This window comes from Akebia trifoliata, chromosome 11 (genome assembly GCF_017979445.1).
Source record: "Akebia trifoliata isolate Shusen 1 chromosome 11, ASM1797944v1, whole genome shotgun sequence".
Classification (NCBI taxonomy): domain Eukaryota; kingdom Viridiplantae; phylum Streptophyta; class Magnoliopsida; order Ranunculales; family Lardizabalaceae; genus Akebia; species Akebia trifoliata.
The window spans coordinates 22,197,109-22,341,287 of record NC_141385.1 but is presented as its reverse complement, the minus strand read 5'-3'; the positions used below and the strand labels follow the sequence as shown (position 1 = coordinate 22,341,287).

Sequence of the window (144,179 nt, the reverse complement as noted above, 5' to 3'; positions counted from 1 at the left end):
ATCTAAGTCAGAGTTATTGAAAGGTGTTATTCAAGGAAAATCTTATCTGTCAAATAATTTTCAATAGTTCAATAAAAAATTTTTAGTTTCTTTGTGAATAATCATTGCATAAATGAATTATTTAATGGGTTGGTGTACAAAATTCAATCTCAGGATTCACCAAAATGTTATCAAAGGGATAACACATCAATTGATAATCCACCTCAAATGGGTCCACGACCCATATCCATCTCAGATTGGGTCCACAACCCATATTCGATTTCGAATCAAGCCCATGACCCATCAGTGATCTAACAAGGATGACAACCAATCAAACAACTCAACTTGTTTCAGTTAAATCTACTTTTATAAAATGTCACACCGATTCCGTGTCGATGCCAACTTCGGCTGAGGCAATTTCTTTTTTTAGTTTTACCGACTCCTTGTCAATGCCAGTCTCATGCTAATGAAATTCATTTTTCAAAATATTTTACCAACTCCGTGTTGATGCCAGCTTTGTGTTGATGCCAGCTTTGTGCTGATGTAATCGCTTTTAATTATACCGACTCCGTGTCAATGCCAACTCCGACTAATGTAATTCTTTTTCAAAATATTTTATCTACTATGTGTCGATGCCAGTCCTATGCTGATGAAATTTCTTTTTCAAAATATTTTACCAATTCCGTGTTGATGCCAGCTCCGTGCTAATGCCAGCTTTGTGCTGATGTAATGCCTTTTCATTATATCGGTTCCGTGTCGATACCAGCTCCAGCTGATGTAATGTTTTATCGATTCTGTGTCGATGCCAACCCTGTGCTGATGAAATTCTAATTTTATTTTTCCGACTCCGTGTCGATGCTAGCTTTGGCTGATTTAATTCATTTTCTTACCAACTCCTTGTTGATGCCAGCTCCGTGCTGATGTAATCACTTTTTAAATATACCGACTCCGTATCGATGCCAGCTCCGACTGATGTAATTCTTTCTCAAAATGTTCTTCCAACTCCGTGTTGATGCCAGCTTCGTGCTGACGTAATTATTTTTTCTCAAACGATCCAGCTCCGCGCTTACTAACCACGTTTTTTTTACCTAACTAAGATTTTCCTTTTTGGGTGTTATCCCGAATAATTATCGAACTTAATAAAATGTCATGCATGTTCCTTTTTGTAAACAAGACAGTAACGTTTGGTCTTCGTATGCACAAGGTGGCCAAACGAAAGAAGTACAAACACCTTGAGAAGCCTCCGTATTTCCTTCGATCTATATCAACTATGAGCAACTCAGAGGACCAACAACCTGCGACAAGTGAACTTGCTGAAGCTAATGCAATGATAGTAAAGCTAGTAGAAACAACGAAAAGACAGAAACAAATGTTGATGGCTGTTTTGAGTAGTACTAACTTTCTACAAGCGCAAGCCGCTCAGCATCAAGCATCTGGATCAAATCCGGAACCTCTTAACAGACACGACCAGATCTACAGACCACCCCACCTTCTACCGTACCAATGTATCAGGCCCTCCACTTTACATCCCACAGAATCAACCACCTCCGGTGGTAGTGCCAGACGATGAGTGTAATTTCAGGGTTCCTGAGGCAAAAAATGCTACTGATGACAAAATGGCCTAGCAGATTGAGTCTCTCTATGAGAAAATGAGACTAATGAAGGGTACAAATACTTTAGGAGGGACAATATTTAGGGACCTTTGCTTCTATCCCAACGCCCAGCTACCGGTTAAGTTTAAATGCCCGGAATTCGATAAATATAATGGCGTTGGGTGTCCTCTGTCGTACCTCAAACTATACTGTGGATTAATGTGCCAATATGGCGAAGATGACAGATTGTTGTACAGTTGTTTCAGAGAAGTCTAACAGGGTCGGCCTCAAATGGTTCTCAGGGTTGGACCACTCACTTATCAAGAACTGGCAGGACTTGGCTGAGATGTTCTAGCACAACTACAAGTTCAACACAGATGTAGGGTTGGACCGGAATGATATGGCTAGAATGACGAGGAAGCAGATGGAAACAGTAAAAGAGTACGCCCAGAGGTGGTGAGAGTCAACTTCCTAGGTACGACCCGCTATGACCGAACAAGAGATGAACACCACGTTTATCTCTATATTGGGACATTCGTTCTACACCCATCTAGTAGGGCATACCACTGGCACTTTCTCAAATCTTGTTCAAGTAGCAGACTGGGTTGAGGACAGGATCCGAACTGGTTTAATATTTGACTTCACGGCCTTAAGTGCAACAGTAGGGACATCGGCACAGAAAAAATCAGTACCTTTTGTCAAGAAGAGAGAGGAAACGCAAGTCAATAATGTACAACCTAGTCAACCTCTTTTTATTCAAGCACCAGTTCAAAGGCCACCGACACCACAAGTCCTTTGGATGCTAGTACCTCGAGCTGCCTGGGCTCCAGCGCCATAAAATCTTTTCCGGATGGTTCCTTCACTGGCCATGCCAACACAGCCCGCACTACAATATGGATAGAATCAACAAACATGGCCTAATAGAGTTAACAGGGTATTTACCAGATTGCCAATGGTATTATCAAAATTACTCCCGATCTTGCTCAGGGGAGAATATCTCACTAAAAGGCCACCAAATCCAGAAGCTGAGAAAGAACCAGGATACAACCCCAACTTGTTTTGTGAATTTCATATAGGTGCTCCAGGGCACTCTACAGATCAGTGCTGGCAACTCAAACATCAGGTACAAAACCTGATAAATAAGAAGGCTCTCATACTGGATGGGCTCGTAAACCCACCTCAACATCAGAATATCAACCAAAACCCCCTACCTACTCACAATGGAGGGGAAAGTGGGCACAGAGTAAATGTCATTCTTGGGGAACTCAATTTTAATCCATCAACTTTGATAGCTCCTATCAGGTCGAAGATTAGAATCTACCTAACAAGGGAGCCAGAGATGTCAGCGTCAGCACCGTCAACCAATACATGACAAACCAGCATCGAAATACACGACCGCCACTAAAAATGGCTGATCTCACCATCTATCCTACTCACTAAATTTCCAATGCTACCACCCGACCACCACTCGTCATACCCTATACATCGCCAAATCCTCAAAACTCGATTCGACCCCCCTTCACATACCTTACCATTCATCCTCGCAACCACCTCTTGTTATTCCTTACACTCCACCATCCATTCAAGTAGCCCCTCCCATCACCACGACATCCAAATCACAACCGCCACCTCTTATTCTCAATGTAAAACATGATCCATCCCCAATCACCATACACTCACCAAAACCATTTCCATACATCTCTAACCTAGCAGTCCCCTGGAGCTATGAGACCATTATCACCACATCAGCAGGGGTCGAGACGATGAAGAAGGCAATGGTAGCTGATATTGGCCACATGACCAAAATAGGAAGGTGCCAAAGAGTGCCAGTAAAAGGGATAAGCATCAGGGAAGAAACAGTGGATCAGGAGAAAAGAAAGGAAAAAGGGAAGGGCAAAATAAACGAAGAGGGCAAGGAAGAGAAAATGGTGAAAGTGACAGACAGCGAAGCAGCAGACTTCATTAGGCTCATTTGCAAGAATGAGCACAATATCGTGGATCAGCTAAACAAACAACCGGATTAGATTAGCATTCTGGGTTTGTTACAAAAGTCAGAAGAACATCAAGAGGTACTACTGAGGGTCCTAGGAAAATCACATATACCTTCGACCACTTCGTCTGCATAGCTAGAACAAACAGTCGGCCAAATCATGGCTTCCAATCCTATTATTTTCACGGAAAGTAAATTCATACCAGAAGGGCGGGGACACGTCGAGCCACTAAATATCATGGTCATGTGCAAGGGCATGATGGTTGCTAGAATACTAATCGACAATGGCTCAGCCCTCAACGTCTGTCCTCTCGAAACCTTTTGAAAACTCAATGTTGACTGGTCGCATGTCAAACCCAACAACAAGGTTGTTCGAGTCTTTGATAGCTCGAGAAGGGACTCTCTGGGAGAGGTGGATTTACTGATCACCATAGGCTCGTGTATGTTCGAAGTAACGTTTGAGGTCATGGAAATACCGACAACCTTCAACTTACTGCTAGGCAGGCCCTAGATCCATAATGTTGGGGCAGTGCCTTCCTCTTTGCACCAAAGAGTCAAATTCATCATGGGGCAGAGGATGATTTCTGTACTAGCAAAAAACCTGATTCCGACTGGGAGAGCTCCGGACGTCCCCTTTATCGACATTAAGATGACGAAGGACAAAGTACTTTACCACTCCTATTAGTTTACTGCTGTTAATCATGTTGAAAAGGGGAAAGAAAAGGAGAAAATAGAGTTATCAAGGGCAAATGTGATGATCGGACGGTTTTTGAAAAAAGTAGGCTACCGACCCAGACAAGGATTAGGCCTGGGAGGAATAGGGAAAGCTATGCCGGTCGAAGCAAAAAAGCACATTCCTTATTTCGATTTGGGATTCAGGCCCACGAAAAAGGATATATCATATATGAACGACAAAAAGAGAGAACACCGGTTAGCCAGAAAATAAAACCGTGAACCAAAAGTCTGGAATCTGGTAGAGTTCCTCATATCAGCGTCAGCTTTCCAAAATCACAGACTAGACCCGACAGCTTATCAGAATCATTGCCGACAAAACCAGATAGAAAGCCAAAGATGGTAAATTTCAAACCTGTGCACATTCAAGAAAACTCAGTCGTTGAGTCCCAATCATCCTTCATAGAAGGCATTGATGTCTTTTTCAATGGGGATTCTGATGAAAGTCTATCAGAAATTGCTCCAAAATTCACAAAAGTGGAAACCACCACGAGCGAAGAGAAAAAATCACCCTTCCCCACTAGCATCGACTGGGCATCAGTCATTATCCCACCAAGCTTGGGAAGGACTATGCCCCAACTTAACAAAGATCAATCAGAGATAATGGTCATCTCCAAACCACCCAACAAATCACTTTCTCACCTCATCTACCCCAACATAGAAGGGGACATTATGAATAATTGGGAGGAATTCCCTATCACACTTGAGGCTATTGAGGCCTAAAAGAAAACGTCGTTAGGCAAAATCAATTAGCCCAAGGATCATAACGAGCCTTCATCCTCGAGTAAAAACTGTTTTGAGGGCTCCTTATCTTTACTAATGCATGATTGCTCTTCTTATTTCAGATGTCCGAAAAATAACACCCAAAAATCAAAAAAATCAAATATTCTTCAAAAATCAAAAAAATAAAAAAGTCTTCAAAAAATCAAAAAATCAACAAACTTTCAAAATCTCAAAAAAAAATAAATATTTTCTAAAAACCAAAAAAAGATTTTTCTCAGAATTTAAAGGATTTGTCTTACTCGAATGGACCTGTGCACAGAACAGAATATGAAAGGGATGAGTATGACTTTGATCTCGAACTTAACTTCGATCTCATGGAAATTGAGAAAGAATCTGAGAACGAAATGGAATACCCTCCTAAAGAAATCAATGACCTTCTAGAATGACATAAAAAAGGTGCTCAACCAAATATTGAGGATACAGACTCGGTTAATCTTGACACTGAATATGACCTACATATTGTAAAAATAGGAGCCTTGTTAACCCCTCAATGGAAAGAAAAAATGATTGAACTACTGCGTAAATATCAGACATCTTCGCCTGGTCTTACAGAGATATGCCCGATTTAAACACAGATCTCGTTGTTCATAAACTACCAAGCGCTCCTGGGAGCAAGCTGATCAAATAAAAGTTGAGAAGACTTAAGCCAGAATGGACACTCAAAGTCAATGATGAAGTGATGAAACAGTTCCAAGTAGGATTTCTTGTAGTCTCCACATACCCCGAATGGCTAGCCAATGTTGTTCTAGTACCAAAGAAGGACGGAAAAGTACGAATGTGTGTCGATTATCGAGATTTGAACAAAGCTAGTATTAAGGATGATTTTTCACTATCCCACACCGACACTCTAGTCGATAGCACAGTAGGGCATGGTATGTTCTCATTCATAGATGGTTTCTCAAGCTACAATCAGATCAAAATGGCAGAAGAAGACCAGGAAAAGATAGTATTCATCACACCCTGGGGTACGTTTCATTGCAAAGTCATGCCATTCAGGCTCAAGAATGTCGGGACAACTTATCAACACACAATGACAGCCTTATTCCTCGATTTGATCCACAAGGAAATGGAGGTCTATGTGGATGACATGATTGCAAAGTCTAGCTTGGAGGAAGATCATTTTACAAACTTGATAAAGCTATTCAATCGACTAAGGAAATACAGTCTAAGGCTCAACCCGGCAAAATGCGTCTTTGGGGCAACGTCAAGCAAATTGTTAGGCTTCATCGTCAGTAGAAGAGGCATCGAGATAGACCCAACAAAGACCAAGTATATTCTTGAAATGAAAGCACTAGTGTCAGAAAGGGATGTCAGAGCATTTTTTGGCAGAATACAATATATTAGCAGATTCATTGCGCAACACGCCTATCTGCGAACCAGTCTTCAAACTACTGAGAAAAGATGTACCAAAAGTGTGGAACGAGGATATCAGGAAACCTTCAACAAGATAAAGAAATATCTGCTTAATCCGCCAGTCTTGGTTCCTCCTACACTAAGGCAGCCTTTACTAATGTATATCTCGGTGCAAGAAACATCTATGGGCTGTGTATTGGGATAATACGACGAGTCAGGTTGAAAAGAGGAAGCCATTTACTATCTCAGCAAGAAGTTCACCATTATGAAGCAAAGTACTCGGTGCTTGAGAAGACTTGTTGTGCACTGGTCTGGGTATCTCAACGATTGCGCCACTACCTCCTCAACTACTCAACTATGCTTATCGCTCGAATGGACCCTCTCAAGTATCTCTTCGAGAAGCCAGCGCTAACAGGTCGCACCGCAAAATGGCAATTACTACTATCTGAGTTCGACATCACCTATGTCACTCAAAAAGCCATCAAGGGACAAGCCATTGCTGACCACTTAGCTGAGCATCCCTTACCTGACTATGAGCAATTAAAGACAAATTTCCCAGATGAGGCCATCCTGTTGACAGAAGTTAAAGATAGTGACGAAGAGTAAGGTTGGAAGATGTATTTCGATGAAGCTGCAAATCAGAAAAGAAATGGAATAAGGGCAGTTTTGATCAAACCCAATGGATCTCATGTTCTAATCGCCATCGAATTGAAATTCCAATGTTCCAATAATGAGGCAGAGTATGAAGCATGTATCGCAGGGTTAAAAGCAGCAATCAACTTGGAAGTGGACGAAATCGATGTATTCGAAGATTCAAGTCTAGTAGTCTATCAGACAACTGGAGAGTGGAAGACTCGAGAATAAAGATTAGTCCCTTACCATGAGTATTTGGAAGAACTGAGCTCAAACTTCACCAGGATCTCATTCACTTACATGCCGCGAGCCAAAAATCAGTTTGCAGATGCATTGGCCACGCTTACTTCTATGATCAGTATTTCAAAGGACCTAGTCATCAATCCTATCGAAATTGGCGTCCAAGAAGAACTGGCCTATTGTTTACCAGTAGATATAATAGAGCCCGAGGAGAAATCATGATATTCAGACATGAAGGCATACTTAAAAAATCAAACCATCCCGTCAGATATAACGGTAAATGAATGAAGGATCATCCAAAGATTGGCAGGTCAATTCTTTTTAAGTAACGGGACTCTGTTCAAAAAATCAAATCACGAGGTTCTTCTCCATTGTGTTACAGAAACAGAGGCTAAACGATTGATTGAGACTGTACATGGTGGAGTTTACGGACCTCACATGAATGGTCACATATTTGCTAAGAAGATCATGAGAATAGGATATTATTGGACAACAATGAAAAGCGATTGCTATCAACGTTTGTAAATGCCATCTCTGCCAGATCTATGCCAATAAGATCAACGCTCCACCTTCAGAATTGAACAGCATGACTACTCATTGGCCCTTCTCACTTTGGGGCATGAACGTTATTGGGCAGATTTCTCCAAAAGTTTCAAATGGACATCGCTTCATCCTGGTCGCTATCGATTACTTCACAAAATGGGTAAAAGCTGCATCATATGCCAATGTCACCAAAAGCAATGTATTGAAGTTTGTCAAGAACAACATCATTTGTCGATATGGACTTCCCAGTGGATTAGTAGGGACAATGTTAAGAACTTCAAGAACAAGGATATGATCAAGATGTGCGAAGACTTCCAGATTACTCATCACAACTCTGTACGTTATAGACCCAAGATGAACGGATCAGTGGAAGCTACCAACAAGAACATCAAATGAATCATCGAGAAGATCTGTGGCGCCCCGCCGAACGCTAACACAAATCCCCATGTCAGATCTCGAGTACTAGGTGGCACCTCGAAATTTCGGCATGGTCTCCTCTGTTTATGTTAGCAATCCAAGGCGTTTAATCAGCACCTGATAAACGGCATACAATCCTGCATACAGATATAAAATATAATACTAGCGGAAACCTATATAAGTCTAATAACGTACGAAAGATCAGAGTGCGGAAGAATAACCAGGATACAGGATTATACAAAATTTCTCACTCTAACAAAAATCCTAACACTCAGAACAACATGTATAATACTCTCGGATAAATCGACACTACTAGGGGTAATAACCCCAATACTCACCAAGTGACGAACTCTGGCTGTCTATCTGACCCACCAGATGATTCTCACTCGTGCTCTACTCCTGCCTCGCTAAGCTTCGGATCTGAAACTAAAAAAATGGAGAATGAATGGGTGAGTAACAATGGTTACCCAGTAAGGAAGCAACAATTTCTGCCAATAACCTCTCCTAACATGAACGAATAAACATACTGAATCATTTTAAAATAAACAAAGTTTTACAGAAGAAAACTACGATTAACTGGTACATATAGTCAGGGATGAGCAACTAAACATTTTAAAACTCACATTACATCGATCAGCAGTACTCACTATAACATTCTCTTTTTATACAAATCTAATTGATCAAATGGAAACAATAAACATGCATTTCATTTTATATATCAAAATAAGCAACAGATACATAATACACGATGGTGGAGTATTGGAATTAGAGAGTTGGGATTCACGACTGGATCGCTCCCAGTCGGGACATGATGTTACAATTCCTTTCTGGCTTTTAGTTCCTGATTTTGTGGCCGGTCACTGCCCTTACCACGTTTGGTTGACCATTTATCTGGCTCAGGCTGGCCGTTTGACGTGACCGTAAGCAATGGGTCTCTTTTCGATGTGTCAAAACGTTCGACTATTATAGATTGTTAGTGATCACTGACCAATCATCTTCGTCTATGCCTATCAGGCGTACATGTGATTCCCAAATATACAAACCATTCGTATACGACCACCTTTACATTACAAGTTCACTGGTAAAGATAGAGAGGAATAAACCCGGATTCCAGTTGTGACTCCACTCTCATACGCGTCCCATACCACGTATGAGCTTGGTGGTCCCTACCGTACATCCCAGGATAGTACACCACTCCGGATGATATGACGCACTATCCCTTCAGGCATTCACAAACTCTTTAACAGCTCACAAAATAGCTATATATGTATATTATTTTCATTTGAAAATAAAAGAGAAATTAACAATACAAGGTTGAGAATAGATATCCAATTTCCTACCATGCAAGTGTGGCCACCCGGCCTAAAATAAATAACATAACGGAAACGTAAACAGCGCCTCGCGCTAACAGAAAGGAAATAAACATGCAACCAATAATATTATCCCTGGATATCTGTTCACCAACCTGCACACAACACAACAACGTAAAATGCAGACATCACCCCTCGGGTGTGACTCTGACATTTTACCGTTTCATACCCTTTTTCCCCTTTTTCCAATTTTTACAGTTTTCAATCTCTTCAATAAAATATCCATTTTCTGATATTCATCAACTCAAAATAAGTTTATTGAATATTAAATCACATTTTCCAACTATAGAATTTATTTCTATCAATAATATTGAAAAAGAATACAATTTTTATATCAAAACGAGGTCCGAACAGTGCACAAGACCCAATTTATGGAAATAACCCGTTATAATACTCTACCCACGTATAATTTGTTAAAAATACAATTAAACATATCAAACATGCAATTTCTGGCGTGAATTTTGAAATAAACAAAGAATTCTATATTTCGGAAATACATCCAAATTTTTCCAATAAAATCCTAAATGCAATTTTCACAATCTATGATTACTAATAGAAATTGAGAGTTCCTTACAATGTTAGGCGAAAAGATCAAAGCGTGTGCGCGAAAATCGAGACGATCGGCACGAAAATCGAGACGGACCGAACTTCGAAGCAGCTGATTTTCGAAATCGGCCTGGTGGTTTCGAAGATTTCGATGTGCTCGTCTCTTCTCCCTTCTACGGCGAAAGACGGTTTGACCCCGAAATCGATGAAATTCGAGGTCGAAGTTTTCGAAATCCACGTATATACGTACGGCTGATTTTTGACGATGCGGGTTGAAAAAGACGAGAAAACGGAAGGAATTTTATTGGGTTATGTAGAGAATGAGGCTGCGGACGTTTCTCCCTTCTGCGTCGGAAGACGGTTTAACCCCGAAACGGACGAAATCCGAGGTCAAAGTTTCGAAATTTTCGTATCCAAATACGGCTGATTTTTGACGATATCGGGTGAAATAGAAAGTGAAATGAAGAAAGGTTGGGTGGGTTTTGTAGAGAACGTAGCTGCGAACATTTCTCCCTTCTGCGTCAATCGTCGACGGCGAGCCGTTTGTGAGAGATCTGAGATTGAAGATCGAAGAGAAAAAAAAAATTCGTTTTTTTATATGTCTCGGCCGTATGGACTCGTTGGGGAAGATGACATATAAAAAATAAATTAAAATTATTATTTAAATAAAATGTGGGACGAATTCGGTATTTTGTCAATTGTTTCGATCGATGATAACTTGATCATCCGGACTCCAAAACTGACGAATGAATACTCTATTTCGCCTAATTTTTCGTTCCGGATCTAATAGTATGGTCAATTTCTAAAAATTATGTCTCAATAAAAAATTTACATTTTTGGCCTGAGGTGACTCCTAAACTTGATGTCGTTTTCGTTTTTTACGATAATTTGACTTCCTGATCTCCAAAAATGACAAATAAATAATCCATATTCAATAATTTTTCGTTATGAACCCAATGGTATGATCGAATTTTACAAATTATTACTCTAATAAAAAGTCACTGTTTTAGCCTGGTCCGACTCGGTAATCGAGGATTTTGCAATTTTTATATTCGGACTCGCATTTGAGCGTGCTTACAGGCTAAACTATGTTTTTCGATCATTTTGAATCTAATGGTGAGGTCAGATTCTATTAAAAATGATCAAAACAAGGTCCCACAGTTTTACCCTAAGTCCCACTTTCAAGATTTTCTTAAAATTCCACTATTTATTTTTCCTCGAGATACGAATTAAAAATTTGGGGTGTTACAATGGCAATCACATATAAGGATTGGCACGATATATTGCCTTTCGTCCTTCACGCCTATCGAACTCATTCAGAACCTCAATTGGGGCAACTCCGTACTCGTTTGTATATGGAATGGAAGCAATCTTACCCATAGACTTTGAGATTCCCTCCCTCCAGATCTTAAAAGAAGTAGAGTTAGAAGAAACAGAATTATCAACGACGAATAGCTCGTACCTACAACAAAAAGGTCAAACCTAAAGATTTCTCGCCAGGAAACCTTGTTTTGAAAAAAAATTTACCTATCCAAGAAGACGTCATGGGAAAATTTAGACCAAACTATGAGGGACCATTTATTGTGAAAAAGGTAATTACGAGAGGAGCTTTGATTCTTATAGAGATGGACGGACAAGTCTACCCTCAACCAATCAATGTTGACACTGTCAAGAAATATTACACCTGAGGACTGATCCTGAGATGACGAAAAGGCCATCTTTGTTATCCTGAAAATAATTATCTAACCCTAGTCAGTCCTTTTTGAGCCATCACGTTCATTTCTTAACCTAAGACTGGGGCAAGTCAACGTTACAAAAAAAAATCATCAAATTACTCCTGGCTCGCATGAGGATAAAATGTGAATGGTTAAAAATAAAAAAAAATAAAAATAAAAAAATAAAAAATCGAGCACTTGATCTTTAGCTCTACCTAAATCTCCAACCTAAACAAGTTTGAGAGACGCTGGGAAAAGACATAGATCACCTTTTCAAAACGAAAATAGACAAACCCCACATGTAACCCATTCTAGATAAATATAGATCTTAAACTTTTTGTATTTTTTCCACTACCCTTAACCTAAGCCAACGTTTCGTCCCACTAAAAGTCCTTTCAGATCAGGGAATGTTCTAAAGAATTCACAATGACAATGATAGCACCAATGATCTTGGAACTTGATCCGGACTTCAAGTCTTGTTAGTCGTTGAAAGACTCGAGAGGGGAGTCAAGATCGAATATTCGAAAAAAAAGAGTACTCGAAGCGTAGAGTAGCCGATCTCGCGGCTCAACTTGAGTTGCTGAACCACGAAAAGTCGTCAGCACACTCGAAGGAGAATCTAGATCGATCACTCAAGAAAGAACGCCACTACAAATCAGTAATTGGCAAAAACATATAAATCATTGAATTAACAAAGGTTTTTAAAAAATGTTCATATTCTGTATCTTCAATATTTATTCGACAAAGACAAATCACGAAAATTCAAACGTTTTCAAAACTACTATTTTGGCCGATGATGAAAAATCTAGGATTGATTCAAACTTCATGTTCTCAAAGCAATTGATACAGCTGAGGCCAAGTAAGTAAAAAACCTATTTTCTTTTCATTTCAAAAGTTTCACATTACAAAAAAGAAAATACAAAAATATATGGTGCCAATCACACGTCTAGATCAAATCTCTTTTCCAAAGCACGAATTTGGATAGCTTTCCCCATCATCGCCACCTTGGCATCTGAAGCATCACGACTCACTAAGTAAGACGAAGGCATCGAAGCAGGGACCCTGAGCAAGCCCCTCCTAAGATCACTCTCCGGGCCTACTGTGGCAGATAAACCATTGATTATCGAACTTGCAATTGCAGCAATGGAAGAACTTATAAGAATGACCCAACTAGGGGAACTGTTGTGGGTACATAACCTTGATCATGCTTATGAGATTCTAAGTAAAGATGAGTACATGTAAACATTCCCGAGGGGAATAGGGCCAAAACCATTTGGATTGAAGTCAGAAGCTTCTCGAGAAATTGTCGTTGTTATCATGAATCACATTAACATTATTGAGATCCTCATAGATGTGAATCAATGGTCGAATATATTTTCTAACATTATTTCAAGAGCCATAACTCTAGAAGTCCTATCAACCGGCGTAGGAGGAAACTATAATGAAACTCTTCAAGTGATGACAACAGAATTCAAGTCCCTTCACCTCTGATTCCGACTCGAGAGAGTTTCTTTGTAAGGTATTGTAAACAACATGCCGAGGGGATTTGGGTGGTGGTCGATGTTTCCTTGGATCATTTGCGTCTTAGCCCGTGAAAGCGCCCTCGATCCGCGGGGTGCGCGGATCCGCTTTTGACCCTTGAGGTTTGGGAGTCGCCACCTAGTTATTGTGGTCTAGGAACCAAACTGACTCTAACATGGATAAAAAGAACTAATCTACCATAAAAATCTGAATTCGGGGATCAAGTTACGGGGTTGGAAGGTGTTAGGCACCAACCCCGCCCGACCAAAGCCGGTCTCTACTAACTTCCCAAATATATCACATTGCTAAAACCTAGATAAAAATAAATAAAAATAAAAATTTACCTTTCGATGGCAAGGACTTGGTTCCCTCAGATCTGACAAAAGAGCTCCTTGTACCGTACTCCCTTGCTTCGTTCTGTCTCCGGATTTGACTTCGGATCTCCTAGATCAAGGTATCTCCTTGTTTCTGAATCTGAACTCTTCAAGTTTGTTGCGGATTTGGGGGTATTTTTGGAGGGCTTTTAAGTGTTTTCTAGACTAAAATTGAAGGAGGGATGTTAGGTAAGGAGTTGGGGCTCCAAAACCAAGGTTTATGGGAGGCTAGGGGGGCTTTTAGACCTACTTCTCTTAGGGTTTATGATTTGATACGAAAATAGGGTGTGAGCACCTCTATTTATAGAATTTTTTTAAGGTTGATTTGGATAGAGTTAGTGTTTAATTAGAGATCTTTTAATTAGAGTTGTGTTTTAGTTAAAATTGTTTTAGGTAGAATTGTGTTTTAATTAGAATTATTTTAGGTAGAATTGTTTTTAAGTTAGAACTCTATTACATAGAGTTATTATTTAATTAGAATTCTATTATGACTTTTGGTCTTATTTGATTGACTTTTAATGTTTTGACTTTAGTCTTAATTGATTGACTTTTAATATTTTCACTTCAGTCTTGCTTAATTGACTTTAATTTTGACTTTAGTCTCACTTGATTGACTTTAATACCTTGACTTAGTCTTGCTTGATTTACTTTTAATTTTTGGGAACCCCCCTCCATTATTTCTTTCATTCTTTGGACCCCCAAATGGAGGGGTCCTTAAAGAAATATCTCACGAACCCTCAACAATTTTGCCTGAGAGTCCGATTAATCGATTTTTAAGGTTCAAAATTTTAAATTAATTTCATTAATGTTTCACTTTAATTATTTAATATTTTATTTATTAATTTCAAATTTTTTAATTATGAAAATTATGAAATTATCGTTTTACCCCCAGAGAGGACTTTTCACGTTTTAAGTCGGTTTTTAATGTTCTAGGATGTTTTAGAATCGATTTTTCGTAAGGAATTCAATGGAAATATTAGTTTGTGTCATTTATGAAGTTTTTTTGTGTGAAATGATTGTAAACTTTATGAGGGGCATTTTCGTAATTTTGTCAAATTCTGTTAAAATTGGCGAAATGATTTATTTGTTTTTGATTTGTTATTTTATGTGTTTGAGAGAGTTTTCCTAAGCGTAACGTAGGCTCTAGGGTTGTTTTGATGTTAGGGGTATTTTGGTAATTTGGTCAATTTTTAGTGATTTTTATCGTGAAGTTTCTTTTTGGTCTGCAAGATGATGGTTTCTATGTTTCTGGGTCGTATTTTCCTAGCATAGCGTGGTTTCTAAGGTTTTGTCAATTCGAGATACCTCATCCGGATTTCTGAAACATATCTGGTAACAAAGTAAAGCAATGGAATACACATCCATCATTGGGAATCATTGCGATCGGGTTGACGAGTTGATCAATCAGGCAGATGCAAAAATGGGGTGTCTACAGCCCGATATTGAGATGTCGAAGAAGACCATTAGGCTATTTAATCCAAGAAATGCCAAATGGTTACTCCAAGGTCATATGGGTCGAACATGTAGAAGTGGATGACAAAGTAGTTCATAGTATATATCGAATACGGGTTAACTCTTACCTTGGATTTGGCGCAAAGCGTTGGGTTGTTACCCTAGATCGACAATGTGAATGCCTTGCAAGTGCTATGGCTAGTAACATGCTGGCTGGAAATGTTGGGGTGACCACAAGTCAAGAAGGACGAAAGAGTATGTTGAAGTCGACTGAGAGAATGGTAATGAGTTTTTGTTCTGGTGTGAGTGCTTCTACCGCTCACACATGGACAACATTATCAGGAAGTGGTGCTGAAGATGTAAGGGTCATGACTAGAAAAAGCATAGATGATTTCGACAGGCCTCCTGGTATTGTGCTAAGTGCAGCTACTTCCTTCTGGTTTCCAGTCCCGCCAAAGAGAGTTTGAATTTCCTTCGCGATGTGAACTGTAGAAGTGAGTGGGACATTCCTTCTAATGGCAGTGCTATTCAAGAAATGGCACATTGGAGAGATCCTAGTAACTGTGTCTCTCTATTGCGAGTTAATACTCCAAATTCCAACCAGAGCAAAAGAGTAGCACCGATGCAACGGGCTCTTTTGTAATCTATGCTCCTGTTGATATTGTTGCAATGAACGTGGTTCTAAATGGGAGAGACCCAGACTATGTAGTACTCTTTCCCTCCGATTTTGCTATACTCCCCGATGGGCTAACAGTGAATAGAAGTGGAATTATTGAAGTTGGGTCGGTGGATCTCTATTGACTGTCGCATTTCAAATCTTAGTCGATTTGGTTCCAACTGCAAAACTCTCTCTTGGATTTGTGGCAACTGTTAACAACCTTATTGCTTGCACCGTTGAAAGGATCAAATGAGTCATTACAAGGGAATTGACATGAATTAAGTTGGTTAACTTATCATATAAATAGAGTAAGATCAACAAAAGAAGGCAATGAAGAGTGGATTTTAAAAAAAAAACCTTTCGAGTTGCACTCAATTCCGATTTGTCAAAACACGACAAAAGAAATTGTCGGATTTCAAAACTCATCAAATTTTCATCAACTCCAAGATCTCACATGAGCTTCGCGCCATCGAGATCAAGGAATTCATAAGGTAAAACTCTGTTAGACCCCGTGTCCGAGGCGCCATTTTTCACAAATTTCATCAATTCAATCGGTAATCTGAAGTCATGTTTTTACAAAGTTTTTTCGGCCCGTACAAATAGGGGTTTAGGCATTCTTTGCACTGCTTTGCATGAAATTCCTGCAAAGAAGGGCAGTTGTAGACACCCCAATTTGTATGGGCCCCCACTCGAAAGGACCCCAAAACAACAATCTTTCAATAAAATTGGCCAACGAGCCTCAAAAACCCTAATGGTCTAGTGGGCTCACCAAAAGGACTTGACCTACTCTACACCTCTCCAACCTCCACCGCTCCGCTCCAAAAGTAAAAATACTCGATTTTTCGATAAATTCACCAACGGGCCCAAAAAGCCTGATTTGCCAACACGTGACGTTTTGATCAATCCAATGATCCCCAAAATCCCTAAAAGGATAAAAAATACAAAATGAGATTTGGGATACTCACCACTTTCCGTAATCTTTACCCCAAAATCCCTAAAAGGATAAATAAATGCAAAATGAGATTTGGGATACTCACCACTTTCCGCAATCTTTACCACTCTACTCCCGAATCAAAAATACCCCAAGCCCATCTAAAGCCCAGGAACCCTTAACACACATAAAATACGTTTCTCACCTTAACCCCTAACCTAAATTCAATCCCACATCATCTAAAAACATACCCACCCTTGAAAACCTAATCCAAAATGACTCCAATCAATTTTTAAAATTCAAAATCCTTTCTAAAATCCAAGCCCAATACCCCTAAGCCCTTATCCATATCCAACCCATTAACCCTAACCTACAAACCATTACCCACATCAAACCAATCATCACTTTTTCATCAAAAATGACACATGTCATCACCTCATCTCACCTCTCTCATTAAACCACCAACTCCCATCTCCTTCTTTAAAAAATTAACTACCCCATTACTTTTTCTCTAAAAAAATCACATCAACTCACACCCCCCCTAACCTACTATCATCACTTCCTACTAACCAACCATCACCTTCCCCTAATCTACCCTTATAATTAGCTACAAACCCATCTCTACCCTAAACCTACACCCCTCCTCTCAAATCAAACACTCATTTTCTCCCATCAATTAAATTTAAACCCCTAATCTCCACACATCTTGCCACATATCACCACTCTCTCACCCTCCCAACCACCCTCTTACACCCTCCATTTTCTTAAACCAAACACCACTCAATTACAACCACCCTCTTTAACACCCATCATCTCACATCACCAAACACTCTACAACCCATTTACCTCCATTACATAATTACCTTTCTCCCAACTATTAATTTCATACCCCCTACTTTCAAAACTCATGCCATTTTCTACTCTTCCAACATTTCACCCCATCTTACCCCTAAAAATAACTCTCAAACTCTATAAAACCCCCTTCATCATCAACTCTCACTATCTAATGAAAATTTGAGAAAAATACTCTCTAAAAAAAACTCTCTACTCACCTCACTACTCTCAACTCTCAAACTCTCAACTCTCAACTCACCTCCATTACCTTCAACTCTCAACTTCTTCTCAAGCAAATCCAAGAAAGTCAAAGGGATTCATCAAGAAAAGTCAAAGAAAGTCAACAAAGGAGTAAGGTGGGTTTGGATCCAATTCCCCTCTTCTACTCATCCCTTTTTACACACCTTCACACACACCACCATGGTTTGAACCATCAAAGTGCCTCTTTTTTAATAAGGGTGCCCTCAATGGGTTGAATCAACATCAAAGCCCCTCATACTTGAGGGCATATATCAGATTTTTCGATTCTTTTTCTTATTTTATTTTTATTTTTAAAATGGACCGAATCCGAGGTTACAACGATGGTGGATGGAGTAGGGTGCATAACACCTTCCCTACTCCATAAAATGAGCTCCCTTACCTAAAATCAAAAGTTGGACCAAATGAGTTATATCCGTACGAGAGTCACCAAAATGCCAAAATTGACATATTTTTCAAAAAAATAGAATCCTGGTGACCATTCACACCCATTTCAAATATGAATGGTGACGACTCCAAAATTCCCCAAAGTGGATGATATATTCAAAATTGAATAAATCATGTGTCCACAGAGTGCAAAAGCTAATTTCAACACCATTCGTTTCTAAGTCAATTCATATATTGTTAAATCATTCTTGGTGTTGACAAAATAGTAAGCATACTAGACACACATAGTTAGTTCCAGAGTTAGCAGGAATAAGAGAGATTTTATTGCCACACCCTACCCAAATGTAAACACCCCATTTTTGTACTCGCCTGATTAATCAACTCGTCAACCCAATTGCAACGGTTCCCAATGATGGATGATTATTCCAATGCTTTATTTTGTTATCATATATGTTTCAAAAATCCGGATGAGGTATCTCGAACTGACAAAACTATAGAAACCATGCTACACTAGGAAAATATAATCCTAAACACATAAAAATCATCATTTTGTAGATAAAAAAATTTTACGATAAAAATCACTAAAAAATGACTAAATTACCAAAATACCCCTAATCTTAAAACATCTCTAGAGCCTACGTTATGCTTAGGAAAACACATTCAAACACATAAAACAACAAATCGAAACCAAATAAATCATTTCGTCAATTTTCACAAAATTTGACAAAATTACGAAAATACCCCTCATAAATTTCACAACCATTCCATATAAAAAAATTCATAAATGATACAAACCAACATTTCCATTGAATTCCTTATGAAAAATCGATTGCAAAACATCCTGGAACATTAAAAACCGACTTGAAACACAAAAAGTCCTCTCTAAGGGTAAAACGATAATTTTACAATTTTTATAATTAAAATTTTCAAAATTAATAAATAAAATATTAAATAATTAAAGTAAAACATTAATAAAATTAATTTAAAAATTTATACCAAAAAATCGATCAATTAGGCTCTCAAGCAAAATTATTGATGGTTGCCAAGATATTTATTCAAGGACCCCTCCATTTGGGGGTCCAAAGAAATAAAGATATAATAGAAGGGGTTTCTCCAAAATATTAAAGTCAATCAAGTAAGACTAAAGTCAAGATATTAAAGTCAATCAAGTAAGACCAAAGTCAAGATATTAAAGTCAATAAAGTAAGACTAAAGTCAAAATCTTAAAGTCAATCAAATAAGATCAAAAGTCAAAATCCTAATAGAGTTCTAATTAAATAATAACTCTATTTAATAGAATTCTAAGTAAAATATAACTCTACCTAAAACAATTCTAATTAAAATATAACTCTAACTAAAAGAATTATAATTAAACACTAATTCTATCTAAACCAACCCTTAAACAAATCTATAAATAGGGGTCCTCATACCCTATTTTCGTATCAAATAATAAATCCTAAGAGAAGTAGGTCAAAAAGCTTCCCTAGCCTCCCATAAACCCAAATTATGAAGCCCCAACTCCTTACCTAACACCCATACTTCGATTTTAGCCTGAAAAACACCTAGAAGTCCTTCAAAAACACCCCAAAATTCATAAAAAAATTCAAAGAATCCAGATCTAAGAAAGATATACCTTGCCTCGGAGATCAGAAATCAGATCCGGAGATAGAACGAAGCAAGGAGTATGGTAGAAGGAGCGATTTTATCAGATCTGAGGGAATAGAATCGTTGCATTCGAAGGTAAAATTTATTTTATTATTTTTTTTTCTATCTAGGTTTTTTGGTTTGCAATGTAGTTTTATTTGGGATAAGTAGAGACCGGTATTGGCCAGGCGGGGTTGGTGCCTAACACTTTCTAACCCCGTAATGTGATCCCCGGATTCAGTTTTTCTTTAGTAGATTAGGTTTTATTTATCCGTTTCGAGTCTATTTTCAGTTCCTAGACCATAACAACTAGGTGACGACTCCCAAATCTCAAGGGTCAAAAGTGGATTTGCGCACCCCGTGGATCAAGGGCGCTTTCAGTGGCGACTCCACTGGGGACATTGAGGATCAAACTTGAAAAACCCCAAGTATGGGAGCATTGCTAAAATAACCTAGACTATTTTTGTTCGTTAGTTTATATGTTTTTGTTTTTGTTTTTATCATCATTTTCGGTTCAATTATTGATCACGTGTTTGGATCATGAATATTCCGCTCTTGCATGTTAGTTTTATTTTTGTTTATTTTATTATTTTTATGGTTCGATCAGGGGTCATTTGGAATGATTCTAAATAATGTAAGATTTCAATAAGTTAACTAAAGAGGGGATGATGATCGTTGAATCGGGGAATTTTGGCTAGTTTTTTAGGGTGTGTTGATATGCCTTTTGGCTGTATTTTTTTCTTTTCTCAAAATTATTTTTTTTTCAAGGTAGGTGCGATCTATTTTTTCAAACAACATCTTTTTTTTTTTTTTTTTTTTTTTTTTATTGGTTTTATTTTTTCAAGTATTGATTTATTGGTAGGTTTTTTTTTTATGTTGTTCATGGATAGCCTTCAAACAAAGGTTTCTTTTACATTATTAACAACAATGGGCTGGTAGAATGGGTGTGTAAATCTCAATTTTTTTTTTAAAAAGGTAAAAAAAAAAAATTCTAAAAGGGTTCTGTTTACAGCAACATTTAAGTGGTGTGTAATAAACAAAATCGTGGTTTTCTATTACCACACCGTCTTCTTAAAAGGTCCAACTGGTGTCATTCTTTCCAACAGAGACCGATATAAGCTCCAACCGATCGGCTAAAATCTCAGTCCGATCAGAGTCATCGTTTTCCCTTTGTAAAAATCAAACCTTAAAGATTCAGTCTCTATCAAAAATCGATGTGATCTTGGGCCTTTTAATTAACCTTTCTGTTGGTTGTCGAATGACGAATTCGAGGTTGATGGCTGTGACCAAAGGTAAACCCTCAATTTGAAGTGAATGAATCCTTTGAAACGTTGGCCATGGTTTATCTTAAAAGCCCAAGTTGCAGCCAAAACCTATTGTTATATCTTTGAAGCTTTACAAGAAGCTCCTACATTAAGGTAAAACCCCTTCATCGATTTCTATCCTCAAGATCGTGGGGTTTGAGCCGATTGTGAAGATGGAGATGATGATGTTTCATCCTCAAAATACTGACCGCACTGTTGGCAGATTTATGACTTTTTTTGCTCTCGATCTCTCATTTGTTTTTTGTAAAAAAAAATAGAAAAAAAGAATTTGAATAGATCGTCGTTCTCCATCTTTGCATCATCAGGATTATGTAGGAAAAGAAAAAAAAAAGAGATTTGTTTTCTTTACCTGAAGTTTTTATTTTCCTCGATCTGATCTCAAATTGAGTATGGCAATGGCAGGATAAATCGGCCACCAATTAACGCTGTAAACCGAAGTTTTTTAGTTTTTTTTTCTTTTCCTTTTTCCGATCTAATTTCAGATTGAGTGTTGTAATGACAGTGCAGATTATTTGAACACAGATCATTCTAACTTAGAAACATTTATCGTAAAAATAAATAGGTTCTGAATTTTTTGTAGGTCGATTTCATTAAGGTTTTTTTAGATCTTTTAGGGCCGGTTATTTATGTTCTGTTTTGGGTTTGTGAATGTCTTAAGTTTGATTTAGAATTATTTTTAAGTAATTATCACGCTAATTTTTATTTTATGGAGCCTATGATATCATGATGTTAATCAATATTTCCTTTACTTGATTGCAAACAAGTTGGTGTGATAATAAATAAATTTTTTTTTTTAGGTTATGATTTTGATTTTTTTTTAGCAATAGTTTTTTTTTTTTTTTTTTTTTGGTTTTTGAAATCATTTATAAAAAAAAAAAAAAAAAAAAGAGTTTTTGGTATTCCTTGGCAAAATAAAAAAAAATTTTCAATTTGTTAAAAAGAGAACCATTGTTCCTTACCTCAACAATCATCATTTCGCCCTTAATTTAATACTTTTTTGAGGTTTTGAATTATTTTGGGTTGCCCAATGTAACCTTTGATTGGACCATAAAAAGAATCTCTTTGGTTTGGACAAAAAATAATGAGCTTGTGCCAATGATTAGATCCAATTATTATTCGTTGTATCAATTGCCTATCTAACGGTGCCATGATCTCGATAGGTTTGATGTGCGTATCTTTAATAATGTGATTGGAATAATGTCTGTTTTGATTCATGTTTATGTGGTATCAATGTTATGATGGTTTAATTGGACTCATCGACCTATGTATTTGAAAAAGGCCCCCGGCACACCCCACCATGTTTTGCACACACCACATGCACGTTTACTGTTTTGCACACTTACACGTCCCATATAGCCAACGTGGCATAGTGTGTGGCCCGGTCTCTTCGGAGATGCCACGTCATTCATGAAAACCACAACTCCAGTCACGTACCCTAGGGTATATTAAACTGGGGCATCAGTACCGTTTGATTAGGTGACTCTGAAAGGTATATCGATGCACCCAGGCTGGAGCGACCTAAGCCTTTGACCTATCGTGAACCACACAGTCACATGTCCCAATTGCCAACGTAGTACTAGTACGTGGTCAGTCCCCTCGTGGGATGCCAAACCATTTATGAAAGCTACAACTCTTGACTCGTACCCATAGCTATATAAAAGCTAATCCAAGTATATCGATTGCACTTCTTGGTCAAAATCGGTGCCTAAGCGAGATCCTGCCCCGCTGTACCCTACTGTACGAGGGGATAGACTACGTCTATTCTAGACGAGAGGTATTTAAGTGGGCCCTTGCTCAACATCGTGCACCATCTCTCAACTGGAGATCAAACTGGCTATTTTTGGCTCCAGAGAAGTGAGTTGAGGTTTCAGATTATCACCTATAAGGTATATCAAACCAAGTCACCACGTATCGAGAGGTATATAGGTGTATTTGGGCAAGGCTGGCCAAATAAAATGAATTGCACGTAGTAAGCTTAGAGTCTATAAACCTTCCCTGTAGGTCACGACTCGAACTTATCATGGGTGTTCCCGGGTTATTTATTGAATGGAACCTTATGATTGATGAGAGTATATGAATGATGTGAATGATGAGATCAGAGTGTATGATTATCCTCAAGGATAAAAAATTTTGTTTTTAGAAATTAAAATGGGTGCACCAACCCAATAAAGAATCCATTTTTTGCAAAATTCAATAATGACCCAGTCCATCTCGATCCAGCAATCATGATGGACCGGGCCATTTAAATAAAAATGGAAATCAAATTTTCAAAGAAGGAAAATAGTTTACAGAAGGAAAATATTTTCCAAAATTTTTTTTTTTTCAAAAGAAGTGTTCTCTAGAAAAAATATTTTCCAAGAAAAGGTGTTTTCAAGAAAATATTTTCCATAAGAAATTTTTTTTTCAAATATAAAATAATTGATATTTTACATGGACCTTGGAAGTATACTAAAATACCCTTTTGTGTCAAACCAGGATGTTAGCCGCTGGCAATAATCCGGTCGACTAGTTAGTCAAAATAATCATCATAGGAATGCACCCTGTGGAGAAGATCAATTTTGGGAAATTCATGTTAAGGAGTGCTCTCTACTTCCACGAGTTTGAGATAGACTGTAACCTCTTACGTGCTATGGCTAAGCGTTGGAACCCCTACCTTCACATATTCCATGTTGGGCATATGCACTTGTGTCCCACTCACGAGGATTATTGTGGCATCATGGGGATATCCATTGAAGATCGGATATTCTGGTGACCTCGTCACAGGGCTGAACATTTCCAAGGAAGAAGTCAAGGCCCTAGTCCATAACGGGAGATTGGACTTAGTACCTTTACTGGGCCAGTATCGCTTCCGCAGTCATCCCGTCAATGTAAAACCCGAAACCTGGCGAGTCATTAGAGATTATCGATTGTGCCTAGGAATCCTAGTCCAATACATACTAACCTCTAATAGTGATGGCCAAACTATCCCTGAGTCATTCGTAGATATAGCCTCTCAACTCTCAAAGAAAGCCAACCCAGTACCTCTCATCCTAGTTGAAACTTTCTCAAGTCTAGATGCCATAAAAAATGGTGAGCGGGAAAGCTTCAAAGGAAATCCCTACTTACTCTAAATGTGATTTTGTGACAGTCTCAAAATTGTAGATGTTCCTTCAAACCTCAAGTATGGGTCAGAGCACTTTTCCAAAAGAAGCCTGTTAGTGCGTCACAACTCAGTCCAGGCTTGGAGCAAATGGTTAGACTCTCGCCTTGCCCATCATACCGGTTTAAGATGTCCGTGGTGGATGACTGATCCCCTGTTCTAGGAACCAAAGGATCCTACTATGTCCGTCTGATCGATTTAGAAGAAACTTCTTTTTACCATCCTAATTTGATCCCAGAACAGTATGAAGTACCTATAGAGTCCTCTTTGCCTCAACCCAAAGCTTTTTTTTCTCCCGAGCTTTTGACTGAAAAGTTAGTGCATCTCATTGAGAAGGCTTGGAACAAATGCACCTTAGAGTATCCAGACGGACCAGCAGAATTCAAAGAGTCAGTTGTTAGAGCCAAGAGGATCAAGCCTGACAGCCATCCTGATGACCATCAAGACAAAGCCAAGCGTCCATGTAAAAATATTTCAAGTCAAATTGGTTGAAAGATGTTTTAATAAGAACATTTCTTTGTCAATCATTTTCAATAAAGTCATTTTTTCTTTTGAATAAATATTTATTTCTTTCTTGAATGTTCATTGTGTGAATGGATTAATTAATGGATTGGTGCACAAACCTCAATAAAATGTTTCCTTAAAATATTATCAAGAGGGTAATACTGAAATTGACTAAATCTACCTTTGATGGGGTCATATAGGATTATCATTGGACCCAAACTCAAGCGTCCACCTCCTAGTTGGAGTCATAAGTTTAGTCGGTTAGAACGAGCTACAATACCAAGTCAACAAGTAGAGATGGCTTCAGTATCTGAGCTCACAGAGATCCGTAAGATCTTGGCAACCTTCGCCAATGATATCAACAATATAAAAGGCAAAGTGGAAGTGTCAGAACAGATCTCATAATCAACGGGCAATCCCCTAGATGACCCAAGAGGAAAGAAGGTAAAAGAGAAACGGAAATGAAGAGTATGTTGATGAAAATCCACTGTTAGCTAACAAAATGACTCAATTAGAGTCAGCCATGAAGAGTATAAAGGGTATCGATGAAATTATAGCAGGCATTGAAGCTCTGAACCGCATCCCTAGAATCCATTTGCCAGAGAAGTTTGTGATGCCGGAAATAGACAATTTTAATGGTATAGGGTGTGCAAAAATACATCTTAAGGTGTATGTTACTAACATGCGCACTATAGGGCTCAGCGACAAACAGATGACGTTATTGTTTCAGAGAACTTTGTCAGGATCAGCACTTCATTGGCTGATGTCTCAAGATCCGGTTACGTAGGTACATGGAAAAACATGTCAAAGGCCTTCTGGCATCAGTATAAGTACAATACCGAGATTGAGACTTCAAGAAGGGATTTGGAAGCAACTAAACAGAAAAATGGGGAGACATTCACTAATTTCATTGGCCGCTGGAGGGCCAAGGCTGCCCAAATGTGGGATAAACCTTCGGAGAAGGAACGAGTAGCGATTATCCTAAAAACCTCTCATAAGGATATGCTCAGCATCTAGTGGCCCAATATCTCCCTACTTTTGAGTCCTTGCTACAAGTCGGAAGCCAACTCGATGATGCATTTGCCTCTGGGGTTCTTTCTAACCCCTCAGATAACAAGCCTAAGAAATCCTATGTTCCCAAACTGAGTACCAACCATGTCCACATAGCCAACACGTTAGTTACCCAAGCTCAACCCCCAGCCCGGACTAATAACCAGGTTCACCTAAGTCAACCTCGAACTCCGTGTCAATTTATCAATCTAGGGATGAGTCTCACCGTAGCTCTTCACAAATTGATGAAGAAAGGGTTATTACCCCTATCCAACCCTGATCTTTGCCTAATCCCTTGCCAACTGGACACAATTCTAACTTATTCTGCGAGTTCCATCAAAATTTTGGTCATCACACGGATCGATGTATCACCTTGCGCCATGCCATTTAAAACCTTATTGAAAAAAAAAGGTCACAATCCCTAGCCCACCAAATATCACTACTAATTCACTACCTACCTATCAACCTCCACTAACCCTGAATATGGTTTCCCATACCCCATTAGTATTTGATCTCGTTTCTCTTATCCATCCAACCAAGTCAAACCACCTAGTTACCCCCTTGCCGGGATAGCTTTCACTGATAAGGTTTTTACTACGAACTATGAACCATTTGATCTAACCTCGGATAATACATATTGCTTATCCCCGCCTCGCTACAGTAGTCCCACATTCACTAGTTACCTGTTGGCTCAAATGAACCTAAAAAGTCCTGTATATTTGACAGATGAAGATTCATACTTGTTGACTGAAGAAGATGAGCATTTCTCCCTCTCCTGTGATGAAGTTAGACATATGACTCAAGGAGGAAGAGTTTTTAAGCCACAAGAACTCTGTGTTGATAATCCTGTAGTCTTGTCAAGGAAAGAAGGAGAATATCCCATCAAAGAAAACATCGAAGAAGATAACTCTGTGATCAAGTAGTTGAAAAAATCAGGGGCCAATATCTCAATATGGGGTTTACTCATGACTTCCACTGCTCATAGGGAGGCTGTTCTCAAAGCACTCAACACAACCCAAGTCTCCATTGATACTTCTCCAGATCAGCTGGACAGTATAGTAGGGGCAACTTACGTGGAGAATATCCTATCCTTCTCAGACTTAGATCTCCCAAAAGAAGGGGCAAGCCACACTAAGTCGTTGCACATCACAGTAGACTGTAACGGGATGAGGGTACCTCTAGTTTTGATTGATAATAGGAATGCACTGAATGTTTGCCCTTTGAAGACGGCTACTTATCTCGGGTTTAAGGCTGAAGACCTCAAGCCCACTAATCAAGGTGTTAGGGCCTATGCTAACACCAAGAGGGATGTATTGGGAATTTTGCACCTTCGATTATCCACAAGCATAACAGAATTTCTTGTGGAATTTCAAGTTATTGATATCCAATCTTCTTTCAATTTACTGTTAGGGAGACCATGGTTACACCAGATCAAAGCCATCCCTTCCACGCTACACCAGAAGGTCAAGTTTATCAAGGATGGGTTAGTGATTACTCTTCATGGAGATGTGAAATTGTAGGAATCATAAACAGTATTGTGGCCAAGAATGAGCCACTACTTGAGATTCAGCCAGAACAACAAGGAATAGAACTTAACGGGTTCGAATTCGAGAAGATCTGCTCAGTTCAATGGGATCACTCGGTGAAAGAATATTTCCCTATTGAGAACACCTTTAACTACTATATGGCCAATATGTTCAAAAAAATGAGATTGTTTCCTGGTATGGGTCTAGGTCACAAGCAACAAGGTATTAAAGAGGCACCAGTGATTAAAGAAGTTATGGTACATTCGGGCTCGGATATAAACCTACTAAGGAAGATTGGGCCCAATACTGGAAGACAAAGCGGGACAAGGCAATTGCAAAAAGGCAATGGCGCACCACGGATCTCATTAAAATGAAGCCCTATCGTAAGACCCTTAATGGTTATTTTGTGAAAGAAGGAGAAGACTTATGTTATTGTGGGTTTCCAGAGCCGTTCATTGATCACATCACAGGTACTCGTCTGCCAAGGTTTGAAATCTTCTTTGGCATGGAATGGCCTGAAAAGGAAGCAAGCACAAAAGTTGAAGAGAAGGAAGTTGAAGACAGGCAGCTTGATCTGGACTCCCTCAATATTGAACAGCTATTCATTGGAGATCACAGTATCCTAGTGTTGTCAGTTGAGAATGGGATCCCAAATCCTCAGTCTGTAATCAAACCCGCTGTTGGGTGTCTCTCTAACTATCATGTAATTAGTCATGTGTTGCACATCAAGGTTGGGTCTGTCAATCCCATTAGTCCTGTTCAGTCTGACATGCCGGATGAGTCTTTTGTTTTTGTTGAGTCAAATAAGTTAGTTGTTTCTACTGATTCTGTTATTTCTAGTGAGTATGTTTTTCCTACTGAGTCAAGTGAGTCTATCAAGTCTGCAATGAGTCCTGTTACCCCATCTCTTTTTAATGAAATAAAATAAATTTTTGATTACCCCAAGCGCAATAATAATTTAACTAATAATTTAGCTTCTGAGGGAGAGTCTTCTGACGAAGAGCCTCCCCCTGAAATAATCAAGTTACTTGAACAAGAAGATGAAATTCGGGCTCAACCTCTAATAGAGGAAGTAGAGGTTATCAACCTCGGAACAAAAGAAAGTCCTCAAGAAATTTGGATTGGGATCACTTTATCTCCCGATGAACACAAAGGGATAGTAGACTTGCTCAAAAAGTTCAAAGACGTGTTCGCTTGGTCTTATGAGGATATGGCCCCGGTAAGCACAGACATTGTTCAACATCAGATTCCGTTATATCCCGATGCTCGACCAATCAAACAGAAACTTCGACGTATGAAGCCAGAATGGACTCTGAAAATTAAAGAAGAAGTTACGAAACAGATTAACGCTGGATTCTTGAAAGTAGTAGAATACCCTGAGTGGATTGCCAATGTCATCTCGGTGTCGAAAAAGGATGGAAAAGTCAGAATGTGTGTGGATTTCAGAAATCTAAATAAAGCAAACCCAAAAGATAGTTTTCCTTTACCACACATAGATATTCTAGTAGACAATACAACAGGACACATTTTTTTGGATGGTTTTCCTTCGTGGATGGTTTTTCGGGGTACAATCAGATAAAAATAGATCCTCGAGATATGTAAAAAATGTCGTTCATCACACAGTGGGGAACCTTTTGCTACAAGGTTATGCCTTTTGGTTTGAAGAACGCTGGAGCCACCTATTAAAGAGCAGTCACGACTTTACTACATGACATGATACATAAGGAAGTTGAAGTCTATGTAGATGATATGATAGTCAAATCCAAGGAACGACTGGGGCACGTTGCTACGTTAGAAAAATTTCTCATAAGGATTCAAAAGTACCAACTCCGCCTCAACCAGCAGAAATGCGTATTTGGAATAACTTCTAGAAAACTGTTGGGATTTGTGGTCAGTCAAAGAGGGATCGAAGTAGACCCTGTGAAGATTAAAGCTATCCAAGAGATGTCACCGCCTAAGACTAAAAAGCAAATTCGAGATTTTCTGGGCAGAATCCAGTATGTTAGTAGATTCATCGCTCAACTCACCAACGTCTACGAACCTATTTTCAAGCTTCTCAAGAAGAATGAACCAACAGTTTAGAATGAGCAATGTCAAAAGGCTTTCGACCAAGTAAAGGAGTATCTCTTAAACCCACCTATTTTGGTTCCACCTACACTGGGTGAACCACTTTTTCTTTATCTATCAGTCACAGAAGAAGCTATGGGATGCATGCTTGCACAGTATGACAAAGATACTCGCAAAGAAAGGACTATATACTACATTAGCAAAAAGATGTTAGAATATGAACTAAAGTATTCGGCCCTAGAAAAAACTTGTTTGACACTGGTATGGGCTACTTAGAGACTCCGGCACTATATGCTATTTCATTCAATTATCTTGTTATCTCGGATGGATCCTCTCAAATATCTTTTCGAGAAGTCGGCATTGACAGGGAGAACCGCGCGATAGTTATTGTTGTTATCAGAGTTTGACATCACGCATGTTACACAGAAATCTATCAAGGGGAGAGCTGTAGTAGAATACTTGGTAGATCACCCTGTAGTGGAAGGAGGCATGTTGATCAGTTCTCAGATGAGAAAATCTTGCATGTTGAAAAAGGGTCTCAGAACCAAACATGGCAGCTGTACTTTGATGGAGCCGCTAATCAAAATGGATATGGAATAGGGGCAGTCATGTTTTCTCCGGAAGGATGCCACATTCCTATCGCTATTAAATTAACCTTTTCAAACACCAATAACACGGCTGAATATGAGGCATGTATCGCGAGACTCGAAGCTGCTTTGAACCTGGGCATTACAGAAATTGAATTTTTTAGGGATTCAGCCTAGTCATACATCAGTCATTGGAAGAATGGAAGACTAGGGATGAAAATTTGAAGTCTTATCATGAGTATCTGTTAAATTTAGTGAGTAAGTTTAAAGCTATAATGTTCCAACACTTGTCAAGGGAAGATAATAGATTTGCTGACTCTTTAGCCACTTTATCTTCAATGATCCATTTGCCCCCTAGCATGGAATTGAGGTCGATCACTGTCGAAGTCAAGGACAAACCCGCATATTGCCATCAGATCAACATTACTACTCGACTACCCGATTGAAAGCCATGGTACACAGATATAAAAAGAGTGTTGGAAAAATAAGAATTCCCGAAAAAAGCATTGAGGAAGGAACGACAAACCCTACTAAGACTAGCATCTCAATTCATCCTGTGCATAGGAAATTTATTCAAAAGGTCTTATGATGGGATTCATTTGTCGTGTGTTGATGAAGATCAAGCTGAACAGATAATGGTTGAACTACATTCAGGAGAATGTGACCCTCACATGAGTGGGAAAATGTTAGCGAAGAAAATTATGAGACAAGGGTACTACTGGCCCATGATGGAAACAGATTGTCACCACATGGTCAAAACCTGTCATAAATGCCAAATACATGCGAACCTTATACATGTGCCACCATCTCAATTAATTGGTCTGACTTCACCGTGGCCATTTTCAGTTTGGGGAATTGACATTATTAGTAAAATATCTCCTAAGGCATCAAACGGGCATGAATACATTCTAATTGCTATCGATTATTTTATTAAGTGGGTCGAAGCTGCCTCTTATGCTGTCCTCACTGCGTCTCGAGTTGTAAAGTTTATCCAAACAAACATCATCAGTCGATACGGGATACCTTCGGAGTTGAGTTCTGATAATGGGTCACACTTCAAAGCTGAGGTTATTATATTGTGTTCAAAGTTCAAAATCTCACATCACAAATCATCTCCTTACCGCCCTCAGACTAATGGAGCAGTCGAAGCAGCTAATAAGAATCTTAAGACTATCATCAGAAAAATGTGTCAATCACATCGAGATTGGTCAGAAAAACTGTCATTTGCACTATGGACATATCGAACTTCAATTCGATCCTCTATTGGAGCTACTCCCTACTCCTTAGTGTATGGCATGGAAGCAGTCTTGCTAGTTGAAATGAAAATTCTGTCTCTCAGGGTCTTGTTGGAAAGTCAATTGTCAGAAGCAGGTTGGGTTCGTCAATGGTATGAAGAATTAAATTTGATCGAAGAAAAATGACTAAGAGCTTTATATCACGTGGAAGCTTATCAAAGAAGAGTCGCCTGTGCGTTTGACAAAAAGATCAAGGCCTGTCACTTACAAATCAGAGATTTAATACTCAAAGAGAATCGGGCACCAATCTTTGACCCTAGAGGGAAGTTCAAACCAAATTGGGGAAGTCCGTTCATGATCAAGGAAATATTACTAGGAAAAGCTGTCAGGCTTCAAGATCATGATGGAATTGAATTACCAGAACCAACCAACCTTGACCAAATCAAACGGTACTACATTTTAGGAGGCCATCTTTGGCCGAATCAATCCTCATATTACCCAGTTACCCAGTTCAATATATCATTTCTTAACCCCTTTACAGTCTTTTCAAAAAGAAAAATTATGCCTTTTTCTTTCTCAGCCCGATCACCTAACCTAGGGGAGGGAGGATTCGAACTACGTTTTGGTATGATCCCAAAATTCTGGGGTACGTAGGCAACCTGAGAAGTTACTTCAGGCCTGACCACATCAAAATAAAAAATATATATATTTCCCCACAAAAAAAGAGCCTGCTAGGTTGAAAATCCGAAAAGGGCAACTTAAGTAAAAATTAAGGCAAGCTCACAAGGTTGAAAATCCGAAAGGACAACTTTGGCAACAATCAGAGCAAAGGAAAAAAGAAAGCTCGCTAGTTTGAAAACCTGAAAGGGCAATCTAGGCAAAAGTTAGAGCAACAAAGAACAATAGAAAAAATCTCCGGGGAGTTAAAAACTAAGAGCGGTCCGAGCTGAAACATCAAAAGTCCGAATAATCAAGTTTAATACTTAGCTTAAACCAGGCACAGACTCAGAAGTCACAAGTATCTTGTCTAAGATCGATCTGAAAATGTTTACTTCCCCAAGTTACCCAAGGGAGAGAAGAGTGAATTCTATGATGAGTCTCAAAAGGAAATAATTTTGTTCTCTTGAACCTGACTCAAAACCTTCAATAAAATTAGTCAAAATTAAAAGTTGAGTCTTTATTGCGCTCGTGGTAATCAAATATTTCAAACCTTCATACAAGGGGCATTTTCTTTTTTTCTTTAATATGTAACTTTTTCCCCTTATACTAGGGGCCTTTTTTTTAATTTTTGCATGATGTGTTCAATTATTTTCAATGCCATGTTTATTGTCAAACTAGGGGCATTTTATTTTTGAGCAATGTTAATCTTAAAAGATAATGAGAACCCCAAACTTAAGGTTACCTTTTTTATAACAGTTTTTCAAAAAACTCTTGAGATTCAAAAGAAATAAAAACTCAGTTTTTAAATTCATAAAACTTTTGGATAAAACCTTTAGGTTCAAACAAATGTATTTTGGATCTCACATAGGAGATAGGGCATTCATTCTGTCCTAAATCTACTCATTCCTAGATTCAACCCCTCTTTTCCAGATTCATTTTCAATCATTCTTTCCCAGATTTATTCCTTCATTCTCAATTTTCCTCAACCAAATATCGCTGGGGGTTTTCTCGGAATTATGATCAAATGCCGCTGAGGGCTTTCTCGGAATTATGCTCAGTTGCAGTCGAGGGCTTTCTTGGAATTATGCTCAGAAGCCGCCGAGGGCCTTTTCGGAATTATGCTCAGTTGCCGCCGAGGGCTTTCTAGGTATTATGCTCAGATGCCGCCGAGATGCCATCGAGGGCTTTCTCGGAATTATGCTCAGATGCCGCCGAGGGTTTTCTCGGAACTATACTCAGTTACCGTCGAGGGTTTTCTCGGAATTATGCTCAGATGCCGCCCAGGGCTTTCTCAAAATTATGCTTAGATACCACTGAGGGTTTTCTCTGAACTATGCTCAATTACCGTCGAGGGTTTTCTCTGAATTATGCTCAGTTGCCGCCGAGGGTTTTCTCGGAATTATGCTCAGTTACCGCCAAGGGTTTTCTCGGAATTATGCTCAGTTATCGCCGAGGTTTTTTCGAAATTATGCTCAGTTACCGCCGAGGGTTTTCTCGGAATTATGCTCAATTTATGCTCAGTTTATACTCAGCCTATGCTCATATTATGTTCAGTTTATGCCTAGTTTATGCTCAAATTATGCTCAGTTTATATTCACTTTGTGATCAGATTTTACTCAAGCTCTTTGAAATTTATCTCAGATTTTAAGTGCACATACTTGCACAGTTGTTACATTAATCAAGGAGAATTTTTTAAAATTCAAGAATCTGACACCGTCAGTGAGAGTTCGAGCTCAAGGACCTGACATTTTTTAGTTCGGGGAGAGTTTTACCCTCAAGGATCCGAACACCCCGACGAATTGCTAAATCAGGCTGCAAAATGAACTGTCACTAGCTTTGACTTTGTAGACACCCCATTTTTGCATTTGCCTGATTAATCAACTTGTCAACCCGATCACAACGATTCCCAATGATGGATGTTTATTCCATTACTTTATTTTGTTACCAGATGTGTTTCAGAAATCTGGATGAAGTATCTCGAACTGACAAAACTGTAGAAACCACGCTACGCTAGGAAAACACAACCCCAGAAACATAGAAATCATCATCTTGCAAGCAAAAAGAAGCTTTACGATAAAAATTACTAAAAAATGTCCAACTTACCAAAATAGTCCTAACCTTAAAACATCCCTAGAGCCTACGTTACGCTTAGGAAAACTCATTCAAACACATAAAATAACAAATCGAAACTAAATAAATCATTTCGCCAATTTTCACAGAATTCAATAAAATTACGAAAATGCCCCTCACAAAGTTCACTATCATTCCACACAAAAAATTTCATAAATGACACAAACCAATATTTTCATTGAATTCCTTATGAAAAATAGATTCTAAAACATCCTGGAACATTGAAAAATGACTTAAAACGCAAAAAATCCTATCAGAGGGCAAAATAGTAATTTTACAATTTTAATAACTAAAAATTTGGAAATTAATAAATAAAATATTAAATAATGTAAAGTAAAACATTAATAAAATTAATTTAAAATTTTAAACCAAAAAATCCATCAATCAGGCATTCAGGCAAAATTGTTGATGGTTGCCAGGATATTTATTCAAGGACCCCTCCATCTGGGGGCCCAAAGAATTAAAGATATAATAAAATGGGGTTCTCCAAAAATTAAGGTCAATCAAGTAAGACTAAAGTTAATCTTAAAGTCAATCAAGTAAGACTAAAAGTCAAGATATTAAAGGTCAACCAAGAAAGACTAAAGTCAAGATATTAAAGGTCAATCAAGAAGACTAAAGTCAAAGTATTAAAGTCAATCTCATAAGACTAAAGTCAAAACCCTAATCTAAACTAATCAAGTCAATCTCATAAGACTAAATTCAAAACCTTAATCTAAACTAATCAAGTCAATCTCATAAGACTAAAGTCAAAACCCTAAAATTAAAACCCTAAAGACTAAGTCAATCTCATAAGACTAAAGTCAAAACCCTAATTAAAACTCTAAAAGAAACCCTAATAAAACCCTAATTCTTCTAAAAAATTTTATAAATAGGAGCCTCCACACCCTATAAACCCTAAGAGAAGTAGGTCAAAAAGCTTCCCTAGCTTCCCATAAACCCTAACTTTGAAGCCCCAACTCCTTACTTAACACCCAGACTTCGATTTTAGCCTGAAAAACACCTAGAAGCCCTTCAAAAACACCCCAAAATCGATAACAAAATTCGAAGAATCCAGATCTAAAGAAGAGATATCTTACCTCAGAGATTCGAAATCAGATCCGGAGACAGAACGAAGTAAGGAGTACGATACAAGGAGCAGTTTTATCAAATCTGAGGGAATAGAACCGTTGCGTTTAAAGGTAAAATCTCTTTTATTTTTTCTATCTAGATTTTTGTTAGTAATGTAGTCTTATTTGGGATAAGTAGAGACCGACATTGGCCGGGCGAGGTTGGTGCCTAACACCTTCCAACCCCGTAATGTGATCCCCGAATTTAGTTTTTCTTTAGTAGATTAGTTTCTTTATCAGTTTAGAGTTAGTATTTGGTTCCTAGACCGTAATAACTAGGTGGCGACTCCCAAACCTCAAGGGTCAAAAGCGGATCCGCGCACCCCGCGGATCGAGGGCGCTTTCATTGGCTACTCCACTGGGGACCTTCGAGGATCAAACTTGAAAAAACCCAAGCATGGGAGCATTGTTAGAACGACCTAGTTTTGTTATTTTTAATTTTTTGTCTATCAGTTTATTGTTGGCCTAATTATTGCTCATCGGGTTAGATTTTGAATATTTGCCTTGACATATTATTTTTATGGTCCGATCAAGGATCATTCGGAATAATCCTAAATGATGCTAGATTTCGAAAGATTTTTTTCTTAGGGATGACTTAATGATTGTTGAGCATGAGGAGTTTTTTTTAAATCTTTTTTTAGGCACAAATAAAAGTTTTGTTTATTTCTTAGAGTGTGCAGTTTGTTCTTTAACATTTTTTTTAAAAAAATAAAAAATAAAAAATAAAAAAAATAAAAAAATAAAAAAAAATTTGGGCATGTTGTTGAGAACAGTAACCATCTGTTTCCATTCGTTTTTAGTGGTGTGTCCCCAGTAAAAATCCTTTTGTGATGATCGAACTTTTAATGACTTAATGAGATTTGTGGTATGTCTTGAGTAAAAACATTATTTTGTTTTTTTTAAGTCATTATTTATTTTTATTTTCAAGTCGTCTTCTTCCCAACTCCACTGGTTTCAGCAAAGACCGATCGATCCAAACCCTCAATCCGATCGGTTTAAACCACCTCTTCCGATCGATTTTAGAACCGCTATAAAAGCATTTCTGATCTCTCTTGAGGCTGCAACGCAAGGTTTGAATCGTTGATTCCTCCTAGAATTTAACCGATTTCAAACATCTTTAATGAGAATCAATGCCTCTGTTGGCTGTCGAAGAACAAGATTTCCTGGTTTGTTGGTTCTAAATCAATGGTGAGCGTTTGATTTGGAGTAAAAGGATAGGATGGTCATAGGATAGGATCTCAATCGAATTTTTTTTTTCCTGGGTTGTTAAATTGTGAAATTCGGATCTGTTTTTTTTTTTTTTTTTCTGTTGTTCATTTTTTTAGATTAAACTTATCCGTTTTTGCTTAAAGGACAAATTAATGTTTCTGGGTTGGTTTTTCGACATCTCATCGTGGTTCATCGATTTAAGCGGATATCTAGCAATTAGTGTCAAGTTCAAATCCAATCTGACTCGAGTTGATCGATATCTTGAGTTGGTTTCATCGTTAAATTCTTCAAATTCGGCAAACTGGAATTGCGATCTTAACCTTATCTTATTGCGTTTGGGATCTGATTCTTCATCGATTCATACTTTCTCCCTAAAGAATCTAACACAAATTGAATAAGAAAATTAATATTTCGTTCTGAAAATCTTGAGATTTCGGTTAGGGAATCGTAGATTTCATCTGAATTGTATTAATCTAGTTTGATATTAGTGAAATTCGAATCTCTCTGTCATCTATGTGGAAAATCCATTAGATCTGTATCTGAAACAAGATGGAGGAATCTTCTCAATTCAGGAAATTATTTGGATGGGGAAGCTGGGCTTTAGAATCGGTTCAAGTTTTGATTTCAAGATTTGAATTGGGAGATCAGAATACACCAAGATACGAGACATTAATTGCCCAAATTCCAAAAACTTGAGTTGGTGTGCCATTTGTTTCGTTTAGTAATAATTTTCTTTTTTTTTTTAATTAAAAGAAAAATTAGATCCATTTGCAAAAAAAAAAATAATAAATAAAATATAAAAAAATATCGCTCATCATCTCCTCAATCATTATTACATCCTCAATTCAATTTCCCTTGAAACTTCGGATTATTTCGAGAGTGACCCCCCGATTGGACCATTAAATTTTTTTTTGAGGAAAATCTCCTTAGTTAAACTTGTAGTATACCATGCAATATTCGTTTTTTTTTTTTTTTGTGCGTCATTTTGCCATGATATGTGGGTAATTACGATTTAACTAAGCTATTGATTGATCTTGATTGGTATATATCTTGACCTTGGACCATGTTTTGATGCCAAGGGTATATCCATCCTTCTTTAATACCTTGACCACATGCTATTGATCGATAATCAATTCATTTATTGATTTGATATTAAATTTTGTCGTGATATCTCATACACAGGCTATGATCCTATTCTTGATGTACATACCCTGATTTTGATTTCGATGTTATGGTTTATGTATTTTAATGTGTTAATAGTATGATCTGGCCCATGGACCTGAAAGCGCCCTCGATCCGCGGGGTGCGCGGATCCGCTTTTGACCCTTGAGGTTTGGGAGTCACCACCTAGTTATTACGGTCTAGGAACCGATCAATGACTCTAAACGGATAAAAACTAATCTAAAACCAAAAAAACTGAATTCGGGGATCATGTTACGGGATTGGAAGGTGTTAGGCACCAACCCCGCCCGGCCAAAGCCGGTCTCTACTAAATTCCCAAGTAAATTACATTGCTAAAACCTAGATAAAAATAAATAAAAATAAAAATTTACCTTTCCGATAGCAAGGACTTTGTTCCCTCAGATCTGACAAAAAGAGCTCCTTGTACCGTGCTCTCTTGCTTCGTTCTGTCTCCGATTTGACTTCGGATCTCCTAGACCAGGTATCTCCTTGCTTTTGGATCTGAACTCTTCAAGTTTGTTGCGGATTTGGGGGTGTTTTTGGAAGCTTTTAGGCGTTTCTTATGCTAAAATCGAAGGGGGGATGTTAGGTAAGGAGTTGGGGCTCCAAAACCAGGGTTTATGGGAGGCTAGGGGAGCTTCTAGACCTACTTATCTTAGGGTTTATTATTTGATACGAAAATAGGGTGTGAGCACCTCTATTTATAGATGTTTTTAGGGGTTGATTTGGATAGAGTTAGTGTTGAATTAGAGATCTTTTAATTAGAGTTGTGTTTTAGTTTGACTTGTTTTAGGTAGAATTGTGTTTTAATTAGAATTGTTTTAGGTAGAATTATTTTTAAGTTAGAACTCTATTAGATAGAGTTATTAATCAATTATAATTCTATTATGACTTTTGGTCTTATTTGATTGACTTTTAATGTTTTGACTTTAGTCTTAATTGATTGACTTTTAATATTTTGACTTCAGTCTTGCTTAATTGACTTTAATTTTGACTTCAGTCTCACTTAATTGACTTTAATACCTTGACTTCAGTCTTGCTTGATTTACTTTTAATTTTTGGAGAACCCCCCCATTATTTCTTTAATTCTTTGGACCCCCAAATGGAGGGGTCCTTAAAGAAATATCCCACGAACCCTCAACAATTTTGCCTGAGAGTCCGATTAATCGATTTTTTAGATTCAAAATTTTAAATTAATTTCATTAATGTTTCACTTTAATTATTTAATGTTTTATTTATTAATTTCAAATTTTTTAATTATGAAAATTGTGAAATTACCATTTTGCCCCTGGAGAGGACTTTTCACGTTTCAAGTCGGTTTTTAATGTTCTAGGATGTTTTAGAATCGATTTTTCGTAAGGAATTCAATGAGAATGTTGGTTTGTGTCATTTATGAAAATTTTTATGTGAAATGATTGTGAACTTTATGAGGGGCATTTTCGTAATTTTGTCAAATTCTGTTAAAATTGGTGAAATGATTTATTTGGTTCCGATTTGTTATTTTATGGGTTCGAAAGAGTTTTCCTAAGCGTAATGTAGGCTCTATGGTTGTTTTGATGTTAGGGGTATTTTGGTAATTTGGTAATTTTTAGTGATTTTTATCGTGAAGCTTCTTTTTGGTTTGCAAGATGATGATTTCTATGTTTCTGGGGTCGTATTTTCTTAGCGTAGCGTGGTTTCTAAGGTTTTGTCAGTTTGAGATACCTCATCTGGATTTCTGAAACACATCTGGTAACAAAATAAAGCAATAGAATACAAATCCATCATTGGGAATCATTGCGATCGGGTTGACGAGTTGATTAATCAGGCGGATGCAAAAATGGGGTGTCTACAGATGCCCCTCTTTGGCAGAGGGTTGAAGCAAACTAGATAGCAAATCTATTTTGGTAGATAGTGCGATATCTGAATGCCAAAGCTAGTGACAGTTCATTTTGCAGCCTGATTCAGCAATTCGTCAGGGTGTTCGGATCCTTGAGGGTAAAGCTCTCCCCGAATTAAAAGATTGTCAGGTCCTTGAGCGAGAGCTCTCACTGACAGTGTCAGATCCTTGAATTTTAGAGAATTCTCCCTGACTAAAAGAACAAGTGTGCAAGTGTGTGCACTGTGTGAAACTGAGTAAAATCTGAGCATAAACTAAGCATAACTGAGCATAAATTGAGCATAAAAAAATTGAATGTCTTACTTTACCTACCCTGGGTGAAAGAGTAATAAACAATTTTTTTTTTTTTGGAAAGTTTTACTCTACCTACTCGGGGTGAAAGAATAATGAACTATTTTTTCTAAGAGTCCTACTCTACCTACTCGGGGTGAAAGAGTAATGAATTCTTTTTCGGGAGTTCTACTCTACCTACTCGGGGTGAAAGAGTAATGAACTATTTTTTCTTGGAGTTTTACTCTACATACTCGGGGTGAAAGAGTAATGGACTTATTTTCTGGGAGTTCTATTCTACCTACTCAGGGTGAAAGAGTAATGAACTATTTTTTCTGGGAGTCCTACTCTACATACTCGGGGTGAAAGAGTAATGGACTTATTTTCTGGGAGTTTTACTCTACCTACTCGGGGTGAAAGAGTAATGAACTATTTTCGGGAGTTCTACTCTACCTACTCGGGGTGAAAGAGTAATGAACTATTTTTTCTGGGAGTTTTACTCTACATACTCGGGGTGAAAGAGTAATGGACTTATTTTCTGGGAGTTCTATTCTACCTACTCAGGGTGAAAGAGTAATGAACTATTTTTTCTGGGAGTCCTACTCTACATACTCGGGGTGAAAGAGTAATGGACTTATTTTCTGGGAGTTTTACTCTACCTACTCGGGGTAAAAGAGTAATGAACTATTTTCGGGAGTTATACTCTACCTACTCGGGGTGAAAAAGTAATGAACTATTTTCGGGAGTTCTACTCTACCTACTCGGGGTGAAAGAGTAATGAACTACTTTTTCTGGGAGTCCTACTCTACCTACTCAGGGTGAAAAAGTAATGAACTATTTTTTCTGGGAGTTCTACTCTACCTACTCGGGGTGAAAGAGTAATGAACTACTTTTTCTAGGAGTCCTACTCTACCTACTTGGGGTGAAAAAGTAATGGACTAATTTCCTGGAGTTCTACTCTACATACTCGGGGTGAAAGAGTAATGAACTATCTAAGTATAATCTGAGAAAACCCTCGGCGATATCTGACTAAGCATAATCCGAGAAAGCCCTCGGTGGCAACTGGCTGAGCATAATCTGAGCAAACCCTCGATGACATCTGGCTGAGCATAGTTCGAGCAAACCCTCGGCGGCATCTGAACATAGTTCTGAGAAAGCCCTCGGCGACATCTGAGCATAATTCCGAGAAAGTCCTCGGCGGCAACTGAGCATAATTCCAAGAAAACCCTTGGCGGCATCTGAGCATAATTCCGAGAAAACCCTCGGCGGCATCTGAGCATAATTCCAAGAAAACCCTTGGCGGTATTTGAGCATAATTCTGAGAAAACCCTCAGCGGCATCTGAGCATAGTTCCGAGATAACCCTTGGCGGCAACTGAGCAAAATCCAAGATAACCCTTGGCGGTAACTGAGCAAAATCCAAGATAACCCTTGGCCGCAACTGAGCAAAACTGGTAGAGGAATGAATGAATTTTGGGAAAGAATGAACGAATTTGGAGAAAACTGATTAGAACGAATCGGAGAATGAGTAAATCTGGAAGATAATGAATCTGGAAGAGAAATGATTGATTCCAAGAATGATTGAATCTGGAAAAGAATCTGGAGAACGAAAGAATGTTATATCTCCTATGTGAGATCCAAAATGCTTTTGTTTGAACCTCAAGGATGTATCAAAAAATTTTAAAACCTGAATTTTTATTTCTTTCGAACCTCAAGAGTTTTTTGAAAAACTGTTATCAAGAGGGTTACCTTAAATTTGGGGTTGTCATTATCTCTTAGGATTAACACTGCTCAAAAGCAAAATGCCTCTAGTTTGACAATGACCATGGCCTTGAAAATAATTGAACACATCATAAAAAAATGCCCCTAGTATAAGGGGGAAAAGTTACATTAAAAAAAGAAAGAAAATGCCCCTTGTATGAAGGTTTGAAATAATTGATTACCACAAGCGCAATAAAGACTCAACTTTTTAATTTTGATTAATTTTATTGAAGGTTTTGAGTCAGGCTCAAGAGTACAAAATTATTTCCTTTCAAGTTTCATCATAGAATTCACCCTTCTCTCCATTGGTTCACTTAGGGAAGTAAACATTTTCAGATCGATCGTAGACAAGATACTTGTGGTTTCTGAGTCTATGCCGGGTTTAAGCTAAGTATTGAACTTGATTATTCGGACTTCTGATGTTTCAGCTTGGACTGCTCTCAGCTTAGGATTTTCTTCTGTTTTTTTTTTTCCTAACTTTTGCCTAGATCGTCTTTTCAGGTTTTCAATCTAGCGAGCTTGCTCTAACTTTTGCCTAGATCGCCTTTTCAGGTTTTCGATCTAGCGAGCTTTTTTTTCTTCTTGGCTCTGATTGTTGCCAAAGTTGTCCTTTCAGATTTTCAACCTTGCGAGCTTGCCTTAATTTTTGCCTAAGTCGTCCTTTTCGGGTTTTCAACTTAGCAGGCTTCATCATTTTTTATCTTTTTATTTTTTTTTGTCTCTGAACTTCTGGAGTTGCTGCCTGATCATGCTTTGCTATCTTCCTTGACTTTTTGCACGGTACTTAGGAGGACTTTTATAGGTAGGCTTAGGACTGGGTATAAAAAAGAAAGGGATTTTGAGGCTCAAAAACCCAAATGCCCCTTGTGTGGCATTTCATTTAAACTTTTTTCTTGAATTTTCTTCCCCATTTTGGATGATATTTCTTTCTCTTTTGAATTTTTTTTTTAATTTTTTTGATTTTTTGTGTGGGGAAATAGTTTTTTTTTTATTTTGATGTGGTCGGGCCTGAAGTAACTTCTCAGGTTGCCTACGTACCCCAAAATTTTGGGATCAGACCAAAACGTAGTTCGAATCTTCCCTCCCCTAGGTTAGGTGATCAAGCTAAGAAATAAAAGGCACAATTTTTTTTTTTGAAAGGGCTGCAAAGGGCTGAGAAAGGAGATAATGAACTGGGTAACAGGAAAATTGATTCGGCCAAAGATGGCCTCCTTAAATGTAGTACCATTTGATCCGGTCAAGGTTGGTTGACTCTGGTAGTTCACTTCCATCATGATCTTGAAGTCTGACGACTTTTCCAGACAGTATTTCCTTAATGAATGAATTTCTCCAATTGGGTTCAGACTTTCTCCTATAATCGAGGAGGAGTATTCAATGAACTTTTTGTCAAATGCACGGGTGACTCTTCTTAGATAAACTTGCACGTGGTACAAGGCTTTGACTCGTTTTCTTCGATCAAGTTTAATTCTTCATACTGCGGACGAACCCAATCTGTTTCTAACAAATGATTTTCCAACAAGATCCTGAGAGACGGAATTTCCATTTCAACTGGCAAGACTGCTTCCATGCCATACACTAAGGAGTAGAGAGTAACTCCACTAGAGGATCGAATTGAAGTTCGATATGTCCATAGCGTGAATGATAATTTTTCTGACCAATCTCGATGTGATTGACACATTTTCCTGATGATAGTCTTGACACTCTTACTAACTGCTTCAACCGTTCCATTGATCTGAGGACGGTAGGGGGATGATTTGTGCTTCCGGATCTTTAACTTTAAACATAGAGTAATGATTTATGCTTTGAAGTATGACCCATTATCAGAGATCAGTTCAAAAGGTACCCCCATATCGACTGATAATATGTGATTTGAAACTCAAGATGTAGTAAGGATAGTGCTGATACATTTTATAACATCTTCTTTAATTCCATCGATATAGACGAGTATCTATTCCGTGTTGAACAACACCCAAGCTTGCACCTAACACATCCTCATCAGATCACACGAACAAGTCTTTTGAAATTTCTGAGTAAATTCATTATCCCCTCGTGTTCCTTTAGGGATATGAGGGTTTCTATTTGAATCTCTTTAGGAAATATTTTCTGTTCCGAGGTCAATAACCTTTGTTTTCTTGATTAAACGTTGAGCCTGACTCTTATCTTCTTGCTCAAGAAAGAAATCTATCCTTGAAGCCAGATTAGTAGTTAATTCGTTAATGCGCTCAAGATATTCAAATATTTCTTTTAGCCAATCAAATTCAAAAGGGGCGACAGACACCTCTATGACTCGACAAACTAACTCGACTCGACAGAAAAAGAGTAGACTCGATCTAAAGAAAATATGACATTAAAAAATTGGACTCAGCTAACTCAAATAACTCATGAAAACTCAATACAACTACCCACAACGGGCTTGATTAGGAATAATGACTGAGACATTGCTTATAACCGACAAGACTAAAGTACTATGATCTTCAAGGAATAACTGGACGATGTTGAGAAATTTTGAGGTCATTTCTGACTATTGATTTGATATTGACTTTCGTTCCAACTGACTGGACTAGTAACCCTAGCTAGACGGTGGACGATTGAGCTTAGGTACAATGATAACCCTTAAACCTCTTTGAAGGTGAATTTAACCAATTTCAGTGTCACCCCCTTGATAACATTTTAAATGAACCCTGAGATTTTGTGCATCAATCCATTAAACAATTCATTAACGTAATGATTATTCAGAAAAATAATTTTATTGCACTCTTGAAAAATATTGACAAATAATGTTTTCATTGAATAACAACTTCCACAAACATATTTCAATAATTTTCATGCAAAAATAGATCTTTTGTAAATCATTTTTTTCTGAAAAATATTTTTCTTCCTTCTCTTTTTTTTAGAAAATATTTTCTTTTAGAAAAATCTTGTTCTTATGGAAAACACTTTTTCTGGAAAATATATGTATATTTTTTAGAGAACATTTCTTCTAGAAAATACTTTCCTTTTCTTCTTTGAAAATTTGATTTCTATTTCGATTTAAATGGTCCGGTCCATCAGGACTGTTGGATCGGGATGGACTGGGTCATTATTATAAAAGAATGGATTCTTTACTGGGTCGGTGCACCCATTTTAATTTTCAAAAATAAAATTTCTTTGATCCTTGAGGACAATCATGCACCTTGATCTCATCATTCACATCACTCACATACATTCATCAAAACAACCCGGGAACACCCACGATAAGTTCGAGTCGTGACCTATGGGGAAGGTTTCTAGACTCTAAGCTTACTACATGCAATACATTTTTATCTGGCCACCCTTGCCCAAGCACACCTATATACCTTTCGATACGTGGTGACTTGGTTTGATATACCGTATAGGTGATAATCTAAAACCTCAATTCACTTCTCTGAAGCCAAAAACAGCCAGTTTGATCTCCAGTTGAGAGGTGGCGCACAATGCTGAGCAAGGGCCCACTTAAATACCTCTCGTCTAGAATAGACGTAGTCTATCCCCCTCGTACAGTAGGGTACAGCGGGGCAAGATCTTGCTTAGGCACCGATTTTGACCAAGAAGTGCAATTGATATACTTAGATTACCTTTTATACCTACGGGTACGAGTCAAGAGTTGTAGCTTTCATAAATGGTTTGGCATCCCACGAGGGGACCGACCACGTACTAGTACTACGTTGGCAATCGGGACATGTGACTGTGTGGCTTACAATAGGACAAAGGCTCAGGTCACTCTAGCCTGGGTGCATCAATATATCTCTCAGAATCACCTGATCAGACGGTATTAATGCCCCCAGTTTGATATACCCTAAGGTACGTGACTGGAGTTGTGGGTTTCATGAATGACGTCGCATCTCCGAAGAGACCGGGCCACGCACTAGTGCCACGTTGGCTAAATGGGACGTGTAAGTGAGTAAAGCAGTAAACGTGCATGTGGTGTGTGCAAAGCAGGGTGGGGTGTGCCCGGGGCCTTTTCCAAACAAATGGGCCAATGGACCTGATCATACCATCACACATTGATACCATATGAATATTATCCAAACTAAATACCAATCTAATAATATCATTAAGATTACCAATAAGCACATCAACTATACATCTAATCAAGATCAATGGTAAATCAATTAATGAGCATGATATAGAATAAATAATCAAACCCAAACATTGCAATAGGCATAATTTTCTTAATTTTAAAGGTCCAATCTAGGTTATTTTGGATGACCCTAAGCAATTCGGGATTTTCAAGAATATTAAATTGATGATGGAGTAATAATGATGGAGATAAGGAGACGTGACCTTTCTTTTTTTTTTTTTTATCTGGTAGACTCATCTGTTGAAACTTTCATGCAGCTATTCCCTTACTTCATGAAATTTGTCACCCAACAAACTTAGGGTGAAAATGGAGCTTACCCGATTAACGTAATAGGATTTCAAATTTTACTAAGGGTTATCTTGCTAACGTGGCCACCTCATTGATAATCCAATTTCAAAGCTCTTTTTATTTTTTTTATTTTTTTTATTCTATGGAAAAGAGCTTGGACCCAAGAATAAAATTCAGATTTAAAAAGAAAAATATTTAGATCCAAGGTTTTGAAAATGGGTGGCTAGGAAAATCGCAATTAAAAAAGAAAAGAAAATAATCTCTTTTTTTTTTACATTTTTTTGAAAGCTCGTGGAATTCCATCTATACAAGTCTATGGTGATCATGCTTTTAGGTGCCACGTGGTGAACTTAACAACCCTTAGTAAGAAAGAAATCTTACTAAATTGTAAGGCTAGTTTTATCTTTTGGGACTCACACTTACAGGAATACTCGTTTGTAGGAAAGTGATTTCCTTAACTATATGGGACTCATGCAAACGATTAATTATTCTTAATACCCATCTAAATCTTTATTTGATAATTTAATATTTGATAAATTGATGGTATTAAAAAACTAACCTTTAAAAAAACATTGAGGGTCCACTCCAAGTGTGTTAAGAAACAAACTTGATAAAGTAATGGAAGAAAGCTCAACATATTGGGCTGCCCCAGTAAATGCCTTTTCTTTTGAGTTGCTAGCAACACAGATACTAGACACGCACGCACATACAAGCAGATTAATTATAAACAAGCGACAGCGAAAGAAAACAAATTTTTATATATTTTTTATAAGAAATTGCAAACAGTGAGTTGGCTCACTAAATCTCGTTTAAGTTGCTGCCAAAGGACGAACTCACCCAATTTTTTTTATTTGGTTCATTTTCAATCGACTCATGAGATACAATGCAAACTTGTAACTCAACAAACTCAGCTTGACCGAGTCTGACTCGGGCCTGGATCGAGGTCCTCTGTGGGTTAATCTTCAAAACAAGTTCTTTATCAAAAATCAACCTCAAATCCTCATGAGACCTTTTTCTTGATTTTCAAGATCGAAATGCAGCGATAATGATCACATTACATGAATGATCAAGAAATTCCAATTCTCTTAGATAAGAAAAAATTTAAAATCACCAAATTTAGAAAGGAACCTGTGAATCTCTCTGTAATTGAAGAGATGGGTATGAAATCAAAGACTGAAAACGACTCAAATTCGTTTAGAATGAAAAAACCTGAATTGGATGAACCCGAAATTTTTTTTTTCTACAAAGCAAAAAAAAAAATTGAACAAGAGAGATTCCGATCTTTTGATTGATAACCGATTGGAAATTCTTGAATCAAATTGCTGGATAAATATTAATGTCTCAAATGTCTTCTCCATCGAAGAAGATAACCAGAAAAAGAGGTTGTTTCAAAATAATTCGTTAAAATTCTGGGCAAAAAGGTGATATTTCGGCGGGATTTCAGATAAGAGAAATGCTTAAAGAGAGGATTTTGATAAAAATGTTGGGAAATTTGGAATGAAAATTTGGGATCCATTGATCTTGCTCAAACCTCGGCCCCGCTTGCAAGGCGTCACTGTAACTGCAGTTTTCTTACCCCGGAGGCATTAAACAGATTTAACGGAGGTGTTGGTATTATCTCTCTCTCTTAAGAGGAATTGGTAACTGGGTTGGGAGAAAATTGCAGCCAAGAACAGAAATTTTTAAAGCAAAAAAAGGCAAAGGAAGTTAGGAAAAAAAAAAACTTCTTATCCCGCTTTGAAATCGTCGTAGGTCAACCGATCTAATCGCGAACTACGTTGGTGATGGAGGAGATGAAGGAGAAAGAGAGAGAGAGGGAGGGAGTTTCTCTCTCCTTTGCTGTTTTTCATTCTGTCTTCCATTGGGGAAGAAGATAAAAAGAAGTAAAAACGTTTTTTACTAATGGCACACCACACGTAAAAATCTTTTTTTTTTTTGAATTTTTTCTGATTTTTTTCTTGAAATCATCTCCTCATCACGAACAATATTAAAAAAGGAAAATTTTTTATTTCTTATCACATCACTCACAAATAATTTATTTTCACAACTCGCCGCCTATGCCTAATAACGTGCTAAAAAAAAATCATCCAAATATTTTTTATTTAAAAAAAAATATCATAGCTCTCATCCCGACCACCGTCATTCCATCCTCAATTTATGTCAATTTGAATCTTTCATTATTTAGGGTCATCCCCAAAATGACCCTAGATTGATCCAAAAAGAAAATTGTATGCCAAATCCGAAATATCCAAAATTGTACCAAAGGGTACTAATAAAGGATAATACAAATAAAAAATAATCTAAATAAAAATGAATCAACACCTTGATGATCCATAAAAAATCCCAAAACAAAATATTCAACATCCAAACCAGTGCTCAATAATTGATAAAAAAGAATGATAATAAATAAATAAAAATAAAATAAAATAATAAAAAAAAAACTAGGTCTTACATGCAATGCTTCCCATACTTGGGGCTTTTCAAGTCTGATACTCAAAGGTCCCCAGTGGAGTCGCCACTGAAAGCGCCCTCGATCCGCGGGGTGCGCGGATCCGCTTTTGACCCTTGAGGTTTGGGAGTCGCCACCTAGTTATTACGGTCTAGGAACCGATCAATGACTCTAAACGGATAAAAACTAATCTAAAACCAAAAAAACTGAATTCGGGGATCATGTTACGGGATTGGAAGGTGTTAGGCACCAACCCCGCCCGGCCAAAGCCGGTCTCTACTAAATTCCCAAGTAAATTACATTGCTAAAACCTAGATAAAAATAAATAAAAATAAAAATTTACCTTTCCGATAGCAAGGACTTTGTTCCCTCAGATCTGACAAAAAGAGCTCCTTGTACCGTGCTCTCTTGCTTCGTTCTGTCTCCGGATTTGACTTCGGATCTCCTAGACCGAGGTATCTCCTTGCTTTTGGATCTGAACTCTTCAAGTTTGTTGCGGATTTGGGGGTGTTTTTGGAAAGCTTTTAGGCGTTTCTTATGCTAAAATCGAAGGGGGGATGTTAGGTAAGGAGTTGGGGCTCCAAAACCAGGGTTTATGGGAGGCTAGGGGAGCTTCTAGACCTACTTATCTTAGGGTTTATTATTTGATACGAAAATAGGGTGTTAGCACCTCTATTTATAGATGTTTTTAGGGGTTGATTTGGATAGAGTTAGTGTTGAATTAGAGATCTTTTAATTAGAGTTGTATTTTAGTTTGACTTGTTTTAGGTAGAATTGTGTTTTAATTAGAATTGTTTTAGGTAGAATTATTTTTAAGTTAGAACTCTATTAGATAGAGTTATTAATCAATTATAATTCTATTATGACTTTTGGTCTTATTTGATTGACTTTTAATGTTTTGACTTTAGTCTTAATTGATTGACTTTTAATATTTTGACTTCAGTCTTGCTTAATTGACTTTAATTTTGACTTCAGTCTCACTTGATTGACTTTAATACCTTGACTTCAGTCTTGCTTGATTTACTTTTAATTTTTGGAGAACCCCCCCATTATTTCTTTAATTCTTTGGACCCCCAAATGGAGGGGTCCTTAAAGAAATATCCCACGAACCCTCAACAATTTTGCCTGAGAGTCCGATTAATCGATTTTTTAGATTCAAAATTTTAAATTAATTTCATTAATGTTTCACTTTAATTATTTAATGTTTTATTTATTAATTTCAAATTTTTTAATTATGAAAATTGTGAAATTACCATTTTGCCCCTGGAGAGGACTTTTCACGTTTCAAGTCGGTTTTTAATGTTCTAGGATGTTTTAGAATCGATTTTTCGTAAGGAATTCAATGAGAATGTTGGTTTGTGTCATTTATGAAAATTTTTATGTGAAATGATTGTGAACTTTATGAGGGGCATTTTCGTAATTTTGTCAAATTCTGTTAAAATTGGTGAAATGATTTATTTGGTTCCGATTTGTTATTTTATGGGTTCGAAAGAGTTTTCCTAAGCGTAATGTAGGCTCTATGGTTGTTTTGATGTTAGGGGTATTTTGGTAATTTGGTAATTTTTAGTGATTTTTATCGTGAAGCTTCTTTTTGGTTTGCAAGATGATGATTTCTATGTTTCTGGGGTCGTATTTTCCTAGCGTAGCGTGGTTTCTAAGGTTTTGTCAGTTTGAGATACCTCATCCGGATTTGTGAAACACATCTGGTAACAAAATAAAGCAATAGAATACAAATCCATCATTGGGAATCATTGCGATCGGGTTGACGAGTTGATTAATCAGGCGGATGCAAAAATGGGGTGTCTACAGGACCAATGTGTTTGAAAAGGCCCCGGGTACACCCCACCCTGTTTTGAACACACCACATGCACGTTTACTGTTTTGCACACTTACACGTCCTATATAGCCAACGTGGCACTAGTGCGTGGTCCGGTCTCTTCGGAGATGCGACGTCATTCATGAAAACCACAACTCCAGTCACGTACCTTAGGGTATATCAAACTGGGGGCATTAATACCGTCTGATCAGGTGATTCTGAGAGGTATATTGATGCACCCAGGTTGGAGTGACCTGAGCCTTTGACCTATTGTGAGCCACACAGTCACATGTCCCGATTGCCAACGTAGTACTAGTACGTGGTTGGTCCCTTCGTGGGATGCCAAACCATTTATGAAAGCTACAACTCTTGACTCGTACCCGTAGGTATATAAAAGATAATCCAAGTATATCAATTGCACTTTTTGGTCAAAATCGGTGCCTAAGCGAGATCATGCCCCGCTGTACCCTACTGTACGAGGGGGATAGACTACGTCTATTCTAGACGAGAGGTATTTAAGTGGGCCCTTGCTCAGCATTGTGCGCCATCTCTCAACTGGGGATCAAACTGACTGTTTTTTACTTCAGAGAAGTGAGTTGAGGTTTTAGATTATCACCTATACGGTATATCAAACCAAGTCACCACGTATCGAGAGGTATATAGGTGTGCTTGGGCAAGGGTGGCCAGATAAAAATGCATTGCACGTAGTAAGCTTAGAGTCTAGAAACCTTCCCTACAGGTCACGACTCGAACTTATCGTAGGTGTTCCCGGGTTGTTCATTGAATGGAACCTTATGAGACTTTGTGATTGATGTGAATGATGTGGATGATGAGATCAGAGTGTATGATTGTCCTCAAGGATTAAAAATGTTGTTTTTGGAAATCAAAATGGGTGCACCGACCCAATAAAGAATCCATTTCTTACAAGAATTCAATAATGACCTAGTCCATCTCGATCCAACAATCATGATGGACCGAGCCATTTAAATCAAAATGGAAATCAAATTTTCAAAGAAGGAAAATAGTTTACAGAAGGAAAATATTTTTCAGAAAAGAATGTTTTTCAAAAGAAGTATTCCCTAGAAAAAATGTTTTCCAAAGAAAAAATATTTTTCAAAAGAAAAAAAATGAAGGAAATGATTTACAAAAGATCTATTTTTGCATAGAAAATTTTTGAAATATGCTTTTTACAAAAAATCTATTTTTGCATTGGCCTTGGAAAATTACCAAAATATGTTGCAAAAAATAATCACATTTGTGAAAATTTTTATATAATAAAAACATTATTTTCCAATAATTTTCAAGAGTGCAATAAAATTATTTTCCTTCTGAATAATCATTAAACGGATGATTGTTTTATGGATTGGTGCACAGAATTCAATAAAATCTCGGGGTTCATTTAAAATGTTATTAAGGGGGTAACACTAAAGTTGATTAAATCCACATTCGATTAGATTTCAGGGTTATCATTGTACCTAAACTCAATCGTCCATCGTCTAGTTAGGGTTGTAAATCCAGTTAGTTAGAACAAACGTCAATATCAAGTCAACAGTCAGAAATGATCTAGAAATTTCTTAAAATTACACAGTTATTCCCTGAAGATCATAGTGTTTTAGTCTTGTCGGTTATTAGCAATGTCTCGAGTCCTCAATCCATAATCAAGCCCGTTGTTTTTACTTGTCTTGAGTTTTCATGAGTCATTTGGATTAGCTCGAGTCCTTTTTTTTATCAATCCAGCAAGGTCATGTTTTCTTTAGATTGAGTCAACTCTTTTTTCTGTTGAGTCGAGTTAGTTTATCGAGTCATAGAGGTGTCTGTCGTCCCATTTGAATTTGATTGGATATAGGAAATTTCTGAATACCTCGAGCCCATTAACGAATTAACTACTAATCTGATTTCAAGGATAGATTTCTTTCCTAAGCAAGAAGATAAGAGTCAGGCTCAACTTTTAATCAAGAAAACAAAGGTCATTGACCTCGGAACAAAAAATAATTCCTAAAGAGATTCAAATAGAAACCATCCTATCCCTAGAGGAACACTAGGGGATAATGAATTTTCTCAGAAATTTCAAAAGACTTGTTTGTGTGGGCTTATGAAGATATGTTAAGTGCAAGCTTGGGTGTTGTTTGACACAGAATAGATACTGGCTTGAGAAAATGAGATCAAGGAAGATATTACAAAATGTATTAGTGCTACATGGTAGAGCTCCTAGAATAGATTACCATTCTCAGATTAATGAAATAGTTGAAGCGATATTGATCTCTGATAATGGATCGTACATCAAAGCTTAGGTTATCACTCTATGTTCAAAGTTCGAGATTCGACATAACATTATCTCTCTACCGTCCTCAGATTAATGGAAAGGTTGAAGCATCCAATAAAATATCTCAAAACAATCATCAAGGAAATGTGTCAATCACACCAAGATTAGTTAGAGAAGCTACCATTCACACTAGGGGCACATCATACTTCAATACAGTCTTCTACTGGAGCTATTTCCTACTTTCTAGTGTATAATATGGAAGTAATCTTACTAGTTGAAATGGAAATCCCGTATCTCAGGGCCTTCAAGGAAAGTTAATTGTTAGAAATAGATTGGATTAGTCAATGGTATAAAGAATTAAACTTGATCGGAGAAAAATGACTAAGAGCTTTGTACCACTTGCATGCTTATCAAATAAGAGTCGCCCGTGCGTTTGCCAAAAAAATCAAGGCCCATCACTTACAAGTCGGGGATTTCGTACTCAAAGAAAATCGGGCACCTATCTTTGACCCTAGAGAGAAGTTCAAACCAAATTGGGGTGGATCGTTCATCATCAAAGAAATATTATCCGGAAAAACTGTCAGACTTCAAGATCATGATGGAATCGAATTACCAGAACCAACCAATCTTGACCAGATCAAACGGTACTACATTTAAGGAGGCCATCTTTAACCGAATCAATTTCCTGTTACCCAGTTCAAAAGTTCAATATCTCCTTTCTCAGTCCTTTGCAGTCTTTTTTCAAAAAAATAAAGTAAAAAAAAAAAAAAAACTTTTTATTCCTCAGCCCGATCACCTAACCCAAGGGAGGGAAAAATTCGAACTACGTCTTGGTCTGATCCCAAAATTTTGGGGTTCGTAAGCAACCTGAGAAGTTACTTCAGGCCCGATCACATCCAAAAAACATAGATTCCTCGAAAAAATCTAGAAAAAAATTCAAAAGAAAAAAAAAGAAATATCTTCAAAATGGGGAAGAAAATTCAAAGTAAAAGAAATGTCACACAAGGGGCATTCAGGTTTTTTAGCCTCAAAATCCCTTTCTTTTTATACCTAGTCTTAAGCTTACCCATAAAAGTCCTCCTAAGTACCGTGCAAAAAGTCAAGGAAGATAGCAAAGCATAATAAGACAATAATTCCAGAAGTTCAACGGAAGAAAAGAAAAAAAAAAGAAAAAAGCCTGCTAGGTTGAAAATCCGAAAATGGTGACTTAGGCAAAAACTAAGGCAAGCTCGCAAGGTTGAAAATCTGAAAGGACGATCTTGACAACAATCAGAGCAAAGAAAAAAAAAGGCTCGTTAGTTTGAAAATCGAAAAAGGCAATCTAGGCAAAAGTTAGAGCAAGCTCACTAGATTGAAAACCTAAAAAGGCGATCTAGGCAAAAGTTAGAGCAACAAAGCAAAAGAAAAAAAAACTAAGAGCAGTCCAAGCCGAAACATCAAAAGTCCAAATAATCAAGTTCAATACTTTGCTTAAACCAGGCACAGACTCAGAAGTCACAAGTATCTCGTCTACGATCGATCTAAAATTTTTTTACTACCCCAAGTAAACCAATGGAGAGAAGGATGAATTCTATGATGAATCTCAGAAGGAAATATTTTGTTCTCTTGAGCCTGACTCAAAATCTTCAATAAAATTAATCAAAATTAAAAGTTGGATCTTTATTGCGCTTGTGGTAATCAAATATTTCAAACCTTCATACAAGGGGCATTTTCTTTTTTCCTCTAAATATGTAATCTCTCCCCTTGTACCAGAGGTATTTTTTAATTTTTGCATGATGTGTTCAATTATCTTCAATGCCATGTTTATTGTCAAACTAGGGGCATTTTGTTTTTGAGCAATGTTAATCCTAAAAGATAATGGGAACTCCAAACTTAAGGTTACCCTCTTGAAAACAATTTTTCGAAAAACCCTTGAGGTACAAAAAAAAATAAAAAAACTCAGGTTTTAAATTCATAAAACTTAAAAAAAAAACCTTGAGGCTCAAACAAAAGCTTTCCTGATCTCATTTTGATTTTTGCTTATAACCCTCTCACTTAAAATAAGAGATAGGAGGACATTTATTCTTTCCCAGATCTATTTATTCCCAGATTCGATCACTCTTTTCTAGATTCATTTTCAATCATTTCTTTCCCAGATTTATTCCTTCATTCTTAGTTTTACTCAGCCAGTTACCGCCGAGGGTTTTCTCGGAACTATGCTCAGATGCCACCGAGGGTTTTCTCGGAACTATGCTCAGATGCCGCTGAGGGTTTTCTCGGAATTATGCTCAGTTACTGTCGAGGATTTTCTCGGAACTATGCTCAATTACCGCCGAGGATTTTCTCGGAACAATGCTCAGTTACCACCGAGGGTTTTCTCGAAATTATGCTCAGTTACCGCTGAGGGTTTTCTCGGAACTATGCTCAGTTACCATCGAGGGTTTTCTCGGAACTATGCTCAGATGCCAACGAGGGTTTTCTCGGAATTATGCTCAGATGCCGTCGAGGATTTTCTAGGAATTATGCTCAGTTACCGCCGAGGGTTTTCTCGGAATTATGCTCAGATGCCGTCGAGGATTTTCTAGGAATTATGCTCAGTTACCGCCGAGGGTGTTCGAAACAGAGAGTAAGATTAAGATTTTATTAATTAGCCCTAATTAGGCTACTTAAGACTTACATAAGATAAACAGAAAAAGGGAAAAGACTAAAATACCCTAAGGACTTATTTAACACTCCCCCTCAAGTTGGTGCGTGGATATCAACAATGCCCAACTTGGATAAGACTTCTTCAAAGGAAGCTTTACTAACACCTTTAGTAAGAACATCAGCAAGTTGTTGAGAGGTAGGAACAAAGGGAGTACAAATCTGACCAGAAACTATCTTTTCTCTAATGAAATGACGATCAACTTCTATGTGCTTCGTTCTGTCATGCTGAACCGGATTTGCAGCTATGTTAATAGCTGATTTATTATCGCAATATAGTAAGAAAGGGACCGGCACAGGAAGACATAAATCAGCTAGTAAGATTTTGAGCCACAACAACTCGCATACTCCAAGTGCCATAGCTCTGTATTCTGACTCAGCACTCGACCGAGAAACCACATCCTGCTTCTTACTACGCCAAGTTACCAAGTTACCACCAACTTTAGTACAATACCCAGAAGTAGACCTTCTATCAGTCACTGAACCAGCATAATCTGCATCTGTCCATGCCTCAATGCGAAGATGACCATGATTGTTGAATAAAATACCTCGACCAGGACATCCCTTAAGGTATCTAAGAATACGATAAACAGCAGCAAGATGAGATGTTCGAGGCGAGTGCATAAACTGACTTACAACACTAACAGCATAGGCAATGTCAGGACGAGTCATGGACAAGTAGATCAACTTTCCCACAAGACGCTGATATTGGCCAATATCGACACACACTCCCCCTCAGAATCAGCCAACCTGTGATTCTGCTCAATAGGAGTATCAGCTGGTCGAGATCCAAGCTGACCAGAGGCACTGAGTAAATCAAGAACATACTTACGCTGAGAAATAAATATACCAGACTTAGACCGGGCAACCTCAATGCCCAGAAAATAGCGTAGATGGCCAAGATCCTTAATCTCAAATTGACGGCCTAAGTAAGTTTTGACCTCGGTAAGGCCATCGGCATCATCTCCAGTAAGAACAATATCATCCACATACACAATAAGAGCAACAGTTTTGCCTTGGGAGTGACGCAAGAACAAGGTGTGATCAGCAGAACTCTGATGGAAACCAAACTGATGCATGGCCTTAGTGAAGCGCTCAGACCAAGCACGAGGAGACTGCTTCAGACCATAAAGGGACCGGCGAAGACGACAAACATGGGCAGGAGAAGCAGAAGGAAGAAACCCAGGAGGTTGGATCATATAGACTTCTTCTTGAAGATCACCATTGAGAAAAGCATTCTTGACATCTAACTGAAAGAGAGGCCATCCGCGGATAGCAGCAACAGAAAGGAGAACACGAATGGTGGACATCTTGGCGACCGGAGCAAAAGTTTCCTGATAATCAATCCCATAAGTCTGAGCATAACCTTTGGCCACCAGACGGGCCTTATAACGAGCAATGGAACCGTCCGGATTATGCTTAAGCGTGAAGACCCAACGACAACCCACAGCTTTCCGTCCAGGCGGAAGAGGAACAATGTCCCAAGTTTGAGTCTTGTCAAGAGCAGTCAACTCATCAATCATAGCTGCATGCCACTCAGGATGAGCAAGAGCATCTGCAACAGTAGTAGGAAGAGAAACAGAGGAAACAGAAGCAAGAAAACTCCGATAGGAGGGTGATAGTACAGAATCAGATAAATAATTGGAAATGGGATAAGTACAAGTGCGCTTACCCTTACGAGTGGCAATAGGACGATCATCATAGGAAACAGACGGAGGCGGAGCTGGAGGCGAGGAGGCGAGCTGGTCGGACATCGAAGTGATGGTAGTATCACGGGGACGGCGAGAGTAAACCTGCAATGGAGGAGAAGACGAACTGACGGGGAGTGGAGAAGGAGGAACAGGCATGGGAAGGGGAAATAAAGAAGGAAAAGAATCATCAGGTGAATCGAGAGGAAACCACTCAGATTGAATACCAACGGACCCACTATAGTAAGGAGTATGCTCAAAAAAAGAAACATCTCGAGAAATGAAACGCCGACGAGAAGGAGGATGGTAACAACGGTATCCTTTCTGGGTAGAGGAATAACCTAGAAAGATACATTTTACAGCCTTAGGGTCAAGTTTAGTACGAGTGTGGGCAAGAACTTGAACAAAGCAGACACACCCAAACACGCGCGGAGAAAGTGGAAACACAGAACGATCTGGAAAGAGCTTAGAGAGGGGTGTAGCAAACTGAAGAACACTAGAGGGGGTCCGATTAATAAGGTAAACAGCAGTAAGAACTGCATCGGCCCAATAGGATTGAGGCACATTCATGCCAATAGAAATGGCACGAGCTAACTCTAGAATATGACGATTTTTGCGTTCTGAACGACCATTCTGCTGAGGGGTCTGAACATTGGACATTTGATGCTCAATGCCAGACTCTAAACAAAGTTTCAAGACCTCACTATAGGTGTACTCAGTACCATGATCAGAACGGAAGGTTTTGATGGTACAACCAAATTGGGTATGAACCATAGCAAGAAATTGCTTGAAGATACCATAAACCTCACTCTTGTGTTTCATAAGATAAACCCAAGTGGTTCGACTGTAGTCATCGATGAACAAAACGAAGTAGCGAAAACCAAGAAGGGATGGGACAGGGGAAGGACCCCACACATCAGAATGAATTAAGTCAAACATAGCAGGAGTAGTAGTATGCATACTAATAGGATAAGAAGAACGCACATGTTTAGCTAATTGACAAGTTTCACAAGACAAATCAAACAAATTGTTATTATGAAATAAAGTAGGGAACATGTGTTTCAAATATCCAAAAGAAATATGGCCTAAACGTAAATGCCAACGCATTACAAGAGCCTTATTAGACTGACTACGACTACTACTAAGCTGAAAAGCAGAATAAGTGCTAGGAGAACCGGGAACGTCCAAGAGATACAATCCATTTACTTCATGTCCAGTGCCAATCGTCCTCTTCGACTCCAGATCCTGAAAGACACAATAAGAGGGATAAAAGGTTACACTGCAGTTCAAATTTTTTGTAAGACTACTAACAGATACAAGGTTAGTAGTAAGTTGAGGAACATGAAGTGTGTTAATTAAGGATAAAGAAGATGTAACAGGTAAATGACCTTGACCAGCTATGGAAGACAAAGAACCATCAGCTAGTCGGACCTTGCGATGACCAGAACAAATACTATAGGTTTTAAATAGGGAGGACGTACCGGTCATGTTATCTGAGGCACCAGAATCAATGATCCATGGTGAGGAAGTGGTAGAAACACTGTGTGCAGATGCTAAGGTACCTGAGTGAGCGAAGGTAGAAACTGGCTGTGATGAGGTCTCTATCTGATTGAAGAATTTTCTGAACTTGTCAAGCTCGGCTTGGGACAGAGATACCGAATCCGACGAGGAGGTAGTAGCTGAAGGAAGTGCTAAATCATTCGTCTGCTGAGAAACTACATGAGCTGAAGACCGTGGAGACTGTTGACGATGCTGATTAGGACGACCATGAAGTGCATAACAGCGAGCTTTCACATGACCCAACTTTCCACAATGATCACACTTATGTCGCTGACGAGTAGGCAGAGACCCACTGTGGGACTGTGAAGAAGGTAGACGAGCAAGCATAGCGGAGTGATCTCCCGAAGAAAGGGGTATGACAGCTGCGCGACGACTCTCATCAGCCAAGACATAGGAATACGCAGTCTGTAGGGAAGGAAAAGGATCCATTCCCAATAAATGAACTCTCGCATACTCAAACTCATCCCGGAGACCAGCCAAAAACTGAAAAACCCGATTCTTGTCCAGAATTGATGCATACAATGTCTCATCAAGAGGGTCCTTCCAAGAGTAATACGAAGAATAAAACGTCAACTCTTCCCATCGAGCACGTAGTTGTGATATATACGTAGTAACAGAAGAGTCACCTTGTGAGAGTCGAGAAATCTCACGCTCTAGGTTAAAAATTCGGACATTGTTTTGACGTTGCGAGTAAATACTCTTTGCGGAATCCCATATCTGTTTTGCTGTCGAGGAGAACATAAAACCGGCTGCAATGTGTGGTTGCATCGATGAAACTAGCCAAGAACGGACCATAGAATCGTTAGCAAACCACTGTGAGTAAGAATTGTCAGTTTGTGTAGGTTGTTTGTCCGCCCCTGTGAGATAACCGATCTTCCCTTTTCCACCAATGAACATTTCAACCGATCGTGCCCATAGAAGATAGTTAGGACCATCTAATTTCACGGTAGTGATTTGAATACCAGGAAAGTCGGTTGAATGAGACGGAAAACCACTCGACCCATTACTAGTACCAATGATCGAGGAAGAGGATGACTCAGAGGCCATTAAATAATCCGAGTACTTTGGTTTGAAGAAAGTTCAAAAAGATGAGAGCACAACTCCTTAGGATAAAGTGATCGCAGCACCCTAAAGGTGACAATGCACGATCAAAAGAACTATAAGGGCTGATTAAATACTGTTGTGAGTGATCCAATTAATCATTACCGCAAGTATAGGTAATCAATGAGCAATATAAGCGGGAGAACAGCCTCAAAGAGCACTCTAATGTGATCGAAAAACCTTCGTAGGTGTTCAAAAACACTGCCGGCCTCCTCTTATAACCACTACGTGAGTTAAATAATTAAAATACAGCCACCTGATGAGTCGTACAGGTCAAAACAGCAACTTGCTGTGCTGAAAAAACTTATATAAACCACTTTCTGTGATCGTAGATGTCCAAACTGCTCCGATAGGTGTCGCACGACCTCAATACAGCCACCAAAGGCATCGCACGACCTCAATAAATCCACCAGAGGTGTCGTACGACTCCACTACAACCACTAGAGGCACCGCATGACGTCACTACAGCCACCAACGACGTCGTATGACTTCAGTACAGCTACTAGAGGTGTCGCACGACGTCAACAGCATCGTTGCTGTGAGTATAGCCTGATCGCAGGCTTTGAATCACGTTAACTCCCTATCGCATGGAGTTTTTAGCAACAAATAACCCCGTAGGGGTGATATAGGTTGAAGACGAGTGATGTAGGGGCTTTGGTTTCAAAGAAGAGTGATTCGATTGAGTTTGTAGAGGAAGAAGAAAGAGTTCGAGTTCGAGTTTGAGTTCGAATCAGATCGCAGGCTCTGATACCACGTTCGAAACAGAGAGTAAGATTAAGATTTTATTAATTAGCCCTAATTAGGCTACTTAAGTTACATAAGATAAACAGAAAGAGAAGGGAAAAGACTAAAATACCCTAAGGACTTATTTAACAGAGGGTTTTCTCGGAATTATGCTCAGATGCCGCCGAAGGTTTTCTGGGAATTATGCTCAGTTACCGCCGAGGGTTTTCTCAGAATTATGCTCAGATGCCGCCAAGGATTTTCTTGGAATTATGCTCAATTACCGCCAAGGGTTTTCTCGGAATTATGCTCAATTATCGCCGAGGGTTTTCTAGGAATTCTGTTCAGATGCCGCCGAGGGTTTTCTCGGAATTATGCTCAGTTACCGCCGAGGGTTTTCTCGGAATTATGCTCAGATGTTGTCGAGGGTTTTTTCAGAATTATGCTCAGTTACCGCCAAAGGTTTTCTTGGAATTATGCTCAGTTACCGCCAAGGGTTTTCTCATAATTATACTCCGATGCCGTCGAGGGTTTTCTCGGAATTATGCTCAGATACCGCCGAGGGTTTTCTCGGAACTATGCTCAGATACCGCTGAGGGTTTCTCGAAATTATACTCAGTTTATGCTCAATTTATATTCACTTCATGCTCAGATTTGACTCATTTCCAACTAAAACTCTTTGAAATTTATCTCAGATTTTAAGTCCACACACTTGCACAGTTGTTATATCAGTCAAGGAAAATTTTCTAAAATTCAAGGATCTGACACTACCAGCGAGAGCTCGCGCTCAAGGACCTGAAATTTTTTTAATTCGGGGAGAGCTTTACCCTCAAGGATCCGAACACCCCGACGAATTGCTAAATCAGGCTGCAAAATGAACTGTCACTAGTTTTGGCATTCGGATATCGCACTATCTACCAAAATAGATTTGCTATCTAGTTTGCTTCAACCCTCTGCCAAAGAGGGGCATCTGTAGACACCCATTTTTGCATTCGCCTGATTAATCAACTCGTCAACCCGATCACAACGATTCCCAATGATGGATGTTTATTCTATTGCTTTATTTTATTACTAGATGTGTTTCAGAAATCTGGATGAGGTATCTCGAACTGACAAAACTGTAGAAACCACGCTACGCTAGGAAAACACGACCCCATAAACATATAAATCATCATTTTACAGACAAAAAGAAGCTTTACGAAAAAAGTTACTAAAAAATGATCAAATTACCAAAATACCCCTAATCTTAAAACATCCCTAGAGCCTACGTTACGCTTAGGAAAACCCATTCAAACACATAAAATACCAAATCGAAACTAAATACATTTCGTCAATTTTCACAGAATTCGACAAAATTATGAAAATGCCCTCACAAAGTTTACGACCATTCCACACAAAAAATTTCATAAATGAAACAAATCAATATTTTCATTAAATTCCTTACGAAAAATCGATTCTAAAACATCCTGGAACATTTTAAAATGACTTAAAACGCAAAAAGTCCTCTTCGAGGGCAAAATATTAATTTTACAATTTTAATAATTAAAAATTTTGAAATTAATAAATAAAACATTAAATAATGTAAAGTGCTAGGATATTTATAAAATTAATTTAAAAATTTAAACCAAAAATTTGATCAATCAGGCTTTCAGGTTGCTAGGATATTTATTCAAGGACCCCTCCATCTGGGGGCCCAAAGAATTAAAGATATAATAAAAGGGGATTCTCCAAAAATTAAGGTCAATCAAGTAAGACTAAAGTTAATCTTAAAGTCAATCAAGTAAGACTAAAGTCAAGATATTAAAGGTCAACCAAGAAAGACTAAAGTCAAGTTATTAAAGGTCAATCATGAAGACTAAAGTCAAAGTATTAAAGTCAATCTCATAAGACTAAAGTCAAAACCCTAATCTAAACTAATCAAGTCAATCTCATAAGACTAAAGTCAAAATCCTAAAATTAAAACCCTAAAGACTAAGTCAATCTCATAAGACTAAAGTCAAAACCCTAATTAAAACTCTAAAAGAAACCCTAATTCTTCTAAAAAACTTTATAAATAGGAGCCTCCACACCCTATAAACCCTAAGAAAAGTAGGTCAAAAAGCTTCCCTAGCTTCCCACAAACCCTAACTTTGAAGCCCCAACTCCTTACTTAACACCTATACTTCGATTTTAGCCTGAAAAACACCTAGAAGCCCTTTAAAAACATCCCAAAATCGATAAAAAAATTCGAAGAATCCAGATCTAAGGAAAAGATACCTTGCCTCAGAGATCCGAAATCAGATCCGGAGACAGAACGAAGTAAGGAGTACGGTACAAGGAGCAGTTTTATCAAATCTGAGGGAATAGAACCGTTGCGTTCGAAGGTAAAATCTCTTTTATTTTTTCTATCTAGGTTTTTGTTAGCAATGTAGTCTTATTTCGGATAAGTAGAAACTGGCATTGGCCGGGCGGAGTTGGTGCCTAACACCTTCCAACCCCGTAATGTGATCCCCGGATTCAATTTTTCTTTAGTAGATTAGTTTCTTTATCCATTTAGAGTCAGTATTTGGTTTCTAGACCGTAATAACTAGGTGGCAACTCCCAAACCTCAAGGGTCAAAAGTGGATCCGCGCATCCCGCGAATTGAGGGCGCTTTCAGGCATTCGGATATCGCACTATCTACCAAAATAGATTTGTTATCTAGTTTGCTTCAACCCTCTGCCAAAGAGGGGCATCTGTAGACACCCCATTTTTGCACTCGCCTGATTAATCAACTCGTCAACCTTATTGCAACGGTTCCCAATGATGGATGATTATTCCAATGCTTTATTTTGTTACCAGATATGTTTCAGAAATCCGAATGAGGTATCTCGAACTGACAAAACTTTAGAAACCACGCTATGCTAGGAAAATATAACCCCAAAAACATAGAAATCATCATTTTGCAGACAAAAATAAACTTTACGATAAAAATCACTAAAAAATGATCAAATTATCAAAATACCCCTAACCTTAAAACATCCCTAAAGTCTACGTTACGCTTAGGAAAGCCTATCCAAACACGTAAAACAACAAATCGAAACCAAATAAATCATTTCGCCAATTTTCACAAAATTTGACAAAATTACAAAAATATCCCTCATAAAATTCACGACCATTCCATACAAAAAAGTTCATAAATGACATAAACCAACATTTTCATTGAATTTCTTATGAAAAATCGATTCCAAAACATCCTAGAACATTGAAAACCGACTTGAAAAATAAAAAGTTCTCTCCGAGGGCAAAACGGTAATTTTATAATTTTTATAATTAAAAATTTCGAAATTAATAAATAAAATATAAATAAATAAAGTGAAACATTAATAAAATTAGTTTAAAATTTTGAACAAAAACAATCGATCAATTAGGCTCTCAGGCAAAATTGTTGATGGTTGTCAAGATATTTGTTCAAGGACCCCTCTATTTGGGGGTCCAAAAAATTAAAGATATAATAGAAGGGGGTTCTCCAAAATATTAAAGTCAATCAAGTAAGACTAAAGTCAAGATATTAAAGTCAATCAAGTGAGACTAAAGTTAAAATTAAAGTCAATCAAGTAAAATCAAAGTCAAGATATTAAAGTCAATCAAGTAAGACTAAAGTCAAAATCTTAAAGTCAATCAAATAAGACCAAAAGTCAAAATCCTAAAATAATTCTAATTAAAATATAACTCTAAATAAAAGAATTATAATTAAACACTAATTCTATTTAAACCAACCCTTAAAAAAATCTATAAATAGGGGTCCTCATACCCTATTTTTGTATCAAATAATAAATCCTAAGAGAAGTAGGTCAAAAAGCTTCCCTAGCCTCCTATAAACCCGAATTTTGAAGCCCCAACTCCTTACCTAACACTCATACTTCGATTTTAGCCTGAAAAACACCTAGAAGTCCTTCAAAAACACCCCAAAATTCATAACAAAATTCGAAGAATCTAGATCTAAGAAAGAGATACCTTGCATCGGAGATTAGAAATCAGATCCGGAGATAAAACGAAGCAAGGAGCGATTTTATTAGATCTGAGGGAATAGAATCGTTGCGTTCGAATGTAAAATTTCTTTTATTATTATTTTTTATCTAGGTTTTTTGGTTAGCAATGTAGTCTTATTTGGGATAAGTAGAGACCGATATTGGCCGGGCGGGGTTTGTACCTAACACCTTCAAACCTCGTAATGTGATCCCCGGATTCAGTATTTTTTTAGTAGATTAGTTTTTCTTTATCCGTTTCGAGTCTATTTTTGGTTCCTAGATTATAATAACTAGGTAGCGACTCCCAAACCTCATGGGTCAAAAGTGGATCCGCGCACCCCGTGGATCGAGGGCACTTTTACCAAGTTAGGTTAATATATTCCTCATTGAAAATAATCACACATTATTTTGGATATATAGATAAACAAAAACATATATTTTGAAATATGAATTATGAGTGTGAAAAAAATCAAAATAAGAAAGATTTTTAAATTATAATCATATTAAGTTCAAGTCCGAACAAATCAGGTTGGTCGATACCTATGCTCGTGTCCAACTCAATTTGAGTTTGACATTTCTTTTGTGATCCGAACCCAATGTTGAACACAAGCTAACTATGCCCAAACATGACCCAAGGTTGGGTTCAACCCTATGAGTTCAGGTTTTGTCCACCCAAGTTGCAGCCCTATTGATTTTTTTGTCGATAATGATTAGTATTTTATGTCCTTCCATTCCAAATGATTACTATTTGAGGAAAATATCAAGTGTGAAATATGAAACATATAATTTGGCGAGGAATAAGAGAGATTCTATTGCCACACCAACTTTTGCTAATGCCACACCAATTTCTATGTTGCAAATCATTAGAGAATTGTACACAGATTGAGTGTCGTTAGCAAAAGTTGGTGTGTACAAATAGCAGCCCCCATTTAAAATAACCAGCTTTTGATCGTTGGATTTAACGAGAGCAGAGAGTCCAGGATAAACCGTTGGATTTTCAAAATATGATCTGACGGTCGAAAAATGTGACCGTTGGGAGTCTCTTCTCCTATTTATATACGCTCCTTTCGACCGTTCGACTCTCGGTCTCATTCCACGAGAAAGAGAGAGAGAGAGACTCCATTTTTTGTGTGTGATTTCTTCTGCACAAATGTTTCTGAGTAGTTTCAGAGACTAGAAGAGAAGGCTAAAGTGTTAGGGATTTCAGCGAGAGATTTTGTGAGTTCGATCCAGAACTACAGGACGGATTTCTACAAAATCCATCTAGGGAAATTCTTCTCCAAGACTTGTCGTGGATTACTTCGAAATTCTTCTTCATGTCTTGTAAGGTGGAAAGTTTCCAAGCTTAATTATTTTATCTTCTACATTAGAGTAATTAGGTTAAGTTTCTGGATTGAAATCTAATTATAATTAATAATTAAATTGGTCAAGTAGAGATGAGTGAGAGCAGAAGGAGAAAGAAATTTGTTGTTCATATTGTTCTGGATTTGTCGATCAAGGACATTAATAACCAAAAGCTTCTTAGAGATAAGGTTGTGTTTATAATTTAGAAATTCATGAAAATTGAATATTCTTATTGAAATTTCCAGTTACCCCTTCTGGGTTTCGTCCAAGGTGGAGGAGAATTTACAGATATGTTCCGTCCTGTACAATGAGATCTATCGCCATTTCTCTTATCGGGGAAGTTTAAGACCTCTAAAATTTTTTGTTTGTTGGAACCCTGAAATCTCATAAAGTAATTTAAAGACCCTAGATTGAAGCCTAGTAGAAAATGAGAGAAATAGACTGACAATATGCTTAGTTAGAGTAAAACTCTATAATATAGAGAGAGGCTGAGAGCCATAGATCCTTGCTTTTTTATCGATTTTCTGCCCTAAGTGCTTAAGAACTCATTTTAAATAACAAAAGGATATGACTCTTGATAGACTTTGATTAAAAAACAAGATTTGTTTAGTGACCCCAAATCTTTGGGATAGGTCCTTGATGATGATGATGAACCTCATCATTCATTCATTCATTCATCATCATAGTTGTGCTCATTGTCTTCATCATCATCATAATTGTCGTCGTCGCCATCATCATCATCATAGAATCCTTGCCCAAAGCATTGGGATTCACTGAATGAATCTTGTTCCTCAATTCATTTCTGTCTTTGCCATGCCTATTAGTCCTAAATAAACTAACTAAATGCATTATAAAAATTCATGTTTCATGACATATTTTTATTATGGTAGGCCTTCTATTCTTATCTGTTTTATTTATTTGGGATTGGGACCAGTGGATTGGAGTCAACTTTGTAGTGCAAAAAACACTACATAGTCTAGGTTATTTATGATCCCAATCAACACTAAAGAATTAAAGACCTTATCTGTTTCTGCATAGGGAGGAGGTTGTTTTTTTAATTTTGAAATCCATTACTCGATACTCTTTTTTGGTATGCAGCCATTGTCATTGCAGATAGCACAATGGTGGTTGATGTTGAATCTCACGAGGTATTGTTTTGAAGATGTTTAGGTAATTGGTGGTTACTTTTTTTTTTCTTTGAATTCATATAACCGTTGTTTCTTCTGTATCTTCCATACTTTTAATCTCAATTATATCGTTCCCTATATGTATATAGGGATTTTGCTGATTACCTTATGTGAGGACAATTATACTGTTTGTGCTTGTTATATCAACCAACACCTTTAATGAAATCCGCTTTGCTTATAAAAAAATAAAAATCCATTACGCCATCTATTCTCTCTGTAGTATGCAACTATTGTGATTGTTACCAAAATGATGATGTTTGGTGATGAAATCTTTGTTGTTAGAAGATGTTTAGGTAATCAAATGCCACTTTTCCCTTTGAATTTCAGACCTAATAGCATTGGTGGTGATTTTTGTAAGTAATGGAATCCTACTTATCTCTCTGAATTTCAGATCTAACAACATTGGTGGTGAACTTGTAAAGAAACTTGACATTGAGACATTATATCTTTTTAATTGGTAAGATTCTTCCTTCGATTTTAGAATTCATAGCGATAATCTCATGTGAGGCAAACAAATATTTTAATTTTAAATCCGTCACTTGATTTTTTCTCTATGTAGTATGCAACTATTGTGATTGCTAACAAAATAATGGTGGCTAGTGATGAATCTTGTGAGAGATTGCTAAAAGATTTTTAGGTAATTCTAGGAATTTCAGACCTAATAATATTGGTGAGTAACTCTATTTTACACTAATACTTAAAATGGTATCCTAACTTAATTAAGTTCTCTATTTTATTTTTCATCACTTGTTCAAATATGGATGTAAGTATTACAATAATTAGTTCTATTTTACACTAATACTTAAAATGGTATACTAACTCAATTAACTTCTATCCTAATTGTCGGTACTTGTTCCAATGTGGATGTATGTATTGCAATAACTTGCTCAATATAACTATTCATTTTGATTCCCCATTCAGATTCTTAATTTCTTGAAAAAAATTTAAGCATGGTTTTTTCATAGCTTCCTTGTCTCACCAATAATTTTGCTATTAAAGAGTTTATTGTATGGCATAAACCTGTTTTCTCATAGCTTACTTTGTCACCAATAGTTTTACTATTGAAGAGACTCCGCATGTAAAGATCATATGTCATAAATCTGTTGGTCATATCAATTATTTTTATCATTTTTTTCATAATCGATGTTGAGACTATTTCAATGCAATGTTCAAGTTACGCCATGTGTTTCACTCATTTGTTATTACTTCCTCCAGTATGGATCTAAATGTCGCAATAACTTTCTTTAAAGAAATTGTTGTAATGTCGTGGATTACTTCATGTCTTTCGAAATTTTTCTTCATGTCTTGTAAGGTGGAGAGTTTCCAAGCTTCATTATTGTAAGGTGGAGGGAAATTAGGTTAAGTTTCTGGATTGAAACCTAATTATAATTAATAATTAAATTGGTCAAGTAGAGATGAGTGAGAGTAGAAGGAGAAAGAAATTTGTTGTTCATTTTGTTCTGGATTTGTCGATCAAGGACATTAATAATCAAAATCTTCTGAGAGATAAGGTTTGATTCTCACTGTGTTTATAATTTAGAAATTCATGAAAATTGATGATTCTTATTGAAATTTCCAGTTACCCCTTCTGCGTTTCGTCCAAGGTGGAGGAATTTACAGAGATGATGAGTAAAGATTGAAGGATATGTTCCATCCTGTACAATGAGATCCATCGTGGGCTTATACTCCATTTCTCTTATAGAGTAAAACTCTATAATATAGAGAGAGGCTGAGAGCCATAGATCCTCATTTTTTTTATCGATTTTCTGCCCTAAGTGTATAAGAACACATTTTAAATAACAAAAGGATATGACTCTTGATAGACTTTGATTAAAAAACAAAATTTGTTTAGTGACCCCAAATCTTTGGGATAGGTCCTTGATGATGATGATGAACCTCATCATTCATTCATTCATCATCATAGTTGTGCTCATTGTCTTCATCATCATCATAATTGTCGTCGTTGCCGTCATCATCATCATAGAATCCTTACCCAAAGCATTGGGATTCACTGAATGAATCGTGTTCCTCAATTCAGTTTTGTCTCAAGTTATACCTGTTAGTCCTAAATGAAATGACTGAATGCATTATAAAAATTCATGTTTTATGACATTTTTATTATGGTAGGCCATCTAATCTTATCTGTGTTATTTATTTGGGATTGGGACTAGTGGATTGGAGTCAACTTTGTAGTGCAAAAAACACTACATAGTCTAGGTTATTTATGATCCCAATCAACACTAAATAATTAAAAAACTTATTAAAATTATAAATTAATATTTTTATATCAACTAAAATTACCTTATTAAAAAAAAGTAAACTTGACATTAAAGCATTATATATAAGGTAAAAAGTTGCAATCCTCTTTCGATTTTTTGAATTCTTAGTGATAATCTCATGTATGACAATTTTGATTATCTGTTTCTGCATGGGGGGGGGGGATTTACTTTGAAATCCATTACTCGATACTCTTTTTTGCTATGCAGCCATTGTCATTGCAGATTGAACAATGGTGGTTGATGTTGAAATCTCATGAGGATTGTTTTGAAGATGTTTAGGTAATTGGCGGTTACTTTTTTTTTCTTTGAATTCATATAACCGTTGTTTCTTCTGTATCTTCCATACTTTTTAATCTCAATTATATCGTTCCCTGTCTGTATATAGGGATTTTGCTGATTACCTCATGTGAGGACAATTATACTGTTTGTGCTTTTTATATCAACCAACACCTTTAATGAAATCCGCTTTGCTTATTAAAAAAACAGAAAAACAAAAATCTATTACGCCATCTATTCTCTTTGTAGTATGCAACTACTGTGATTGTTACTAAAATGATGATGTTTGTTGATGAATCTTCTAAGATTTTGTTAGAAGATGTTTAGGTAATTAAATGCCACTTTTCTCTTTGAATTTCAGACCTAATAGCATTAGTGGTGAGTTTTGTAAGTAACGGAATCCTACTCATCTCTCTGAATTTCAGACCTAACAACATTGGTGGTGAATCTTGTAAATAAACTTGACATTGCGGGCATTATATTTTTTTTAATTGGTTAGATGTTGTAGTCTTCCTTCGATTTTGGAATTCATAACAATAATCTCATGTGAGGCAATTTTTTTTTTTTATAATTTTAAATCCATCACTTGATCTTTTCTCTATGTAGTATGCAACCATTGTGATTGCTAACAGAATAAAGGTGGCTGGTGATGAATCTTGTGAGAGATTGCTAGAAGATTTTTAGGTAATTCTTGGAATTTCAGACCTAATAATATTGGTGAGTAACTCTATTTTACACTAATACTTAAAATGGTATCCTAACTCAATTAAGTTCTCTATCTTATTTGTCATCACTTGTTCCAATATGGATGTAAGTATTGCAATAATTAGTTTTATTTTACACTAATACTTAAAATGGTATACTAACTCAATTAACTTCTATCCTAATTGTGTCGGTACTTGTTCCAATATGGATGTACGTATTGCAATAACTTGCTCAATATGACTATTCATTTTGATTCTCCATTCAGATTCTTAATTTCTTGAAAAAAATTTAAGCATGGTTTTCTTATAGCTTCCTTGTCTCACCAATAATTTTGATATTAAAGAGTCAAGGTCATTGTATGGCATAAACCTGTTTTCTCATAGCTTACTTTGTCACCAATAATTTTACTATTGAAGAGACTCCCCATGTAAATATCATATGTCATAAATTTGTTGATCATTTCAATTATTTTTATCATTTTTTTCATATTCGATGTTGAGACTATTTCGATGCAATGTGTAAGTTACACTATACGTTTCACTCATTTGTTATTACTTCCTCCGGTATGGATCTAAATGTTGCAATAACTTTCTTTATAGAAATTGTTATAATGTTTAGTGTGATTCTTCATTCATATACTTAATTTTGAAAAATAATTCTTGGTGCACGGCTTCCTCTAAGTTTACTTGTCACTAGCAATTTTAGATGCCTTTAGGTTTGCAATGCAAGGCTTATCTGTTTTTATGTTTCTTCCATGCTCCTAAGGGCATTTTTAATGAGCCTCACCCTCAGGTGTAAGTCTTATACTCCTTTAAAAACACTAGGATTAAACCATTTCTCTATATGCTTAATTAAGTTGTTTAATGAACTATTTATTAGGGCTACTGAGCCATTCAACAAGCTTAGTTCTAATATTTGCATGTGATAATAAGTAACATATTTATGCTTCTCGCGGACGTAAAAATTAGAAACCTATTCTACGTAATCAAAACTTGTTGCGATACAAGAAATATCATACAAGATGTCACATTCCTAGGTATGTAGTATGTATGTTAGTGAAAGAAATTCAATGTCAATGAAATTGAGCAATTGAAATAAATTAAAATCAGATTAGGGATTAATTTATGTTCAAACATGCTGGAGGTTGCAAGCTAATCTCTAGAAACCAGTGAGATGAAGTAGGACCTCCTTCACAAAGTGAACAAGGTTTGAATATCTAAAGGTTATGGAATGTAGGCAACCTAAAAGAGCTCACAACCAAAACTGCTCATACCAATTACATCTCATTAAATTTTTTTTTATCTGTCCTAGTCGATGCAGATCCACACATCATATAATAAACCAATTCTTTTGCACTCGACTTATTTTGGTATGAGTAGGATAATTGACAGAAGAAAATAATGCCCACTTGAAGAAACAATTTTTAATTTAGTAACACTTATGAAGGTTCCTCGAGGATTAATGGGATATGTACATTTTGTATTATTTATTTGCTTTATAGTTTAAATGAGGTTTGAGGCCCAAAACACTAATTTAAGATTTCAGGAGGGCGGAAAACAGAAATCCCCAATAAAATTCTGTTTTCTTCAACCAAAACTCTACCATTAAAGGTATGGAAATTCTAGTAGATCTCTTCTTACTTGATTTTTTATTTTTTATTTTAGTATTTATTATAGCTGATATGTTCTTCTCAAACTCATTTAGCGTCTCTCAAGTTTCTTTGATTTTTGTAAGGTGGAGAGTTTCCAAGTTTCATTACTTTATCTTCTACATTCAAGTAACTAGGTTAAGTTTTTGAATTGAAGCCTAATCATAATTACTTTATTGAGTGAGAGTCGAAAGAGAAAGAAGTTTTGATTGGTCGATCGAGAATATTAATAACTAAAATCTTCTGAGAGAGGTAAGGTTTGATTTTCACTCTTGTTGATGTTATTTCTTCTAAATCTGTTTATAATTTTATAAATTAATGAAATTGATGGTTCTTATTGAAATTGAACACCTATAACTTATGAAGGTTCCTCGAGGATTAATGGGATATGTACATTTTGTATTATTTATTTGCTTTATAGTTTAAATGAGGTTTGAGGCCCAAAACACTAATTTAAGATTTCAGGAGGGCGGAAAACAGAAATCCCCAATAAAATTCTGTTTTCTTCAACCAAAACTCTACCATTAAAGGTATGGAAATTCTAGTAGATCTCTTCTTACTTGATTTTTTATTTTTTATTTTAGTATTTATTATAGCTGATATGTTCTTCTCAAACTCATTTAGCGTCTCTCAAGTTTCTTTGATTTTTGTAAGGTGGAGAGTTTCCAAGTTTCATTACTTTATCTTCTACATTCAAGTAACTAGGTTAAGTTTTTGAATTGAAGCCTAATCATAATTACTTTATTGAGTGAGAGTCGAAAGAGAAAGAAGTTTTGATTGGTCGATCGAGAATATTAATAACTAAAATCTTCTGAGAGAGGTAAGGTTTGATTTTCACTCTTGTTGATGTTATTTCTTCTAAATCTGTTTATAATTTTATAAATTAATGAAATTGATGGTTCTTATTGAAATTGAACACCTATAAAAAAAGTTGAACTTTTTCCAAATTTCACCCCGAAATAATCCCCATGTAAATTTATGTTTTTTTTAAAGTTAATTTTTAGTTACTCTCTTTCGGGTTAAGTCCAAGGTGGAGGAATTTGCAGAGATGATGAGTAAAGATCGAAGGATACTTTATGTTTGACAGTGAGACCCATTGAGGGCTTATACTCTATTTATTTTATCAGGGAAGTTGAATGACCCTTGAATGTTTTTTTTTGTTGGAACCCAAAATCTCATAAACTAATCGAAACCGTAGATTTTAGCCTAGTAGGAACAGAGAGAAATAGACCACAAAGACACTTAGTTAGATTAAAACCCTAAAATAAAAGAGAGATTATGAGCTAAAGATTCTCATGTTTTTTTCATTGATTTTCTACCCTAAGTGTATAAGAGCTCATTTTAAATAACAAAAGGATATTGGGCTTGGCAAACTTTGATGAAAAAAAAAAAACAAGATTTGTTTAGTGACCCCAAATATTTGGGATAGGTCTTTGATGATGATGATCCTCATCATTCACATTCATCATTCATCATTCATCATTCGTCTTCATCATTGTCATCATTGTTATTATCATTGGTCGTCATCATCGTCATCATCTAATGCTTGCCGAAAACATTGGGATCGATTGAATGAATCTTGTTCCTCAATTCATTTATGTCTATAGCCATGCCTATTAGTCTTAAATGAATTGAATGAATGCATTATCAATGGACTGAGGTCAACTTTGTGGTGTAAAAAAGTATACAACATAGATTCTTAGTTATTTCTAATCTCAATCAACACTAAGAATTAAACTATTCTTCTTTCTATCAATTAAAAGGACCTTACTAAAATTTTAGTAAACTTGATGTTGAAGCATTATATATATAGGGTAAAAGGTTATAATCCTCCTTCGATATTGCAATGCTTAGTGATAATCTCATGTGATAAGTATTTTGAAATCCATTACTCGACTCTTTTCATGTTGCAGCTATAGTCATTGCATATAGAGAATGATGGTCGTTGGTTTTGAATCTCACGAGGTATTGTTTGAAGATGTTTAGGCAATTGATTGCTATTTTTTTCTTTGAATTTTTCATGCATATGAATTTGTATAACTGTTTGTCTATTGAATGTTCTATACTTTTAATCTCAATCAATGTCATCATCCATTATCATAGACAAGATCAAATTAGAAAGAAATTTATTCGAGACCCTTCTAATCATTTCTACTATATGATTATTAGAATGCTTCTCAAGTAGTCTCTTTGATTTTTGAATTCATAGTGATAATCTCATGCAATGACAATTTTGGTTATCTATTTCTAGGTGTGTGTGTGTGTGTGTGTGTTTTATTTTTCAATTTCAAATCTATTATTTGACTCTTTTCTCTTATTGTGCAGGTACTGTCATTACAGATAGAATGATGGTGGTTATGATATCTCTATTATCTTGTGTTTTTTTAGATGGAAGCTTTGGCATGTTTGTGGTGGTCTTCTTGCGACGGTGCATCGTGAAGCAGAGCACGTTTTGTATTTTCCTCAGGGATATATCAAGTAGGATAAGCTTATTTGTTTAAGAAATTTGAGGTTTCTCGATTCTATTAAACTTCATAATTTTTTTTTTTTTTTTTTGCATTGGTAAACTCATTTTTCTACAAAAATGGATATTGGTTTCGTTTGTTTCTTTTGAAGGGACTTTGTAGGTATGGCTTCTTATTCCTTTTCTTTTCTAAACTTGCTTGTTGGAAGAAATTTATTGTTGATTAGTTTCTGAGTTTTAATCTAGGTTGAAGTGTCCACGAATTAGTTCTTTGATCAGTGGATGCCAGTTTATGACCTTCCTTCGAAGATCTTGTTCTCTATGATGAACGTGCAATTGAAGGTACTATTTCAATCTCATCCGTTATAAATATTGCAGTATGTCGGGTTTTTCATGTTTTGGTCCCATTGGGATGACTTTGTTTTTATTGATTTCTTGGTAGCATTTTTGATGAATCTGAACCAGACACCATTGCGTTAAATTCCTTTTAGATGATATTTTTACTCTTAAATATGCTGATGGTAAAATATAGATAAGATCCAATTCAAAATGACATTGTAGACAAGATCAAATTAGGAAGGAATATATTTGAGAAGCTCTTATTAGTGCATAATGAGGAAATCAATTCTGTTATATGGTTATTTTTTTTGGAAAGGTGATTTGGGGGTTAGGCAGACCCCCAACCAGAAAGGAGAATTACAACCTAAGGAACATCCTTCCCTTAGCATCTTCCTTAACAAATCTTGAAAGGTCTGAAGGAATAGCCTCTAGGAGAATTTCCACAAAGGAGTCTAGATTACATAAGCCAGATAAGAAATCTGCTGCACGACTTGCTTCTCTAAATACAAAGTTAAAACAACCCTCCCTAAATCTGGACCTTAGTTCCTTAATATCCCTAATAATCTTCCTAGTATACCACGAGGGATCGATTTGACCCGTCAAGGCTTCTATGGCCACCTTCGAATCAGAAACCACTTTGATAGCTTGCCCTCCTAGCTCCACAGCATTTTCAAGGCCCAATTGAATAGCTTGTAGCTCGTGAATCAGTACTGATCTTCCGCTAACCCCTTTTGCAGTAGCCCAAATCAGACCTCCATTGTGATCATGGATAATGGCCCCCATGCCCCCAATGTTACCTCTAAGAGAGTCATCACAGTTCAGCATCCACCAATGTAATGGAGGGGGAGTCCATTTGCCCAGCTTTGGGATGCAAAGCTTAAATTTAACCTCAATAGCCTAGGACTCGAAATAGCTTCTATTGAAGTTGGAATCTTCCATAGCTGCCTCATCTCCACTAAGCTTAAGCCTTAGGTCTTGGAAAATGGAGAACAGGATAGAATCCTTTGTAGAGGCTTTCTTGTTGAATATTCTATTACATCTTTCCTTCCATATGTGATTAAAAAAGGTGCTGAATGATGAATGCTTGGTCTCAGTGGGGAGCTCATTGCCTTTGAAGCTATTAATCATCCAATCCCTCTCTTGGAACCAAGGCTTTATTGTTCTCGTAATGAGAGACTTCTTGAGGACTTTTTTCCATATATTCCTTGAAAATGTACATCCCATAAAAAGGTGTTCAATGCTCTCAGGGCTGTTATTGCAGAATGTACATCTCGAGTGCATGAGGATGTTCTTATGTTGCAACCAGTCCTGGGTCTTGAGGCAGCTTGCTACTGTCATCCAAAGAATGAACCTTTGCCTTGGGATGGCTTTCTTACATCAAACCAAGTCCTTCCATCCAATCCTCTGACCGTGGGGCATAAGAGCTTCATTAGCTGAGCTGATCGTGAATGAGCCTTTCGAGTTATTAATCCACAAGATCTCATCTTCCACTCTTCCATTTAATTCAATGTTGTCCAGCCTTGCCCAAATGTGGTCTAAATCTCTGGTTGATTGCGTAGGAGGGTTCCATTGTCCATGTTGGATAATGGCACTCACTTTAGCTTGAAGGTTCAGTCTTGAATCGTATCGAAGCTCGCTTTGAAACTGATCCACAAGAATGCTATCGGGATGTCATGGTTCTGTCCAGAAATTAGTGGCTTTACCATTTCCCACTTGTGTGAACAATTAGCCTTTCTGCATTGGCTCTAGCTTTCAAGATTTTCCTCCAGGATCAAGAACAATGATTGGAGCAGCTCATTGTCCAGACTTTTTTCGCTTTGATATGGTTCTGGTACACCCACTTCACCCTTAGGTTATTTTGTTTAGACGCTAAGCTCCACACATGCCGCATTATGGCTGATCGATTCCACACCTCTTGGTTCTTAAGCCGAGGCCCCCCCTTCATATAAATATTTGCAGACTTGATTCCATGTAATTGGGTGCATCTTGATAGTTCCTTCATAGCCAGACCACAAACCTTGCACAAATCTGCCCAACTTCCTTCTAGACTCTCTTTGGGAGCAGAAACATATTAGCCCCATAGATAGCCATACTATTTAGCACTGATTGAATGAGCTCCACTTTGCCTGCATAGGATAAGAATTTCCCATTCCATCCTTGGACCCATGGACAAATCTTGTCAGTGAGATATCGACAATCAGCATAGGACATTCTTTTAGATATCAAAGGTACTCCCAAATATTTAATCGGCAAAACCCCTTCATTGCACCCCAAAGCATTAAGGATGTCACCTTTAGTCGTGGCACCTGTACTATTGAAGAACACTCTACTCTTTGAAGGATTCATCTCTAGCCCTGTCATATCCTTGAAGCGCTTAAAAACTGAGTAGAGGGATCCGACAGACCTGGGGGAGCTTTCAAAAAACACAAGCAAATCGTTAGCAAAACATAAATGAGTGATTTGAGGGTTAGAGAACCTTGGGTGAAGCTCAGAGTTTTTGTTGTAGACCTCCATGTCTAACAGCTTCGACAAAACTTCCATAATTATCACAAACTGGCACCAAAAATCTGGTGGTCGAGATGCAGTTTCTAGCCAATTGGATGAACATTGGCGGGAAATTGAAGAGTTCTAGACATTTAAAAACAACCTCCTATTGAACCATGTCATAGGCCCTCCTTAGATCAATCTTAGCAACTCCCTTGGGGGACCCCTTATCAATGCGACAGTTCCTAATAAGCTCATGAGATAACAAAATGTTGTCAGTGATCCTCCTATTGTGAATGAAAGCAATATGGTTGGGACTAATAATGAGTTGGTGAACCCCTTTAAGCTTGTTCGTCAGAATTTTCGAAATACAGTATAGAACATTGCAACATGATATTATCTTATAATCATCGAGGGAGCTGGGCGTAGGAACCTTCGGGATTAGGGTGATGGCTGTAGAGTTTAGCTCTTTAATCAGACCACCCTTTTTGAAAAACCCTCTAATAGCCTGCGTAACTTCCTTCCCCACTATACTCCAAGCTTTTTGTAAAAAACAATGCAGTAGACCCATCTGGCTTTAGCTCCCAGATTTGCTTCACAATGGGAAGGAATTGGTCATCTTTAGTCCAAACATTGAAGAATTTGAAAGATCTAATAGCAGAGTTCCTCATTCTTAGCATATGATCTGATATCCCATTTGGGAGGAATTCTACTTGAGTGTCGGCGAAAGAGTTTATCCACTCAGGATTACCCATTGCTCTATCAATCTTAGATACAATCCGACCTTCGCTTTGTTTATTGCACCAAGTAAATCTACAACCCATGGCCTTCAAATCAAGTAAGCCTGTCGAGTTAAAGCAATGCCTTGCTTCAGCACTACTAAGTCTTTGAAGGGGACTTCCACCCACTTTTCATTACTAGAAATAACCACATTAAAATCTCCCAAAACACCCCAAGGAGCTCGCATGTTGCTGCTGATGCACTCTAGCTATGACCAAAGCTCTCTTCTTTGTCTCCCACAGTTTGAGCCATACCACGATAGATAGAAAGAACCCTTTGCAGACCTTTGTATCCACAAAAACATGGATGACCTGACTAGAAATATGAATAACCCTCAGATTTGTAACATCCTTATTCCATATGAACCATATTCGACCCCCTTGGCTATGGTCGTAGTTGTCACAGGCAGCCCAGGTGGGGCACAATCTTTTCAAAATCGCTTCTTTATTCTCTTTCTTAACTCTTGTTTCGACTAAACACATAAGAGTAACCTTATACTTCGCTATATGCTTCCTAACCTCGGCATGTTTTAGAAAATCATTATGCCCCCTTATGTTCCAAAGAGACACAGTTATTGAGAGACTTGGCTAGTTTCTTGTGCCCCATAGCCTGAAGCTACCTTATTCTTGTTTGTTGTTACTTGCATTGCTGGGACAACATGGGTAAATAACCCATCCCTTTTACTTAATATGTCCCGGATGGAGAACCGGTAGATCTTTTGCCCTTTTTTCCTAATCATCCACCACCACATCTCTTTTCTGGAAGTCTTTGCAAGCCTCCTCATCACATAAGGAGCTGAATCTGTTACTCTTGACTACGGTTTGAGTTCTCTTCTTTTTTCCTCTCGACCTTGGATTTCCGAGTTGAGCTCCCTTGTCCCCCCTTTACCTTGAGGGCCCTTAGTTCTGACATTAGCGGCCTCTGCCGGGACACTGGACGTCTCCTTTGCCACTTCCTTGGTATGATCATCCAATTCCTTGGACCTTTCATTGCTTTCCTCCTCTTGAGGCGACTGATCAACTATACTCTTTCCTTTTTTCCTATAAGCAATTTTCCAATTTCTTTTATTCCCATCAACATTTGTTTTAGCTTCCAAGATTTTCTCTATCCCATCACCATTCTTGTGGTTGACTCTCCACTCTTTCTTTACTATCTAGCCTTTTTTTGGGCATTTAGTATCAGGGTGACCAAATATTTTGCAATGCAAACATTTTGGGGGCATCCAACAACCTTGACCTCAACCTCTCTATGTCCCCCATATTGATATAGATTGTATTTGTCCTTCCCAGCATTTATCTCAACACATACCCTAGTATAGGAAAGTTGAGATAAGTTTTCGGTTGCATTATCAAGGTAAAGGGACTTGCCCACTCCACTAGCCACAATACCTAGGTTTGTAGGTGTCCAAAATTGCTTTGGTAGATTCAAAAATCGTACCCACACCGGAATAACCAATGCCTCTTTTCTGTTAAGCTCAATGCATGGTTCCCAAGCTCTTAGCACTAATAGTTTCTCTCCTATAAACCAAGGTCCTTTTTGGAGGACATCTTCTCTATCCTGTTATTCACTGAACTTGAAGAAAAAGAGTCGGCTATCATTTGAATACACTTGTAGTGTACCCTTGGTTCTCCATAGTTTTTCCACCATCCCTTTCACCAAATTGAAAGGGAGTTTGCTGTTAAGAAAGTGACCAACCACGCTGCCTTCCCACAATGCCTCACCCTCTTCTTAAGCTGATTTAGGAAATTTGACAAACACCTTGCCTCCATGAAGTTCAGGTTCTTTGTTCCCCTTTCCTGAGGCCACAACCCCCACAATACCAGCCCATGATTTAGATGTGCCTTCATCGCTACCACTTTTGGACGTTCTTGCTTTAAAAGTTTCTGTCATTGACCTACCAACCAAACTGTTGTTCTTAATAGGAAGTTCATCGCCTTGCTTCTCTAGTGTAGTATTTTTAGAATTTATATGGTTATTGGATAACAAGAACAATTTAGTTCCCTATTTGTGCTAATACTTAACCGTTCTATATAAAGAAAGTAAGTAGTTCTATTGCATCTATGTGAGTGGGTTTTTAGTTGTTCTATATAATTCATGGAATCAATATAAATTATGTAACTCAAAGTATTTTTGAAAAATGATAATGAATTATATAATACACTAGAAGAGCCAAGAGTAGCGGATTCCATAATCCGCCTCTGTTCGTAGATAATCTTGCGGTGAATTGTGTTTGGCACCATTTTTACACCACATATAGAGGCGGATAACAATTTCAACCACAATACCTCATATTTTTCTTTCCAAACCATTTTCGTTTCCTTTTTATTTGCTATTTAAAGTATTTTGAAATGCTTAGTGATAATCTCATGTGATAAGTATTTTGGAATCCATTACTCGACTCTTCTCTTGTTGCAGCTATACTCATTGCATATAGAGAATGATGGTGGTTTGTTTTGAATCTCACGAGTCATTGCAATTGACGGCTACTTTTTTCTTTGATTGTGTCATGCCTATGAATTTGTATAACCGTTTTTCTTTTGAATGTTCCGTACTTTTAATCTCAATCAACCTCATCTTCCATCATCATAGACAAGATCAACTTAGAAAGAAATATATTCTAGAAGCTTCTAATCAATTCTACTATATGGTTCTTAGAATGCTTCTCAAGTAGTCTCTCTGATTTTTGAATTCATAGTGACAATCTCATGCAATGACTATTTTGGTTATCTATTTCTGAATGTGTATGTGTGTTTTTCACTTTGAAATCCATTATTCGACTCTTTTCTCTTTTTGTGTAGCTACATTAATTAAAGAGAGAATGATGGTGGTTCTGATATCTCTATTATTTTTTGTTTTTATATGGAAGCTTTGGCATGCTTGTGGTGGTCTTCTTGCGATAGTGTATCGTGAAGGAAAGCTTGTTTTGTATTTTCCTCAAGGATAAGCCTTTTTTTTTTTTAGAATTTTGAGATCTGTCTATTTTATTAAACTTTAGAAATTTTTTTTTGTTTTTTTTGCATTGGCAAACTCATTTTTCTACAAAAATGGATGTTGGTTTTGTTGGGTTTTTGTTTTGAAGGTATGGTTTCTTGTTCCACTGTTTCTAAACTTGCTTGTTGGAAGAAATTTATTATTGATTAGTATCTGAGTTCTGATCTAGGTTGAAGTGTCCACAAACCAGTTCTCCAATCAATGGATGTCAGTTTATTACGTTCCTTCGAAGATCTTCTTGTCTGTGATGAACGTGCAAGGTATGGTTTCTCATTCCACTATTTCTAAACTTGCATGTTGGAAGAAATTTATTATTGATTAGTTTATGAGTTTTGATCTAGGTTGAAGTGTCCAAAAATCAGTTCTCCAATCAATGGATGTCAGCTTATGATCATCCTTCAAAGATCTTCTTGTCTGTGATGAACGTGCGAGTGAAGGTACTAATTCAATCTCATCTGTTATAAATATTGCAGTATGTAGTTTTTCATGTTTCTATCCCACTGGGATGACTTGGTTTTTATTGATTTCTTGGCACTAATATAACATTTCTTTGATGAGGCTGACCCAGATACTATTCAGGTAAACTCCTTTTAGATTATATTTTTACTTTAAAATATGCTGATGGTAAAATTCCTAACAATCTTGATGGCATTTTATCCTACAAGACGAGAACTCGGTTGAGAAGGAACTGGTGCCACCCTCCCCCCCATCTCACCCTTTTAGGCAATTTGACTGGTAATTTTCTTTTTGAGTCCATACATAGGAATTTGTATAACCATTGTTTCTTCAGAATCTTTCGTACTTTTAGTCTCATTCAATCTCATCATACATCATCATAGATAAGATAACTACTACATTTTACTTTTTTGCCCATCCTTTAATTCTTCAATGAACCCACCATCAAGGTCTTTTTGTAATTTGCATATTCTTCCAACAAAGACCCTTAGTCAAATTGGTCCTCACATGAGTGTAATTACTACCCTAACCTCACATTGTTAGAACTAAAATTTGGTAGTTTACACTTATGCCCCCAAGTCTATCCTCAATCCTTAGAAGAGTCAATATAAATTGACTAAGTTCAATGGGGTTTGCCACTTTATCCAACTCAAAGAATTCTCTAAAACTTGTGAACAAAGACATTCTTAATCTTAAGTTGTTAGTGGATTAGTTAGGCTAGATGACCTTAATGTCCAAAACCCAAGTCCTTATTTACATACCATCTAGTCTAGTTCTCTAGGATTTGACCCAAAACCAAGGACCTCAGACTCTTTTACCCTCGTCGAAGAATTCTCTAGAAAGTAATGACCTTTTATAATCCTATCTTCTTGATCATCATGATTGGTAAAATCACAGGTGAGTGAAAGACCATCAAGTCCAAGGAGTGGAGAGGTAAATTTTCGATTTCTCTAGAGGTTTTGTTTAAAGTATTGGGAACCCTAGGCTTTAGGACTAATATATCCCCAAGGGTCTCCCAAAATCCTATAAATAGGATCCCGATCAAAGGCAAATGGGAGGGGAGCTCAAGTAATCTAAAAATTATGTCCAAGTCTTTCCTCAAAGCCTTCTTGCCTATCAAAACTCTGTCCAAATCCCTTCCTAAACTTCCAAGAACCTCTAACCAAGAAGAAAGAAGAAGAAGAAGAAGAAGAAGAAACCAAGGTGGGGATAGTTTAATTTTTAGAATTTTTTTATGTGATCCCCTTTTAAATCTTTCTCTTCTACCTAGTCCCCTCTTTACATTTCAGCAAGTTTATTTCATGCTTCTTTTGCTAGTGAGGCTAGGAGGAAGAAAGTAAAACCTCCTAGAGGTAATTTCCCCTTATAAGTCCTCAATAAGTTCCATTAGAGCATTAGAGTAGATTAGGTGTTTATTTATTTTTTTGCAAGTTTTAATTTCTTAGATTAGTTGTTCTTTACTTTTCTTACAATTTTAAATTCCTAGAATAGAGATTTTTCTCCTTTATTTCCTAATGGCTTAAGAGTTAAGAGAGTTCTTTCTAAGTCCATTACATGCATACATTATGTGCGCACACATCATACTATATTTCTCTAAAATAGCTAAGGGTCAAAGTTGTGGGTCTACCTAGATCTACACCTAACTCGCTAAGCTAACAAAAATAGTATCAAAGAGGACACATCTCATGCTTAAGGTTTCTAGTCTTTCCATGGTGGTGTCCAACTCATGGCTACCTCCTAAAGGCTAAACCAACAAAAAGACGTTCCCAAGTGCACATACTGCTTTAAAAGAGCCTTTGGATCCAATAAGGTGAAATCCACATGGATTCCTACCAACTCATAGATACCTCTAAAGGCTAAACCAACAAAAAGATGCTCCTAAGTGAGCACATACTCCTTTAAAAGGGCCTTTGGATCCAATAAGGTGAAATCCATATGGATTTCCACCAAAATTCTAGGCTAAAGAAATTCTAGCAAGCATCTTCTTTTGTTTTTGGCTTGCTCATTGTCATAATTTGTTCATTATTTTATAGTTAATTTTACTTAACTTTCCTCTGTAATCTCTTTTATTTTCAAAACCAAAAAGAGTTTCCTAATCACACCAGTTGGTCATCTATTGATAACCATCTTATGATGGGTGGGACAAGGTGTCTAACATCAAAATGGTGAAATCTACATGGATTTCCACCAAAATCCTAGGCTCATAAAAAATTCCAACAAGCATCTTCTTTTGTTTTTGGCTTGCTCATTGTCTTAAGGTGCCTAACCTTCTTTGTCCCTCAATAAAAAATTTCCCCCTTATCTTTTGGATATGTGAGTCACTACAAGGCAAAAAAAAAAATTTTATACCTTCCATTCACACTTTAATTGAATGGTGGCAGCTCTAAAACCAGTGTAGATGAGCTCAAAACCTCCCCAAAGGTTTCGAAACCCCCGTATCTACAAGAACCATTTTCATATCCTTTTTATTTGCATTTTAAAGAAGAAAAACTCTCATCGTTGTGACAAAACTAGGGCCTGGCTGTAGAAATCGTCACAGGTCAAAATCTCCATTTGCCAAACAGAGATGCAAACCTACTCGAAATCTCCATGGTTTCCAATCTCTATTTTTTGGAAATAGTTATGCGAAGCCCCTTCCCATGTTTTGTTTGTGGATGAAAATGTCAACATTTATAAGGTTTTACGGTGAGTTTTAAATATATTTTTTAGTTGAAATATCTTTGGATATTTACATCTCTGAATCTTTTTAGTAAGATCATTTTTTTTTCCAGTTAGCATCACATCTTTATTCTATCTTGCATTTTTCATTTGGAGCCCAAATGAAAAATGTGTTTTAGAGCCCAAAACACCAATTTATGATTCCAGGAGGGCTAAAAACTAAAACTCCCAATAAAATCCCATTTTCTTCACCTAAAATTCTACCATTAAAGGTATGGAAATTCTAGTAGATCTCTTCTTACTTGATTTTTTTTTCTTTTAGTATTTATTATAGCTAAAATGTTTTCCTCAAACTCATTTCTCATCTCTCAAGCTTCTTTGATTTTTGTAAGGTGGAGAGTTTCCAAGTTTCATTACTTTATATTCTACATTCAAGTAACTAGGTTAAGTTTTTGAATTGAAACCTAATTATAAGTACTTTATTGAGTGAGAGTCGAAGGAGAAAGAAGAAGTTTTGATTAGTCGATCGAGAATATTAAAAACCAAAAGACAGTTAGATTAAAACCCTAAAACAAAAGATAGACCAGAAGCTAAAGATCCTCTTGTTTTTTTCATTGATTTTCTTCCCTAAGTATATAAGAACTCATTTTAAATAACAAAAGGATATAGCTCTTGACAGACTTTGACAAAAAAAAGAAACAAGATTTGTTTAGGACCCCGAATCTTTGGGATAGGTCCTTGATGATGATTATCCTCATCATTCATTATTTATCATTCGTCATCATCATCATCGTTATCATCGTCATCATCGTTATCGTCGTTGTCGTTGGTCGTCGTCATCATCATCATCGTTATCATCGTCATAATCGTTATCGTCGTTGTCGTTGGTCGTCGTCATCATCATCACAAATCCTTGCCCAAACCATTGGGATTGATTGAATGAATCTTGTTCCTCAATTCATTTTTGTCTAAATTCATGCCTATTAGTCTTAAATGAATTGAATGAATGTATTATCAATGGACTGGGGTCAACTTTGTGGTGTAAAAGAGTATACTACACAGACTCTTAGTTATTTTTGATCTACATCAACACTAAAAATTGAACTATTCTTCTTTCTATCAATTAAAATGACCTTACTAAAGTAAACTTGATGTGAAGCATTATATATATATATATATATAAGATAAAAGGTTATAATCCCCCTTCGATAGTGCAATGCTTAGGGATAATCTCTTGTGATAAGTATTTTGAAATCCATTACTCGACTCTTTTCTTGTTGCAGCTATAGTCATTGCATATAGAGAATGATGGTGGTTGGTTTTAAATCTCACGAGGTATTGTTTGAAGATGTTTAGGTAATTGACGGCTACTTTTTTCTTTGAATTTTTCATGCCTATGAATTTTTATAACCGTTTTTCTTTTGAATGTTCCGTACTTTTTAATCTCAATCAACGTCATCATCCATCATCATACAAAAGATCAAATTAAAAAGAAATTTATTCGAAGAGCATCTAATCAGTTCTGCTATATGGTTATTAGAATGCTTCTCAAGTAGTCTCTTTGATTTTTGAATTCATAGTGATAATCTCATGCAATGACAATTTTTATTATCTATTTATGAGTGTGTGTGTGTGTGTGTGTGTTTTTCAATTTGAAATATATTATTCGACTCTTTTCTCTTTTTGGGCAGCTACATTCATTATAGAGAGAATGATGGTGGTTCTGATATCTTTTTTATTTTTTGTCTTTACATGGAAACTTTGGCATGCTCGTGGTGGTCTTCTTGCACTGGTGCATCATGAAGGAGAGCGCATTTTGTATTTTCCTCAAGGACATATCAAGCAGGATAAGTCTAATTTTTCAGAATTTTGAGATCTTTCTATTTTATTAAACTTCAGAATTTTTTTTTTTTGCATTGGTAAACAACGTTTTCTACAAAAATGGATGTTGGCTTTTGTTTTGGAGGTATGGTTTTTTGTTTGTGGATGAACGTGCGATTGAAGGTACTACTTTAATCTCATTCGTTATAAATATTGCAGTATGTTGGGGTTTTCATGTTTCAATCTCAATTGTTAGATGATGTTTTTATTTTAAAATATGCTGATAGTAAAATTCCTGACAATCTTTATTGTCCTAGAAGGTGAGAACTCGGTTGAGAAGGAGCTAGTGCCCCCCTCCCCCCATCTCACCCTTTAAGGCAATTTGACTGGTAATTTTCTCTTTGAGTCCATCCATACATAGCAATTTGTATAACCATTGTTTCTTCAGAATCTTCCGTATTTTTAGTTTTATTCAACCTCATCCTCTTAATATAGACAAGATCCAATTCGAAATGAAGTCGTAGACAAGTTCAAATTTGGAAGGACTATATTCAAGAAGCTCTTATTAGTGCATAATTAGCCAATCAGTTTTGTAATATGGTTATTAGAATATTTCTCAAGTAGTATTTTTTGAAAATCTCTTATTAGTGCATAATTAGCAATTCAGTTCTTCTATGGATATTAGAATGCTTCTCAAGTGTAGTATTTTTTGAATTCATATGGTAATTGGATGACAAGAACAATTTAGTTCCCTATTTGTGCTAATACTTAATAGTTCTATATAAAGAAAGTAAGTAGCTCTATTGCATCTATACGGGCAGGTTTCAATTGTTCTATATAATTCATAGAATCAATATAAATTATGTAAATCAAAGTATTCTTGAAAAATGATAATGAATTAATAATACACTAGAAGAAATTTGGGCCACGGCAATAAATTTCAGCGACATATACATAAATCCACCTCTGTAAAAGAGTCAAGAGCCGCGGATTACATAATCTGCCTCTGTACGTAGATTTTTACACCACATATGGAGGTGGATAACAATTTCCACCATAATACCTCATATTTTTCTTTTTCGAACCATTTTCGTGTCCTTTTTATTTGCAATTTAAAGAAGAAAAACTCTTATTGTCGTGACAAAACTAGGACCTGGCTGTAGAAACCGTCACAGGTCAAGATCTCCATTTACCAAACAGAGATGCAAACCTACTCGAAATCTCCATGATTTCCATTCTCTATTTTTTGGAAATAGACATGCCAAACCCCTACCCATGTTTTGTTTATGGATGAAAATGTTAACATTTATAAGGTTCTGCGGTGAATTTTAAATATATTTTTTATTTGAAATATCTTTGGATATCTGCATGTTTGAATATTTTTAATAAGATCATTTTTTTCAACTAGCAATCTCTATCTATCTTGAATTTTTTTATTTGTATCCCTACTATTACAGATTTTTTTTTACCAATAAAAGTGTTATTTATCTGTTTTTTAGTTTAAATGTGCTTTGGGGCCAAAACACTAATTTATGATTTATGGAGGGCTGAAAACAGAGACACCCAATAAAATCCCATTTTCTTCTCCCTAAACTCTACCATTAAAGGTATGGAAATTCTAGTAGATCTCTTCTTACTTGATTTTTTTATTTTAGTATTTATTATAGCTAATATGTTCTTCTCAAACTCATTAAGTGTCTCTCAAGTTTCTTTGATTTTTGTAAGGTGGAGAGTTTTCAAGTTTCATTACTTTATCTTCTGCATTCAAGTAAATAGGTTAAGTTTTTGGATTGAAACCTTATTATAATTACTTTATTGAGTGAGAGTCGAAGGAGAAAGAAGTTTTGATTGGTCGATCAAGAATATTAATAACCAAAATCTTCTGAGTGAGATAAGGTTTGATTTTCACTCTTGTTGATGTTGTTTATTCTATATTTATTTATAATTTTACAAATTAGTAAAATTGATGGTTCTTATTGAAATTGAACACCTATACAAAAAAATTGAACTTTTTCCAAATTTCACCCCGTAACAATCCCATGTAAATTTATCTATAAATTTATGTTTTTTTTTTAAGGTTATTTTCAGTTATTCTCTTTCGGGTTAAGTCCAATGTTGAGGAATTTGCAAAGATGACGAGTAAAGATCAAAGGATACTTTATGTTTGACAGTGAGACTAATTGAGGGCTTATACTCTATTTATCTTATCAAGGAAGTTGAATGACCCCTGAATGGTTTGTTTTGTTGGAACCCAGAATCTCATAAACTAATTGAAACCATAGATTGAAGCCTAGTAGGAACAGTGAGAGTTAAACCACAAAGACACTAAGTTAGATTAAAACCCTAAAATAAAAGTAAGACCAGGAGCTAAAGATCCTCATGTTTTTTTCATTGATTTTCTACCTTAAGTGTATAAGAACTCATTTTAAATAACAAAAGGATATTGTGCTTGACAAACTTTGATGAAAATAAAAGCAAGATTCGTTTAGTGACCCCGAATCTTTGGGTTAGGTCCTTGATGATGATGATCCTCATTATTCGCATTCAACATTCATCATTTGTCATAATCATTGTCATCATCATCGTCATCGTAGTTATCATTGCCGTTGGTCGTCGTCATCATCATCATCAAATCCTTTCCGAAAACATTGGGATTGATTGAATGTATCTTGTTCCTCAATTCATTTTTGTCTAAAGCCATGCCTATTAATCTTAAATGAATTGAATGAATGCATTATCAATGGATTGGGGTCAACTTTGTGGTGTAAAAAGTATACTACACAGACTCTTAGTTATTTCTAATCTCAATTAATACTATAAACTATTCTTCTTTCTATCAATTAAAATGACCTTACTAAAAGTAAACTTGATGTTGAAGCATTATATATATATATATATATATATATAGGGTAAAAAGGTTATAATACTCCTTTAATATTGCAATGCTTAGAGTTAATCTCATGTGATAAGTATTTTGAAATCCATTAGTCGACTCTTTTCTTGTTGCAGCTATAATCATTACATATAGAGAATGTTGGTGGGTGGTTTTGAATCTCACGAGGTATTGTTAGAAGATGTTTAGGCAATTGACAACTACTTTTTTCTTTGAATTTTTCATGCTTATGAATTTGTATAGCCGTTTTTCTTTTGAATGTTTCCTATTTTTAATCTCAATCAACGTCTTCATCCACATCATGCTTATGAGCAGTCTCTTTGATTTTTGAATTCATAGTGATTATCTCATGCAATGACAATTTTGGTTATCTATTTCTGAGTGTGTGTGTGTGTGTGTGTTTTTTTTTTTCAATATTAAATCCATTATTCGACTCTTTTTTCTTATTGTGCAGCCACTGTCATTACAAATAGAATGATGGTTCTGATATCTCTCTTATTTTTTGTTTTTACATTGAAGCTTTGACATGCTTATGGTGGTCCTCTTGCTATGGTGCATCGTGAAAGGAAGGCGTGTTTGGTATTTTCCTCACAGACATATCAAGCAAGATAATAAGCCTATTTGTTTCAGAAATTTTAGATCTCTCGATTCTATTAAACTTCAGAATTTGTTTTTTTTGTTTTTTGCATTGGTAAACTTATTTTTCTACACAAATGGATGTTGGTTTCATTTGGTTTGTTTTGAAGGGGCTTTGTAGGTATGGTTTCTTGTTCCTCTATTTCTAAACTTGCTTGTTGGAAGAAATTTTTGAAGTGTCCACGAATCAATTCTCTAATCAATGGATGCCAGTTTATGACCTTCCTTCGAAGATCTTCTTTTCTGTGATGAACGTGCAATTGAAGGTACTACTTCAATCTCATCCGTTATAAATATTGCAATATGTAGGGTTTTTCATGTTTCGGTGCCACTAGGATGACTTGGTTTTTATTGATTTCTTGGCATTAATATAGCATTTCTTTGATGAGGCTGAACCAGGCACCATTGAGGTAAATTCCTTTTAGATTTTATTTTTTACTTTAAAATATGTTGATGGTAAAATTTCTGACAATGTTGATGGCATCTTATCCTGCAAGACTAGAACTCGATTGAGAAGGAGCCAGTGCTCCCCTCATTTCACCCTTTTAGGCAATTTGATTGGTAATTTGCTCTTTAAGTCCATACATAGGAATTTGTATAACTGTTGTTTATTCAGAATCTTCCGTACACATAGTCTCATTCAACCTCATCATCCATCATCATAGACAAGATCCAATTCGAAATGAAATCGTAGACAAGATCAAATTAGGAAGGAATAGATTCGAGAAGCTCTTATTGGTGCATAATTAGCCAATCAGTTCTATTGTATGGTTATTTTTTTTTTTTGGAAAGGTGATTTGGGGATTAGGTAGACCCCCAACCAGAAACAAGAATTACAACCTAAGGAACATCCTTCCCTCAACAACTTCCTTAACAAACCTTGAAAGGTTAGGGGGAATAGCCTCTGGGAGAATTTCCACAAAGCCAGCTAAGAAATCCGCTGCATTGCTTTTCAAAAGAGAAAGTTAAAACAACACTCCCTAAATCTGGACCTTAGTTCCTTAATATCCCTAATAATCTTCCTAGTATACCACAGGGGATCGATATGACCCGTCAAGGCTTCTATGGCCACCTTCGAATCTGAAACCACTTTGATAGCTTGCCCTCCTAGCTCCACAGCATTTTCAAGGCCCAATTGAATAGCTTGTAGCTCGTGAATCAGACCTCCATTGTGATCACAGATAATGCCCCCCATGCCCCCAATGTTACCTCTAAGAGAGCCATCACAATTCAGCATCCACCAATGTAACGGAGGGGGAGCCCATTTGCACAGCTTTGGGATGGAAAGCTTAAATTTAACCTCAATAGCCTACGGGTCGAAAAAGCTTCTATTGAAGCTGGAATCTTCCATAGCCGCCTCATCTCCACTAAGCTTAAGCCTTAGGTCTTGGAAAATGGAGAACAGAATAGAATCCTCAGTGGAGGCTTTCTTGTTGAATATTCAATTACATCTTGCCTTCAACATGTGATAAACAAAGGTGCTGAAGGATGCACGCTTGATCTCAGTGGGGAGTTCATTGCCTTTGAAGCTATTAATCATCCAATCCATCTTTTGGAACCAAGGTTTTATTGTTCTTGTGATTAGAGACTTCTTAAGGACTTTTTTCCATATATTCCTTGAAAACGTACATCCCATAAAAAGGTGTTCAATGCTCTCGGGGCTGTTATTGCAGAATGTACATCTCGAGCTCGTGAGGATGTTCCTATGTTGCAGCCCGTCCTGGGTCTTGAGGCAGCCTGCTACAGCCATCCAAAGTATGAACATGTGCCTTGGGATGGCTTTCTTACACCAAACCAAGTCCTTCCATCCAATCCTCTGACGGTGGGGCATAAGAGCTTCATAAGTTGAGCTGATCGTGAATGAACCCGTTGAGTTATTAATCCAGAAGATCTCGTCTTCCACTCTTCTATCTAATTCAATGCTTTCCAGCCTTGCCCAAATGTGGTCTAAAGCTCTTGGTGAACAATCAGCCCTTCTGCATTGGCTCTAGCTTTCAAGATTTTACTCCAGGACCAAGAAACCATGACTGGGGCAGCTCATTGTCCAAATTTTTTTCGTTTTGATAAGGTTCTGGTACACCCACTTCACCCTTAGGCTGTTCTGTTAGATGCTAAGCTCCACACATGCCGCATTATGGCTGATCGATTCCACACCTCCTCGGTTCTTAAGCCCAAGGCCCCCTTCATATTTATACGTGCTGACCTGATTCCATCTAATCGGGTGCATCTTGATAGTTCCTTCATGGCCAGACCATAAAAACCTTACATAGATCTGCCCCACTTCCTTCTAGACTCTCTTTGGGAGCAGAAACATACTAGCCTAGTAGATAGCCATACTATTCAGCATTGATCGAATGAGCCCCACTTTGCTTGCATAGGATAATAATTTTCCTGTCCATCCTTGGACCCGTGCACAAATCTTGTCAATGAGATATCGGCAATCAGCATAGGACATTCTTTTAGATATCAAAGGTACTTCCAAATATTTAATCGGCAAAACCCCTTCATTGCACCCCCAAAGCATTAAGGATGACACCTTTAGTCGTGGCACTTGTACTATTGAAGAACACTTTGCTCTTAGAAGGATTCATCTCCAGCCCTGTCATATCCTTGAAGTGCTTAAGAACTAAGCAGAGGGATTCAGCAGACCTGGGGGAGCTTTTAAAGAACACAAGCAAATCATCAGCAAAACATAAATGAGTGATTTGAGGGTTAGAGCACCTTGGGTGAAGCTCAAAGTTTCTGTTTTAGACCTCCATGTTTAACAGCTTCGACAAAACTTCCATAATCATCACAAACATATAGGGAAATAATGGGTCTCCATGGCGTTACCTCCGCTTCCCAACGAAATAACCCTTCAAGGAACCTTGGGTGAAGCTCAAAGTTTCTGTTTTAGACCTCCATGTCTAACAGCCTTGACAAAACTTCCATAATCATCACAAACTGATAGGGAAATAAGGGGTCTCCATGGTGTAACCCCTCTTCTCAACAAAATAACCCTTCAAGGAACCGTTGCAGCTTTTGACCAGACACCGAAAATCTCGTGGTCGAGATGCAGCTTTTAACCCATCGAAGGAACATGGGTGGGAAATTGAAGAGTTCTAGACATTTAAAAACAGCCTCCTATTGAACTATGTCATAAGCCTTCCTTAGATCGATCTTAGCAACTGCCTTGGGGGACCCCTTATCAATGTGAAAGTTCCTACCAAGCTCATGAGATAACAAGATGTTGTCAGCGATCCTTCTATTGTGAATGAAAGCACTTTGGTTGGGACTAATGAGCTGGTGAATCACCCCTTTAAGCTTGTTGGTAAGAATTTTCGAAATACAGTATAAAACATTGCAACATGATATTGGCTTATAATCTTTAATCAAACCACCCGTCTTAAAAAACCCTCTAATAGCCTGCCTAACTTCCTTCCCCTCTATACTCCAAGCTTTTTGAAAAAACAATGCAGTATACCCATCCGGGCCTGGGGCCTTATCCCCATCAATACTCATAACGCAGCACTTATCTCTTCATTTGAGACCTGACTTATCAGCATCTCCCTTTGAGCATTAGAAAGGGCCTTGTCAAATCTGAAGTTCCAATCTTCATGCTGCCCATTTAACTCTTTCTTGCCCAAGGTGTCTTTGAAGTAGTCCACAATTTCCTCCTCAATAAGCTCATCTCGCTCCACAATCTGACCATCCCTCCTTTCCCATCTTGTAATAGAATTCTTCGATTTCCTGACCTTCTTGGACCGATGAAAGAAAGCTGAGTTGCTGTCACCGAGTTTAAGCCAATTTACTCTAGATTGCTGCCTTAGAGCATGTTCTTCATGTCTGGCCAGAGTTGCATATTCAAGCACACAATTATTCTATATTCGAGCTAGTTGAGTATTAAGAGGTTCTGATTGGATCCTCTTTTGAACTTCGACTAAGTCGGCCTTAGCTTTCAAGACTCTTTCAGATAAGACTCTGAACTTCAGTCGACTCCACTGCCTTAGCTCACCTTTTAATAACACTGAACATAGGATATCCTTCCAACTTTACCTCCCAAATTTGCTTCACAATGGGAAGGAATTGGTAATCTTTAGTCCAAAAATCGAAGAATTTGAAAGATCTAATATAGCAGAGTTCCTCTTTCTTAGCATGTCCAAGAGAATAGGACTATGATCTGATATCCTGTTTGGGAGGAATTCCGCTTGAGTGCTGGCGAAAGAGTTGATCCACTCAGGATTACCCATTGCTCTATCAATCTTAGATACAATCCGACCTTCGCTTTGTTTATTGCACCAAATAAATCTACAACCCACGGCCTTCAAATTAAGTAAGCCTGTCGAGTTAAAGCACTGCCTTGCTTCAGCACTAAGTCTTTGAATGGGCCTTCCACCCATTTTTCATCACTAGAAATAACCACATTAAAATCTCCCAAAACAACCCCAAGGAGCTCGCATGTTGTTGCTGATGCACTGTAGCTCTAACCAAAGCTTCCTTCTTTGTTTCCCACAGTTTGAGCCATACACGAGAGATAGAAAGAACCATTGGCAGTCCTTTGTATCCACAAAAACATGGATGACCTGACTAGAAATATGAATAACCCTCAGATTTGTAACATCCTTATTCCATATGAACCATATTCGACCCCTTGGCTATGGTCGTAGTTGTCACAGGCAGCCCAGGTGGGGCACAATCTCCTCAGAATGGCTTCTTTATTCTCTGTCTTAACTCTTGTTTCGACTAAACACATAAGAGTAACCTTATACTTAGCTATATGCTTCATAACCTCGGCCTATTTTAGAAAATCATTAAAACCCCTTATGTTCCAAAGAGACCCAATCATTAAGAGACTTGGCTAGTTTCTTATGCCTCATAGCCTAAAGCTACCTTATTCTTGTCTTTTGCTACTTGCATTGCTGGGACAACATGGGTAAATAACCCATCCCTTTTACTTAGTATGTCCCGGATGGAACCGATAGATCTTTTGTCCTTTTTCTCCTTCTTATCCACCACCACATCTCTTTTCTGGAAGTCTTCGAAAGCCTCTTCATCACATAAGTAGCTAAATCTGTTACTCTTGCTCCCTTGTCCCCCCTCCTTTACCTTGAGGACCCTTGGTGCTGACATTAGCGGCCTCTGTCGAGGCAGCGGAGTCTCCCTCGCCACGTCCTTGGGATGATCATCCAATTCCTTGGACCTTTCATTGCTTTCCTCCTCTTGAGCTGACTGATCTGCTATACTCTTCCCTTTTTTCCTATAAACAATTTCCCAATATCCTTCATTCCCATCAACATTTGTTTTAGCTTGCAAGATTTTCTCTATCCCATTAGCATTCTTCTGGTTGATTTTCCACTCTTTCTTTACTGTCTAACCTTTTTTTGGGCATTTAGTATCGGGATGACCAAATATTTTGCAATGCAAACATTTTGGGGGCATCCAATCACAAACAACCGTGACCTCAACCTCTACATATTCCCCATATTGATATAGATTGTATTTGGTATCTCCTTCTCAGCATTTATCTCAATGCATACCCTAGCATAGGAAAGTCGAGATAAGTTTTCGGTTGCATTATCAAGGTAAAGGGGCTTGCCTACACCACTAGCCACAATCCCCAGGTTTGTAGGTGTCCAAAATTGCTTTGGCAGATTCAAGAATCTTACCCACACCGAAATAACCGGTTCCTCTTTCCTGTTAAGCACAATGCATGGTTCCCAAGCTCTCAGCACTAATATCAAGGCCCTTTTTAGAGCACATCTTCTCTATCCTGTTCTTCACTGAACTTGAAGAAAAAGAGTTGGCTATCATCTGAATACACTTGGTACCCTTGGTTCTCCATAGCTTTTCCACCGTCCCTTTCACCACATTGAAAATGGAGTTTGCTGTTAAGAAAGTAACCAACCATGCTGCCTTCCCACAATGCCTCACCCTCTTCTAGAGTTGATTTAGGAAATTTCACAAACACCTTGCCTCCATGAAGTTCAGGTTCTATGTAAGAAAGTTTTTTGTTCCCCCTTCCTGAGGCTACAGCCCCCACAACACCAGCCCATGATTTAGATGTGCCCTCATCACTACCAGTTTTGGACGCTCCTACTTTAAAAGTTTCCTTCATCGACCTGCCAACCAAACTGTTGTTCTTCATAGGAAGTTCATAGCCTTGCTTCTCTAGTGTAGTATTTTTTGAATTAATATGGTTCTTGGGTGACAAGAACAATTTAGTTCCCTATTTGTGCTAATACTTCACAATTATATAAAATGATAGTAAGTAGCTCTATTGCATCTATGCGGGCGGGTTTTAGATGTTCTATATAATTCATGGAATCAATATAAATTATATAAATCAAAGTATTCTTGAAAAATGATAATGAATTTATATAATACACTTGAAGAAATTTGGGCTACAGCAACAAATTTTATAGACGTATACATAAATCGAGTTAACAGCCGCGAATTACATAATCCGCCTTTGTACGTAGATATTCTTGTGGTGGATATGTGTTTGGTGCCATTTTTACACCACATATAGAGGCGGATAACAATTTTAACCATAATACCTCATATTTGTCTTTTCCGAACCATTTTCGTGTCCTTTTTATTTGCATTTTAAAGAAGAAAAACTATCATCGTCGTGACAAAACTAGGGCCTAGCTGTAGAAATCCCCACAAGTCAAGATCTTCATTTGTCAAATAGAGATGCAAATCTACTCAAAATCTTAATGTTTTCCATTCTCTATTTTTTGGAAATAGACGTGCGAAACCCCTTCGCATGTTTTGTTTGTAGATGAAAATGTCAACATTTATAAGGTTCTACGGTGAGTTTTAAATATATTTTTTAGTTGAAGTATCTTTCGATATCGGCATCTCTTAATCTTTTTAGTAAGATCATTTTTTTGAACTAACATCTCATCTCCGTTCTATCTTGAATTTTGTTATTTGTATCTCTACTATTAGAGACTTTCTTTTTTTTGCCAATAAAAGTGTTATTTATCTGCTTTTCTATTTAAATGTGCTTTGGGGCCCAAAACACTAATTTACGATTCTAGGAGGGTTGAAAACCAAAACCGTTTTGTTGGAACCCAAAATCTCATAAACTAATCGAAACCGTAGATTGAAGCCTAGAAGGAACAGAGAGAGATAAACCACGAAAACAAAAGTGAAACCAGGAGCTAAAGATCCTCATGTCTTTTTCATTGATTTTCTACCCTAAGTGTATAAGAACTCATTTTATATAACAAAAGGATATTGCACTTCATACACTTTGATTAAAAAAAAAAAAGATTTGTTTAATGACCCCAAATCTTTGGGATAGGTCCTTGATGATGATGATCTTCATCATTCACATTCATCATTCATCATTCATCATTTGTCATCATCATCCTCATCATACTTATCATCATCATCATCATCGTTGTCGTTGGTCATCGTCATCACAATCATCAAATCCATGCTCTAAACATTTGGATTGATTGAATGAATCTTGTTCCTTAATTCATTTTTTTCTAAAGCCATGCCTATCAGTTTTAAATGAATTGAATGAATGCTTATCAATGGATTGCAGTCAACTTTGTGGTGTAAAAAAATATACTACAAAGACTCTTTTATCTTATTGTGCAGCTATTGTCATTACAAATAGAATGATGGTGGTTCTGATATCTTTGTTATTTTTTGTTTTTACATTGAAGTTTTGGCATGCTTGTGGTGGTCCTCTTGCAACGGTGCATCGTGAAGGAGAGCACATTTTGTATTTTCCTCAGGGACATATCAAGCAGGATATACCAATTTGATTCAAAAATTTGAGATCTCTCTATTCTATTAAACTTCAGAATTTTTTATTTTTTTATTTTTTTTGCATTGGTAAACTCCTTTTTCTACAAAAATGGATGTTGGTTTTGTTTGGTTTGTTTTGAAGGGGCTTTCTAGGTATGGTTTCTTCTTGTCTCACTGTTTTTAAACTTGCTAGTTGGAAGAAATTTATTATTGATTAGTTTCTTAGTTCTTATCTAGGTTGAAGTGTCCACGAATCAATTCTCTGATCAATGGATGCCAGTTTATGACCATCCTTCAAAGATCTTCTCTGTGATGAACGTCCAATTGAAGGTACTACTTCAATCTCATCCGTTATAAATATTGCAGTATGTAGGGTTTTTCATGTTTCTGTCCCACTAGGATGACTTGATTTTTAATTGATTTCTTGGCACTAATATAACATTTCTTTGATGAGACTGAACCAGATACCATTTAGGTAAACTCCTTTTAGATTATATTTTTACTTTAAAATATGCTGATGGTAAAATTCCTGACAATCTTGATTGCATTTAATCTTGCAAGACGAGAACTCAGTTGAGATGGAGTTGGTGCCATCCTCCCCTGCATCTCACCCTTTAGGCAATTTGACTGGTAATTTCCTTTTTAAGTCCATACATAGGTATTTGTTTAACCATTGTTTCTTTAGAATCTTCTGTACTTTTAGTCTCATTCAACCTCATCATGCATCATCATAGACAAGATCTAATTCGAAATGAAATCATCGACAAGATCAAATTAGGAAGGAATATATTCGAGAAGCTCTTATTAGTGCATAATTTAGCCAATTAGTTCTGTTATATGGTTATTAGAATGTTTCTCAAGTTGTATTTTTTGAGAAGCTCTTATTAATGCATAATTAGCCAATCAATTCTTTTATATGGTTATTAGAATACTTCGCAAGTGTAGTATTTTTTGAACTCATATGGTTATTGGATGACAAGAACAATTTAGTTCCCTATTACTGCTAATACTTAACTGTTCTATATAAAGAAAGTAAGTAGCTCTATTGCATCTATGCCCTGGTGGGTTTCAGTTGTTATATATAATTCATGGAACTAATATAAATTATGTAAATTAAAGTATTCGTGAAAAATGATAATGAATTATATAATACACATGAAGAAATGTGGGCTATGGTGACAAATTTCAGCGAAGTATACATAAATTCTCCTCTATACTTAGATAATCTTGCTGAGAAAATGTCAGCATGTTTTGTTTGTGGATGAAAATGTCAACATTTATAAAGTTATACGGTGAGTTTTAAATATATTTTTTGGTTGAAATATCTTTGGATATTTGCATCTCTCTAAATCTTTTTTGTAAGTTCATTTTTTTAAACTAGCATCTCATCTTTGTTCTATCTTGAATTTTTTTATATCTCTACTATTACAGACTTTTTTTTTTTTGCCAATAAAAGTGTTATTTATCTTCTTCTAGTTTAAATGTGCTTTGGAGCCCAAAGCACTAATTTATGATTCCTGGAGGGCTGAAAACTAGAACCCCCAATAAAATCCTATTTTCTCTACAACTCAAATCTTATTTGCTCCATAACTCAAATCCCATTTTCTTCACCCAAAACTCTACCATTGAAGGTATGGAAATTCTAGTAGATATCTTCTTACTTGATTCTTTTTTCTTTTAGTTTATTATAGCTGAAATGTTCTTCTCAAACTCATTTCGTGTCTCTCAAGCTTCTATTAATTTTGTAAGGTGGTGAGTGTGCAAGTTTCATTACTTTATCTTCTGGATTCAAGTAACTAGGTTAAGTTTTTGGGTTGAAACCTTATTATAATTACTTTATTGAGTAAGAGTTGAAGGTGAAAGAAGTTTTGATTAGTCGATCAAGAATATTAATAACCAAAATCTTCTAAGAGAGGTAAGGTTTCATTTCTCACTCTTATTGATGTTATTTCTTCTAAATCTATTTATAATTTTACAAATTAGTGAAATTGATGGTTCTTATTGAAATTAAATACCTATAATAAAAAAGTTGAACTTTTTCCAAATTTCACCCTATAATTATCCCATGTAAATTTATTCATAAATTTATGTTTTTTAAAAGTTAATTTTTAGTTACACTCTTCCGGTTTACGTCCAAGGTGGAGGAATTTGCAGAGATGACGAGTAAAGATCGGAGGATACTTTATGTGTTTGAATGTGAGACCCATTGAGGGCTTATATACTTAATTTATTTTATCAAGGAAGTTGAATGACTCTTGAATGGTTTGTTTTGTTGGAACCTAGAATCTCATAAACTAATCGAAACCATAAATTGAAGCCTAATAGGAATAGAGAGAGATAAACCATGAAGACACTTGGTTAGATTAAAATGCTAAAATAAAAGTGAGACTAGGAGTTAAAGATCCTCATGTTTTTTTCATTGATTTTCTACTCTAAGTGTGTAAGAACTCATTTTAAATAACAATATGATATTGCACTTGACACACTTTGATTAAAAAAAATATCAAGATTTGTTTAGTGACCCCGAATCTTTGGGATAGGTCCTTGATGATGATGATCCTCATCATTCACATTCATCATTCATCATTCATCATTCATCATTCGTCATTCGTTATCATCCTCCTCATCATCATCATCGTTATCGTCGTTGTCGTTGTCGTTGTCATTGTCATTGGTCGTCGTCGTCATCATCATCATCAAATCTTTGCTCAAAACATTGGTATTGATTGAATGAATCTTTTTCCTTAATTCATTTTTGTCTAAAGCCATGCCTATTATCTTAAATGAATTTAATGAATGCATTATCAATGGATTGGGGTCAATTTTGTGGTGTAAAAAAGTATACTACACAGACTCTTAGTTATGTCTGATCTCAATCAACACTAAAAATTAAACTATTCTTCTTTCTATCAATTAATGACCTTACTAAAATTAACTGAAGTTGAAGCATTATATATATAGGGTAAAAGGTTGCAATCCTGCTTCGATATTGAAATACTTAGAGATAAGCTCATGTGATAAGTATTTTTAAATCCATTACTCAATTCTTTTCTTTTGCAGCACTAGTCATTGCATATAGAGAATGATGGTGACTGGTTTTGAATCTCACAAGGTATTGTTTGAAGATGTTTAGGCAATTGACGGCTACTTTTTTCTTTTAATTTTTCGTGCCTATGAATTTGTATAACCGTTTTTCTTTTTAATGTTCCGTACTTTTAATCTCAATCAACCTCATCATCCATCATCGACAAAATCAAATTAGAAAGAAATATATTCAAGAAGCTTCTAATCAGTTCTGCTATACGGTTATTATTAGAATGCTTCTCAAGTAGTCTCTCTGAGTTTTGAATTCATAGTGATAATTTAATGCAATGACAATTTTGATTATCTATTTCTGAGTGTGTGTGTGCGTGTTTTTTTTTTTTTTTTTCAATTTTAAATCCATTATTCGACTCTTTTCTCTCATTGTGTAGCTACTGTCATTACAGATAGAATGATGGTTGTTCTGATATCTTTGTTATTTTATGTTTTTACATGGAAGCTTTGGCATGCTTGTGGTGTTGCTCTTGCGATGGTGCATCATGAATGAAGGAGCGTTTTGTATTTTCCTTAGGGACATATCATGCAAGATAAGCCTATTTGTTTCAGAAATTGGAGATCTCTCTATTCTATTAAAATTCAGAATTTTTTTTTGGCATTGGTAAACTCCTTTTTCTACAAAAATGGATGTTGGTTTTGCTTGGTTTGTTTTGAAGGGGCTTTCTAGGTATGGTTTCTTGTTCCATTATTTCTATACTTGGTTGTTGGAAGAAATTATTGTTGATTAGTTTCTTAGTTCTTATCTAGGTTGAAGTGTTCACGAATCAGTTCTCTGATCAATGGATGCCAGTTTATGACCTTCCTTCAAAGATCATGTTCTTTATGATGAACGTGCAATTGAAGGTACTATTTCAATCTCATCCTTTATAAATATAGCAGTATGTAGGGTTTTTCATGTTTCGCCAATGGGATGACTCTGTTTTTATTGATTTATTAGCACTAATATAGCATTTCTTTGATGAATCTGAACCGAAAACCATTAAGGTAAATTCCTTTTAGATGATATTTTTACTATTAAATATGTTGATGGTAAAATTTCTTACAATCTCGATGCCATCTTATCCTGCAAGACGAGAATTGGGTTGAGAAGGATCTGGTGCCCCCCTCCCTCCCATTACACCCTTTTAGGAAATTTGACTCATAATTTCTCTTTGAACCGTTGTTTCTTCAGAATCTTCGGTACTCTAAGTCTCATTCAACCTCATTATCCATCATCATAGACAAGATCCAATTCGAAATGAAATCATAGACAAGATCAAATTAGAAAGGAATATATTCGAGAAGGTCTTATTAGTGCATAATTAGCCAATCAATTATGTTATATGGTTATTGTTTTTGGAAAGGTGATTTGGGGGTTAGGCAGACCCCCAACCAAAAAGAAGGATTACAACCTAAGGAACATCCTTCCCTCAACATCTTCCTTAACAAACCTCGAAAGGTCAGGAGGAATAGCCACTAGGAGATTTTCCACAAAGGAGTCTAGATTACATAAGCCAGCTAAGAAATCCATCGCACGATTTGTTTCTCTAAATACAAAGTTAAAACAACACTCCCTAAATCTGGTCCTTAGTTTCTAAATATTCCTAATAATCTTCCTAGTATACCATAGGGGATCGATATGACCCATCAAGGCTTTTATGGCCACCTTCGAATCAAAAACCACTTTGATAGCTTGCCCTCCTAGCCCCACAGCATTTTCAAGGCCCAATTGAATAGTTTGTAGCTCATGTATCAGTACTGATCTTCCTCTAACCGCTTTTGAAGTAACCCAAATCAGACCTCCATTGTGATAACGGATAGTGGCCCCCATACCCCCAATGTTACCTCTAAGAGAGACACTACAATTCAGCATCCACCAATGTAACAGAGGGGGAGTCCATTTGCCCAGCTTTGGGATGCAAAGCTTAAATTTAACCTCAATAGCCCACGAGTCGAAAAAGCTTTTATTGAAGCTGGAATCTTCCACAACTGCCTCATCTCCACTCTTTTTGATGTTATTTCTTCTAAATCTATTTATAATTTTACAAATTAGTGAAATTGATGGTTCTTATTGAAATTAAATACCTATAAAAAAAATTTGAACTTTTTCCAAATTTCACCCTATAATTATCCCATGTAAATTTTTTCATAAATTTATGTTTTTTAAAGTTAATTTTCAGTTACACTCTTCCAGGTTACGTACAAGGTGGAGGAATTTGCAGAGATGATGAGTAAAGATATACCTTATGTTTGTGAGTGAGACTCATTGAGGGCTTATACTCTCTTTATTTTATCAGGGAAGTTGAATGACCCTTGAATGGTTTGTTTTGTTGGTACCCAGAATCTCATAAACTAATTGAAACCGTAGATTGAAGCCTAATAGGAACAGAGAAAGATAAACCACAAAGACACTTAGTTAGATTGAAACCCTAAAATAAAAGTGAGACAAGGAGCTAAAGATTCTCATGTTTTTTTCATTAATTTTTTACCCTACGTGTATAAGAACTCATTTTAGATAACAAAATACTATTGCGCTTGACACACTTTCATTAAAAAAAACAAGATTTGTTTAGTGACCCCGAATCTTTGGGATAGGTTCTTGATGATGATGATCCTCATCATTCACATTCATCATTCATCATTCATCATTCGTCACTCATCATCATTGTTATGTCATCATCGTTATCGTCGTTGTCGTTGGTCATCATCATCATCAAATCCTTGCCCAAAACATTCGGATTGATTGAATGAATCTTTTTCCTTAATTCATTTTTGTCTAAAGCCATGCCTATTAATTTTAAATGAATTGAATGAATGCATTATCAATGGATTGGGGTCAACTTTGTGGTGTGAAAAAGTATACTACACAGACTCTTAGTTATGTCTAGTCTCAATCAACACTAAAAATTAAACTATTCTTCTTTGTATCAGTTAAAATGACCTTACTAAAAGTAAACTTGATGGTGAAGCATTATATATATATATATAGGGTAAAAGGTTGCAATCCTACTTCGATATTGAAATGCTTAGTGATAATCTCATGTGATAAGTATTTTGAAATCCATTACTCGATTCTTTTCTTTTGCAGCAATAGTCATTGCATATAGAGAATGATGGTGGCTGGTTTGAAGATGTTTAGGCAATTGACTGCTACTTTTTTCTTTTAATTTTTGATGCCTATGAATTTGTATAACCGTTTGTCTTTTGAATGTTTCGTACTTTTAATCTCAATCAACCTCATCATCTGTCATTGACAAAATCAAATTAGAAAGAAATATATTCGAGAAGTTTCTAATCAGTTCTGTTATATGGTTATCTATTTATGAGAGTGTCTGTGTGTGTGTTTTTCCAATTTTAAATCTATTATTCGATTGTTTTATCTAATTGTGTAGCTATTGTCATTACAGATAGAATGACGGTGGTTCTGATATTTTTGTTATTTTATGTTTTTACATGGAAGCTTTGGCATGCTTGTGGTGGTGCTCTTGCGATGGTGCATCATGAATGAAAGAGCGTTTTGTATTTTCCTCAAGGACATATCAAGCAAGATAAGCCTATTTGTTTCAGAAATTTGAGATCTCTCTATTCTATTAAACTTCAGAATTTTTTTTTGCATCGGTAAATTCCTTTTTGTACAAAAATGGGTGTTGGTTTTGTTTGGACTGTTTTGGAAGGGCTTTCTAGGTATGGTTTCTTGTTCCTCTTCTTTTTTAAACTTGCTTGTTGGAAGAAATTTATTGTAGATTAGTTTCTGAGTTAGATTTAGGTTGAAGTGTCCACGAACCAGTTCTCTGATCAATGGATGTCAGTTTATGACCTTGAAGATCTTCTTGTCTGTGATGAACGTGCAAGTGAAGGTATTACTTCAATATCATCTGTTATAAATATTGCAGTACGTACATGTTTCAGTCTCACTGGGATGGCTTGGTTTTTATTGATTTCTTGGCACTAATATAGCATGTATTTGATGAGGTTGAACCGGATACCATTGATGTAAACTCTTTTTAGATTATATTTTTACTTTAAAGCATGCTGATGGTAAAATTCCTAACAATCTTGATGGCATTTTATCCTGCAAAATGAGAACTCGGTTGAAAAGGAGCTGATTCCACCCTCCCTTCCATCTCACCCTTCTAGGCAATTTGAATGGTAATTTTCTCTTTGAGTCCATACATAGGAATCTGTGTAACCATTATTTCTTCAAAATCTTCCGTACTTTTAGTCTTATTCAACCTCATCATCCATCATCATAGACAAAATCTAATTCGAAATGAAATCGTAGACTAGATCAAATTAGGAAGGAATATATTCGAGAAGCTCTTATTTTAGTATTTATTATAGTTGATATGTTCTTCTCAAATTCATTTCACGTCTCTTGAACTTCTTTTAATTTTGTAACGTGGAGAGTTTCCAAGTTTTTCATTACTTTATCCTCTGCCTTGAAGTAACTAGGTTAAGTTTTTGGATTGAAACCTTATTATAATTACTTTATTGAGTGAGAGTCGGAGGAGAAATTTTGATTGGTCGATCGAGAATATTAATAACCAAAATCTTTTGAGAGAGTTAAGGTTTGATTTTCAATCTTGTTGATGTTATTTCTTCTAAATTTGTTTTATAATTTTACAAATTAGTGAAATTGATGGTTCTTATTGAAATTGAACACCTATAAAAAAAGTTGAACTTTTTCCAAATTTCACCCCGTAATAATCCCTTGTAAATTTATGTTTTTTTTACCTTTCAGTTACCCACTTCCGAGTTACGTCCAAGGTGGAGGAATTTGCAGAGATGATGAGTAAAGATCGAAGGATACTTAATGTGTTTGAAGTGAGACCCATTGAGGGCTTATATACTCTATTTATTTTATCAGGGAAGTTGAATGACCCTTGAATGATTTGTTTTGTTGGAACCCAAAATCTCATAAACTAATCGAAACCGTAGATTGAAGTCTAGTAGGAACAGAGAGAGATAAACCACAAACACACTTAGTTAGATTAAAACCCTAAAATAAAAGAGAGACCAAGAGCTAAAGATCCTCATGTTTTTTTCATTGATTTTCTGCCCTAAGTGTATAAAAACTCAATTTAAATAACAAAAGGATATTGAGCTTGATACACTTTGATTAAAAAAAAAATACAAGATTTTTTTAGTGACCCCAAATCTTTGGGATAGGTCCTTGATGATGATGATCCTCATCATTCACATTCATCATTCATCATTCATCATTCATCATTCATCATCCTCATCATACTCATCATCATCGTCGTCATCGTTATCGTCGTTGTCGTTGTCTTTGTCATTGGTCGTTGTCGTCATAATCATCAAATCCTTGCCCAAAATGTTTGGATTGATTGAATGAATCTTGTTCCTTAATTCATTTTTGTCTAAAGCTATGCCTATTAGTCTTAAATGAATTGAATGAATGCATTATTAATGGATTGCAGTTAACTTTGTGGTGTAAAAAAGTATACTACAAAAACTCTTAGTTATTTCTAATCTCAATCAACACTAAAAATTAAACTATTCTTCTTTCTATCAATTAAAATGACCTTAATAAAAGTAAACTTGATATTGGAGCATTATATATATAGGGTAAAAGGTTGCAATCCTCCTTTGATATTGAAATGCTTAGTGATAATCTCATGTGATAAGTATTTTTAAATCCATTACTCAATTCTCTTCCTGTTGGAACTATAGTCATTGTACCTAGAGAATGATGGTGGTTGGTTTTTAATCTCACGAGGTATTGTTTGAAGATGTTTGGGCAATTGACGGCTACTTTTTTCTTAGAATTTTTTATTCCTATGAATTTGTATAATCGTTTTTCTTTTCAATGTTCTGTACTTTTAATCTCTATCAACCTCATAGACAAGATCAAATTAGAAAGAAATATATTCAAGAAGCTTCTTATCAATTCTACTATATGGTTAGTAGAATGCTTCTCAAGTTGTCTCTTTGATTTTTGATTTCGTAGTGATAATCTCATGCAATGACAATTTTGGTTATCTATTTCTGAGTGTGTGTGTATGTGTGTTTTCCAATTTTAAAGCCAGTATTAGAATTTTTTTCTCTTATTGTGCAGCTACTATCATTACAAATAGAATGATGGTGTTTTCGATATTTCTGTTATTTTTTGTTTTTACATTGAAGCTTTGGCATGCTTGTGGTGGTCCTCTTGGAACGGTGCATCGTGAAGGAAAGCACATGTTGTATTTTCCTCAGGGACATATCAAGCAAGATAAGCCAATTTGATTCAGAAATTTTGAGACCTCTATTAAACTTCAGCATTATTTTTTTTTGCATTATTAAACACTTATTTTTGTACAAAAATGGATGTTGGTTTTGTTTTGATGGTTTCTTGTCCCACTGTTTCTAAACTTGCTTGTTGGAAGAAATTTATTATTAATTAGTTTCTTAGTTCTTATCTAGGTTGGAGTGTCCACGAATTAGTTCTCTGATCAATGGCTGCCAGTTTATGACCTTCCTTCGAAGATCTTCTTCTCTGTGATGAACGTCCAATTGATGGTACTACTTCAATCTCATCCGTTATAAATATTGCAGTAAATAGGGTTTTTCATGTTTCTGTCCCACTGGGATGACTTGGTTTTTATTGGTTTCTTGGCACTAATATAGCATTTTTTTGATGAGGCTGATCCAGATACCATTCAAGTAAATTTCTTTTAGATTATATTTTTACTTTAAAATATGCTGATGGTAAAATTCCTGACAAACTTGATTGCATTTTATCTTGCAAGATGAGAACTCGGTTGACAAGGAGTTGGTGCCATACTCACCCGCGTCTCACCCTTTTAGGCAATTTGACTTGTAATTTCCGCTTTGAGTCAATACATAGGCATTTGTTTAACCATTGTTTCTTTAGATTCTTTTGTACTTTTAGTCTCATTCAACCTCATCATCCATCATTATAGTCAAGATTCAATTCGAAATGAAATCGTCGACAAGATCAAATTAGGAAGGAATATATTCGAGAAGCTCTTATTAGTGCATAATTAGTCAATCAATTGTTTTATATGGTTATTAGAATGCTTCTCGAGTGTAGTATTTTTTGAACTCATATGGTTATTGGATGACAAGAACAATTTAGTTCCCTATTACTGCTAATACTTAATAGTTCTATATAAAGAAAGTAAGTAGCTCTATTGCATCTATGCTAGTGGGTTTCAGTTGTTCTATATAATTCATGGAATTAATATAAATTATGTAAATTAAATTATTCTTGAAAAATGATAATAAATTATATAATACACTAGAAGAAATGTGGGCTACGGCGCCAAATTTTAGCGAAGTATACATAAATTCTCCTCTGTACGTAGATAATCTTGCGGCGGATATTATAATATGAAGAACTCCACGTGTGATAATTCATGCAGCAAAAATGTGTTTGGCGCCATTTTTACACCACATATAGAGGCGAATAATCATTTCCACCATAATACCTCATATTTTTCTTTTCTAAACCATTTTCCTGTCCTTTTTATTTGCAATTTAAAGATGAAAAAATCTTATCATAGTGACAAAACTAGGGCTTGGCTGTAGAAATTGTCACAGGTCATGATCTCCATTTTGCCAAACAGAGATGCAAACCTACTCAAAATCTCCAAGTTTTCCATTCTCTATTTTTTTGAAAATACGTGCGAAACCCCTTCCCATGTTTTGTTTGTGGATGAAAATGTCAACATTTATAAAGTTCTACGGTGAGTTTTAAATATATTTTTTAGTTGAAATATCTTTGGATATTTGCATCTCTCTGATTCTTTTTAATAAGATCATTTTTTCAACTAGCATCTCATCTCTATTCTAGCTTGAATTTTTTTATTTGTATCTTTACTATTACAGACTATTTGTTTTGCCAATAAAAGTGTTATTTATTTGCTTTGGAGCCCAAAACACTAAGTTATGATTCCTAGAGGGCTAAAAACTAAGACCCCCAATAAAATCCCATTTGCTCTATAACTCAAATCCCATTTTCTTCACCCAAAACTCTACCATTAAAGGTTTGGAAATTGTTGGTTATGTCTTCTATTCTTGTATGGTAGAGGGTTGTTGTGGATTCAACCCGGATCTTTTGAGATCTGTTAACGACCCGCATGACCCGTTTAATTGGTAATGTGTGGGGCCATTTGATTTGGTTTTGGATCCGACCCGTTTAAACCTCTTTGTAACCCTAAGTATATAAAGGGTAAGAGATGAAACCCTAAAGGGTGTGTGAAAGATACGAGAGACAGAGAGAAATTGTAACCACGTTCTTCTTTGGTTGATATAGTGAAATCGCCGTTTTCGCCCGTGGACGTAGGTCAATTCTTTGACCGAACCACGTATATTTTGTGTCGTGTGAGATTCTTGTGTTCTTGCTTGATTTATACTTCAGATCATAGGGTTAAGTCTAACAGAAATTCTAGTAGATCTCTTCTTACTTGATTTTTTTTTTATTTTAGTATTTATTATAGTTGAAATGTTCTTCTCAAACTCATTTCACGTCTCTCAAGCTTCTTTTAATTTTGTAAGGTAAAGAGTGTTCAAGGTTCATTACTTCATCTTCCGCGTTCAAGTAACTAGGTTAAGTTTTTGGGTTGAAACCTATTTAGAATTACTTTATTGAGTGAGAGTCGAAGGAGAAAGAAGTTTTCATTGGTCGATCAAGAATATTAATAACCAAAATCTTTTAAGAGAGGTTTGATTCTCACTCTTGTTGATGTTATTTCTTCTAAATTTATTTATAATTTTACAATTAGTGAAGTTGATGGTTCTTATTGAAATTGAATACCTATAAAAATAAGGTTGAACTTTTTTCAAATTTCACCCTATAATTATCCCTTGTAAATTTAACCATAAATTTATGTTTTTTTAAAGTTAATTTTCAGTTACACTCCTACGGGTTTTGTCCAAGGTAGAGGAATGTATAAAGATGATGAGTAAAGATCGAAGGATACTTTATGTTTGGCAGTGAGACCCAATGAGTGCTTATTCTCTATTTATTTTATCAGGGAGGTTTAATAACCCTTGAATGGTTTGTTTTGTAGCATCCCACAATCTCATAAATTGATTGAAACTGTAGGTTGAAGTTAGTAGGAATAGAGAGAGATAAACCACAAAAACACTTAGTTAGATTAAAACCATAAAATGAAAGTAAGACCAGGAGCCAAAGATCCTCATGTTTTTTGCATTGATTTTCTACCCTAAGTGTATAAGAACTCATTTTAAATAACAAAAGGATATTGCGCTTGACACACTTTAATTATATAAAAAAAAAAAGATATCTTTAGTACCCTGAATATTTGGGATAGGTCCTTGATGATGATGATCCTCATCATTCACATTCATCATTCATCATTCATCATCATCGTCATTGTCGTTGTCGTTGGTCGTCGTCATCATCATCATCAAATCCTTGCCCAAAACATTGAGATTGATTGAATGAATCTTGTTCCTCAATTCATTTTTGTCTAAAGTCGTGCCTATTAGTCTTAAATGAATTGAATGAATGCATTATTAATGGATTGGGGTCAACTTTGTCGTGTAAAAAAGTATACTACATAGACTCTTAGTTTTTTCCGATCTCAATCAACACTAAAAATTAAACTATTCTTCTTTCTATCAATTAAAATGACCTAACTAAAAGTAAACTTAATGTTGAAGCATTATATATATAGGGTAAAAGGTTGCAATCCTCCTTCTATATGGAAATGCTTAGTGATAATCTCCTGTGATAAGTAGTTTGAAATCCATTACTCGATTATTTTCTTTTGCAGCTATAGTCATTGCATATATAAAATGATGGTGGTTGGTTTAAAATCTCATGAGGTATTGTTAGAAGATATTTAGGCAATTGACGGCTACTTTTTTCTTTGAATTTTTCATGCCTAAGAACTTGTATAATCGTTTTTCTTTTGAATGTTCCGTACTTTCCATCTCAATCATCCTCATCATCCATCATCGACAAGATCAAATTAGAAAGAAATATATTCAAGAACCTTCTAATCAGTTCTGTTAAATGGTTATTATTAGAATGCTTCTCAAGTAGTCTCTTTGATTTTTGAATTCATAGGGATAATCTAATGCAATGAAAATTTTGGTTATCTATTTCTAAGTGTGTGTATGTGTGTGTGTGCTTTTTTTTTTTTTCAATTTTAAATTCATTATTCGACTCTTTTCTCTCATTGTTTAGCTAATTGTCATTACAGATAGAATGATGGCGGTTATAATATCTCTGTTATTTTATGTTTTTACATGGAAGCTTGGGTATGCTTGTGGTGCTGCTCTTGCGACGGTGCATCATGAATGAGAGAGCGTTTTGAATTTTCCTCAGGGACATATCATGCAAGATAAGCCTATTTGTTTCAGAAATTTGAGATCTTTCTATTCTATTAAACTTCAGAATTTTTTTTGGGCATTGGTAAACTTCTTTTTCTACAAAAATGGATGTTGGTTTTGTTTGGTTTGTTTTGAAGGGGCTTTCTTGGTGTGGTTTCTTATTCCACTATTTCTAAAGTTGCTTGTTAGAAGAAATTTATTATTGATTAGTGTCTTAGTTCTTATCTTGGTTGAAGTGTCCACAAATCAGTTCTCTGATCAATGGATGCCAGTTTATGACCTTCCTTCGAAGATCTTCTTCTTTGTGATGAATGTGCAATAGAAGGTACTACTTCTATCTCATCCGTTATAAATATTGCAGTATGTTGGGTTTTTCATGTTTCTGTCCCACTGGGATCACTTGGTTTTTATTGATTTCTTAGTACTAATATAGCATTTCTTTGATGAGGCTGAACCACATACCATTCAGGTAAACTCCTTTCGGATTATATTTTTACTTTAAAATTTGCTGATGGTAAAATTCCTGACAATCTTGATTGCATTTTATCTTGGAAGACGAGAACTCGGTTGAGAAGGAGTTGTTGCCATCCTCCCCCGCGTCTCACCCTTTTAGGCAATTTGACTTGTAATTTCCTCTTTGAGTCGATACATAGGCATTTGTTTAGCCATTGTTTCTTTAGAATCTTCTATACTTTTAGTCTCATTCAACCTCATCATCCATCATTATAGACAAGATCCAATTTGAAATGAAATCGTCGACAATATCAAATTAGGAAGGAATATATTCGAGAAGCTCTTATTAGTGCATAATTTAGCCAATCAGTTTTGTTATATGGTTATTAGAATGTTTCTCAAGTTGTATTTTTTGAAAAGCTCTTATTAGTGCATAATTAGCCAATCAATTCTTCTATATGGTTATTAGAATGCTTCTCAAGTGTAGTATTTTTTGAATTCATATGGATATTAGATGACAAGAACAATTTAGTTCCCTATTACTGCTAATACTTAATAGTTCTATATAAAGAAAGTAAGTAGCTTTAATGGATCTATGCAGGCGGGTTTCAGTTGTTCTATATAATTCATGGAATCAATATAAATTATGTAAATCAAAGTATTTATTAAAAATGATAATGAATTATTTAATACACGATGTATACATAAATCCTTCTCAGTAAAAGAGTCAAGAGCATTACATAATCCGCTTCTATACGTAGATAATCTTTTGGCGGATATTATAATATGAAAAACTCCACGTGTGATAATTCATGCAGTGAAAATGTGTTTGGCACCATTTTTACCCCACATATAGAGGCAGATAATAATTTCTGCCAATACGCCTCCTATTTTTCTTTTCTGAACTGTAGACACCCCATTTTTTCCTACGTCGAGCCCGTGAGCACCATAAACCTTTCGAGAAAGGGCTTGACATGAGGAAATTTCTAGAGGGTTTGAAAACCCAAAATTTGCAAGCAACCAAGGTCCAATGATTATTTTCAGCAAAATTTATCCTAGCCAAGGGTAACCCATAACCAGAAGAAAATTTTGACTTGTCCAAGGGTAACCCATAGCTAGAAGAAACATTTGGCCTGGCCAATGGTAACCCACAGCTATAACAAATTTTCAGCCTCCACGGACTGAAGGAAATTTCGCTTGGTCCAAGGGTGACCCACGGCCAGTCATAAAATTTGCTCAGGCCGTGAGTTACGCAAGGCCAATTCTATTAGGCAATTTCTCTAACCCATGTGCATTCGAATTTTGTTAAGGTTAATTACCCTTTAACCCATCTCTTAATGACTTTTCCTCAAGAAAATCGCTACATTTTACTCTTTTTCCCATCCTTACATTCTTCAATAAACCCACCTTCAAGGTCTTCTTATAATTTGCATATTCTTCCAACAAAGTGCCTTGGTCAAATTGGTCCTCACATGAGTGTAATTACTACCCTAACCTCACATTTTTAGAGATAAAATTAGGTATTTTACACTTATGCCCCCAAGTATATCCTCAATCCTAAGAAGAGTCGATGTAAATTGACTAAGTTCAATGGGTTTTGCCACTTTACCCAACTCAAAGAATTCTCTAGAACTTATGAACAAAGACATTCTTAACCTTAGGTTGTTAGTGGATTAGTTAGACTAGATGACCTTAATATCCAAAACCCAAGTCCCTATTTACATACCATCTAGTTTAGTTCTCTAGGATTGGAACCCTATGCTCTAACAAGTATATCGCTAAAGGTCTCCCAAAATCCTATAAATAGAACCCCCATCAAAAGCAAATGGAAGGGGAGCTCAAGTAATCTAAAAATTATGTCCAAGTCTTTCCTAAAAGCCTTCTAGCCTACCAAAACTCTGTTGAAATCCCTTCCTAAACTTCCAAGAACCTCTAACCAAGAAAAAGAAGAAAAAGAAAAAGAGACCAAGGTGGGGATAGTTTAATTTCCAGAATTCTTTTATGTGATCCCCTTCTAAAAGTTCCTCTTCTACCTAATCCCCTCTTTACATTTCAACATGTTTCCATGGCCAGTGAGGGTAGGAAGGAAGATAGTAAAACCTCTTAGAGGTAATCTCCTCCTATAAGCCCTCAAAAAGCTCTATGAGGGCATTAGAGTAGATTAGGTGTTTCTTTACTTTCTTGCAAATTTTAATTTCTTAGATTAGTTGTTCTTTACATTTCTTACAATTTTAAATTCCTAGAATAGAGATTTTTCTACTTTCTTTCCTAATGGCTTAAAAGCTAAGAGAGTAATCCCTCCTTGGAGGTAATTTTCTCTTTCTAAGTTCATTACATGCATTATGTGCACACACATTATACTATATTTCTCTAAAATAGCTAAGGGTCAACGGTGTGGATCTACCTAGATCTACACCTAACTCTCTAAGCTAACAAAAACAATCCCAAACAGGACACATCTCATGCATAAGATTTCCAGTCTTTCCATGGTGGTGTCCAACTCATGGATACCTCCTAAAGGCTAAACCAATAAAAAGATGCTCCCAATGAGCACATAATCCTTTCAAAGAACCTTTGGATCCAATAAGGTGAAATTTACATGGATTCCTACCAAAATCCTAGGCTCATAAAAAATTCCAGCAAGCATCTTCTTTTGTTTTTGGCTTGCTCATTGTCTTAATTTGTTCATTCTTTTATCGTTAATTTTACTTAACTTTCTTCTATAATCTCTTTTATTTCCAAAACCAAAAAAGAGTTTCCTAATCACACCATTTGATCATAAATGTAACCATCTTAGGATGGGTGGGAAAAGAGTTTCCTAATCACACCATTTAGTCATCTATTGCTAATTCACTTGTTTTAATGGTAAAACTCAAGATGGGCTTAGAAATCTCAATATGCAGTTATTAGTCATTAAAGATAAATCAATAACACTAAATTTAAATTCCCATAAATTTAAACTCAAGATGGACTTAGAAATCTAGAGGAAATGCATAGTGGAAAGGCGCATGTAGGAAAAGCAATAGGTGTGGACCATTGAATGACCCCACAAGTAGTCACGTATAGACACACCCATGGCCTAGCGTGATGTGATGTAGTAGCGTGTGTGAGTTCTAGAGACTGCACTCATTTTCAAACTCATAACGACACAACCAATAAGAGCAAACCCTTCTCACTATGTCTTAACTCCAAGCCACACTCCTAACGGGTCACTTGGCCTTTATTAACATGAGCTAATATATTTAAGTAGGTAACTTTGTGCTGATTTAGTTTGTTCAACAAGAAGTTATATGTTTCATATCTCTTCATGAATCTCAAGTCGCCAATCGAAACTAAATGGGACCTACGAAACTTCCCAAAATAAGATCTCATACCCCATCAAAATTGGACCCTAATCAGCATTTACTAGAAAAACTAATAATTGTTGCAGTTGAATTGAAGTTAAAGGTAGAACCCACAAATTCCTAATTGGGATGTCCGAGATCACTTCTAGGATGCTATGCAAATTTAACTTGGAAATTCCAATAGATCAGGTGGTTATAAAAGAACAAAGAAAATGGGTAAACTGACTTCCTACGACACTGTATTCGACACTATGCTAACATGGACATGTGCAAAGAACTATAGTTGATTTCCTCGAGATACGAGTGAAAATCATCATCTATGCTTCTTTGCACTCATCCACATCGGCTCAGTGTCGAATTCAGCGTCTTAGGAAGTCAATATAGAATGGCTCAAGGAGAAACACAATGTTTTCATATGTTGAGTCTCGAAGCATAAGGCGCTCCACTCAATCGACACTATGCTAATATGTGTGTCTCGAGGCATAAGACACAAACCTCAAATTTCACAATGGAATTCCAAGTTTTGGTTTCTTTATTTATAATATATAATACAATACATTACTATTTTATGTTCCAATACGAAACACATTTAATATTGGAATAATTAAAAGTTTCTACACTCTATAACTATTTATAAGTATCACAAATATATAATTGAGTATTCTTGTGGAAGGCGTGAAACTTGATGATGTCAACATAAGGATATATTATGTGCATTCCTTACCTCTAAGGTTGCTTGGTGTCGAGCGATCACCAATAAGATGCATTCTCATCAAATGACAATCCTCGTGTAAATCTTATACATTACTTGATCTGTCACCATGATTTGCTCTTGCCTTAAACTGTAATGCACCATCTGTCTCCACACTCTTTGTTGTATATTGGTGTTTAAAATATTACTAATTTACTTGTTTTAATGGTAAAACTCAAGATGAACTTAGAAATCTCAATATCCAGTTATAAGTCATTAAAGATAAATCACTAATACTAAATTTAAATTCCCATATATTTAAACTCAAGATGGACTTAAAAATCTCGAGGGTTACTCCTTGCTTCACCTTGCATGTCAAACAGCAGGCGTTGGCATGATAGAACTTCTTTTACAGTATGGTGCCAACATTAATGCACCTGATTCAATAGGATGGACACCATTGCACCATTGTATTCTCAGAGGCAGAACTGTGTTTGCCAAATTGCTTCTCTCAAGATGACCTTAATTATCCTTGCCCTCCTTTTTCCATTGCTTCGATTTTCTATTCTTGGATTTAATGTAACCACCATTACTTTCAATTCATATTAATCATTATTTCAAAATTAAGTTGTCTTGACTCAAAACTGATTCTAGTGACAGGGTAGCCAACCCACGGGCCTTAGATAAGGATGATAAAACTCATTTACGACATGCAGCAAATTCAACCTTCATTACGACAAAATCTTAGCATTGTTAGCAGATACAAACAGATAGTATTTCTAAATATGCAAGGTATGATTTCCATATTCTCATATACTGTAAATTTTGGGTTGATTCCCCATTTGTAGGGAACATATAACAGTAGTTTTGCGATGTCCATGGGTGTCTGTGCATAATGGACCTTAGAGTGTAAGTTAAAATATGCCTATCTTTCTTGAGTCCAAAGAGGTTTCTAAGGGCCCTGTAGTGTGAGGTATCTGCTCTATATCTATTTGGCTTGTGTTTTCTTTCCTTTTTTTTTTTTTTTAAAAAGATTTTGGGGGTTACAAGCTATGTGGTGGTTGTATATTGGTTTTTCTAATCAGTCGAAGTTTATGGGAAGCGTTGTTGGGACTTTTACTAATATGATATTTAAAAACAAAAAAAAAAAAAAAAAAAAAATGAAAAAGTGGGGAAAAAAAAAAAAGAATAGAGAAATCAAATTCACATACATTCTAATCAACTAAACTTGTATGTTCAGCTCGCATTCTACGTGTGGTCAGAATTGCAGCTCACTCTGTGGAAGATTTGTCTTTCTCTATATTAAGACTTGACAAGGTGCTTAAAATACTAGCTCTTACTGTTTTACTATGACTTCTCTCCCTTAATTATATGAAACATTTTCTTTATCCCCCAATCTCTTGTTGTTTTGAAAACTTTTCATAAGGAAGGCTTCTCACGAAAATGAATTATATGCTAGCATTTGGGTCTGCAAAAGCTTTTTTTAGACTACTCCGGAGGTTTGAGCTCCTGGAGATACTTCTACCCATTTAAGTATGGAATTCTTCTTCATGTGTTATGATGTTATTGTTTGATTTATAAGTATCAATGAACCCTAACACCCAAACAATAGCTTAGATGGTTGGTGTGTATCTGCTCAAGTGACAAGCAGGTTTCCTGAGTGGAGTTGAAATCACCTATTCACCACTTTTGCTAACCTCAAAAGGTTGAGGGATGAACTTTACAAGAAAGAACAACAGCTGATGGAAGACGTCAAAGATTTAGGTGGTGTTTGTTTCCACTTCAAAACGCGGATTTCAGTGCGTTTGCGCTGAAAATCTACCGTTAGGTCCGAAATCACTGTTTGTTACAAGAAGCTGCGTTAAAAAACTACGTTTTTAAACGCAAATTCGAGAAGCCGTTAAAACCCGCTTTTTCGCATTTGCGAGTGAAGCTAAACACCGAAAAACAGTTCAATTGAAATGTCCATTTTGCCCCTGCCTTTTCGTCTCTATTCTCTCCATTGACAGAAGTCTCTCTTGCACACCTCTCTCTCTACCTCACAAATCTCTCTCTCTCTCTCTGTCGACACAAATCGCACATAGCTGCGCACAGCTGTTCGTCTCTATTGCACTCAAAAATTCATCTCTCGTCTCCCTCTCTTCTTCTCTCCATCTTTCTCTACTCTGCACCATATCTCATTATCTCTCTCATCTCCACTTGAGTTCATCCATCTCTCTCTCTATATATATCTTTCCATCTCATGAACCAAATCTTTCTCACCTCAATCCTTTCTTATCTCTCTCTCTCTCTCGCCATGGATCTGGATCTGTGGATTTCAAAGGTTTAAGAAGGTTAGTATTTGATGGAAGATGAGCTTCAACTTCTTTGCGAATAGGTAAGATTTCGAGCTCCGATAATTTTCATAGCTCCATTCTTCTGTGATTTAGGGTTTACCTACAACTACGATGGTCACAGTTTCAATTATCTTGTTGAAGACAGTTTTAGAAAGTTTTTCTTCAGATTTTGATTTGTTTTCTTTGTCAAATTCATGGATTTGGTTGTTTTTTATCACGATTTCAGTATTTTCGATAATCTAATATATAAGTATATAAATTTTTTTTAATAAATTGAATAGAATATTATCGGGTATTCTATAATCTAAAGTCGTGTAAATGGAGAGTGGGATTGGAATTTTCAAGAATTTTATATGGTAGAGCTCATTCAAATCAATCCTTCGTGGAGGTAGAAAGTCTGGTGAAGATTCAGCAGATGATGCTGAATTGGGTTGGAAAGAATTGGGTTTCAATTTTATAATTTCGATTCATGGTGTGGGTCTTGCTGAATTTTCTTTGATAGAGAAGAATTTGGGTTTTTGGGTTCATTCTACATTCTTGGTGGTGTTGATGTTTTAAGTCACAATTGTTCTAACACAATGTTGTTGTAGTTGTAGTTGGCATTTTAAAAATAAAATAAAAATATCAATCATGTTCTTTGTTTGGGAATAATTCTGTTCGTAGTGAAGGTTTTGTTAAATTTTTGTTGAATTTTATTTGATGGAGTAAAATTTGGGTTTGGGTTCAATCCAAATTCTAGGTGGTTCTATTGTTTTAAATAAAATAAACAAATTTTTTTAATCAATCGTGTTCTTTGTTTGGGAATAATTATGTTCATAGTGAAGATCATTTTAGATTTTCTTTGATGGAGTAAAATTTGGGTTTGGGTTCAATCCAAATTCTTGGTAGTGCTACTGTTTTGAATAAAAGAAACAATTATCTTGTTATGGGAAAAGATTACCAATGTGTTTGGTTTTCTTTCATTAAAGGTAAGGAAGGAAGATGCCTTCGAATTTATCTCTTCTTCGATTCCCCAAAAGGGGGGCTGATTGTGTTGCTTTTATTCGAGGAAGATTCTGTCTATCTTTTGCTTAGTGTCAAAGCATAGTAAAGGGTGATCACATAGCATACTATTTTTATTAGTTGTGTTCTTTAACTTTTTATGTCGTTCCCAACTTCAATCCAACTATAATTGGGTCCAAGATTGTAGCTCGAACAATTTCATGGTGACTTCTCGTAAAACGGTACTTGCAGCCTTGCACCCATTGAGGCTATCTGTGTCGACGAGACCTGCCCTACATTACATTGTAGTTGAACCCACGTCACTCTAATGGCATGTAGTAGCCTTTAGACCCAATGCAAGCGAAACCCATCTATCAAATGAGCAAAAATGTGTCTAATACCTATTCGAAATGTCCCTTATACTTATTCGTAATTATTTCTTCTTATAAAGCTATTCAATTTATTACCTTGTTAGTAGTGTTGGAGGGTGAGCTAAAATTCTTGAATTATTTATTTTTCTTGTTACCTCTCTGCTTTAAGTTTTGCTGTCATTTTGTATCAGTTTGAACTTGTTATGGGTATGAATTGAGTACATAAATTATTAATATTTAATGGGTCTGATGAATTTAGGATTTCGATTTTCTTCTTTTTGAAATGTTGACTTCTCACTATTGTGTTTATTTCATATAACTAATTCATCAATTCATGGATTTGGATTTTTAAGCTCTAATTCAATCTCTTGTTTCTATTTAATGTTTTCTTTGTAAACCTTTTTCATAAATATATATGTTAGATATATTGGATTGCGTATTATGCAGGTATTTTGTTTATCAGAAAAATTTCATATGTCCATTTTTAAGAAGAGATGTTGCCAAAATTTCTTTAGAATTATAAATTTTTTATAATTTTTTAAAGAATTATAAACTTTTTTAAAATTAAAATAATTGTTTTTATAAATTTTTAATATAAATTTATTATATTTATATTTATATATATTTAATGTAATTATATATTTATAAGGGTATTATGGTAATTTTTGATGCATTCTGGGTGCACTATTAACCTTAAGGGTATTCTGGTCATTTTACCCTAATACAGCATATTCCAGAAGCTGTATCAAACAATAATAACCAGATTCTGGTAAACAACACAACGCTTTTACAAAGCTGTAATAAACAAGCTTTTTAGTGTTTTAGCTTCTGACAGCAAATTCAGGCAGCTAAATCAAACGGGGCCTTAGTTGGACATTTTAATTCCAATTTTTGTATGTACATTTGAAACTCTTTTAGATTTTACTCTTCAATCTTAGTTTTGTTGATAGATTTTTGCAGCATCTATTTGCTCCATTTCAAGTGATCATGAGTAGTTTTATTGCTAAAACAGGAGGCCATGCAACAAAGATTCTTGGATACCATAGATAAGAAAAAGCAAGACAGGTTGATTACAGAAGAGGTTTGTAAGTGTCAGGAGATGGTTGATTACAAACATAAGATCACTGGCTAAACCATCCAATTGCTGCCACCCATAGTGATACCTACCACTCCACCACTGCATCTATCCAACCACCTCCACCTCCACCACCACCACCACAACCACAACCACAACCACAACCACAATAGCACCACGACCACCACGACAACCACAACCACAATAGCACCACCACAAGCAGCAACCTAATCATCATTGTCCTTATCATGGGCATCGTAGTCCTCGTATTTTGGCTCGTCCTTCGTCCTTCCAACGTTAAAATCCATGTCGTCAATGCTTCCCTCACTGAATTCAATCTCACTAGTGATAGCATACTTCACTACAACTTTGAACTCGACTTGGTTGTGAGGAACTCAAACAAGAAGATTGGTATTTACTATGATCGGATAGAAGCTAGAGTTTATTTACTATGATCGAAATGTTTTCTAGAGTACCTTTGACACAGTTCTACCAAGGCCATAAGAACACTACAATTCTACACCCGATCTTCAAAGGTGAAGTTCCAATACCGCTTGGGAGTTCTGAAATCACAAATTTCAATAGGGAGAAGGGGGGATGGAGTTTTCAATGTTGAAGTTATACTCTTATCTTCGGATTAGATTTAAGTTGGGAGATTTCAAGACTCATTGATTTAAGCCTAAGATTGAGTGTGATTTGAGGTTTCCTTTGGGATCTAATCACAGCTCGATTGGTGCATTAAATACTATGAAATGCGGCATCATTTCTGATCATTCGATGATCGAGGTTCATATATTCATCTTCTTCTTTCTTAATTTGTTCTTCTTTTTTTTTGGAGGGGTGAGGGGGTTGATTCTTTTTTACTAGCTCATATATCTTAATGTACTCATATATATTCATCTGCTTAAAATACTAGCTCTTATAGAATGGTTTACAATAGAAGTGCCGCTATACGAATGTAACAATGTAATTTTAATTTGTGAGATGATTGTCAATTTCAACAAAATATTGTTGTTTGTAACACATTTTGAGAGATGATTTTGTATTTCATGTTGATACCATTCACTACGTAAAGGTCACACTATATGGCTTAAATCTTACAGTTCTTCATACCACCAAATTTTTTATGGTGTTGATACTATTTTATTGCTCCATTGAAGAGGTCATGCATGGCTTTATGGAAATTGTTTGTATACTATTTATCATGTTGATACCATTCCGATGCTTTTTTGTTGTTAAGTTTTGACCATGTATTTGTATACATACATTATTTATCATGTTGATACCATTTCAATGCATATTTATTTCTAAGTTTTGACCATGTGAGACCATTCATTGACACACCACCACCAGCGGGAGAATGCTGGTTAATTATTTCATCTATTTTTGGATTTTTTGTACACATTAATTCAATAATTTGAGCACCTCAAGGCTTAAGAAAAAACTGATATCTTACAATTCATACGCGGCGAGCCCAAAATTTTGATGCTTTGAGCAACTTTTTCAGCATGTGTACATTTTTTTTTTTCTCTTATAGGGCAATGCTCATCTCTTTTTTTTTTTTCAATGTAAGTAAAATTTTATTGATAAGGGCATCCTCAATAGTGAGTTAACTTCTCTCATCAATTACATACGCCTTAAATTGCTTTCACCAAAAGAACAAACAGAGTGTCTTAATGGTTAACTCATGCAAAGAGCTTTCTTTTCCGTTAAACATGCGCCCATTCCTTTCTTTACACAAGTCCTAGCTAATATCAAAGTGAATGAATTTCCAAAGAATCTTTAACCTACTAGAAAAGATTGGGGACTTCCAAAGAATTCTAGAAAGTAAGCTCATCTAGGATTTTTTGTATCAAAAATTACTTTAGATTTGATGCCAATTCAACTTGTCTATATTTCACTCATGGAGTTGTGAGTATGAAAATTTCACGTTAGTAGGGATTGTAAGATTTGACTAACCTTTAAACAAAGGATTTCAAGCCCCAGTCATCATCATCAGCATCTTGCTTCAATAAATTTTGGGTTGGCCTAATAAATCGTGTTCCTCCATCCAGTTCAGTTCAATAAAGTGGGCCCCATAAAATTATAGTTTGATAGAAGGTTTATCCCACAAGCTATAGCAATTGTGGGTCCTATATTTATGTTTTATTAAAGTGAGTTAAAAAGATAAACGGTAAAATATAATAAAAATAGAGGGGCTAGAGCAAAGAAAATAAAGTGGACCCCACAACTGTAGTTGATGGGAAGTTTATCCCCCACACAATTGTAATAGGTGTGCCTATATGTCCTACAATTGTATTTTATTATATAGATTTTGATGCTAAAGGGATAAAAGATGGAAACCAATAAAATGGGTTAAAGGGGGTAAAATATGAAATATAATAAAGTTGGAGAGGGTGAAAAGCAAAGGAAATAAAATGGACACAAACAAAACTATAACTTGATAGGAGGTTTATCCCAAAAAAATTTAGTAGTTGGGGCCCCTATAATTATGTTTTATTAAAGCGGGTTAAAGGAGATAAAAGAAGAAATATAATAAAATTAGAGGGAGTGAAGAGTAAAAAAAATAAAGTGGGCTCACAAAACTTTAGTTTGATGGGAGGTTTATCTCTCACACAATTGTGGCAGTTTTGGGCTCTATAATTGTGTTTTATTAGATAAGATTTTTGAGCCGTACAAATAATTCAACTTAGTTGATACCTCTAATCATTATATTTGACAATTAGGGAATGGCTTGTTAAACATCACCTACATTAGCAAAGTTGGTCACACTCAACCTAAAATAATGTTTTTATTTTTTATTTTTTATTGTTAAGTTCCCATCCCAATTCTCATCCCTACTTGTTGCACCTCACGAAAAATTTGGGCATTTGTGGAATCTAAAATTTGGTGTCGAACCACTTATACTTAGGGTTGCAACTCAGGTGGGTTAGGTTGGGTTTGGGATCAACCCGCGCCCTTGCCCAACTTGACCTCGGACATGAAATGCTCAACCCGGACCCTACCCAAGTCAAGTTAATATATTCCTCATTAAAACTAGGTAATTTAACATTATTAATATGTGGCTAAACTTAATATTAGCGAAGTTTTTTTAAGAAAAAAAAAAAAAGGTCGGAATGAAGAAATCTACTAGAAAATTGAGAAAATTACATTCACCTAAGCTTTAAAAAGATTGTTAAAATCTATGAAACTATAAAAAAGATTGATATGAACAAACTTTTTAAACACCATACACCCCGTTTAGTTGACCAACGAAGATTTTTTATAACTCTTCTTTCTTTCCAAACTTCCATGCTCTAACCTAATCAACCTCATCATTCATCATCATAGACAAGATAAAATTAGAAAATGAACATATTTGATAAGATGTTGGAATAGCTCCAATAAGCAATAAACTAAGATAAAATTGGTTGAGATGGATTGGGTATGTCAAAAGAAGATCAATTTCAACTCTCAATTAAAGAGAATAAGTAAGTTGAAGGTTCAAAAAGAACAAGAGAAAGAAAGAATGGAGGAACAAGATTCATATAGTGACCCTAAATCTTTGGGATGAGTCTTTGATAATGATAAACATCATCATTCATTCGATTCGTTGTCATCGTTATCTTCATCATTGTCGTTGTCGTCTTCATTATCATCGTTATTATAGAAGCCTTCCCCTCAACAACTTGGGATCATCTTAATGAATCGTGTTCCTAAAAGCCCTAGATGAAATAAATGAATTAACAAATTTATGTTAAGCATTATTTTTACATTGAAATGGCCAAATGCATTATATTTACATTGATCTTATTTGTTTCATTTATTTGGGATTGGGGCCGATAAATTGGGGTGAGATTTGTAGTGTAAATAAACAATGTAAATGCCAGGATACTTTTAATCCCAATTAATACCAAATAACTAGAAACTTCCCTTATAAACTAATCGTCTTAAAATGACTCCTAATATGGTTGCTTTCTAAGAGTAAACTAGGTGATAATATCACGTGACAATGGTTTTGATTCCCTTTTTTATTTGATTTGGGTGTCTATGTATAGGGGATTTTTTTTTTTTAATTTGATATTTGTTACTTTTTTCCCAGTATAGAATACAAGTGCAAACAAAATGATGGTTATTGGCAGTGAATTTTTTGTGAGAGATTGTTAGAAAATGTGTACAAAATTGAATTCTATTTTTCTCTTTCAATTTCAGATCTAACGACTCTTATCAATAATTTAGTCAAACTCAACTAATCACACATCATAATGTGCAAAAAACGATTGCTCTCACAATCAGGATTGTAGTCGTTTTAAATGGAGTCGTCTTTCATACACGACAGACCAAGAATGTCGGGAAAAAAACGACTGTCTTTGGCAGTTGGTTTTTTAGATTTATGAGTAAAAAAAATTAATAGTTTACGATTGCATACCAACCCACCCTACAAATGCAATCTTTTGTCCTTGAAATCTGAAGTGCTGCCTACAAGTACAAACAATAGATTTCAAATTGATAAAATAAGGAGTGCGAAAGTTAATTTCAACACCATTTTACAATTACAATCCAGTATTTATATAAAATTTGTATATGTGAAAAGGCCACAAAATAATTTTAATAACGAAAATAATAATAATAATAATAATAATTCCAACATGCGAAAGCTAATTTCAACACCATTCGTTTTTTAGTCAATTCATATATTGTTAAATCATTCTTGGTGTCGACAAAATAGTAAGTATACCCGACACACACAGTTAGTTCCAGAGTTCTATTGTCACCATCATCCCATGCCACACTTAAAAACTCTCTAGGCCATTGATCTTCAATTTACGAACTTCTATATGTAACCATGACATTTACAATCTGCCAGTGGGTTAGTCATTAGAAATTGAGAATTCAAGAATTTAGCAAAGCATGTTTCTTGCTCTATACAGCAAAGCTACCAGCATAGTCTGAAAAGTAAATTCTATTAACAATGGAAGAATATAATCAAGTTGTAATGTGGTATCAAGATTTATAGAGTAAAACATGAATGCAGGTATTATTATTCAATATATCAACTTTCTTAAAGCATTTACCCTCTTCATGAGAATCAAGGAAGGCTGTGTAGCTTTCTCGGTCCAAATCTATTATCTCCTTGTAGTTAAAAACAGGAATGCTATCTATTACTTCATGACCTAAGCATGATTTCTCTCCCTAGAGTAGAATGATAAATCTTATATATGCCCTTAAATAAAAGTGTCTGAAATCCGGTTGAATAAGTCTGGGTTGTCCACAACTAGAGCAACGCTATGATGCCAAGGAGGAAAACGAACAAAAGTTTAGAAATTTCATTTGGAATATCATATGAGATGAAAAGTACAGTCATCTTTGAAAGTTCAGTGGAAAAAGAGTGGAAGCTTTGATAGAATATTTAGTGGGTACAAAGGATGCCACATTAAGGTGGTGAATCCTAAGAGGATAAAAATTGTGTTACTTTAGGGAAAATTGATTGAGGAAGGAAAATGGAATTTTGAAATGGTAATCGCATTCATCTACGGCAAAATACACAATTTTATTAGAAGAGTGACAAAAGAAGGTATTTTCAGTCGGAAATTTGTAAAATTTAATCCAGAAATTTTCTGATTATCCTTACATAAAATGAGAATTTTTAATCTCAGTTCATATGATTATTTCAAGATTATAATGGAGATCATTAATGCAGAAAATACAAAGAATATGAGTTAAGAATGAATGATGGATAATTATAATTGTTGAGACAATCCTTAACAACGTAATTCTATACAATCTTGCCTCTATTAAGCCCTAAATGATGAATTTCAAATGAAGAATAATAAGTTGATTTGATCGAACGGAGGTGGCTTCACTTGTTTAGATTAGATGGTGTAGTAATCTTGAAGTAATCATATAAAATCGAACTTAATAACTGTCATTTCAAGTCAAGAAGACAAATCCTACACCGTGATTAGGTTCATTTAAATCTTTGTATTTTTTTTTCCTTTTTAAATTTCTACGTGCATTTCAGTAATTTGATCTAGGATAGTTATGGTATTTTGAATAAAATTGAAATTTCAACATTATTTCATTGTTGGTCAGTGACGCAATCTTTTGGTCAAAGGGGGTAAACCACATCTTACATTGGGGGGGGGGGGGAGGATGAGAAAAACAAAAGTTTTTTTAGTGAAGGTATTTCAGTGTATAGATACATGATTCTCGATTACGAGTACCACACCTTGTATACACCCAATTTTTGCACTTGACTGATTAATCAACTCGTCAACACGATTACAACGGTTCCCAATGATGGATGTTTATTCCAAAGCTTTATTTTGTTACCAGATATGTTTCAGAAATTCGGATAAGATATCTCGAACTGAAAAAACTATAGAAACCATGCTACGCTAGGAAAATATAATCCCAAAAAATAGAAATCATCATTTTTTCAAACAAAAAGAAGCTTCACGATAAAAATCACTAAAAAATAATCAAATTATCAAAATATCCCTAATCTTAAAACATCCCTAGATCCTATGTTACACTTAATCCTTTCAAACACATTAAAAAATAAATCGAAACTAAACAAATCATTTCGTCGATTTTTACAAAATTCGACAAAATTACGAAAATACCCTTCATAAAGTTCACGACCATTTAACACAAAAAATTTCATAAATGACACAAACCAATATTCTCATTGAATTCCTTATGCAAAATCGATTCTAAAATATCTTAGAACATCAAAAACCGATTTAAAATGCAAAAAATCCTCTCCGAGGGCAAAACGATAATTTTATAATTTTAATAATTAAAAAATCTAAAATTAATAATTAAAATATTAATTAATGTAAAGTGAAATCCTAACTAAAGTCAATCAAGTAAAACTAAAATCAATCTTAGTAGTATAGTGGGTGGTGTGCTGGTAGTGTTTTTTATTATTTTCTTTATTCTATCTTCTTCTTCTTCTTCAAGAGAAAGAAGAGACAGCAGGAAGAGGGACGCCTCTCTCTTCTCCATCTCTCTCTCTCTCTCTGCATTTTTTCGTATTTCACCCTGCTTCATCGTCTTAAGAAACAACTTTGCTGATCTGTTTCGATCCATAGATCTAATCGGTCTATGAGTTGGAGCATTGAAATGATCTTTTTTTTTACGAGCAACTCACGTCGGTCTTCTTCTAAAATCTATTTTTGGGGTTTCAAAATTGAAGCAAGAATGTTATCTAACTTGTAACGGAGAGGGGAAATGAAACCATGGCCTGTGAAGTTTGTGGGGGCCGATCCATGGATGTTTCTGCCTCGTTCTAGAGTTTTAATGAAAGCAGACGATTTAATCCTTTAAAACCTGGTTTTTCTTTGGAGATCACATCGTCACTACAACAGATTCAATCGTTTGTCTTCATTTTCTCTTTCTCTCTTCTCCCCTTTCAATGGTTGAGCCTTTATTGAACTTGAATGTTGCTGTCAAAGCTCGTTGCCGCAAGCACAATGGTTGTCTTGGTTGTTTTCAATCCAATTGGTTGGTTTAGAACATCGATCTGCCGATACGATTGATGACGATGAAGAGAAAAGGCAGTTCTGTTTTCTGATTCATCATCATCAAAACTGATTGTTTGATCTAATGATGGAGAGGATAATGACGGACCAGCCCCTAGCGTTTTTTCCTTCAATATTTCTTCGATCAATTAATATTTTATTTATAAAAAAAAAAAACTCTTTTATGTCTCTGATCTCCGATAGATAACCTATTGGGTGTTAGTTCTATTTGGGGGTCACTCGAAACGAAAGGTTTTGGGTTTAAACTATTTCAGAAATTTTTCTGAATTATTTTCAAAAAAATATATATATAATGGATCCAACAAGAAATCTTGGTTTAATGAGTTGTTTTTTTTAATTTAATTGGTGAATTGGTGATTGCTTGGTTGATCTCATTTTGGGCTATTCTTAAACCCGCCAATTTTTACTTACAATATACCGATCCATATTTAAATTTTCACTTCTCAAAGAATTGGTGCATTGTGAATGAATGTTGGGGTTATCCCAATTGTTGTAAGGGACATAACCCATTGTCGCTAAGGAGAGTTTGTTATTGTTGCCTCAATTCGTTTCTATAACACACCATTGGTGTTTGTTAATTAATCAAAAAACGTAGAAATTGATATGGCAATAATGAAAATTATTTTTCTCAATTTTTTTTTTTTTTAAATAAATCATCTCTCCATCATCAAAATTAACATCCTTTGAAATCCTAATTTGTTTTAGGATAGTCCAGATTAACCCTTGATTGGATCATATGAGTAAATAGTTTGGAATTTGAGGCTAAGTTCAACGATCAAAATCCGATTATTGATCTTTACATTGATTACTTATTAAACATTGCCATAATCTTGATTAAGATATGTGATGTGCTAGTTTTGATTATGATGTAATACGCTTTGAATATCTTGATTAATATTCATGTGTGGTATCAATGTATGATGATATGATTAGGCCCATGGGTCCAGTTGTTTGAAAAAAGGCCCCGAGCACACCCCACCCTCATTACACACACCACATGCACGTTTACTGTTTTGCACGCTTGCATGTCCCAATATAGCCAATGTGGCACTAGTACGTGACTCGGTCTCTTCGGAGATGCGGCGTCATTCATGAAAACCACAACTCCAGTCACGTACCGTAGGGTATATCAAACTGGGGCATCAGTACGGTCTGATCAGGTAACTCTGAAAGGTATATCGATACACCCAGGCTGAAGCGACCTGAGCCTTTGACCTATTGTAAGCCCCACAATCACATGTCCCGTTTGCCAATATAGTACTAGTACGTGGTCGATCCCTTCGTGGGATACTAAATCATTTATGAAAGCTACAACTCTTGACTCGTACCCATAGGTATATCAAAGATAATGTAAGTACATCAATTGCACTTCTTGGTCAAAATCAGTACCTAAGCGAGATCCTGCTCCGATGTACTACGGTACTAGGAGGATAGAATACGTCTATTCTAGAAAAGAGGTGATTTAAGAGTGCCTTTGCTCAAGCATCGCGCGCCACCTCTAATCTGGGGATTAAATTGATTTTTTTTTACTTCAGAGAAGTGAGTTAAAGTTTTGGATTATTACATATACGGTATATCAAACCAAGTCACCACGTACCATATGATTGAGCACGCTCGAGAAGTATATAGGTGTACTTGGGCAAGGGTGGCCAGATAAAAATGCATTGTACATAGTAAGCTTAGAGTCTAGAAACCTCTCCCATAGGTCATGACTCGAACTTATCGTGGGTGTTCCCGAGTTGTTTATTGAATGGAACCTTGTTAATGATGAATGTGTGTGAATGATGAGATCAAAATGAATGTAAATGATGAGATCAGAATGTATGGTTATCCTTAAGTTTTGTTTTACCTGATTAAAATGGGTGCCCCGACTCAATAAAGAATCCATTCTTTTGCAATAATGACCCAATCCATCTCGATCCAACAATCATGATGGGCTGGGCCATTTGAATCTATAAGGAAATCAAATTTTCAAAGAAGATAAATGATTTACGAAGGGAAAGTATTTTCTAGAAAAAATATTTTCCAAGAAAAAGTATTTTCCAGAAAATGTTTTCCACAAGAACAAGATTTTTTAAAGGAAAAAGTTATTTTATATGGACCTTGGAAGTGTACTAAAATACCTGTTTATGTTAAACTAGGATGCTAGCCACAGGCGATAACCCAATCGATCAGTTAGTCAAAACAACCATCATAGGGATGCACCCTGTAGAGAAGATCAATTTTGGGAGATTCATGTTGAGGAGTGCTCTTTACTTCCACGAGTTTGAAATAGACTGGAACATGTTACGTGCGATGGCTAAGCGCTGGAACCCCTACCTTCACATATTCCATATTGGACATATGCACTTGTGCCCCACTCACGAGGATTTTTGTGGCATCATGGGGATATCTACTTCAGGACCCCTAGTCAGGCCCTCATTGAAGACAGGATATTCTGGTGACCTCGCCACAGGATTGAACATTTCAAAATAAGAAGCCAAGGCCCTAGCCCATAATGAGATATTGGACTTAGTACCTTTACTGGGTCCGTTTCACTCCCGCAGTCATCCCGTCAATGTAAAACCAGAAGCCTGGTGAGCTACTAGAGATTACCATCTGTGCCTAGGAATCCTAGCCCAATACATGCTGACCTCCAATAGTGATGGCCAAACTATCCCTGAGTCATTCATCGATATAGCATTTCAACTCTCAAGGAAAGCCAACCCTGTACCTCTCATCCTAGCTGAAACTTTCTCGGGTCTAAATGCCATAAAGAATGGTGAGCAGGAAAGCTTCAAAGGAAGTCCACTTACTCTATATGTGACTTTGTGGCCGTCTCAAAATTGTAGATGTTCCTTCAAACTTCGAGTATGGGCCAGAATACTTTTTCAAAAGAAACATGTTAGTACGTCACAACTCAATCAAAGCTTGGAGTAAATGGTTAAACTCTCGTCTTGCCCGTCATATCGGTTTGAGTTGCCCTTGGTGGATAACTAATCCCCTAGTTCTAAGTACCAAAGGATCCCATTATGTTCGCTTTATTGGACTAGAGGAAACATCTTTTTACCATCCTAATGTGATTCCAGAAGAGTACGAAGTACCTACAGAATTCTCTTTGCCTTAACCCAAAGTTTTCTTTCCTCTTGAGCCATTAACTGAAAAGTTAGTGCATTTCATTGCTTGGAACAAACGCACCTTAGGGTATCTAGACGGACCAGCGGAATTCAAGGAGCCAGTTGTTAGAGCCAAGAGGATCAAGCCTGATAGCCATCTTGATGACCACCAAGAAAAAGCCAAGCGTCCGTATAAAGAATAACTTAAGTTAAATTTGTTGAAAGATGTTTTAATGAGAACATTTCTTTATCAATCATTTTCAATAAAGTTTTTTTAATAATAAACATTTATTTCCTTTTTGAATGATCATTGCGTGAATGGATTGATTAATGGATTGGTGCACAAACTTCAATAAAGTGACTCATTAAAATGTTATCAAGGAGGTAACACTGAAAATTGATTAAATTTACTTTTGATGGGGTCATATAGGATTATTATTGCGCCTAAACTCAAGCGTCCACTTCCTAATTGGAGTCGTAAGTCCAGTCAGTTAGAATGAGCGATAGTACCAAGTCAACATGTAGAGATGGCTTCAGAATCTGAGCTCACAGAGATCCGTAAGATTTTGGCAGTCATTGCCAATGATATCAATAGTATAAAGGTTAAAGTGAAAGTCTTAGAACAGATTTTAGAATCAACGGGCAATCCCCTTGACGATCCTAAAGGAAAAAAGGATAGAAAAAAATACAGCGAGATGTGCACATGAGGTTTTTGAACTTGATGGAGATGAAGAATATGTCGATGAGAATCCAGTGTTAGCCAACAGAATGTCTTAACTAGAGTCAACTATGAAGAGCATAAAGGGTATCGATGAAATTGCAGCAGGCATTGAATCTCTGAATCGTATCCCTAGAATCCATTTGCCAGAGAAGTTTGTGATGCCTGAAATGGACAAATTCAATGTGATAGGGTGTGCAAAAACACATATTAAAGTGTATGTTACCAACATGCGCACTATGGGGCTCAGTGATGAACATATGACGTTATTATTTCAGCGAACTCTATCTGGGTCAGCTCTACGATGGTTGATGTCTCAAGACCCAACTATAGTAGGTTCATGGGAAAAAATGTCGAAAGCTTTCTGGCATCAGTATAAGTACAGTATTGAGATTGAGACTTCAAGAAGTAATCTGGAGTCAACTAAGCAGAAAAATGAATAAACTTTTACCGACTTCATTGGCCGTTGGAGGACCAAAGCTGCCCAAATGTGGGATAGGCCATCAGAAAAGGAATAAGTAGCCATTATCCTGAAAAACCTTACACAAGGATACGCTTAGCACTTGGTTACTCAATATCTTCCTACCTTTGAATCCTTATTACAAGCCGGAAGCCAACTCGATGATGCGTTTGCCTCTGGGGTTCTTTCTAACCCCTAGGATAACAAGTCCAAGAAACCGTATATTCCCAAACCTAATATCAACCATGCTTACATAGCCAATACCTCAGTTATCCCAGTTCAACCATCAGTCCGGACCAACAATCAAGCTCACCCAAGTTAACCCCGAACTCCGCACCAATTTACCAATTTAGGGATGATCCTTACCGTAGCTTTGCAAAAACTATTAAAAAATGGATTACTTACCCCGATTCAACCTCGACCTTTACCAAATCCCTTGCCAGTTGGACACAACCCTAACTTGTTCTACGAATTTCATCAAAAACCTGGCCATCACACTGATCGATGTATCACTTTTCGTCATGCCATTCAAAATCTTATTGACAACAAAAAAAGTCACAATCCCCAGCCCAACATCGCCAAATGTCATGACTAATCCACTACCCACCTATCAACCTCCACCCACCCTGAACATGGTTTCCCACACCCCATTGCCATTCGATCCCGTCTTTCTCATCTATCCAATCTGAGTCAAACCACCTAGTTACCCCTTTGCCGGGATAACTTTCACTGATAAGGTTTTCACCACAAACTATGAACCCTTTGAGCTAACCCCAGATGACACGTACTATCTATCCCCACCTCATTACAGTAGCCCCACATTCACCAGTTATCTTTTGGCTCAAATGAACCCAGAAAGTCTTGTCTCCTTGACAGATGAAGATCTATACTTGTTGACTGAAGAAGATGAGTCTTTCTTCCTCTCCTGTAATGAAATTAGACATATGACTCGAGGGAGAAGAGTCTTTAAGCCACAAGAACTCTGTGTTGATAATCTTGTGGCCTTGGCAAGAAAAGAAAAAGAAGATCCCATTAAAGAAAATATCGAAGAAGATGACTCCGTGATGAAGCAATTGAAGAAATCAAGGGCCAATATCTCAGTTTGGGGTTTACTCATGGCTTCCACTGCTCATAGAGAAGTCGTTCTCAAAGCACTATGTACAGTCCAAGTCTCCCTTGATACTTCTCCAGATCAGTTGGCAAATATAGTAAGGGCAACTTATGTAGAAAATATCCTATCCTTCTCAGACTCAGATCTCCCAAAAGTGCCACACTAAGCCACTGCACATCACGGTTGACTGTAACGGGATGAGGGTACCCCTAGTTTTGATTGATAATGGAAGTGCACTGAATGTTTGCCCTTTGAAGACTGCTACCTGTCTTGGGTTTAAGGCTGAAGATCTCAAGCCCACTAATCAAGATGTTAGGGCCTATGATAACACCAAAAAGGATGTACTGATAACACCAGTCTTCTTTCAATTTACTTTTAGGGAGACCATGGTTACACCAAATCAAAGCCATCCCTTCCACGCTGCACCAGAAAGTCAAGTTTATCAAAGATGGGCTAGTGATTACTCTTCATGGAGATACCAAGATTGTGGGGATTGTAAATAGTACCGAAGCCAAGAATAAGCCACTACTTGAGATTCAACCAAAATAATAAGGGATAGATCTTAGCGGGTTTGAATTTGAGAAGATCTGCTCAGTTCAATGGGATCACTCGGTGAAAGAATATTTTCATATCAAGAATACCTTTAACTGCTACATGGCAAATATGTTCAAAAAAATGAGATTTTTCCCTGGTATGGGCCTAGGTCGCAAGCAACAAGGTATTAAAGAAGCACCAGTGATTAAAGAAGTCATCGGTACATTCGGGCTAGGATATAAACCTACTTAGGAAGATTGGGCCCAATACTAGAAGGTAAAGTGGGACAAAGCAATTGCAAAATGGCAAAGGCGCACCACGAATCTCATTAAAATGAAGCCCTATCGTAAGACCCTTAATGGCTATTTCATGAAAGAAGTAGAAGACTTCCGTTATTGTGGGTTCCCAGAGCCGTTCATTGATCACATCACATGTACTCGTCTGCCGGGATTTGAGATATTCTTTGACATGGAATGGCCTGAAAAGGAAACAAGCACAGAAGCTAAGGAAGCTGAAGACTGACAACTTAATTTGGATTATCTCAATATTGATCAGTTGTTCATTGAAGATCACAGTGTCCTAGTGTTGTCAATTGAGAAGGGGATCCCAAATCCTCAGTTTGTAATCAAACCTGCGGTTGGGTATCTCTCTAATTATCATGTAATTAGTCCTGTGCTGCACGTCAAGACTGGGTCTATCAGTCCTATTAGTCCTGTTCAGTCTGATATGCCTAATGAGTCTTTTATTTCTGTTGAGTCAAGTAAGTTAGTTGTTTCTGCTGAGTCTGTTATTTCTAGTAAGTCCGTTATTCTTTCTTAGTCAAGTGAGTCTTTTAAGTCTGCAATGAGTCCTGTTATCCCATCTCTTTTTAATGAAATGAAAGAAATTTTTGATTACCCTAAGCGCAATTATAATTTAACTAATAATCTAGCTTCGAAGGGAGAGTTTTCTAACGAAGAAACTCCCCCTGAAATAATCAAATTACTTGAACAAGAAAATGAACGTCGGGCTCAACCTCTAATAGAGAAACTAGAGGTTATTAACCTCGGAACAAAAGAAAGTCCTCAAGAGATTCGGATTGGGATCACCTTATCTCCCGATGAACGCAAAGGGATAGTAGACTTGCTCAGAAAGTTCAAAGACGTATTCGCGTGGTCTTATGAGGATATGTCGGGAGTAAACACAGATATTGTTCAACATCGAATTCTATTATATCCTGATGCTCGACCGATTAAGCAGAAACTTCGACGTATGAAACCGGAATGGACTCTAAAGATTAAAGAAGAAGTTACGAAATAGATTAACGCTAGATTTTTGGAATTAGTGGAGTACCCTGAGTGGATTGCTAATGTCGTCCCGGTACCTAAAAAGGATGGAAAAGTCAGAATGTGAGTGGATTTCAGAGACCTAAACAAAGCAAGCCCAAAAGATAGTTTTCCTTTACTACACATAGATGTTCTGGTAGATAGTACGGCAGGACACACTTTGCTGTCCTTCATGGATGGTTTTTCGGGGTACAATCAGATAAAAATGGATCCTTGGGATATGCAAAAAACGTCGTTTATCACACAGTGAAGAACTATTTGCTACAAGATTATGCCTTTTGGTTTGAAGAACGCTAGAGCAACTTATCAAAGAGCAGCCACGACTTTACTACATGACATGATACACAAGGAAGTCGAAGTCTATGTATATGATATGATAGTCAAGTCTAAGGAACGACTGGGGCACGTTGCTGCATTAGAAAAGTTTCTTACAAGGATTCAAAAGTACCAACTCCGACTCAACCAACAGAAATGTGTATTTGGAGTAACTTCTAGAAAATTATTGGGATTTGTGGTCAGTCAAAGAGGGATCGAAGTGGACCCTGTGAAGATTAAAGCTATCCAATAGATGCCACCGCCTGAGACTGAAAAGTGGATCCGAGGTTTTTTAGGCAGAATCCAGTATGTCAGCAGATTTATCGCTCAACTCACCAACGTCTGCGAACCTATTTTCAAGCTTCTCAAGAAGAATGAACCAACAGTTTGGAATGAGCAATGTCAAAAGGCTTTCGACCAAGTCAAAGAGTATCTCTTGAACCCACTTATTTTGGTTTCACCTACACCGGATGAACTACTTCTTCTTTATCTGTCAGTCACAGAAGAAGCTATGGGATGCATGCTTGCACAGTATGACAAAGATACTCGCAAAGAAAGGGTTATTTACTATATCAGCAAAAAGGTGTTAGAATATGAACGAAAGTATTCAGCTCTTCAAAAAAACCTTCTTAGCGCTAGTATGCGCTACTCAGAGACTCCGGCACTATATGTTGTCTCATTCGGTGATCTTGTTATCTCGGATGGATCCTCTCAAATATCTCTTCGAGAAATTGGCACTAACAATGAGAACCGTGCGATGGTTATTGTTGTTATTAGAGTTTGACATCACGCATGTTACACAGAAACCTATCAAGGGGAGAGCCGTGACAGAATACTTGGCAGATCACCCGGTAGTAGAAGGGATAAGGCCTGTTGATCAGTTCCCAGATGAGAATATCTTGTAGGTTGAAAAAGAACCGCATAACCAAACACGGCAACTGTACTTTGATGGAGTCGCCAATCAAAATGGGTATGGAATAGGGGCAGTCTTGTTTTCTCCAAAAGCATGCCACATTCCGATCGCTATTAAGTTAGCATTTTCTAACACCAATAACACAGCGGAATATGAAGCATGTATCGCTGGGCTCGAAGTTACTTTGAATCTAGGCATTACATAAATCGAAGTATTTAGGGATTCTGCCTTGGTCATACATCAATCATTGGAAAAATGGAAAACTAGGGATGAAAAGTTGAAACCTTATCATGAGTATCTATTAAACTTAGTGAGTAAGTTTAAAGTTATCCTCTTCCAACAGTTGTCAAGAGAAGATAACAGATTTGTTGACTCTTTAGCCACTTTATCTTCAATGATCCATTTGCCCCCTGGCATGGAATTGAGGCCGATCACTGTCGAAGTCAAAGATAAACCTGCATATTGCCATCAGATTAACATTGCTACTAGACTACCCGATGGAAAGCCATGGTATATAGATATAAAAAGAGTGTTGGAAAAACAAGAATTCCAGGAAGAAGCATCGAGGAAGGAACGACAAACCTTACTAAGACTAGCATCTCAATTCATCCCGTGCGCAGGAAGTTTATACAAAAGGTCTCATGATGGGATTCATTTGTCATGTGTTGATGAAGATCAAGCTGAAACAGATAATAGTTGAACTACATTTAGGAGAATGTGGCCTCCACATGAGTAGGAAAATATTAGCTGAGAAAATCATGAAACAAGAATACTACTGGCCCACGATGGAAACAGATTGTCATCACATGGTCAAGACTTGCCACAAATGCCAAATACATGCAAACCTCATACATGTGCCACCTTCTCAATTAGTTGGTCTGACTTCACCGTGGTCGTTCTCAGTTTGGGAAATTTACATTATTGGTAAAATATCGCCTAAGTGGGTCGAAGCTGCCTCTTATGCTGTCCTTACTGCGCCTCGAGTTGCAAAATTCATCCAAACAAACATCATCAGTCGATACGGTGTACCTTCGGAACTAATTTCTGATAACGGGCCACACTTCAAAGCTGAGGTTATTACATTGTGTTCAAAATTCAAAATCTTAAGACTATCATCAGGAAAATGTGTCAATCACATCGAGATTGGTCAGAAGAGCTACCATTTGCACTATGGGCATATCGAACTTCAATTTGATCCTCTACTAGAGTTACTCCCTACTCCTTAGTGTATGGCATGGAGCAGTCTTTCCAATTGAAATGGAAATTTCATCTCTTAGGGTATTGTTGGAAAATCAGTTGTCAGAAGTAGATTGGGTTAGTCAACAGTATGAAGAATTAAACTTGATCGAAGAAAAATGACTAAGAGCTTTGCACCACGTACAAGCTTATCAAAGAAGAGTCGCCCGTGCGTTTGACAAAAAGATCAAGCCCCGGCACTTACAAGTAGGAGATTTGGTACTCAAAGAAAATCGAGCACCTATCTTTGACCCTAGAGGGAAGTTCAAACCAAATTGGGGAGGTCCATTCATCATCAAGGAAATATTACCAAGAAAAGCTGTCAGACTTTAAGATTATTATGGAATCGAATTACCAGAACCAACCAACCTTGACCAGATCAAACAGTACTACATTTAAGGAGGCCATCTTTGGCCAAATCAATTCTCCTATTACCCAGTTCAATATCTCCTTTCTCAACCCTTTGCAGCCTTTTCAAAAATAAAAAAATAAAAAAATAAAAAATAATAATAATAATGCCTTTTTTCTTTTTCAGTCTGATCACTTAACCTAGGGGAGGGAAAGTTCGAACTACGTCTTGGTCTGATCCCAAAATTATGGGGTACGTAGGCAACCTGAGAAGTTACTTCAGGCCCGACCACATCAAAATAAAAAAATATATATTTTCCTACAAAAAATAATAAATAAATAAAAATAAAAATAATATTGTCAAATAGGGAAGAAAGTTCAAAGAAAAAGAAAAAATACCACACAAGGGGCATTCGAGTTTTTGAGCCTCAAAATTAATTTCTTTTTTATACCCAATCCCAAGCCTACCCATGAAAGTCTTCTTAAGTACCGTGTGAAAAGGTAAGGAAGGTAGTAAAACATGATTAGACAGTAACTTCAGAAGTTCAGAAGGAAAGAAAAAAAAATGAAGCCTGCTAAGTCAAAAACCTGAAAAGACGATATAGGCAAAAGCTAGAGTAAGCTCGCTAGATCGAAAACCTGAAAAGGCGATCTAGGCAAAAGTTAGAGCAACAAAAAAAAAATAGAAAAAATATTCGAGGAGTTAAAAAGGCAAGAGCGGTCTGAGTTGAAACATCGGAAGTCCGAATAATCAAGTTCAATACATAGCTTAAACCAGGCATGGACTTAGAAGCCACAAGTATTTTTTCTATGATCGATCTGAAAATTTTTGCTTCCCCAAGTAAACCAATGGAGAGAAGGGTGAATTCTATGATGAGTCTCAAAAGGAAATATCTTGTTCTCTTGAGCTTGACTCAAAATCTTCAATAAAATTAATCAAAATTAAAATTTGGATATTTATTGTGCTCATGATAATCAAATATTTCAAACCTTCATACAAGGGGTACCTTCTTTCTTCTTTGATATGTAATTTCCCCTTTATACTAGGGGCATTTTTTTTAATTTTTGCATGATGAGTTCAATTATCTCCAATGCCATGTGTCCTATCAAACTAGGGGCATTTTATTTTTAAGGTTGAGCAATGTTAATCCTAAAAGATAAAAGAAATCCCAAACTTAAGGTTACCCTCTTGATAATAATTTTTCGAAAAACCCTTGAGGTTCAAAAGAAATACAAACTCAGGTTTTAAATTCATAAAACTTTTGGATAAAACATTGAGGTTCAAGCAAAAGCACTCCGGATCTCAGATTTGGTTGTGCCTGTAGACACCCCATTTTTGCATCCGCCTGATTAATTAACTCGTCAACCCGATCGCAACGGTTCCCAATGATGGATATTTATTCCAATACTTAATTTTGTTACTAGATATGTTTTAAAAATCCGGATGAGGTATCTCGAACTGACAAAACTGTAGAAACCGCGTGACGATAGGAAAATATAACTCCAAAAGCTTAGAAATCATCATTTTTCAGACAAAAAGAAGCTTCACGATAAAAATCACTAAAAAATGATCAAATTACCAAAATACCCCTAACCTTAAATATCCTTAGAGGCTACGTGACGCTTAGAAAAACCCATTCAAATACATAAAACAATAAATCGAAATCAAATAAATCATTTCGCCAATTTTCATAGAATGCGACAAAATTTTGAAAATGCCCCTCATAAAGTTCACGACCATTCCACACAAATTTTTTTATAAATGACACAAACCAATATTTCCATTGAATTCCTTACGAAAAATCGATTCTAAAACATCCTGGAGCATCAAAAATCGACTTGAAACGCAAAAGTTCTCTTCAGGGGCAAAACGGTAATTTTCCTATTAAAATTTTTAAAATTTTGAAATTAATAAATAAAATATTAAATAATGTAAAGTGAAACATTAATAAAATTAAATTAAAAATTTAAACAAAAAATCGATCAATCAGGCTCTCAGGCAAAATTGTTGATGGTTGTCCGAATATTTATTAAAGGACCCCTCCATCTGGGGGCCCAAAGAATTAAAGATATAATAGAGGGGGGTTCTCTAAAAAATTAAAGTCAATCAATTAAAACTAAAGTCAAGATATTAAAGTCAATCAAGTAAGACCAAAGTCAAAATTAAAGTCAATCAAGTAAGACTAAAGTCAAGATATTAAAAGTCAACCTAGTAAGACTAAAGTCAAAATCTTAAAGTCAATCAAATAAGGCCAAAAGTCAAAACCCTAATAGAGTTCTAATTAAATAATAATTCTATTTAACAATCCTAATTAAATAATAACTCTATTTAATAGAATTCTAACTAAAATATAACTCTACCTAAAACAATTCTAATTAAAATATAACTCTAACTAAAATAATTATAATTAAACACTAATTCTATCTAAACAAACACTTAAAAAATCTATAAATAGGAGCCTCCACATCTTATTTTCATATCAAATAATAAACCTTAAGAGAAGTAGGTCAAAAAGCTTCCCTAGCCTCCCATACACCCTAATTTTGAAGTCCTAACTCCTTACCTAACACCCATACCTCAATTTTTGCTCGAAAAATACCTAGAAGTCCTTCAAAAATATCAAGAAATCTATAAACAAATCCAAATAATCCAGATCTAAGAAAGAGATACCTTGCCTCAAAAATCAAAAATTAGATCTGGAAACAGAACAAAGTAAGGAGTACTATACAATGAGTTACTCTATCAGATCTGAGGGAAGAAAACCATTGCATTCAGAAAAGGTAACTATTTTTATTTTTTTTATTATTATTTAGGTCTTCTTAGCAATGTAATTTTATTTGAGAATTAGTAGAGACCAGCGTTTGCTGGGTGGGGTTGGTGCCTAACACCTTCCAATCCCGTAACGTGATCCTCGGACTTAGTATCTTTTGTAAATTAGTTGTTTTATCCGTTTCGAGTCAATATTCGGTTCCTAGACCGTAATAACTAGGTGGCGAATCCCAAACCTCAAAGGTCAAAAGTGGATCCGCGCACTCCGCGGATCGAAGGGCGTTTTCAGTGGCAACTCCATTGGGGACTATTGAGGATCAAACTTAAAAAACCCCAAGTATGGGAGCATTGCCAGGATGACTTAGTTTTTTTTATTTAGTTCAATTTATTTTATTTTATTTATTTATTTATTTATTTATTTTTGGGGCTTGATTGTGGATGATTTTGGGTATTGTATTTTTGTCCAATTAACGATCACTTTTTGATGACCCCTAAATAATGAAAGATTCAAATTGACATATGAAAAGGATGGAATGATAAAGGTTGGGATAGCAATGTTAAAACATTTTTACAGAATATTTTAGTGAGAATTAAGTCTGGGCACTTATTAATAAAATGTAGATCCCATCGAGTAGATTAATTTAGAACTTGAATTCACTTGATTTCGTTATCGGGAGCCTTGGATATCATCGATGCAAGTTCAATATGTAAATCTGGAATTGTTGCTAAATGAAGGTTGGGACAACACCGTTAAAGCATTTTTACAGAATATTTTAGTCAGATTTAGGTCTGGACACCTATTAATAAAACGTAGATCCCATCGAGTAGATTAATTTAGAACCTGAATTCACTCAATTTCGTTATCGGGAGCCTTAGATATCATCGATGCAAGTTCAATCTGTAAATCTGAAATTGTTGATGATTGAAGATTGGGACAGTAATGTTAAAACGTTTTTATAGAACATTCTAATAAGAATTAAGTCTGGGAACCTTTAATAAAATGTAGATCTCATCGAGTAGATTAATTTAGAACCTGAATTCACTAAATTTCGTTATCGGGAGCCTTGGATATCATCGATACAAATTCAATATGTAAATATGAAATTGTTGTTGAATGAAGGTTGGGACAGTAATGTTAAAACGTTTTTACAGAACATTCCAGTCAGAATTAGGTCTGGGCACCTATTAATAAAACGTAGATCCCATCGATTAAATTAATTTAAAATTTGAATTCACTCGATTTCGTTATCGGGAGCCTTACATATCATCGATGCAAGTTCAGATTGTATTTTCCTAATTCATAGAAAATCCAAATTTATCTAGTGTTAACACAGTTAACGTTCCTAAGAGCGAGCTCATTTGGCACTAGGATCTTTCTATTTGATTTTCTTTTGGGATGTGTTTCTAGTTTTTTTTATAATTTAAAAAAAAAGGTTCATCGCTCCTCATCTCAACAATTATTATTCTATCATCAATGTAACATCTATTGAAATCTCGATTTATTTTGGATCACCCAAACGTGATCATTGATTGGACCTTAAAAATTATAAAAATTATGCCTATTTCAATGTTTAGGTTTGATCAATTATTCTATGCCATGATCATTAATTGATTTGCTATTGATCTTGATCAGATATATATTTAATGTGCTTATTGGTGATCTTAATGATGTTATTGGATTGGTATTTATTTTAGCTAATATTCATATGGTATCAATGTGTGATGGTATGATCAAGACCATGGGCCCATTTGTTTGAAAAGGCCCTGGGCACACCCCACCCTGTTTTGCACATACCACATGCACGTTTCCTGTTTTGCACGTTTGCATATCCCATATAGCTAACGTGGCACTAGTGCGTGGTCCGGTCTCTTCGGAGATGCGACGTCATTCATGAAAACCACAACTCCAGTCACATACCTTAGGGTATATCAAATCGAGGCATCAGTACCGTCTGATCAGGTGACTCTAAAAGGTATATCGATGCATCCAAGTTGAAGCGACCTGAGCCTTTGACCTATTGTAAGCCACACAGTCATATGTCCCTTTACCAACATAGTACTAGTACTTGGTCGGTTCCCTCGTGTGATGCCAAACCATATATGAAAGTTACAACTCTTGACTCGTACCCATAGGTATATCAAAGATAATCCAAGTACATCAATTGCACTTCTTGATCAAAACCAATGCCTAAGCGAGATCCTGTCCAGCTGTACCCTATTGTACGAGGGGGATAAACTACGTCTATTCTAGACGAGAGGTATAAGTGGGCCCTTGCTCAACATCGTGCGCCACCTCTCAACTAGGGATCAAACTGGCTGTTTTTGACTTCAGAGAAGTGAGTTGAAGTTTTAGATTATCACCTATACGGTATATCAAACCAAATCACCACGTACCGTCTGGTATATAGGTGTACTTGGGCAAGAGTGGCTAGATAAAAATGCATTGCATATAGTAAGCTTAGAGTCTAGAAACCTCCCCTGTAGGTCACGACTCGAACTTATCGTGGGTGTTCCCGAGTTATTTATTGAATGGGACCTTGTGATTGATGAATGTATGTGATAATGTGAATGATGAGATCAAAATATACGTATGAGATCAAAATATTTTGTTGTCCTCAATGATTAAAGTTTTGTTTTAACTGATTAAAATGGGTGCACCGACCCAATAAAGAATCCACTTTTGCAATAATTCATAATGACCCAGTCCATCTCGATCCAACAATCATGATGGGTCGGACCATTCAAATCAAAATGGTATTCAAACTTTTTGTTGAATTCGGGCTTCCATCCATTTTAAAAAAAGATGTTCTCTAAGAAGAAAAATGTTTTTCAAATGAAAAATATTTTTCAGAGAAAAAATGATTTTCCTGAAGAAAATATTTTCCAAAAGAAAATAAAATGAAGGAAAAATGACTTACAAAAGATCTATTTTTTTCAAGGAAAAATGATTTACAAAAAAATCTATTTTTTGCATAGACCTTGAAAAATTACTAAAATATGTTTTCCTAAAAAATGATTACGAAAAATAATCAGATTTGTGCAATAAAATTATTTTCCTTCTGAATAATCATTACATGAATGAATTGTTTAATGGATTGGTGCATAGAATTCGATAAAACTTTAGGGTTCATTTAAAATGTTATCAAGGGGATAACACTGAAATTGATCAAATTCACATTTGATGGGGTCTCAAGGTTATCATTGCACCTAAGCTCAATCGTTCACCGTTTTGTTAGGGTTACTAGTCCGGTCAGTTAGAACGAACGTCAACGCCAAATCAATCATTAGAAATCCTTTAGAATATCTCAACATTTTCCAATCGTTCCTTGAATATCACAGTGCCTCAATCATGCCGGTTGTAAGCAATGTCTTAGTCCTTAGTCCTAATTAAGCCCGTTGTGGGTAGTCTTGAGTTTTCATGAGTCATTTGGGTTAGCTCGAGTCCCTTTTTTTCATCAAGGTCATGTCTTCTTTTCGAGTCGACTCTTTTTTTTGTTGAGTCGAGTTAGTTTGTTGATTCATAGAGGTGTTTGTCGTCCTATCTAAATTTGATTGGATAAATGAAATTTTTGAATACCTCGAGCGTATTAACGAATTAACTAATGATCTAGCTTCAAGGATAGATTCCTCTCCTGAACAAAAAGATAAGAGTCAGGCTCAACCTTTAATCGAGAAATCAAAGGTCATTGACTTCAAAACAAAAAATAATTCTCAGAAATTCGGATTAGAATTATCCTATCCCTAAAGAAACACGAGGGGGTAATGAATTTCTCAGAAATTTCAAAAGACTTGAGGTGCAAGCTTGGGTGTTGTTCAACACATAATATATACTTGTCTATATCGATGAAATCATAGAAGATGTTAGAAAATATATCAGTGCTATTCTCACGGCATCTCGAGTTGTAAAGTTCATTCAAACTCATATTCTCAGTCAATATGGAGGTACCTTTTGAGCTGATCTTTGATAATGGGTCGTATTTCAAAGCTTAGGTCATTCCTCCGTGTTCAAAGTTCAAGATCCGGCATCATCTCCCTACCATCCTCAGATTAATGAAGCGATTGAAGCAAGTTGCTAATAAAACTCTCAAAACAATCATTAGGAGAATGTATTAATCACATAGAGATTGATCAGAAAAGTTGCCATTCATACTTGTGGGCATATCATACTTCAATATAGTATTCCACTAGATTTACTCCCTACTCTCTAGTACATGATAT

The 144,179-nt window shown here is 36.3% G+C and overlaps 1 long non-coding RNA gene and 1 pseudogene across 1 annotated transcript; both read left to right on the top strand.

Annotated features, from left to right (window-relative positions):
- Window positions 1-11,428: 11,428 nt before the first annotated feature.
- Window positions 11,429-16,151, top strand: LOC147391134 (homeobox-leucine zipper protein PROTODERMAL FACTOR 2 pseudogene; annotated as a pseudogene).
- A 49,076-nt stretch (window positions 16,152-65,227) lies between these two features.
- LOC147391133 (uncharacterized) lies at window positions 65,228-119,842 on the top strand. The gene is made up of 21 exons (XR_015183211.1): window positions 65,228-65,570; window positions 65,832-67,230; window positions 69,260-73,646; window positions 74,007-74,159; window positions 74,392-74,487; window positions 80,615-80,999; window positions 81,081-81,318; window positions 81,405-81,474; window positions 85,137-85,209; window positions 85,659-87,281; window positions 88,684-88,735; window positions 89,087-89,469; window positions 89,578-89,613; window positions 96,868-97,582; window positions 100,013-100,064; window positions 100,494-100,894; window positions 102,225-102,282; window positions 103,491-103,887; window positions 104,772-115,639; window positions 116,088-116,164; window positions 119,548-119,842. It is a non-coding gene; the product is annotated as an uncharacterized LOC147391133 (long non-coding RNA).
- The last annotated feature ends 24,337 nt before the right edge of the window (window positions 119,843-144,179 follow it).